General features: G+C 42.8%; 2 protein-coding genes and 1 non-coding gene across 3 annotated transcripts in view; 2 read left to right on the top strand and 1 right to left on the bottom strand.

Moving 5' to 3' along the window:
- The window catches only part of FAM98B (family with sequence similarity 98 member B), a 24,956-nt gene extending 6,389 nt beyond the window's left edge, over nt 1-18,567 (top strand). Inside the window, exons 3-8 of the mRNA XM_049790037.1 lie at nt 362-496; nt 3,004-3,182; nt 7,544-7,624; nt 8,322-8,438; nt 13,276-13,443; nt 18,199-18,567. Coding sequence (XP_049645994.1) covers nt 362-496; nt 3,004-3,182; nt 7,544-7,624; nt 8,322-8,438; nt 13,276-13,443; nt 18,199-18,567 — 1,049 coding nt within the window. The remainder of the gene's footprint in view (nt 1-361; nt 497-3,003; nt 3,183-7,543; nt 7,625-8,321; nt 8,439-13,275; nt 13,444-18,198) is intronic.
- LOC126033054 (U6 spliceosomal RNA) lies at nt 12,280-12,382 on the top strand. Its single transcript, XR_007504210.1, has one exon. It is a non-coding gene; the product is annotated as a U6 spliceosomal RNA (small nuclear RNA).
- Nucleotides 18,568-26,079: 7,512 nt separating the features above from the next.
- On the bottom strand, nt 26,080-113,385 carry RASGRP1 (RAS guanyl releasing protein 1). The gene is made up of 16 exons (XM_049790044.1): nt 113,215-113,385; nt 58,176-58,281; nt 51,180-51,242; nt 48,642-48,773; nt 47,452-47,605; nt 44,344-44,517; nt 40,499-40,615; nt 38,111-38,386; nt 37,278-37,358; nt 35,485-35,589; nt 34,092-34,201; nt 32,954-33,098; nt 32,135-32,171; nt 31,371-31,517; nt 29,993-30,378; nt 26,080-26,480 (listed from the first exon to the last, which is right to left on the bottom strand). Exons 1-16 carry the CDS (start codon nt 113,288-113,290, stop codon nt 26,346-26,348), a joined length of 2,244 nt encoding a protein of 747 aa, XP_049646001.1. The 5' UTR covers nt 113,291-113,385; the 3' UTR covers nt 26,080-26,345.
- Between the last annotated feature and the right edge of the window lie 30,794 nt (nt 113,386-144,179).

Genomic DNA, 144,179 nt, shown 5'->3' with positions numbered 1-144,179 from the left:
GTTGTAGGTGCTTAAACCAATCAGTGATTATAATGATAATGATACTTTTGATATTTCAGTTGCTGACATAAAAACAATTCCTTTTTTTAATTCACTTTTAATTTGCTTTAATGGAAAGTCCTTTGGAAAATACTAAGGGATTCAGTATAAAAATATAAACTCATAGTTAATACTAAGATCTAAGTTTAAGGGTTACTCTCTACATGTAGACAGTGGTTGGTTACCTTTAAGCTTCGGGGCCACATATGTAAAGATTTAACATGAAACGAAGTTCAGAATTAATTATAATGTTAAAATCAGCTAGTGGTTTGTTTTATATGGTAAATATTCAGTAAATACCTTATGATTTTTCTTTTTAAAGGAAGAGATGATCTGGAGAGCTTCCAACTTGAAATAAGTGGATTTTTAAAAGAAATGGCATGCCCATATTCTGTGCTCATTTCAGGAGATATCAAAGACCGTTTAAAAAAGAAGGATGACTGTTTGAAACTTCTGTGTAAGTTGTCTTTGAATATTTAAATGCCTGAGTTTGATCTAGCTTTGTTTTTAAATTAATATTTTGGAACTTTATTATGAAATACTGTGTATTGTGTATATTAAAGGATTTTATTATTTGAATTAAAATATGAAGCTGGCTTATAAAAGTGAATTCTTACATATCTTAACTTTTCTGGCCCTTGTGATTTATATTGAATACCTTGTGTTTGTGACATTTTTTCCTTTAGGTGATTGACATACCTAGCAGTTCTCAGGTATCACTCCTGATGATGCTCAGGAGTCATTATATAATGCTAGGGATAGAGGCCTTGTCTGCCAGATGCGAAGTAAGCACTGTTTAACCCCTCCCTGTACTATTTCTCTGACCTTTATCTAGAGTTTTGAGTGTTAAAGTTGGTGTGCTCCAAAGTCCTATTTAATCTTAAAACTGAAAAATAGCTTATTAAAAGGAGATGCCCTAAAAGTTGCCTCATACATTTATTGACCCAACTACAAATAGAATGTACCTGAAACTGTTTTAGGCACTTGGAATATACTGATTTGTTTTTTCTAAAACAAACAAACAAACAAACATAGCTAGTTGAATTTTAGTATAGTTTATTTTTGTTGGGTCAATTTGGATAGCAATTACCAGTATGCAAACAGCTAACATGTATTAGTTCTCTTTATTTGTATTTGGTCTCCTCTTAAATCAGTTTCATTTTATGCTACTTTGAAAGCATATGAACACTAAAGCGTTTGAAAGATTTTGTTTGTTTTTTTTGCCACACCCAGCATTGCTCAGGGATTACTCCTGACTCCATGCTCAGGGATCATTTATGGCGGGCTTTGAACCCAGATCACCTGCATGCAAGGCAAGCACTCTACCTATTGTTTTATTTCTCTCTTCCTGAAAGATCAGTTCCTAATATTTCTTTAATTAAAGATTTCTGTTCTAGTGTATACTATTTATAAAAGGATCCTGTGAAGACCAGGGAGATAGATCAAAGGGCTGGGATATCCCCAGCATTTCATTGTCTTCCAAAGCTGAACCAAGGGTAGAGCATATGGGACTAAACAAACAAACATACTCTCAGAGGCTCTTGTTACTGTCAGTAATGTTTATTTCATTAGAACAGCCATTGTATATGAGTGTATTTAGTTCTGGATAGTAATAGATATGTTAAACATTTCTGCTACTTGGTTGGGAAAAAATAATGTGTGTTCATTTCTCATTTTTTCGTTTTCCTCCTACTTCTCTCATTTAGTATAGTCATTGACTTAATGAACTATTGCTATTAATGGGAGGCCAGAGTTACTATTTGTAAAACCACCCCAGTGCTATATCTCCAACCCCAGGTGAACGAGTCTGAATCAGGGTCACATGAAATAATCCAAACCAGGCTGAGTGTGAAAATATGCCCAAGAAATCAGTTATGGTTAATTCCTTAGAAGAATCTGTGGTAGAAAATTTCCTTTTCACTCTGCCTTTTTTTAGTGTATTGCACTGCATGCATTAACTGCATTAACAGTTTGAACACTAGACTGAACTTCAATTTGTACATTAAAAAATCATGAACTTTATGGGACCGGAGAAATAGCATGGAGGTAGGGCATTTGCTTTTCATGCAGAAGGATGGTGGTTTGAATTCTGGCATCCTATATGGTTCCCCGAGCCTACCAGGAGCGATTTCTGAGCGTAGAGCCAGGAGTAACCCCTGAATGCTGCCGGATGTGACCCCCTCTCCCCCCCCCAAAAAAAAAAAAGAACAACAAACGATGAACTTTAATCCATGTTCTGTTTAAATTTTGAACACTTATTAGAACAGAGGATGTTTCACTGTAGTTTTGAAATCAGAAGATCTTTATATAGACCTCACAAACAGTATGATATATATTTGTCTTAAAACTTCGTAAGGTCTCAAACTGTGTAGATTTAGTAAAAAATAGTTAAATTGTTTTTTAGCATGTTAGCAGCTACAGCAAGAAGGAAAACAGTGATAGTTAAAGCCTTTCTCATTGTGTATTTTTAAGCATATTAGTACTTAACAGTGCTTACAGCTAATAGGTTAAGTAGATCTCTAGGACTTAGTCATTTGTACGTTATTTTTTCCTTTACCCTGCTCTGGCAGCCATCCTATTCTGCTTCATGAGTTTCATGAGTTTGCCTACTTTATATTTGTCTTTCTGTATCTTATTTATTTCCCTTTGTACTGTGTGCTCCAGTTCATCTGTGACTGCCAATGGTCGAGTTCCCCTTTTAAAGGGTGAATAGCAGGGCAGCTGGGGGAGAGGATGTGGGGCGGCACATAGAGGGAAAAGAGTGTTCTATTGCAGCTGAATAAACTACATTTTATGATTTTTTTTCTAATTGAAGGGCACTTAAATTGTTTCTTTATCTTGACTATTGTCAGTAAAATTCCTTTGAAATCCTGATTTCAATTGTTTGGGTATTTACCCAGAAGTGGGATTTTAAAAGAATTTGTGTACATTTTAACACTTCTTTTTCTTTTCCTTTTCTTACAGTATTTTTAAGCACAGAACTTCAAGCTTTACAGATACAACAGAGCAAGAAACATAAAAACTGTCCAGTAGATAAAAGTAATGAAATTCATCAGGAAATCCAAGCTATCTGTGATGCTGTTGGTGTAGCCAAGTCAACAACTTCTGACCTTCCGCTCATGCTAACCCAAGTGGAATCAAAGGTATCCTATTTCGGTCTCCTCAAAATTAAGCTGAATACAACATGGGAAAGTATGAAAAGGAAAGTTTTAGAGTGCAGTTGTTGAGCAGCGGTTGAGTGTCTTGTGTGTCAAGTTCCCTTTGGGTATAACCCTCAGAGTGGGATCTGTAACACTATCCCACAGCAGTGGTAGCAAGCAGGTAAGTGAGGCTTGGGGGGTTCAGAATAAATTAAAAAAGTATTTCTTTAAACTTTATTACACAATTGAAGAGACATCAATCCATATAAAATAAATTTTGAATTTGGACTTAATATCCAATTTGCCTAAAATATTCAGGGATTAGATTTTTTTTAAACTTTACTTGTTGATTGGTTGGTTTTGGGGCCACACCCAGCGGTGCTCAGGGGGTTACTCCTGGCTCTGCACCCAGAAATGGCCCCTGGCAGGCTGGTGGTTGGTTTTGGGGCCACACCCAGTGGTGCTCAGGGGGTTACTCCTGGCTCTGCACCCAGAAATGGCCCCTGGCAATCTGGGGGACCATATGGGATGCTGGGAATTGAATCAGGTCCCTCCCGGGTTGGCCATATGCAAGGCAAGTGCCCTACTGCTGTGCTATCTCTCCGGTCCCCAGGAAATAGATTTTTCATTTACAATTTTTCTTTTTTAAAATATCTTTATTTAAGCACCATTATTACAAGCATGTTTGTAGTTGGTTTTTAGTTATTAAAAAAAAAAGAAAAAGACACCCCCCTTCACCAGTGTAATGTTCCCGCCACCAATACCACCCACTTCCCATTTCCCCAACCGATGCCTGTCTTTGAAATAGGCATTCTTATTTCTTTCACTCATTACCATTGTCATAGTAGTTGTCAGTGTAGTTATTTCTCTAATTGAACTCATCACTCTTTGTGGTAAGCTTCATTTAAACTTTTTTGGGGCTGGTCATATCTGGCAATGTTCAGAGGTTAGTCCTGGCTCTGCACTTAGGAACCACTCGTGGCTGTGCTTAATTATATGGAATGCCAGGGATTGAACCTGGGTTGGTCATGTGCAAGACAAGCAGCCTGCCCACTGTGCTTTCACTCTGGCCCCTAGGAATTAGATTTGTTTTGTTTTTTGTTTTTCGATCGCACCCAGCAGCGCTCGGGTTACTCCTGGCTCTACGCTCAGAAATTGCTCCTGGCAGGCTTGGGGGACCATATGGGATGCTGGGATTTGAACCACTGTCCTTCTGCATGCAAGGCAAACGCCTTGCCACCATGCTATCTCTCCGGCCCCGGAATTAGATCTTTTGAAAAAATATCAAAAATTGTTTTTTCAGGTGACCTCTCAAATAGTATTTCAGGAATTCTTGGGACCATTTCCAGTGATATTCAGCTAACCTGGATAGTAGTTCAATCCTAGAGCTCTGGATGGGCCATCATGGCCACCCTCCATGGTCTGAAGCTGGGGGAAGGGCCCTTGAAGGCTGCCCCCAGCAATCCTGGGGCGTCGGAGGGGCCTCCAGGGCTAGAGACTAGTAGGAATTAGACCCAAAGAGTGAGCGTGTGCTCTTAAGCTATTCAACAGTTTGTTGTGATAGATATTGTAAATTAAGAATTCCTTTTCTGAGCAAAACTCTAATACACATGTAATGAATAGCATGGTGTCAGCCTACAAAAATCAAAGGCTACCTTAATTCCCCCCCCCCCCCAGGAATTTATAGAATTGGGATTTGCTTTTTTTGGCAGTGTACTAGTAGTTTCTAGTGGGTGTTTGTTTAGCAAGGTTTTCTCTATAATGAATAGATGGATGGAAGAGTTAAAAACAACCACAAGCTGTAGACCTGGAGCATTTTTAATTGTTTTCCAGTTATTAAACTACTTCTGTTCCCAGTTGAGCCATACTTCTAAAACAAGGATGCCATGCACAGGCCTAAGTCCAGGCTAGTCCCTAGGTTTCATAGACCAGTGTTTCTCAGACTTTGCCCACCTGTACGTCCCTTTCTGTGACCCCTCACTCCCACTTTCCTACCTGTTGGCTCCCTGATTTCACTCTCTGCACCCCCTTTTGTATGATCTTTTACTTGGTGGCTCTCAGTTGAGAATGGCTGCTCTAGTGGAATAAACAGGTTCTACTTAATTTATTTTATTTCTTTATTATTGGTTTGGAGGCCACACCTGGTTGATTCCTGGCTGCACTCAGACAACTCACCAACTCCTGGTTGTTGCTTAAGGGACTTTGTGGGATGCTGGTGGTTAAGCCTGGTTGGCCATGTGCCAGGCAAGCATCCAAGCATCCTCCCTATTGTGCTATCACTTCAGCCCAACTGATTTTATTTTTAAGGAAAAGTCTCACTGCAAGAATAGGTGCTAAAATCCCATTTTAGGGACCAAATGCACATGGGGTAGGGTGCTTGCCTTGCACACAGCCAATCTGAGTCCGGTCCCTGGCAGCCCAGGTGGTCTCTGGAATATCTCCAGGAATGATTCCTGAGTACAGAGCCAGGAGTAACTCCTGAGCATCAGTGGTTGATGTATGACCCCAAAAAATAATAAATAAAAAGCATTCTATTTTCAGACAAGCTGCTTTTACATGCCTCAAATAAAGATCTCTTTTGTTGATAATTCATAAACTAAAAGAGATGTGTCTTAATGTAAGATTATTAATATCATTAAAATAAAAGCTAGTATCCAGAATATTTTGTTTTGGTAACTTACAAAACAAAAGGATTTGTGAATTCCAGTTCAGAAACACTATTCTGAGGTTAATTTATTCAGAGGTATCCCCCGCCCCGTGTTGACTGAAATGTTGGGAACTATTCAACTCGAGACATTGACATTTCTGGGCTCCTAAGTTTCAGTTATGTCTACACACACATTGATCCCAAAGAAACTTTTCCTATTGGTGTTTATTGTTAGTATTCACAATATTCCCAAACTTCTCTTTAATCTGCTTGAAGAAAGCTACAGTGCTTCTGCTTAAACACGGACAGGTAATATGGCCGTTGTGGGCCAACATTTACTTAAAAAAAACTGCCTTTTTCATTTTGTCAAAAGCAGAAATTTTCTTGTTCATTTCCTTCAACATGTGATGGTTTTGGGTACTTTTTTTCAGTCATTAGAGAATATAAATATCGTCTTCTAGTTTGAAATTGTTTAAGTGTAAATACAGTCTTGTGAACAGCAAACATAAGCATTTACTGTTAAATAGTATCTTAAGAAACTCCATAATTATTTCATGTAAAACAGTCATTTTCATACTAAAGCCTATTTGTAGCTTTCTGTGTTTGCTGTTATTGTTTCATTTTGTTTTGGGGCCACCCCTTGAAGTTCTTGAGAGCTCTTGTTGGTCCGGTCCTTTGGGGTTGGTTGTTCCTGGTGGTACTTGGAGGACCCTGCGGTGCTGGGAATTGAACTGTGTCTGCTGCATGCACAACATGTGCGCCAGCCCTTTGAGTTTATATCCCTGGGCTCCACACATTAGTTATTCTAGAAAATGTCTGTTTTAACTTAATTGGATTTAATTAATGTGTCTTGTAAAAAGTCTATGTTGTAGTGATAATGCTTTTCCTAGGATTGGGAGGTGTGTTTTCATAATTTTTTCTGTGGTTATTCCTGGCATTGAAATACTGTAGGCAAGAATAATATTGTTTTATATGGAGAGTCCTCAAAAAACTGGAAATTGAACTCCCATATGCTCCAGCTATTCCACTCCTAAGGATATACCCTAGAACACAAAAATACAGTTCAAAAATCTCTCCCTCATACCTATATTCATTGCAGAGCTATTTACAATAGCCAGACTCTGGAAACAACCAAGATGCCCTTCAACAGATGAAGGGCTAAAGAAACTGTGGTACATATACACAATGGAATATTATGCAGCCATCAGGAGGGATGAAGTCATGAAGTTTTCCTATATATGTGGATGTACATGGAATCTATTATGTTGAGTGAAATAAGTCAGAGGGAGAGAGAGATAGACACAGAATAGTTTCACTCATCAATGAGTTTTAAGAAAAATTAAAGGCATACTGTAATAAGGCCCAGAGACAATAAAGTTAAGGGCTAGAAGGGCTGGAAGGACCGCCTCACAATTTGAATCTCACCCCAAAGAGTGGTGGACGCTATTAGGGAAATAACTACACTAACAACTAGCATGACGATGTTAAAAAATGAGAGAAGTAGAATGCCTGTCGCGAATACAGGTGGGTGGGGGAAGAGGGGTGGCATTGTTGGTGGGAATGTTGAACTAGTGAAGGGGGGTATTCTGCTTATGACTGAAACCCAACTACAAAACATACTTGTAATCATGGTGCTTAAATATTTATTTAAAAATATAATATTGTTTTAAATTGGGAATAGACATATTTATAAACTGTATTTTATATTTATTTTTAGGTGAAAGATATTCTTTCCAAAGTCCAGAGAAGTCATGTTGGAAAACCACTGCTGAAAATAGATTTAAATCTGGAGCAGGCGGTAAATTCTCTTCTTTTATGTAATCAAATTTTTGAATACCCAAATTTTTAATTTGGTGGTGGGTGGGATTCTTCCTTGTGATTCTTGACCGAGCAAGGGCTGGATGGACAAAGTGCTGCATCATAACTTAAGCTTTTCATAGTGGCCACAGGCAGCATTGGGGGATTGGGGTTAATCCCTATGAGAGGTTGACCCAGCATGGCCCAGTGGTGTGACGGCCCACCAGGACCACACCTCGTGGTGTTGAGGAACCCAGGCTTGGCATCTATCCTGCTATTTGTGCTGTCTTCCCAGCTCCTAAATACAAATTAATATTAAAAGTGGATGTCTAGATTTTACGATTTGTAGCATACTGTTGTTATTTTGGAACCATAAGTAGAAAAATAGGTGACTAAAGGTGTTTAATAGTACCATGTTGAAATGAGTTAAGTTTATGATATTTTCTATCCTTGTTGGTAGAAGATATTAAGCAAAATAAGACTGGGATTGTTGTTTGATACATAAATATAAACTTCTGAATATCTTAAATGTTTTAGCAAGTATTCAGTCATTTAATTACTGTAGTCTTGTGGGATCAGAAAATAATCAAGAAGACCAAATCTTTCACATCCGTGAAAAAGTATTCCTCAGAATTTACAAATATACTTGTGTCTAATAAGAGTCTAAAGTTTAGGATTTTTGTTTCCAAATTACTTAGGAGCAATTGGAACGAATAAATGATGCCCTTTCCTGTGAATATGAGTGCCGTCGACGGATGTTGATGAAGCGTTTAGATGTGACTGTCCAGTCCTTTGGGTGGTCTGATAGAGCTAAGGTAAAGCTGATTTCCCTCTTGTGTCCTGTAGGTGGTGCTCTGTGGCAGCACTTATGGCTATTACATATCTGAGATACTTTGCAGTTGATCATGATTTGAAGTGACCAACTATGTCCAGGACAACTACAGTTCTCATATGGTATTGATACTGGTCTTATAGAGTTCTTACTTTGTTAATATCTTAATTTATTCCCCAAATAATATATTTGACAGAATGGCCATTATGTGAGACAGTGTTAGATATAAATCAGTATCGAATCAAGAAAGTAGGATATGATATGAGGGTAAGTCCACATAGAACGAATGTTTGAAAGTACCTTAAGTTTGTGAATAGTATTCCATTGAAAAATGAAGAGTGGGAAAATTTCCAGATTTCTTGAGCTGCTGTTTTCCCTTTTAGGTAACCTTTATTTGTTACTTTTTTAGAAGCTTTTAGGTTATTTTTTTATCTTTGAAGGTCTGAAAATTCACAGTGTATGTGGGTTTGAGCCCTTTATTTTCAAGGTACTAACTACTAGGTTTAGCTTTTAATCTTTAACCTTTTACCTTTTCATTAATTTCTTCCCTTCTGTCTTCTAATTCTGGCTTGGATATATACTGCTAAGTTTGTTTCTCTGATTCTACTTTATTTCCTTTTTTTTTCTTTTGGTGAAGAATGTTAGTTTTTGCTGAAACTTTCTTAGAAAGCTATGAGAGGAGAGAAAGGGGAAAGTTCAGGAGAAAACATGGTCTTCTCCAAACTGAAACGAGGCAAACAAAGAGAGGAACAAGCTGTTATCTCGAGATGCATGTTCAAGGTAGAACATGGGTTTGAAGAATGAGCCCTTCTTTCTCCCCTTTTTGATTCATTTTTTTGCAGATGTCTTCAATTTTGATATTAAATTTTGTTTCTGCTGCCATTTATTTCACATAAATTGGGGTCTTAAGTTTTCCTTTTCTTTCCTTTTTTTATTTGGGCCACACCCGTTTGATGTTCACGGGTTACTCCTGGCTAAGCGCTCAGAAATTGCCCCTGGCTTTTGGAGACCATATGGGACGCCAGGGGATCAAACCTCGGTCCTTTCTTGGCTAGCGCCTCTAGCGCCACCTCACCGGCCCCAAGTTTTCCTTTTCTTAAAGTTTGTTTGTTTTTCTTGTTTTATGGATGTTCTATCTTCTCAAATAATGCTAATAATTTTTATCACCATCAGGATGATTGATTGTTTTCCTTGGTCTTGTGACTTCCTTCAAATGAATAGTGGTCTTTGGCTGTTCATATTGAAGATCCTGGTACTTAAAAGTAATTGAGAACTACAATCATTTTTAGGAATTGTTGACATCGGAAATTATTGGAGTTGGGCGAATTTTCCTTTTGAGGGCATTTCTTGCCAGAATATGAGGACATTGATTCCTCTCCTGGTGAACATAGTTTGACATTGTGGTCTAAATGGTTCCATGTTTGGGTAATAGTATAGTCAGCTCAGTTATGCTGGGGATATCAGAGACACACATGACATTGCTGGGCTCCTAGGACATGGTGCTGGGGATAAAACTCAGGACATTCTACCCAGTAAGTTGTCTCCCAGCTAAGGGTCAGACCCAACCATGCTCAGGCCTATTTCTGGTACAGTACTTAGGAGAGACCCCTGATAATTTTCAGGGGGACCATATCCAGGGCTGGTGATCGAATCAGGATTGGTCACCTGCAAGGTTAAGTCCCTTATTTCCAGTACCATCTCTTCAGCGCTAATGGTACATCCTTTCAGTATCTTTTTATGTGTGTGTATGTATGGGGAGAGGTGGGACACTGGTCATACTGGTGGAGTTCAGGGGCTTCAGGCTTGTTTGGGGGTAGCTCCTGGTAGTATCAGCAGATCATGCATTGCTGGAGATTAGATTCTCTGCATACAAAGCATACATTCTGGCTCAGGACACCTTTCTGGCCTTTCAGAATAGTACGATTTTTTTGGAATACATTCTCATTTAAATGACGTTATATCTTTAATACACGTCTCCTCTATCACTACCAAAAATACTACGGTGTGTATTTGGGGAATAGATGGGTTACACATGGTGGTGCTCAGGGGCTACTCTGGACTCTACTCAGGGCTCACTCCTGTTAGTGCACGGGGAACCATATGCAGTTTCAGTGGCCAGTGCTCCAACGGGCTGGACACATGCAAGGCAAATAACTTAGCCCTTGTAATATCTCTCCAGCCCTCAAAGTTTATCTTTGTTTTTAAGAAGTGGGGCACACCTGGCTGTGCTTAGAGCTTATTCCTGATACTTTTCAGGGCTCCATGTGAAGTACTGAACCTGGTTGACTGTGCAAGGCAAGCACTCTACCTTTTGTACTATCCCCCAAAGTATATATTCTCATGTTACGTTCCTTTCTTTTTTGGGGTGTGTGTGTGTATGTGCACCTGGCAGCACTCAGGGGTTACTCCTGGCTGTGTGCTCAGAAATTGCTCCTGGCAGGCTTGGGGGACCATATGGGATGCTGGGGATCGAACCTGGGTCCATCCAAGGTTGGCAGTGTGCAAGGCAAATGCCCTACCACTGTGCTATTGCTCTGGCTTTCCTCATTATACATTTCTAAATGGAAATTTATTGTCAAAGATGATGATCTTGATTCACTGGGGAAATTAATTTTTAGAAAGTTTTAAAGACCTGCTGACAGGGTAAATTAAATTTTGTTTTTACTTTAGTATCTTTAGTATTTAGAGCATAATAAATTATATAGCTGATTTGATGTTATAAAGTAAATTCTTTTTTCTATTTCTGTAGAGTTGAACTTTTCGTTATTTTAATAGTCATTTGAATTGCCTCTTTTAAACATTTTCTGTCGGGTCTTGTTCCCCTTAATGCTGAGCCTTTTTTTTTGGGGGGGGAGGCACACCCAGCTGCACTCAGGGTTCCTCCTGCTCTGCACTCAGAAATTACTCCTGGCTGGGAGTGGGCTTGAACCTGGCTTGGCCCTGTGCAAGGCAAACACTCTACCTATGTGCTCCAGCCCTATGTTGATCTTTTTATATGCTGAGGAAGTTGGCTAGTTTTATTTGTTGAAAGTATTGATCTTGACCAGAGCGGAGCAATAGCACAATAACACTGCTGGTAGGGTGTTTGCCTTACATGCTGCTGACACAGGTTGGATCTCCAGCATCTCATATGGCTCCCCAAGACATCTGAGTTCAGAGTCAGGAGTAACCTGAGTGCCACCAGGTATGGCCCAAAAAGCAAGAAGAAAGACCATATTTTCTTTTGAATTTTTCATTTGATGTGTAAAGTTTTTAATATATTTTAAAAATACTCAAGGTTTCTTTTTTGCTAAAAACAAAATTTTAAACAATAAGCCTTTTATTTTGTTTGTTACATGCCGTACCTTACTTTTATAAATAACCAGCAGCTCATTCTAATCTCATTTAAAAAAAATAATCTATCCTGGCTGTAAAAATAGTGCACTGGGCAGGGTTCTTGCCTTGCCTGTGACAGACCCGAATTGATGTGCACCCCATAGCCCCTTTAGCCTGCTAGAAGTGATTCCTGAGTATAAAGCCAGGAGTAAGTCAGAACTTCGCTGAGTGTGGCCCAAAAGCCAAAAACAAACAGTGAGTATACCCCGTTTAGATAATGATGATTGCAAGAATCCACTTGCTGTAATGCATTCCCTGGAGAATGGGTCTCATTCAGGGTTGCTCGAGAAGTAATAAACCAAGGCACTCATGATAGAAAAGGCACGGAATGGACTGCCTTCTAGCTGCTTCCTGGCACTAAGCCCACCAGGCCGACCTCTCTCTCAACTGGCTCAATCCACAACTGGGTGGGGAGGATCCAGTGATAGACAAAAGTACCCATTGAGTACTTGATTCGGCAGCAAATTCACTAGAATTGGAACAATACAGAGAAGATTAGCATGGCCCCTGCGCAAGGATGACGCACAAATTCCTGAAGTGTTCCATATTTAAAAAAAAAATAATGTACCTATTGAGTGCTGCCAGGTGTGACCACCCCCCAGCACCTATCTTGAGCTTATCCAGCCTAGGTGAGCCTTGTAAAAAGGGGTGGGTGGAAAGGAGGGGGCTAGGGAAATTCTTTGTTTTGGGTAAAACAGGATGTAACCAACAGATGTTAATATATTATGCATTAGTATCTGGCATAACTCTTTTATAAAACTCTAACTTATTCATCTAAGTTATTCATATGTATATTTAGTTTTGAAATACTTTTGAATTTATTTTCCCCTATTTTATTCTTCCCCAAACCAATTCGATAGGCGTGCCATGCTTTTTATAAGCTAATTGGGGAAAACTGAAAATACTCCATGTCCCATTCCAGAAACTTTGTCTCCATTTATCCAAGTTTTCCTTTTGTTTTTATGGGATTCACTGATGTTTTCTTCTTAAAAGTCCTATATATATATATATATATATATATATATAGCTTCACTAATATATATATTAGTGAAGCTATTTTAAGTATTTTAGTTATGCTTTTCCTTTTAATTTATTAATTTTGAGGAGTTTGGGCCACATTCAGGGATTCTCAGGAAGTACTCTTGGTGGTGCTCAGAGGACGACATGGGATTCTGAGGATTTAATCCTGGTTGGTTGTGTGCAAGGCAAGTACTACTTGCTGTATTATTGCTCCAGCCCCACATATTTTGTTTTTAGTCAATATGAATGAAATATTTTTTGTGTGTTCCCTTTTTAATGATGTTACTGTAATATACTATTTAACATCTGTTGGCTTATTTTTTAAGTTCTGTACGCAATTTGTCAGCAGGCAATTTGATGTTTTGAAGATTATGATTGCCATGCATTTTTAGTTGAAATGTTCTTGGGATCATTTTGTCTTTTAGGTAAAAACAGATGATATCGCAAGAATTTATCAGCCGAAACGCTATGCTCTGTCGCCTAAAACAACAGTTACGTTGGCCCATCTATTAGCTGCTCGTGAAGATCTGTCTAAAATCATTAGGACAAGCAGTGGCACCAGCCGAGAGAAGACAGCATGCGCCATCAATAAGGTTGGTTTGTTGGTTTATTTTGTATAGTGAAAATGCATTTTTAATATTTTTGTTGGATGTTTTTATGGACTTTAATCTTTTTTAAAATGATCCCTTAGAAAATAGAATGATGGAGAGACCCATCTTTCTGTTTGTTTTATTCTGTGGGTGTTGATTTAAAAATCTACTTTCATAAATTAAACTAAACTTTTATCTGAATATGAGAAATCAATTATTTTTATCTATAGCTCTAGCAAAAATTGCCTTCTTTCTATGAATATTCTCTTTTGTCATTAAAATGCTAAATAAATCATTTCAGGGTGCTAACATAAATATTTTGTCTTTGGGCCACACCCAGCAGCGCTCAGGGGATTACTCCTAGCTCTGCACTCAGAAATTGCTCTTGGCCGGCTCAGGGGGACCATATGGGATGCTGGGGATTGAACCCGGGTCCATCCTGGGTTGCCTGCGTGCAAGGCGAATGCCCTACCACTGTGCTATTGCTACAGCTCCTAACATTTTTGTTTTGGGGCCACACCTGGTAGTGCTCAGGGGTTACTCCTGGCTCTGCACTCAGAAATTACTCCTGGCAGGCTTGGGGGACCATATAGGATGCTGGGAATTAAACCCGGGTCCATCCTGAGTTGTCTGCGTGCAAGCCAAATAAATGCGCTACTGCTGTGCTATTGCTCCGGCCCTTGTGCTGACATAATTTATATGTGCGCTTATTTTCTATCATTTACTATCATTCTACATTTCTAATTTTTTTATTTAATCACCATGAAGTTTTAAATTTACTCATTTTGGGTTTCAGGCATTCAGTGTTTCAACACCAGTCTCTTCACCAGTGTCCTCTTCCCACCACCAATATACCACTGCTGAGTCCCGTCCCCCTCCCCCCATTTGCCCTCTACCCACCAGTCTCATTCTACATTCATTATCTGCCTTTCTACATTCTATTATTTACAGTTGAGAAATCCACTGGAGGAAATTATCAAATCACTTTGATTACTTGAACTTGAGGTTCAGTTTCCTAATTCAGAGTATTCCTTTTTTCTCTGACAGTGGTCTTAAGCTTAAGTTCATACCTTACTATAACAGCCACAGCAAAGTAATATAGAATGCTTGTCAATTTGACTAGTATGTAACTCATTAGATGATGCATTCTGGAAATTATAACAGAAGAGCAAAGCACCACAAGGGGATTGCATTATTTTAAGACACTACATCTCATTACTTATTATCATTGTAATGAAAAAGGTGCTCTTGCTAGAGGAAGACGTCCCAGGTAGATAGATGGATTGTATTTGAAAGCAGTTTTTGACAAATTTTGACAATTTCTGTTTACTAGATGGGATGCTGCCCCATTCACAAATGATGCGAATACAATTAGAACTTAATTAAAAAAAAACATATTAGAGACCAGAGTGATAGCACAGTGGTATGGCATTTGCCTTGCCTGAGGCCAACCCAGGAAAGACCACGGTTCAATCCCCAGCATCCCATATGGTGCCCTGAGCCTTCCAGGAGCGATTTCTGAGCACAGAGCCAGGAGTAACCCCTGAGCACAGCCGGGTGTGGCCCAAAATTAAAAAAAAATTAAGAATTGTCAATTTGCTAATATTTGCGAGCCTTGGCATTGGTGTTTGTGCCTCTTTCCTACCGTGTAAAGTCCATCTCCTGTTTACTTGAAAATATTTAGCCCTTATACGTTTGATGTCTTTTTTTTGTTTTTTGTTTTTGTTTTTGTTTTTTTTGTTTTTGGGCCACACCTGTTTGATGCTCAGGGGTTACTCCTTGCTATGTGCTCAGAAATCGCCCCTGGCTTGGGGGGGCCATATGGGATGCCGGGGGATTGAACCGCGGTCCGTTCCTTGGCTAGCGCTTGCAAGGCAGACACCTTACCTCTAGCGCCACCTTCCCGGCCCCACGTTTGATGTCTTGTTCCAGTATTTTTCATGTAGTCCTGCTGAGTCAAAAGTTCAACTTACGTGAAATTGTCTTTTTTTTTTGAGTTTATTTAATTACCTCTAATTAATTGAGGTCAGTTATTTCCTCATTTACTAATCAACATAACATGTTTGGTGATGAAATTCAAAAGAATAACAATTAAGAAAAGTTGCTTTGGATTTTGTAATTAGGTCATTTGACGTAATTAAATCAAAAAAGGTTATAAAATTGACTTTAAAAGAATGCTTGCATACTTTAAACTTGACCCCACAGTGAGAATGTTGTGTTTTATTCTGCATTCATGACTTAAATTACAGAACCATGGTTTTGATTAGGGAATCAATGGAATTGGAACCAAAGTCATTCAAAAATTATTTTGTTTGAAGCAGTTACTATTTTACCTTTCTTGGAATTGACTCTGGAAAGTGTTGACTTTCTCTTGGCTGTGATGGCCAGAGATACCCTTGGCACTGCCATCTTTATTTGTTCACCAGTATGCAAAGTAGATCTTTATAGAAAGGAGGGAAATGCTAGAGCAGGGAAAGATCATCAGGAGTTAAGGCACTTGAGTTGCTTATGGCTGACCCTAGTTGATCCGAACACTGCCTATGATCCAAGCACATACCAGGAATGATTCCTGGTTGTAGCCCCAACACCCACCCCTCAAAATAAAGGAAAGTTTGGGCCCGGAGAAATAGCACAACGGCGTTTGCCTTGCAAGCAGCTGATCCAGGACCAAAGGTGGTTGGTTCGAATCCTGGTGTCCCATATGGTCCCCCGTGCCTGCCAGGAGCTCTTTCTGAGCAGACAGCCAGGAGTAACCCCTGAGCACCGCCGGGTGTGGCCCAAAAACCAAAACAAAAAAAAAAAGGAAAGTTTGGGGTTTAATTAAAACTCCTTTCGGTGCTAGTTTTCCACAGGACTTGCCTGGGTTTAGTCTCTGAGACCATGTGTGGTTCCCCAAGAGGAATTTCCAAGCACAGCTCTCAGCCCTGTGAACTGCTGTGTGTGGGCCCCAAACCAGACACACCTAAACTCCTCTTCTGGGTGTACATTTTAAAGTATTAGAAAGCACGGGGAAGGAAATATACCATATTTCTTTTCTTTACAATTATATAGCAACCAAGATAATAGAAAGTAAGTTTAAGTTCCTCTTAAGAATAGGTCATTGCAAATTCTTGTTTGTATCTCTTTGCACTGATATTTTCCGTTATAATCATTTTATTAGCCATGTTCCATCTATTTGTTAATATATGCTAAATAAAATATACAGACAGCCAGGAGTGGCCCCTGAGCGCTGCTGGGTGTGGCCCGAAAACAAAACAAAACAAAAATACTTAGAAACATGATTTTTTACCAAATCAGCGGCAATGGGAAGTACAGTTACATGAGGAGATATAAAGAATTAGTGCGGAGTATATAGTTTATATTGGATAGTTTTGTGTAACAGTTTTCTTAATGTTATGAATTCTATATTTAATATAGAACTTATGAAACAAATTTACATGAGAAACTAGTAACCTCTTAAATTTCAGAAATACTCCTGATTATTTATAAATAATAGTACGTTCTCGGGGCCGGAGAGATAGCACAGCTGTACGGCTTTTGCCTTAGACCAGGAGTCTCAAATTCAGTTTACCGGGGGGCCGCAGGAGGCAAAGTCGGGGTGATCCTTGAGTGTAAAGTCATTAGTAAGCCTTGAACATTGGGGGGGTGTGACCCAAACAACTAAAACAAAACAAAACAAAAAAAGATTCCTCTAGGGCAGGGCCACAAAATGTACGGAGGGCCACAAACCGCCCGCGGGCCGCGAGTTTGAGATCCCTGCTAGATGCAGAAGGACGGTGGTTTGAATCCCAGCATCCCATATGATCCCCCGAGCGTGCCAGGAGTGATTTCTGAGCATAGAGCCAGGAGTAACCCCTGAGTGCTGCTAGGTGTGACCCCCCCCCCCAAAAAAAAACACAACAAAAAATAATAATTGTACATTCTAAAGAAATTGTTTTATATTCTCCAACTATAAAACTTCTTGAGGCTTTCATGCCCTTAAGTATTTGACTTCTAGTTCTTTGTTAAAAATAGCAACTTGTGGGGCCGGAGAGATAGCATGGAGGTAGGGCGTTTTGCCTTGCATGCAGAAGGACGGTGGTTTGAATGCCAGCATCCCATATGGTCCCTCAAGCCTGCCAGGAGCGATTTCTGAGAGTAGAGCCGGGTGTGACCCAGAAACAAACAAACAAACAAAAGTCTTAGTACAATGAGTAGGGTTGTAAGCCTTGCACGCAGCTGACCGGAGTTCGATCCTTGGCATCCCACAGTGTCCCCTGAACCCACCAGAAGTGATTCCTGAGTGCAGAACCAGGAGTAACTCCTGAAAGGTGCCGGTGTGGCCTAAACAAACAAGCAGGGCAACTTAAGTGCTATAGGCATCCTTATGTAAATCAGAAACTTTCATTTATTTTGTTCTTTGGGCCACATTCGATTGTGCTCAGATCACTCCTGCTGTGCCCAGGGGATCACCTGGGGTGCCAGGGATTGACTCTGGGTCAGCCGTATGCGGGCCAGGTACCCTACCTGCTCTACTCTCACTGGTCCCAAATTTAAACTTTCAAACTTTTTGTTTGTTTGTTTGTTTGTTTTTGGGCCACACCCGGCGTTTCTCAGAAATAGCTCCTGGCAGGCACGGGGGACCCTATGGGACCCCGGGATTCGAACCAACCACCTTTGGTCCTGGATCGGCTGTTTGCAAGGCAAACTCCGCTGTGCTATCTCTCCGGGCCCTAAACTTTCAAACTATTAAATACTGAAAGAAACGTTTCTTCACAGGTGCTGATGGGCAGGGTGCCAGACAGGGGCGGAAGACCAAATGAAATCGAGCCACCACCCCCTGAGATGCCCCCGTGGCAGAAGAGACAAGACGGGGGTGGCAGGGGCGGGTGGGGTGGTGGCGGGGGCCGAGGGGGAGGAGGAGGGGGTGGGCGAGGCGGCTGGGGAGGTGGTGGAGGAGGAGGAGGCGGTGGAGGAGGAGGCTGGGGGGGTGGTGGCTGGGGAGGAGGTGGGAGAGGTGGCTACCAAGGCAGGGGGGATTATGGGGGCAGAGGAGGAGGCTATGGTGGAAGAGGGGGCTATGGAGGTCGGGGTTACGGAGATCCATATGGGGGAGGAGGAGGAGGAGGAGGATATCGCCGGTACTGAAGGCTGGCCACACGAGGTAGCTGCTTCAGAAGTGCGTTGGGTCGAGTGTTCTGAAGAACAGGCTTGAAGGTTGTCTTGAAGCCTAGGCCTTGTGAGATCCCATGAGGAGCTCACTTTTGAAGTGGATTGAGACCTAGGAATATTGTTTTCTACCACCATTTGCTCCCAGACAGTGATTATTTTTCCCCCATGTTGAGCATGTTGTCTTTTTTTAAAATAAAACAACCAGAAAATGAACAAAAATTATTTTTTAAAAATGTGAATACTTATTTCCATTCAACTTAGAAAACGGAAAGTCTTTTATTGTTGGGATTGAATTTAGACTGTGCCCTGTTTTTTAGTCAAGTTGGAGCCACGTAGATGATCCCACTTGAAATGGCAAGGGGTGTAGACTGTTGCCTTCCCCATGTTCCTGTGACTGCATTTCATGTTTTCCATATCTAGTTCTGCTTTACAAAATGAGTGAAGACCATGATAGTTTTATTTTTAATAGGCAGTTACCTTGATTTATTCTCTTATTGGAGGCAGTTTCTCTGGCTAGATCTCTGTTAAAAGTTCCATGAATTGAAGCCCAAGAACTCTTCCTGCTGTGCATGTTTGATTGACTTTTCCAATTGGATTTAAAAGTTGTATAACTTTTTTCGAGTAACAAAGCAAAGGTAATGATTCAGTCAGAATTGTTCTGAAGGGACGGGGATGTACCAGTTTTACACGCTGATACATGCTGTATAAAATACATTTCTATAAACAGGTACCTGCATTTGGGCCACCACTGTAGATGCCTGCATAGTAAAATACAGGATGCATTGCATAATGCAAGGTTAGGAAAATTCTAGTTCCATTAGCTCAGAACTTGGGCCTGGGCACTTTTGGTAATCTGGAGGCGTGGGGCTAGGCAGGTTCTCTATGGCCGTGGTGGCCAGGACTGATTTGTTGTTCTCTGTAGCGAGGAAGTGTGGCAGTTGCCCCTTCTCGGGTGTTTTCGTAACAACAGAAAGAAATACCTGTATAGTCTTTGCAGCTTTTATAAAGTTCCCAGATGGAACAGTTTATTAAGAGGTGGACCAAGTACAGCATTTTTCCCCCTGTGAAGAGTGTTACAGAGAGCCATGCAATTTTTGAGTTCCACTGTAAAATCTGTATCCAAAATAGCTCAAGGTCAATCTGTGCATAATAAGTTTCTGTGATCTAACTAGTTCCAGCAAGTTGAGTACCAGAGGATGTTTGATAATTAGCAATTTTGCTTTGTATCATTTTATTGTAAATAGTGGTGGACTTTTAAATGATGTTAGAACTCTGAAAGTAAATATTTTGTACATTGCAGTCTTGGCCTCTTTCTTTCAAGCTAACCCTTAAAGGAAGTTTGTTAAGTGAAGGGAAACATAAATTGTATTCATTGTTTGTAAACTTATGAGTTAAAAAATATATATGAAATGAAGATGCTTAAATTGATTTATGATAACTTAGAAAACACTTCCCAGGTAATGGAGGTTAAATGAAATATTCAGAAGTATTCTGGAGTATAAAATACTGCAGTTCTTCATGAGTCCCTTAAGGAAGTTCAGTCCCCTTCACTGTTGAGTGAAGCCCTGGAGTTCTCAGCAATGCAGTCTATGCCTTCGCAGCACCTAAACGCTAGGTTCTGGCATTGAACTGTCCCGATCACTTGGCTGAAGTGGCCCCATTTCATTTTAATATGAATGGAAAATTTCAATGAAAGCCTCGATGGTTCAGCAGTTAGGTTACTTGTGCTCGTGAGCAACCTGGGTTTGATTCCCAGCATCCCATATTGTCCCCCAAGCTCACCAGGAGTGGTCCCTGAGTGCAGAACCCAAAGCGAGTGGCGAGCATCACTTGTGTTGCTCAAAACCAAAATGAATAAATAAAAAGAAAGCCTTCCAAGTTCTGCTTCATTTCTTTTCAAAAGCTTTAGTTACCCTAGAAAGAGAGTGTATTAACTACTTTTAGTTACCATTAAAAGAAATCTATGGGGGCTGGAGTGTAGCACATCGGTAGGGTGTATGCCTTGCTCGAGGCTCACCCAGGACGGACTCAGGTTCGATCCCCGCATCCCATGTGGTCCCCCGAGCCAGGAGCGATTTCTGAGTGCATAGCCAGGAGTAACTCCTGAGAGTCAATGGCTGTGGCTCAAAAAACAAAACAACAAACAAAAAACTCTATGGCCTGTGGTCCCCAGAAGAATGCAAGGTCACTCTTGAGCAATGAAACAGGAGTAGGCCCGAACAACTTCCTCCCCTAAAACAAAAACCTAATCATCATCATCTGTGCAGTGCAGTAACATTGTTGTAGTTATGTAAGTTTTTTTGCACCTGATAGAGATCTTACATATTTTATGTTTAATGTGCGTATCTGAAACAAAATTGGAACCACTAAGTGGAAATGTTCTAAACCCTAATATTTTTTCCCATAAAAATTTCATGATAACCTTCATACAGTAAAAAACTTTTGTGTAAGAAGGCACTATAATGACAGTAAAACAACTTGATCCCTTAATGTGAAAGATAATAATGTGAAATGTTTTATAACTTGATTGTAAAATGAATGAATGTATGGGATAATGATGTACTTTACTGCTCACTGAAATCTTGACACCTTTTTTCTGTGTCTCTTCAGTATTTTATCCATATTCTTTTTTTTTAAATTTTTTTATTTTTAATTATGAGAACAAGGATGCAAAGAAAGAGGACAAGGTAAAGTTACAGTGGAAGGACAATCACCCATAACATAATTCTCAGAAGTCCCCTTGCTGATATCTTAACTTTGAAATTTCAGCCCAAGAACATTAAGATAAATAAGACAGAATCCATGTACAATTACTTTGTCCCTCAAGTCCCCAGATTGTAACACATTATAATATTTCTTAACAGCACACAAGGCAATCTAAAGCCATAAAACATACGTAACTCCTTAAACATTACAGGCATAGTATTTTTTTACATTTCCAAATACATGCATATTAGCTTAAGTTAACCTCAAATTTTAAGTGGGTTCTTTTTAAGAATTAGAGTCAAAGGAGCACAGTAAAAATGGTGTTGGAGTGGCAATTGTTGTTTGCATAGGCTCACCAAAATATGAGGGACATGGAAAGAAATAACCTTGGCCTAAATACAAAGAGACCCGATCCCTGAAGTTTCCTGGCACAAGACCAACTCTAGGCTCCAGGCAAGCTTGATCGTCCAATCCAAGACACTGTCTGTAGTGCCAACACACTTTTATTTTTCACACAGTCTCTGTTGTTGGTATCGTGTTTCTGTATTAAAGATCCTGGAATCTTCATATCCTACATTGAGGTCAGGATGTGGAGCATCCTCTCGTTTCACCTCACAATAAAAGGGCAATGCAGGGAGCCCTGTCCTGTAAGCAGGTCGTTGTTAAGTCTTCTCAGTGTTAAGGGAAGTTTCTTTTGAGCAGGTCGATGTCTGAGCAGTGTAGGGCCTTCTGTGGTAGAGGATTGCTTCCAGGTGATGTTATAGACCAGCCTGGATGTTTTGTGGATGGCTTCCCTGGTTCAGGGGTGAATGGAAAATGCCCTTTCTTCTGAGGTCTGTGCCAGGTCGTTATGTCAATGTTCAGGGTGTAAGGTCCCTTTGCACTACAAGATTTGTGTGTTCCAATCTCTTAGATAGGATCTTATTTGTATGTATAGTATTTTCCCATTTTAATGTGCCTATGCAAAAAAGGAGCAATGCCACATGGTGTTATTGGCGCATATGGGGGCCATAAGAACAATTCCAACAATTCCCATGATATGGTTCAATCATAAGCATTAAACTGGGGGACTCTTTCACCAAAATTCTTTATTAAACAGCTCAAAAAGAGAAGATAAAAAGTGGTTAGAATCGTCACTGCATAAGACAACATTTAGTAAGAATTATAGCTGTGGAGAAAGAACACAAAATATTCTAAAGAAATACGTGTCCATTTTATGTATCTTGAAACAGTTTAGGGTTGTTACACACAATGCATGGCTTTGGTCTGTGATTAGGATTGTATACTACTGAAGTTAAAAAGAGTAATGTAGGTTAGTGACGTTTGGGGGGGTTAGAGAGTTAAGGAGTAAAAAAGAGCTTTGTAGGGGTGTGTGAAAGGGCAGAATAAAAAATGAATATTCTGGATACGGAAAACATAACATAAGAATAAAGAATACTCTCAATACATGAAGTACGAGCGGGGACGCGCTCCCCCGCGCGGTTCTGTAGTTTTTGGATGCATAGGAATTTCTCACCCCCTCCCCCCAGGGCCCGATTAACCAGGCGTGGCCCTGAAGACCCGCCTGGTGAGGGGGGATTCTTGGTCCCCTGGACTAAGTGGTCAGCCCAGGGGGCCTATGGCTAGCTGTCCTGCCCAGAGCCCCCCCAACATACCAGTCAAACACACCCAGAAATCCTGGCATGCGGAGTGTTCTGAGCCCAGCCATGCCTCTCTTTATCCATATTCTTTTTTTTTTTTTTTTTTTGGGTCACACCCGGCATTGCTCAGGGGTGACTCCTGGCTGTCTGCTCAGAAATAGCTCCTGGCAGGCACGGGGGACCATATGGGACACCGGGATTCGAACCAACCACCTTTGGTCCTGGATCGGCTGCTTGCAAGGCAAACGCTGCTGTGCTATCTCTCCGGGCCCTTTATCCATATTCTTAATGTAACTTTTTCCCATGACCTTACCGGAAATTTCTGAACTAACAAAATAGCTAACTTTTCATCTGGGCGTTATACAGAGCCTGTTGTCCTATTATCCATATATAATCACTACAGATAAGCTTTGCAAAAGGGTTTTATGGTGAACTTGTTCCTTTATTTTCTGCAGATCAGAAAAACCTTTCCTTACTCAACAGTAAAACATTTTTTCTGTATGTAGGTCACAACCATGTGAGCTAGCCTAAAAAAGACTTGTAACCAGTGAATGTTTTAACCAATGATAGTATCTTTTGTTTGTTTGTTTTTTTGTTTTGTTTTGTTTTTGGGCCACACCTGGTGACAGTCAGGAGTTACTCCTGGCTATACACTCAGAAATCACTCCTGGTTTAGGGGGTGGGACCATATGGGACGTCAGGGTCGATTGAACCGTGGTCTGTCCTAGGTCAGCACATGCAAGGCAAACGCCCTACCGCTTGCACCACCACTAGTATCTTGAAAACAGTAACTTGAGATAGAAGAAATTATTGGAATGCGGAAGGGCAGTCAGTTTAATCTCCTTTGGGATTAGGTTATATGACATTATTTTGAATGAAATCATGAATTTCAGAAAGGATAAATATGCCTACATTCAAATATAATAGTATCATATGTAGTGGGATTTAACTGGAACTACTTTTTTCCCCACTGGTTTAGTTAATAGAAGTTGGCTAGGAAATGAAGGGAAAAGCATAGTTGTGTCTAATCATTCCTTGTATCAAACAGTGTATAGGATGGGCCTGTCATTGGGGATTGAACCATCCACTAGATTTTACCCACAACTCTTGCTAGTTTTCTACAACTGTGGAATTAGGGAGTGGGTAGAGTGTTTGCCTTTCATGCGACTGACTTAACTCCTGTCATCCTATATGGTTCTCTGAATCTGCCAGGTGTGATTCCTGAGCACAACCAGGTATAGCCCAACAACCCCCTCTTCCCATGATACCCCTCTCCCCCAATAAAGGAAAGTAGATCTGTGGAGTTAAAGACTAATGCTACTAAGACTTGGAATCTGTCTCCTTTGAGTATTAATAGTTGTAATATTTGGGGAGTCACTATAAATCATAGGAAAAAGTTGGCTTTTTATAATCCTAGCTTCATATACTAGATAATCGGTTACTTTGTTTTTCCTTCGAGGAAAATTCAGTTTTGTTAACAGACTAGGAGAGTGCTCTCAGCTGTGGATCATAATATAAATTCAGGTAAAGTTTCTGTATATTTATGAACTGAAAGAAATACAAGACAGTTATTCTTTTAGGGATCCTAATGTGTTTATTCATATAAATATTACACAAAGAAAACAATAGGTATAAAAAAACACCTTTACAATTTATACATCATTCCTTTGCAGTTTAACACATTATTGATCTAAGACAAAAATCCACAAATTCAGTTAAAAGGCAAGTTAGTTACCAAAACCAAATTATTTTGTCAGATAATAAATATGCTCAAGCTTTTTCTCAGTTTCTACAAGACATACAGATTGGTTTCCTGGACTTGATTAAATTGTGTTCTGGATTATTTTCTGTAGAGTTCAGTAGCCCCAAATAGCATGGTGTGAGCATTAATTTACGCAGAATTCTGGCAACTTACTGAACTATTTATATAGACGTGTGTTGAAACTACAGTTCATGTTCATTTCAGTAATAAGGTCATAAATTCATATTTGTTGATATAAGGTAAGTCATAAAGTACATTTACAATTTTATATTTCTGGTGGTAGATGAAAGCAGACTACTTCTTAAATGGTCTGAATCATCTTTGTTTCAACTAAGATTTGCCTTTACTGTATTTAGATTTGGAATTTTGAGATTGTATTCTTGATAAGTTGGTCAACTTGTGTTTGAACTTCAAGTCAGTTTGGTACAAGGCTTTCCAAGCATAGACGTCCAAAGAAACTGACCATAATGTGTTTTATAAGAGAAAAAGAGACTGAAAAGTAGTTTAACAGATAACTAAACATGCCAATTTAACACAATCAGAAAATTCTTTGATCAAACAGTACAGTTTACATTATAGGCAATTACTCATAATGTACCAAACATAACTTTATTCTTGTAGCCACAAGAATAAATGATTAAAAGTAGCTTAATTCACTATAGGTTTTATGGAGATAACAAATTATTCCATACCATAAGCATGCCTGATATACATGCTATATACATATATACACTCAGTAATAGAAGCCTCTGATCCATTTAGTTTATTTCTAAATAGTATCAATACTAAAGATAGTATGAGCACAAATTTAAGTCAGATAGAGAACTTTAGAAGTAGCTACTTTTCAAAAACAACATGAATTAAGCAGTCTATTCAAACTAGTTAAAGTCAAATTCCTAAATCTGTCCACTATAGACTAATAGGACAAACATCTTGTTTATTTTAGCTAGCCAGACCCTGTGAGAGGTAATAGCCATGTTTTCAGTTATTTGATTTGGTTATTTACGATGACTTACGGCTATGAGACTATAATTATTGACTTGCTATTAGATAATGAATATCATGTTGCTTATGTTGTCTTGTAGGCTTCTAAAATAATTGATTACATATGTAGATATTTATTTCTTGGTATAAGTGTTGTGATGAAGGAGAGGGGGAAAGGGCTAATTGATTGGCTTTGAGGTAGTAAAGTAGGAACCAGATTCATTTAAAAAATGTTATCGTATGGAGGGAGTGAATCTACTTTGTAATATGGATGTTTTTCTATATGTGATCTTTGGCTAGAACAAAGTGCATTCTAACTTAGTTCACAGAAAATTTGGTGAAAAAATTTTCCAGGGATTTTAGTTCTAAGAAGTAACTGGGAAGGTCAGGTAGGAGAAGCCATCTTGTCATTAGAATCACATGTTTTGCTTTGCATGCTTTTGGTATTAATCCTTGCAAAGAGGTTTGTGGTATGATTGTCAAAGCTTTTGTAATTCAGCTTTCCTTCCCTGTGGTACAACTGACTAAAAGAAAACAACACTGCACGTTAAGAATGTTAGGTCAAAAAAGAGGTTAACTGAGTTTTGAATCCCCCCTTTAAAGTCTACGGTTGTGTGGTTCCCAGGATCTGTGTTAATCTGTTCTCTCCTTCAGCTTCTGGGCTAAGAACAGTCCCTCTGCTCCATCTGCACTAAGATGTGATTGCTCCTTGAAAGCTTAAGGCTTTCTATTTTCTTCTGTGCACACTTCAGTTGGGTCTTTAAGACATCATTATCTGCTTTCAGAGTATTTACTTCCTAAAGGAAATGAAAAGAAGGCATGTTAATAAAGTTGCAGTGACTGGCAAATGAGCCAATACTGAGAGAACTACACTTGATTGGTATCTCCAGATTCACCTGGCTAAAAATTAACTACTTTCAGTACAGTTGTCTTGCCCAGAATACAAAATAACAGGTTAAATATCAGACAAATTATGCACACCGCAGTGGGTTTTTGGTTTTTGCTATATCAACAATATGAATGTTTCGGATGCAGAACAAACTGTTAAGAAGTGGGTAATGAAAAAATCATTAGATATACTGTTTGATAGGAGACCTCAATAGCAGAACAAATCTCTGATCAGGTTTGAAGTGTGAAAGTAATGAAATCAGAATGTACTATGAAATACTACAATTCATTCCATTTAAGTCCCTCCGCCCAATAATTGGAAACTAAATGGAATCTTGATAAAGAAGTTTACCCAGAGGGTATAAATCTCCAAAGTGGGATTTAGTTGTCTAATTTGCAGTGATTTAATTATAGATTTAGAAGTTAATTTGAAGTCTTCTGACTATCCAGTGCTTCGCATTATATTAATTTCACTAAAAGAGTATGTGAACAATGTCTGGGTAATATTGGAGTACTCGTTTCAGCCTGCATTACATAGCAACTTATGTGCTATTTTTAAATATCAAGCATTTGCTGTGTACCAGGTACTAGAATACATGATGCACCAATTATCTTACCTAGACACACTGCACACTGATGGCATGCTACCAAAGCTGGGGTGTTGGAATTCAAGTACACCTGACTGTAAATATTTGCCCTTTACCATGCTGATTTAAAGTTACATACGTGCACTTAAAGTAATGGTAAATTATTTGAAATCGGGGAATATCACAGTTTGCTCTTGTTCCTCAGCACTGCTTTGACTAGTCTGCAGTTTCTAGGGTTTTCTTTAAAATATGTCATTGGAAATTAAAGTTTTACTTTTTAATGTGGCTCTCTTTTCTTTTTCATGCCCAGTTGCTCTGGATAGGACTTCCAATACCATGTTGGGTAAAAATGACGGAGAACTGGTGATGTATAGTTTAGGGGTAGAGCACTTGCCTTATATGTGTGAGGCCCTGGGTTCTGTCCCTAAGACCACTAAAGTGTTGAGAACGCTCATTCTTAATCTTAAAGGAGCTCCTTTTAGCTTTTCACCAGCGATTGATGGCATACATATATGATTTTTGTTATGTTGTGGTATATTCTGTCCAGCTTTGTTTTTTAATCAAAAATGAATATTGAGCCTTGTTGAATGCTTTTTTATCATTAGGTTTTTTTTATCCATCATTATGTTCATGTGCCTTATGTTGATTTGCAAGTGCTAAATCACCCTTGTTTCTTTGTAGTATAAGTTCAAGAATTTGTTGGGGATCTTTGCATCAGAGTTCATCAGTTGTATTGTAATGTTTGGTTTCCCTTTCTGCTCTTGGAATAAGGGGAATGCTGACCTTATGAAAGAAATTTAAAAGTATTCTCCTTCAACTTTTAAAGAGAGTTTGAAAAGGATAACTATTAAATTGTTGATAATTGAAAATAAAAATTTTGAGGCTATTCCCGGCAAACCATGTGTGGTGCAGGTACTCAAGCTCTGGCCTCCTGTATGTTGTGCTCACCCTTTGAGTCATCTGTCTATACCTCAGATTTTCCATTTCTTTATGATTCAGTTTTCTGAGACTGTGCTTAGCAACTTACATATCCTCCAATTTGTTGGTAGATAATGTTCTTTCCAGAATCCTTTGCTATCCTCCTTTTTAGGCTTTTACTTTTTCAAGAAACCAGCTCTTAATTTAGTCACTCTTTGCTTTGAGGCGACACCTGGAGGTGCTCAGGGTTTATTTCTGGCTCTGAACACTCCTGGCAGGATTCAGGAGAATCATATGAGGTGCTGAGAATCAAACACATGTCAGCCATTTGCCAGGCAAGTGCCTTACCTATTGTACTATCTTTGACAACCTCTAGTAACTATAGAGTTTTAGAGGCAGGTACTATGTATGCCCTCTCATGCAGTTTCACTATATACTACATGAGCTTATATGAGTATATAAGCTAGTTAGTTTGTATTGATATGTCTCCAATTTGATGCTATCGAAAAAGAAGATAGATGGGCATTTCCTTCTCTTTAAAATAAAAGTAGTGATACGACTGATTGAAGACTACTGTCTTCATTCCAGAAAGTCTATAAGCTAACCCTCACTGTAAACTTTATATTCTAAACAGAAGTAGGTAACAGACTACAGTTAGACAGCTGCCTACTTTTCTACTTCATCCATTAGGTTCCAACTTACAGTTATTATGTTGTTGAATGGAACCTAATACATAAAAGAAGCTCCTGGTGGCACAGTCATTACCATTTTCTAAGGTATGTGGCTACGTGTTATATTTGATTGGGTATCAGCCATATCAGACTCTAAGCATCAGCACATTTCCCTTAAATATATGAAAGGGAAAAAAGCTTCCTGTAGTGATCTACAGTACATTTCCTAGGAGATAGGTAAACACAAAGTGAATACAGAACACTGATAAGAAGGTTAGCAAACATCTTAACAGGAGAGGATTTAGGCCAAGTTTGTCTAGGAAAGGACTGATGTACATGTAGTGAAGCTGTTTAACAGAAATTGGGTTTTCCAGGGCCGTAGCGGTAGCATAGTGGCTAGGGGTGTTTGCCTTGTATGTGGTTGACCCAGGATGGACCTGGGTTCAATCCCTGATATCCCAAAAAGCCCCCCCAAGCCATGAGTGATTTCTGAGCACATAGCCAGGAGTAACCCCTGAGTATCACCAGGTGCGGCCCAAAATAAAAAAAAAAAAAAAAAAGGGTTTTCTTTAAGGAGTCTTCAGTGGCCAGAGCTTTGGGCCCTGGCATTAGCATTTTGAAATGGTCCTTCTATAGCAGGGGTCTCAAACTCAATTTACCTGGGGGCCGCAGGAGGCAAAGTCAGGGTGAGGCAGGGCCGCATAAGGGATTTCACTTACCAAATAGTCAGAATAAAAATCGCATTAGTAAGAAAGTATCGCAAAAAATCGCAGTAAACATTTGCATATCCCGAACGGAACTGCTCCAGGTATGCGAATATTTAATGCAATTTTTTCTTACTAATGCGATTTTTATTGCGATTATTCAGTAAGCGAATAATCGCAAATACTGCGATATTTGAAAGCTGGCCACAGGCCACAAAATATTGTACGGAGGGCTGCAAACGACTTGCGGGCCTCGAGTTTGAGACCCCTGTCCTATAGCAACAGTAGACTCTGCACTCCTTTTCTGCTAGTGTAATATGAACCCATTGGTGTCTTTGAATGGTAGAATCTTTTATTCCCCTTTTCTCTTTCTACTCCCCTCTTGTAGTAGTCATCCTGGTTGGAATCTACACTTTACTGGCTCTCCTCTGATTTACACACACACACACACACACACACACACACACACACACACACACACACACACACACACACACACACACACAGTTCTCAGTGAGAAGAAAAGGGAAAAGCTAGGTACCTGTTCCAGCTCTTGGTAAGTTGGGAGTCTGAGGTGACGGAGCTCCTCCTTTGACTTTATAAGGGATTCTTTGTTTTCCCACTTGACAAAAGCCCGCTTTCTGATTAATACTGGGCTGGGGCATGGAGATGGGGGACCAGGAAGCACAGAAAGCATATCCTGGGCTGTTTTTCTTGGGGATGATGGCACAGAAGGGCCAATAGGACCCTCACTTCCGAGCCAGGGCAGCGATTCTGTCTGCGTAGCCTTGTGGGCAACAGTCCTCTTTAGCCGCACAGAAATCTTCTGTGAGGACACACCCATGAGCATGATTGTCCGGTCTTTACTTTCCTCACTGTGTTCCATGACTTGCCCATTGTGGAATGGAAAATGTCCTTCCTCAGGCGCTGGAGGTGACATAAGACATGTAAGTCCTTGAGCTTAATATTGACTAGTGAAAGAGTTCCTGACTTCATCAGGAATACCCCAGGCTCAACACAAACTCATTTTCCAGCACTCAGTTTTGGGGGTCCTCACTAGACAGTTAGAATCTAGAAGGTTTCTTCCTAGCTGGGATACTGGATTGGCCAAAATGGTTTCTGAACCACAGAAAGTTCTCCAAGTAGTATCATTAACCCAAGTGAGTGGGTCTAAGACTAGGTTCCAAGAAGGATGCTAGTTTAGTTCTACTTTCTTCGGAGCAAAAGAAAGAAAGGAAAAATATGGCAAGTAGCCCATAAAGTGGCTGGCAATATAAATGCTGCAGTGTGGATGAGACAGTTTTGATGAGCAGAGCCATCATAAAGACTAAATAGTCTGGGGCTGGGGAGATAGCAAGGAGATAGAACATTTGCCTTGCATGCAGAGGGACGGTGGTTCGAATCCCGGCATCCCATATGGTCCCCCAGGCCTGCCAGGATCGATTTCTGAGCGTAGAGCCAGGAGTAACCCCTGAGCGCTGCCAGGTGTGACCCAAAAAACAAAACAAAACATAAAAAGACTAAATAGTCCGTTTTCCCATTACTGATGTATCTTGAGATACAAGATGCAATTATGGCATATTTTCCTTTATTGCTCCAATTATATCTATGTCCTACCATTAGCTTACTCCTTTATGGGACTATGAAGGCACTAGAAGTCCTTGTTTTAAGGCAGTCTTTAGAAGGGTGGCTTGAGCTTCAGCCCCTTTCTAGTTCTATGCTAAATCCTTAACCTTCATGTTTCTCTGCCTCCTTCCATGAAAAACGGGCATATATAACTCTTAAAATAGCAGGTGCACAATAAGATTTCTTTCACATTTGTGGTGATCTCCCTCAAGAGTAGGGATGAGGTAGTATTTCTACCCTAGAAACCAGTCCTAGCATCCTCAATTTGAAGAGCAATGTTCTATGAACCTTACCATGGAGCAGATCCTTTGCTCCCAATGAGCAGAGGTTTGGCCCCACCGCGTTGCTGTATTCTGTGAGAGCTGCTGCATTCTTGGATCTCTTCTTGCACTCGAACACAACCAGATCTTTGCACTGTTTGTGGCAGTTCATCCCACAATCTGTGGACAAAAACTTCAGTCAGGAAGTCTGCATGTCACAAGCACATTGATGCTGTATTCTTGTCACACTCATCCTGTCATCTGGATATAGGGCCCTCCATTATTCCCAATGACCTTGCTTTCTCACTGGGACAGTCCTAGATCTCAATCTGTTTTGTTTGGGGTCCACACCGAGTGATGCTCAGGGGTCACTCCTGGCAAGCTCAGGGGACTATATGGGATGCTGGGGATCTCAGACTTAAGAATCTCACAAGTGGCTTGTTTTCCTGGAGGGAAGAGGTGGGTAGGGTGTTGTTCATCCTGCATATACTTCCCTGGAGGTCCCTAGCTGCCCATTAGACCTTATTTTATTTTATTTTTTTGCATGTACCCTTCACTAGGGAACTATCTTTCCATGACCATCTGACAGCCGTCTACCTGCATCTCTGTCTAGCAAGGGGAACTGGTCCACTGGGGCATCCACACAGTCTGGAGCTGTGTGGCCACTTCACAGGACACCGGAAGAAGCCAGTGTGGCAGAGGAGGCTGACCTGAGAAGCTGGGAGAAACCAGTCACTGCTTTGGGTAAAAATGCTTTCAAGAATCCCGAGTCCAGGATTAGCAAAGTGGAAGCTTACCTTTACATCGAAATCCTTGTTTGATGACTCCCCAGAGCTGTAAAACAAAGGGCACAATGCAACATACATTCATCTCTGGGGTGAGTCTAGTGCTGCCTTGTTCATTTTCCTCATTTCTGCTCTACCTCAAGTAGGGGGAGAAACCTAGTCTTTCTCCAGTTTTAACATCCCTGGCTTTAAGTTGCAAACCATCTAGCATTCTCTAGCACTCACTGTCATTGACTAATGGAGCCTGAAGTGAATGAAGAGAAGAAACTTTCCTAGATGGGAAACTATAAAAGTGTAAGACCTAGGGTAAGACAGGAGGGGCCAGTCTTAAAGCTTTTAAAGGAGTTTTCCTTGGGAGTGAGTTGTGCGTGTATGTGTGTGTGTGGGAGACTCTTTTGATATTTTAGAAGCATATTTCAGATTCATTATTTCCTACCATTTCATCCTAGACCTCTTGTACCAGAGGAGAAACCAGCAGGAATAGGAAAAGAAGAGTAAAGTAAAAACCGCATTTGAGGACTTTAGATTAAGCTCTAAAACAAATGATTAGGTCATGAGCTGTATGCCTGGCTTTAAAAACAAACGGAGGTTCCCTATTACTTGGGCCCATTGGTTCCTTTTCAGGAAAAAGAAAGTACCCCAAGCCCAGCTGTTAAGCTAGCGTCCTTGCAGGGAATCGTCATAGAGGCCCTCCCTCCCACCAACCCCAAAACTACCTCCTGGATAAATTCAGCATCCTAGCCAGAGGCAGTATTGCTCACTTGGGGGAACACAGACTTAATCGGTCTCCTAACCTTCCACCCAGTGGCACACTAGGAACAGACAACTCACAAATCCAGCACAGTTGTCGCAGAAAGTGGGCTTCAGGTAGGTGGTCTCTTGGAAGTTATGAGGAAAGCCCAGGCCCAGCTTTGAGTAGATGGAGCTGGCCCGCATGAAGTAAGCCGTGATCTCTTCTCTGCTGATGAGGCCTTCCCTGCAACAGAGGACAAGAGCACGGGAATGGGGGCAGGCCAGGTGGCAGCCAGGCCTAAAAGCTCCTTTCTTCTCCTGGAGTGGCAGCGTTGTCTGATAATAACTCCCATGAGTGAGGCCTCAGCATGGGATCCACATAGTCAGCAGGTTATGTGGCATTCTTTGTTTCCACAGTGCTGTTTCTATGACTATTTTCCTACATTACTTAGCCACTGTCTAGATAAGACTTGAAAAATGAATGATGGGAAGTCTATGCTGCAGTTTTACTTTACTCTAAATGGACCCAATACAGACCCCATCAATCACAATTTTGGTTTCATATAGAGACTAAACTTAAGTAACTTGAGAACAGTAAACATGCAAAACATGAACTTTCTCTGTAAAGACGAAGAAGGAAGACTAAATTTTTTCTTATTTATAATTGACTTCCTAAAATGGCAGGTATATAAGATTTTTATTTTTGAGACATTTTAAAAGCACACTTAAAAAATAAATGGGTTTGAGCAATAGCACAGCGGTAGGGCATTTTTACCTTTCATGCAACCAATCCAGGACAGATAGTGGTTCGAATCTTGGCATATGGTCCCCCAAGCCTGCCCGGAATGATTTCTGAGCAATGAGCCAGGAGTAAGCCCTGAGCGCCATTGGGTGTGACCCAAAATCCAACGAAGCAAAACAAAACCAAAGCCAGATAGGTATTCACTTGAAGTTCAACACACACCCCTTTTAGGGGCAAGTTGTTGTTGGGCTATACCTGGCCCTGTACTCAGAAATCACTCTGGGTAGGTACTTGGGAGATCATATGTGGTGCCAAAGAATAGGCTGGGGTTTACTATACAAGGCAAGCCCCTCATTTGTTTCCATCTTGCCATCCCTTGATGGTTGTTCAAGCCCTAATATTCATTAAGTGACCATATAACAACTTACCTGGTTCTACAGTGTCCTCAAGTGAGTGACATACCCTTAAACCCTTCTTGTTGGAGTCTACGCTCACCTGTCTTTGTCCATCACACAGAAGGAAAATGGGAAACTTGCAGCAATCTTTTCAAACTCCTCTTGAGAAATGTATCCATCCTGGTCGTGATCATAGTTCTTAAAGACAGACTATTAAAAAAGATTTGTTATTATTTGGGTCAGTGGGTGGGGGTGCTACACCTGGTTGTGCTCAGAACTTTCTCCTGGTTCTAGGCTTAAGAGGATTGAACCAAGGTTGTTTGAGCGCAAAACATGCTCCCTATCACTCCAGTGCTCTCCCTCCCAAATAAACGGTATTTTTTACTGACAAAGCAATCATTTTTTCCTTTTGCAAGCTAAAGCAGCTGGGTAAAAGCTTATTTGTAGCCTGAGAGGAACAGAAAACTGCTCCAAGATACATTGACGGTCCCCTCTGTGGGGTGTGGCCAGTTGCTTTTAATTTTAATAATCCCTGACCTTGCTCTGTTCTTTTAGGTCTAGGCCCAGAGACCTATTCTTTCTCCACCAGCATATCCCCTGAGGCTGAAATTTCTCTCCTCAAGCCTCTCAGACTCATTGTTCTGTCACAGGCTGGTGCTTTACTTTTCTGTAGTCTCACTGGATGTTCCACAAGGATAATCGTAAAACTTACTGCCTCTGTCTTTAGCATAGTGAACTGAGCCAAGCAGTCTGAAAAGTTCAGGTTTAGGTTCTCCTTATGCCGCTTATTGCAAACTCATCCTAATGGCTCGTGCCTACAAGTCAACTAACCTGTTCTCTCTCCTTAAGAGGAGACCACCTTTTCTTTGTTGGGGGCTGTTTGTGCCAAGTGGTGCTCTGGGGTCCCCACTTGTGATTCTCAGCCAACCAGGCCAACACAAGGGCTAAAGAATATCAGGCTGCTGGGGCCCAGCAGTATCTAGTGGGTTTACCGAGCAGTGAGATCAGACCTGAGATGGGAGCATGTTGCCCTAACTATAGTTGTATCTTCTGACTCTTAGAAAGAATCTTTTTTTTTCCTTTCTTTCTTTTTTTTTGAGGGTAAGGTCACACCCAGCTGTGCTCAAGGGTTGTTCCTGGCTCTGCACTCAGGAATCATTCTTGGCAGTACTTGGGGGATCATATAGGCTGCTGGGGATCAAACCTGGGTTGGTCAGGTGCAAGGCAAACACCCTACCTGCTGTACTCTCTCTGGACCAAGAGGCCTTTTTTCTTATTTCCACCCCTGTCCTCACTATGAGGCCAAAGACTTTGCAGAATGTACTCTAGGAACTGTTCTGCTATAATATGAACTGTGAGTTACCCTTCCTCACCTTTGTGTTTGTACCTACCTACCTAACTTACCTACCGAGAGCAAGCGAGAGAAAGACAAGAGAGCACTAAATCTAGCAGTGTGTTGGTTGCTTTTGTTGCTGAAACCCAGCTATACTTACATCCACCATCCTCTGAACGTGTTTGCTTATGGTCTTCGGGTCAGGTTTGGGGGACACTCCGGAGGCCCAGTCCACCACCACTGGCGGCTTTGAAGGTGTTAGTGGCTAAAAGGGATTCAAGAGAAATTCCCCTGGTAAGCATGAAATCTTGTGCTGTCCTTCTTTGCCCACTACTATGACAGCCTCTGTAGGCAAACTTCTGCCACATATAGAGGAATCTAACAGTTCTGTCACTTCCACAAGTACTGGAGAGACAGTGTGCAAAATGCTCCAACAGTCTCTTCTGCAGGTCATCTAAAATCCTCAATTTGTATTGGACTCCCTCTTCATTAAGAGTTAGTGGAGTACCCACATTTTCTTTGTTTTCTACTTGGTACAAATGTGAATGAGGAGAGAATAGTAAAATGAAGGAAGATAGACAAGGAAAAGATCTGAGGCCTGGAGTAGCCATGATGGAATCTCAGCCCAACTTAAAATTTAAGAACAGGAGGGGTCGGAGTGGTGGCGCAAGCGGTAAGGCATCTGTTTTGCTGGTGCTAGCCTAGTACAGACCACAGTTAGATCTCTCAGCATCCCATATGGTCCCTCAAGCCAGGCACGATTTCTGAGCTCATCGCCAGGAGTAAGCCCTGAGCGTCACGTAGTGCAGCCAAAATAAAAAAAAAAAAAAATCTAAGAACAGGAAAATGAATGACCCATTTCGGTGAGATAGTATTTTAAAATGGAACATGCCGAGTATTTCAATCGAACATCTTGTATTGTAATAAAGAACTAGAACTTAACCGTTTTACTTTGATGGTGGCAGTCTTTGGGAAGGATCACACCCGACGGCACTCGGGTTCCCCTGGCTCTCCGCTCAGAAATCGCTCCTGGCAGGCTCGGGACCATATGGGATGCGGGCATTGAACCTGACCCGATCCAGTCTTGGCGCGTGCAAGGCAAATACTTGCCATCTCTCTGTTGCTCTGGCCCCTGTGACTAGACCAAACCAAGCTTTTTTAGGACTTGTTCCCAGTACTGGCCCATAAGTGAGCCAGGGATCAATCGACCAGGGTTGGCCACACGCAAGGCAGAACTTCACATTCCTGAACTACCTCTCGGTTCCCTGGGTCCGAGAGACGATGACATCTAGCTAATGGAACTGGCAAACTGAAATTCTTAGGTGTAGACAGATCTCTCCCCCTGACCACTTTCATGACGGAGGCTTGGAAAGCTCCCGAGAGAGGATGACCAGTCAGTCCTGCAGAAGAAGATGTAGTTCCACCTCTCTGGAGGAAAGATGAGCCCGGCGAACTGTGAGGTTCCTAACACCTGGCTGTGTTAGGGTTCATCACAGGGTATCAAAGCCTGCAATCTGCGCTTGCTGCCCCAGATGAACACATTGTGCTAGGCTTTCCCCTCGAGGCAGAGGGCGTCAGAGCATTAGCTTCTGCTCAGCGGACATATTCCTTTCATTACACCCACAAAGCACAGCGTTAGAAGATGTGGGGACTCTAATCATTGGGGGCAGATACCAGTAAGTCCACACGACAGCCTTCATTATCTCAAACACCTTGTGATGCTCACACTGAGTAGAGCACAGACTTCACTTCATCATCTGTCTCTTCACACAGACCTCGGTTCTCCATGGTCAGGGGCCATTCCCCACACACGCCAATGCCTTCTCTGTTGCCACCCATGCCGTGACACATACTCTGCTTTAACTGACCAAATTACACCTGAAGATGAAGGATGTTGAGGAGTAGCCTGCGAAGCACCCAGTTCCCACCCAGGCTTCTCAGTCTGAAACTCACTGGAGCTCTGTGGTTTCTCGGCTCCCGGGCATAGGAGAGCTCATAGATTTCATCTTCCGTGTAGTAGAGATCCAGGGAGAGCTGCAGGTTAAACAGAGCAGAACAAGAATAACTATGAAGTGTCGTTGGAAATCCTGGGAGTCAGTTTCTTTCGGGTCTTCCTCTCTTGTGGCTTATTATGGGATCTGAGTGGTTTGTCTGAAAGTCCCAAAAGTTTGGGCCGGAGCTGTGGTGCAGCAGTAGGGTGTTTGCCTTGCACACGTCTGACCTAAGACAGACTGCAGTTTGATCCCTGGCGTCCCATATGGTCCCCCAAGCCAGGAGCGATTTCTGAGCGCATAGCCAGGAGTGACCCCTGAGTGTCACCGGGTGTGGCCCAAAAATAAAAAAATAAAATAATCTCAAAGTTTGAATGCTGTATGTAGCACCTCTTATTACAACAGGGCAATATTTATTTTCTTGCTACTGTATCTTGAGAGAAGTCTAAAGAGGGCCAGGCTATAATTTAAAGCTATTAAACTATGATTTAGTATCTAAGCCTTCATGCAGCACTTAATAAGCACAAGGCCCCTTTTCACTCACGGCAGAGGATTTTCCCGGCCTGAAACTTAATGGGTGTCACAGTCTGGGGCAGTAGAGTTTCCTGTCCTAGAATCTAAGAGGACCAGGACTTGGAAATAATCTTCACATCCTCGGCTACCACCTTCACGCCCTTCTCAGTGCAGCCACTGACAGACAGGCTGTTCTGTCCTTGCACCTCCGTGCTCCCAATCTAGAAAATGGAGACAAAAGCTTCTGCCCTGGTGCAGGGTGTAGGTGAGGGTGGCGCTCACCGTTAGCAGGTGCACGAGGTCCTTGTTGGCTTCCAGGGGCGGGGCCACCTCCTGCAGCTGCACCAGCTCATTGATGTGGTTGTACAGGGCCAGCAGCTTGTGCACGTTCACCTTCCCATCCTCCAGATAGTCGGGCATGGCTTCGTACAGGGAGATGAGGTCCTTGAGGTGCACCCCAAGGATCGGGATCTTGAAGTGGGTGCACTCCCCGTAGGCTCGCCGGTAGTTGTCATAGTTTCTACAGGAGGACAGCAGCTCAGTCATCTCGCCCAAAACCTGCAAAGCACAACAGAGCCTGTCGTAGCACTGCGGACTGGCGGGGGGCTCTCCGCAGCAGACACCTGTTCCCCACCCCAGCTTGGGCTTTCAGGCAGGGCTGCTGGTTCTGCTCCCAGGTGCTGGCGTGACTCACAAACTGAAAACTCAGCTGTGGCAAGCACCAGCATATTTGCAAACTCGGGGTCTTATTTGGTTTGTTGCATAACTGGAAAGTATAAAATGAGGGTTTAGCATTTTGAAACAGTTTTTATACTCAAAATTCTCTTTAAGTCCCAGAGAATTATTTCTCTACTTTTAGTAATACAAGCACCTGATGCCAACAAGGTTCAGAAGTCCTTAGGAAATGACAGGCAGCCTTTTGAGATTTCTCCAGATCAGGGTAACATTTTGTCTGAGGATGTATGCGCTAATGTGTTGCTGGCAGGGGAAAGGAGTGAGTTTTAAGCATGCTGCTTTTGTCATCATAAGAACATGGATGTCCTTATGCTAGCTGTGTCTTAGCACAGTGATTCTCAAACTGGACCTCTGCCTAGGAACTAGCAGGTGGTAGTCAATACGCAGAAACAACCGAAAAGCCCACTGATAGGTGACTGGAGAAAGAGCTATGAGAGAGAACACCAAATGGCCTTTAGAGAAGATACGATCTTGCCTTCTGTGACACCTTGAATGGAGCCTGGGATGGTGAGACTAAGTCAGAATGTGAAAGACAATTACCAGATGGTTTCTCTTATAAATGACCAAAGCAAACTAACAAAACCCAACAGATTCTGTGGAAAGTATGACGGGGAGCAGGAAGAGTAGGGAAAAGAGGAACAGGGGCTCAGTCTAATCCTGGGAAGGATGTTAGAACTTGGTGGGCCTGAATTGAGGCTGATTCATATATGGGGTGAGCTGTACTCCCAAAAAAGAGAACTGTAAAGTCAGGGTGAATCAACATTTTAATTTTGAAAAAGTGCCATTTGTCTCCAGGGAGGAACTTGTCCTACAGCTAACTGCTAGCACTTGCTCTGAGCTGACCAGACCCTGTCAAGCATGCCAAGAAGGAATAGTCCTCATAAGACAGCCATTTTTCTTCTCAGGAGATGTGATAAGCTCCCAGGATGGTGAAAGGCTACTCATTCACTCCACACCCCACCCTCCATACTGTGGGGCAGGTGCCACAAACATGATGCCACTGCTGTGGGGAGTCGCCAAGTGGAAGGGAAGCGCCACACATGAAGGTGTATTAATCTCAGACTCTTCCCCTGTGCCATCTAGACATGGTGGCTCTGGTCAGTGTTCACCAGGCCTCAAAGACTCCTTGGAGAAGAATAGGGTGACCATCATCAGGAGAGTGGGGTGAGAGATGAGACACATTCCTAAAGGTGGTAGAACACTCGGGGAGGAGGAAAACACATTTTCTTCTGGAGGAGGTGTGCATCAGTCAGCTGGAGGCCTGGGAAGTGAGTTTAGCTGGGGGGTGGGAGGGGGATGACCAGTCCTTTTCCACGAGGTGGAAATGTTCCAGCAGTCATCTAAGGTGACCATAGCTCAGATTGGAGTCTATTCTGCCTCATCCAACTATGCAGGCAGGAGCATGATTGCTTCAGAGAGTGACTTCTGAGCCAAACACTGCATAGCACAACATGACACATGAGGACTTCACGTCCAACAATCTGGGAAAAGTCAACTATTTAGAAGGCCAGTCTCCACAGTTTTGGGGTTTTTTTTTGTTTTTGTTTTTCAAACTAAACTACTACCCGGTTTATCAGCTGGACTACCTCCTGGGAACCATTCTGGGGAGTGGGTGGCCAAAGCAGAAAGCAAAGACCTCCCCTGGAACACTTTACCCCAACTGGCTGGCCAAAGAGTATTTGTGTGCAGAGACTTGCAGGGTCAGATCAAACTCGAATCATTCCTTGCTTCCTTCCCCTAAGTAAAGTCAGCTTGTTCTTTGAATTGTGACAGCCCTGTCCTGTGGGTTTTATAGAGCTTGCTCCCTTGGTATTCTCTATCTGACTGACAAAGGATGGTGTGGATTGGAGATGACCTCTAGCTGCCCCCAGGGCGAAAGCCACACTGCCATGGGCCCAGCGAAGGCAGCCAAGTGAAGGAGACCAAGGCACTGACCTTATTGATCTCATGTGGGACATGTGCGCTTGTCTCCTTGAGCCTGGAGATGGAGCTGTGGCAGAGCCCACCGATCACCGCCATCAGGGTGTTGAAGTTCTGGAGCTGGTGGAGCTTCTGTGACACAAACCAAGGGAGCAGATGCACTTTGAGTACCGGTGTCTGGGGGGTTCGGCGGGTCCAAGCCCAGCCAACAGCTGCAGTGACTCCACTAGACTTCACCCTGGCCCAGCAAGTTTCAGTGCACATGACAGTACACCCCACACTGTTGCTCTGTCACTAACCTCACACCCCACACACCCCACACACCCCCATGGGACTTGTTCAAACACTGAGACTGCTTCTGTACCCAAGCCCAGGTTTTCTGTATCTTCTGTAGCTGGGGCTGAGATCAGACATCTGAAGGTTTTTTTTTTTTTTTTTTTTTATTGTTTTGTTGTGGGGCCACATCCAGAGGTGCTCAGGGATTACTCCTGACAGTATTGAATCTGGGTTGGCAGTTTGCAAAGGCAAGTGCCTCACCCACTACACTATTTCTATGACCCTCGAGATCTGTTTTTAATGTACTAGGTGGCCAGATACTGAACTTTAAGAACCACAAGTCCATCTGCAAAAAAAAAAAAGTACATACTACAGTGTAATATTTTATATTCTTCCTTCACCCACATTAGCCATATTTTTACTTTGAGGGTAAGGTCTTTGCTTCATTCTCCTATATAATGTCAGTGGAGATTTTATATATATCTTTATGTGCCACTGCTGGAGGGAGTGCAGTGGCTCCATTACAGTTCACTTCACTATATATATATATATATATATGTATGTATGTGAAAGAAGCTAGACTCATGGGTGAATTTCTACTGAGTGCTCACAGTATGTTTTCTTGAATCAGTTGCTTCAGCTGCTCCCCATCCAACACCAAGCACAGTCATTCAACTCAGCCTGGGCTGCACCTCAGCCAGGCCATCCCAGCCCCAGTAGTGTGTTATGTAGGACAGCCTGGGTACCTTCTGAAATATTTTAAAGATCTAGATAAACATATCCCGAGCCCCTAAGATCAACTGGGGACTATGATCAGAAAAGCCTCTGCTGTCTTGGGTCTGACATACAGTTTGAGTGAAAATTAAAAAAAAAAAATGGGGAGAGTGGTTTGTTTTGGGGCTATATCTAACAGTGCTCAAGGATTATTCCTGGCTTTGTTCTCAGAAATTACTCCTGGCAAGCTCGGGAACCATGTGGGATGCTGAGCTTGGAAACTGAGTTGGCCACATGCAAGGCAAAGTTTCTTTTTTTTTTTTCCCCCATTTTTATTAATTCTTTATTCTCTTTCTATTTCTTTTTTTTTTAATTTTTATTTTGATCATAATGGGTTATATATCTTTCACAGTTGTATTTTAGGTACATATTAACATTGAATCAGGGGAATACTCACCACCAAAATTTTCCTCCCCCCTTCCCCGTTCCCTTTCTGCAACCCATATCCCCCACCATCACCCCTGGGCTGCTAGAGTAGGTGGTCCCCTCTTTGTCTAGCTTACTATTAGTGATTATATATCTGTTTGGTCCTAGTACCCTCATGGCAAAGTTTCTAAAGCTGTGCTATCTCTCTGACTCTGAAAATCAAACTTTGTCTCAAGAGATGGCTCAAAAGGCTGTGTGTAAATCTAAGATGCAGGAGCCCCAGGTTCTGCCTCAAGCACCAGCCTTGAGTACTTCTATCCCAAGTTAGGAGTGGGCTCCAAGACAAGGAAAATAACACCAATTTTGTTAAGCCCATGAGGATGTGGAGGAGAGAATTGGGGGCTGGCATTTTAATTATCTTGACTAGAAAATAAAAATTCAGAGCTAATAAAATGCAAATGAAAGTACCCTGGGACCCACTTTGCTGAGATGTGATTGCTGATGTGTAGAAACATAAGTGAAACAAAACTACTCAGAGGCATAAAGCAAATCTTCAGAAAAAGAGGCCATGCTCAGTTCCAGTGAGTCTGTTGATATGCTTGTCCCTCCCACTTATGTACTGAATCCAGTTTTCTTCCCCAAAAAAACATGCACTCTAAAGACTTGTGATACTTGTGATAAACACTGAAAAGACAAATCCCTTATTCTTGTAACAAGATGTAACCTGTATCCCCCTTTATACAGAAACTTGTGGAAGGCCATAGTATTTGCCTTGTCCACAGCCAACCAGGTTTGACCCCTGGTATAGCATATGGTCCCCTGAACACCACCAGGACAATTCCTAAAAGCAGGGTCAAAACCCCATTCATTGTCTAGAAAAACCTCTGAGCATCAACAGATGTTGCCCAAATAATAAAATAAAAAGAAAACAAATAACATAAAAAAGAAACTTCTGGAACTATTACTTAATTTTGCTTCTCTCAGTGGTTTTCTTTTTTTTTTCTTTTTTTTTTTTTTTTTTTTTTTGGTTTTTGGGCCACACCCTGTGACGCTCAGGGGTTACTCCTGGCTATGCGCTCAGAAGTTGCTCCTGGCTTCTTGGGGGACCATATGGGACGCCGGGGGATCGAACCGCGGTCCGTCCTAGGCTAGCGCAGGCAAGGCAGGCACCTTACCTCCAGCGCCACCGCCCGGCCCCCGTCTCTCAGTGGTTTTCAAACCCAATTACCATTTCAGAGTCACCTAGGAGTCTCAAAAGAAATGCTAACTCGAAGACTCCACCTTACACCTTAGCCTGCTGTGCAATCTAATGATCTTTGTGTGTTTATCTGTGGAAAATACATAGTGCTAAATTGACCATCTTACCCAATTTTAAGTATCTAGTTCAGCATGTAAAGTACATTGGTAGCATCCTACAATCAACCTCCTTTACCCTAAATTTAAGCAACAACTTCCATTTTCCCTTTTCCCCTGGAAAATGTGGGTGTGAATCCACTTCTTAAAAATATTAATAATCTCAGGACTGGGGAGGGAGGGAGAGAGAGAGAGAGAGAGAGAGAGAGAGAGAGAGAGAGAGAGAGAGAGAGAGAGAGAGAGAGGGAGGGAGGGAAGGAGGGAGGGAGGGAGGGAGGGAGGGAGAGAGAGAGAGAGAGAGAGAGAGAGAGAGAGAGAGAGAGAGAGAGAGAAGAGAGGGAGGGGCCAGAGTGATAGCACAGCTGTAGGGCATTTGCCTTGCACGTTGCTGAGGACCAGGGTTCAATCCATATATCCATATGGTCCCAAGCCTGCTAGGAGCAATTTCTGAGCATCGACGGGTGTGGCCCCAAAACAAAAACAAACAGGCAAAAATAAGTAAAATGTCTTTAAAAAAAGAGAATGTACAAATGAAAAGCACATGCCTGGCATGTGGCCAACCCAGGTTGGATCCCTGGCATCCCACATGATCTCCCGAGAGCCTGGAATAAGCCATGAGCACAGCTGAGTGTGGTCCCCCAAAATCCAACTATCCAAGTTATATCTTCTTCCCCCCACTCTAAACTATTGTGACAAACAGGAAAGAGCAAACACCATTGCAGTTCATGGTAGATATGGAGATAGCTAACGGTACACAATCCCTGCAGGTTCGAGGAGGGAAAACTAGCTCTCTGGGAAAGACAGACTGATGCAACTCTGGTGGAAGGGGGAATAATTTGGTGGAAGGGAAAAAAGAATTGGTGGAAGCCCAGTGGAAGGTCCCTTTTGGCACTGAGCAATAGTACAGATCTAATGGATAGGCACTTGCTTCGTTCATGGGCTTGATCCCCAACACCCCATATGGTCCGCTGAACCTATCGGAAGTGATTCCTGAGTGCAGAGCAAAGAGCAATCCCTGAACTGCCTGGTGTGCTCCCTTAGCCTTCTAAAGCTGGACACAAAATCCAGGCAGAAAATCCTGCTCCACTCACCTGCGCCACCTGAATGAACTTGATGAAGACTTCTGCTCGAAGCTGCGGGGTGGGGCGGCTGAGGACCATCAGCTGCACCCACTGAGAAATGCCGTTGCACAGGGCGATGGACCGCTCCATCGTGGGGTTCTCTTTCACACAGCTATTCACCAGGTAGTTCTGGTAATCGGAGAACTGGGGAGAAGATACCATGAGAAATGTCACTCAGGTGTCTATCCAGGAGGCCGGGGACATGTCACCACTGCACTGCTGATACACTGACCCTTGAACTTCCTTCCTCTACACAGCCTCTGCTTGCACTTGTGAAGGGAGCACAGGGCAGGAAATCTTTCTTATTCTATCTGCAGCATGCAGGAGCCATGTTCTAAAGCAAAAGTTATTAGCCTGAGTGGATGTGTGCATGTGTAAGTGAAACAGCTAGAGAGATCAAATGTAGTTGAGTCCATCCAGATTCTGTCCATTTTAAGAGTCTGGAGTGTGTGGGCAGAGAGGTAGTACAGGGGTAAAGGCATTTGCCTTGCAGCCTCAACCCAGTTTTGAATCCAGGTACCATGTATTGTTCCTAACAATCATCAGGAATAACTCCTGTTTATAGGGGAAGGAAAAGCCCTGAGAACTGAGGAGTGTGGACCAACGTACCCACCCCACAATGTAAAAGATAAAAATAAAAATCTGGGGGCCAAAGAGATAGCACGGAGGTATACAGAAGGATGGTGGTTCAAATCCCGGCATCCCATATGGTTCCCTGTGCTTGCCAGGGGTGATTTCTGAGCCTAGAATCAGGAGTAACCCCTGAGCACTGTCGGGTGTGACCCCCCCAAAAAAAAACCCCAAAAAAAAAATAAAATAAAAATCTAAGGCCAGAGAGATAGCACAGTGGTAGGGCGTTTGCCTTACACACAGACGATCAAGGACAGATGGTGGTTAGAATCTCAGCATCCTATATGATCCCCCATGCCTGCCAGGAGCAATTTCTGAGCACAGAGCCAGGAGTAACCCGAGTGCTGCCGGGTGTGACCCAAAAACCAAAATAAATAAATAAATAAATAAATAAATAAACAAACAAAAATTCAGCCATTGTTGTGGAAGATGTAAAAAAATTTTCTCACAAGATTCTAATCTCTCTCCCTCTTTTGTATCTCAAAAAAGGAGCCAATGCCCCCCAATGAGAGGGGGAAACAAGGGAGGCACCAGGACCAAACAGGTGCAAGACTACTAAGCAGTAGGCGAGATACAGAGGAGACCACATATTCTAGCTACCCTGGGGGTGAGGGAAGAGGATATGGGTGGTAGGACAAAAACGGAGGTGTAGGGAGGACAATTTGGTGATGGGAATCCCCCCCTGATTTTATGTAAATATGTACCTAAAATATCATTGTCAACAATATGTAAGCCACTATGATCAAAATAAAAATTAAAAAAAAAAAAAAGGAGCCAATGACATCTGCCCTAATATCAGGCCTACTAAGTATGGAGGAACTGGTGGTGCTGAGGATAAGCAGTGGCCTCACACTAAAACCAGGCTCATGTTAGAAATCAGCAGAGGCCATGTGGATGAGACCTGTCCATCATGGACTTGGAGGCCACCATTCCCCACGTAGACACACACCATGACTGGCACCGAAATAGCCTATGCAAAATCCGCAAATGTTTCAGAAGGTCCCACATGAGTGCTGGCTGCAGTGACCACATCCCTTCTGCTCAGATTAGCCAAGAGGGAGCACAGCCCACTCTGTTCTAACACTCCTGGGAAAGGTTTGGAAGTTGCTTCAGCTTCAGTCCTACTAAGCTTCCCACTCAGAGCTCAGATATAGAAAGAAGTAACTGAAAAGTTTGAGACATTTTTGGGGTAGGGATTGGACCACAACTCGAGGTACACAGGGCTTACTCTGGCAGGGCTGATGGATCATATATGGGACTACAGGTTGAACTGGGGGTTAGCCACTTTGCAAGGAAGGCTTAACCCCTAGGCTATCTCTGTGGTCACAAATCCACTTAAAAAATAATTCCAGGGCCCGGAGAGATAGCACAGCGGCGTTTGCCTTGCAAGCAGCCAATCCAGGACCAAAGGTGGTTGGTTCTAATCCTGGTATCCCATATGGTCCTCCGTGCCTGCCAGGAGCTATTTCTGAGCAGACAGCCAGGAGTAACCCCTGAGCAACGACGGGTGTGGCCCAAAAGCCAAAAAAAAAAAAAAAAGATTCCAGGGGCCAGAGAGATAGCACAGCGGTGGGGCGTTTGCCTTACATGTGACCAACCCGGGAGGGACCCAGTTTGATTTCCGGCATCCCGTGTGGTTCCCCCAGCCTGCCAGGGACAATTTCTGAGTGCAGAGCCAGGAGTGATCCCTGAGTTCCGGTGGGTGTGGCTAAAAACCAATCAATAAAAAACGTTTTAAAAATTGATTCCAGTAATCTCCCCTCCCACCCCAAACTATTATAATAAGCAGAAAAAAACATGCCATTCAGTTTGCAGCAGATAAACCTGTCCTTTAACCCTATTTATTTTCTGGAAAAACTATCTAACTAAAACTGTGCAGGCAATTCAAAAATAAAACCTAAAACTATACAGATAAGCCAGCAATATTTGAGTAGACCATGGGCTTCCATAAGAAATAGAGGGTCAAGTCGAAGTTTATATTTGCAGCCAGAGTCCTGCCCCAATCAGGAGCCTGGACCCAAGCTGAGGACCACTTCCAGGGACCTCTGGCATCTACTTTATTTTAGTATTTCCCAGAACCATTTAAATCTTATCCTTGGATGAATTCAAACTCCTTGAGGACTTTTTGTTTTTGGTAGGAAAATTGGGGGGAAAAAGATAAGTTTCTAGAAGCCTAGTTATTATCAGAGGTGAAAGGTGTATTTTGTTCACATGTTGGCCTATGTACAGTTACCTGAGTGAATGGGGAGTGGTCTGATGTGGGCATGGGAGCTGGGAGGGGGAAGAGGTACAACAGGACCAATGAAAGGGTTCAGCTATTTTTCTGGACTTGAAGGAGCTGTTGGTCACTGAGGGGTGTCTCCAGAGTGAGGGTTGGACAGGTAGATGAATTTCTTCACTTCTTTTCTAATCCATCCAAGACAGTGTGTCTGGGTCCTGAGTACTCACCGATATCCTTCGGAAGGACTTGAATTCGAGGTAGGTGAGGTGCTCTGAGAGTTCTTCTGGCTCCAGATGGTCAAAGAGCAGAGAGACTTTCCGCTTCTTGCTGGTATTTGATTTTATCCTCTGAGTCAATTTCCTGGACCAGTCACGGGAATTGCTTTCATGGGGGGAAAATGTCAAATGAGAGAAAAGAAGGAAAAAGAATATGTCAAAATGATTTTTTCATGCAAATGAATCCATTAATGTTTCCCGCACAGCACTGTTAACCAGCATTCCTTGAACAATACAGTGCAGTAAGAGAGTTTTTTCAGATCAGTCTTTCTGTGTTGGCAACTAGAAGAATTTTGATGGGTTTTAGTGATTCTTCTGAGGTCCAGGGCACTGCCTGTGGAATGCCTTTACTTTAGGCTACAAGCAGCAGCAAGTCTGTTTCCTCACCTCTACTACTAGATCCTGTGTCTAGCCCACAGGAGGATAATGGGGGGGAGCACTGGAAAGAGCAAATGTATGGTAGTAGCCTCGTGTGTGTGTGTGTGTGTGTGTGTGTGTGTGTGTGTGTGTGTGTGTGTGAGAGAGAGAGAGAGAGAGAGAGAGAGAGAGACAGAGAGACAGAGAGACAGAGAGAACACTATATTTACTTAAAGCAAGTGTGTTTTGTTTCTTTGTTTTCAGAAAAGGGGGATCTAGTCTAAAGAAGTTTAAGAACCTGTTCTAGCTGCTATTTGGGTGCACAGTTCCAGGGAAAGCAGTTGCAGTGGAAGCCATTGCCACCTCCATGTGCCCTACCGCTAGAAACGAGGGCAGGTGCTGGGATTTCCAGAGTGCACCTGTCTCATAAAGAACCCAAGGGAAGACTAACTATTTCTGAGCTCCCTTCTGGTACTGTGCTTCCTGCGCAGCATCTCGCACCCCGGAATCTCTCACTCTGTCTATCCGGCAGTCTAGTCCCCACCGCCCCTGCACTTAACCTGCTCAGACAGCAGCCTTGAGTATTCAGTTCTCAGATGCTGGAAACCTTTGAGTCCTTCTGTTTGACTGGTTTCCTTTGCACTGGGGCCTTTTCTCTCTGCTCTGGGTCTGAGTCACCAACAGCATTATCACCGGGTCACCATAGCATGTCAGGCTTTCCACCTTGCTGAGGTCCCTGGCCAGCCACTGAGCCTACACCCAGCCTGAGTGGCCTGAACACTCACATCTGACTGGTGTCGATGAGCCGGCAGTGCAACTCCTCCCCATGGGCTTTTACCAGGTCCTGAAACTCCTCCATGGTGTGGGTCAGGCTGGCATCCATCTTAAACATGATCCAAAACTCTGTTATCCAATACCTGTCAGAGACACAATCACAGACAATGCCAGGGATCCACGTTCTAGTAGGTTCTTCCCACTGACTGGATTGGAAAGACAAGAAGCTGGGTTGTCCTTTTGCATGAGGCCAACCCAGGGCAAGCCTGGTTCGATCCCCAGCATCCCATATGGTCCCCTGTGCTGCCAGGAGCGATTTCTGAGTATAGAGCCAGGAGTAACCCCTGAGCACTACCAGGTATGTCCCCAGACCCAATAAATAAATAGATTAAAAATAAATAAAATATAGAAAATATTATATTTATATATAGAGAGAGTACAGTGGCTAAAACAGGTCTCTCACATGTGGCCAACCCCAGTTCTATTACTGGTACTACATAAGATAATCTGATCCCCTAAACACAGAGCCAGGAATAGTCCCCTCCTCCAAGCATCATCAGATGTAGCTCCCAAAGCAAAAACAAAAGAAATACAAATAGAAAATATCTTCTATATGTAGGTTCTACAGAGTTGGGGTGGGGGTGGAAAAGAAAAAAAAATCACCTGTCAATAATTCTCTGCTGCTCTCCACTAAATATTTGATTGGATGAGGCTCGACATGGTCCGAGTAGCCGTGACAAGGATTTAGGCAAGATGAAATGTATCAGAGCAAATTTTTTTTGGGGGGGGGCACACCCATTTGACGCTCAGGGGTTACTCTTGGCTCTGTGCTCAGAAATTGCTCCTGGCTTGAGAGGACCATATGGCAGATGCCTTACCTCTAGCGCCACTGCTCTGCTGCCCTCCCCCCCCCCCCCCGAGCAATTTTAAAAGACACAACTACTGAGAAACCAAGTGTGAGAATGGGGCAAGGAATCTATGAATTCTGCTTCAGCATACTGTTCTTTGGTCCATTAAGAATAAAGTTTGCAAAAAGTCTGATAACTAAAGGGGATTCCTATGATATAAAGTTAAGTAAAAACTATAGGTCACACAGCTTCATATGTATTTAATCTCAAAGCTATGTTTAAAAAAATCCTAGCATGCCAGAGATGTGGCTCCGAATATGGGCACTGCATGAGTGACGACCTAAGTTCGACACTTGCTCCACTTGGCTCAAGTGTCGCCCTAACAACATATTTATCTTCTTGAGAAAAAGTACAAAGGAATTTAGAACTTGGGCATAAGCATTACTGTAGTTGATTCAATTCTGTAGGCTGAAATAGTACTTCATAAGCTGAACACAGGCTTTGCATGCAGGAAGGAGGTACAGTTTTTATCTGTGGCTTTGTGTATAGTGCTTCAAACAATGCCAGGAGTGACCTCTGAGAAGCTGAGAATAGCCTCTGAGCGATGCTCAGAATAGATCCTCTCCTCGTGTAGTTTCAAAAGTCTAAAAAGGGGCTAGAGTGTGTACATGGAGGGTAGGGCACTTGCTTTGTACACAGCCATCCCCAGTTCAATCCCCAGCACCCCAGATGATTCCCTGAGCCCACCTGAAGTGAACCCTGAGAGAAGTCAGGAGGAAACACTGAGTATAGCCAGTGTAGTCTAAAAATAACCCCTTCCGCAAATAAAATTCTTTCTAATACGACTTTTACCATTAGAAATACAATACAACCAGGGCCGGGAAGGTGGCGCTAGAGGTAAGGTGTCTACCTCCTAGCATAGGACGGACCGCAGTTTGATCCCCTGGCATCCCATATGGTCCCCCCAAGCCAGGGGGCGATTTCTGAGCGCATAGCCAGGAGTAACCCCTGAGCGTCAAACGGGTGTGGCCCAAAAACCAAAAAAAAAAAAAAAAATACAATACAACCATTATTATTTTATCATTTTCGTTTCTTTCTGTATAGCAATTAATGTCAATAAAGATGAAAAATTACAATTTTGTGGGCCCAGAGAGATAGCACAGCAGTGTTTGCCTTGCAAGCAGCCAATCCAGGACCAAAGGTGATTGGTTCGAATCCTGTTGTCCCATATGGTCCCCCGTGCCTGCCAGGAGCTATTTCTGAGCAGACAGCCAGGAGTAACCCCTGAGCAATGCCGGGTGTGGCCCAAACCCCCCCCCCAAAAAAATTACAATTTTGTTTTGTTGGGTTCACACCCAATTCAGGAGTAATGCCTATCTCTGTATTCAAGGGTTATTCCTGGCAGATGATCCAGACCAGAGGCAGTACCAAGATCTAAACCAGTGTTGTGGCATAACTGCATGCTAGCTAGGTGCCTTAACCTTTCTACTAGCTCTTCAGCCCAAATATGACAAATTTTAAGTGTAGGCACACAAGAAGAAATTGGTGCAGTGGAGGCATTGCCTCTATTAGAGCTCTCAGATGTTCTACAGAAGGCCGGGAAGGAAGTGATGGGGCACACTAAGACGGAACCACAGTCCCTTGCTTCAGTTTTCATTGTCTTGGGACTCCACCCAAGACCCAAGAGCACCCAGACTTTACCTTACAAAGTAGCAGATCTTCAGGCAAAACCCTGGAGAATTCTTTGCCACGGCATCTTTATAGGTGAAACTGGTTAAGGGAAATGGAAGCCTCTATGGCATAGCCATACGATAGCTCATCTTTGAAAGGATTTCCAAAAACTGTTCCCTCAATCCTGTGTGTGCATGTTTGTGTGTGTGTGTGGCAGCAGATTGAACCTAGAGCCTCACACATGGCATTAGCATAATTCAAATTAACCAATTATTTCAAGGCCCTTTAATGCTTGTAAAATATGCTAAATGTGGGTCCGGAGAGATAGCATGGAGGTAAAGCGTTTGCTTTGCATGCAGACGGACGGTGGTTTGAATCCCGGGATCCCGTATGCTTCCCCGAGACTGCTGGGGCCAATTTCTGAGCGTAGGGCCAGGAGTAACCCCTGAGCGCTGCTGGGTGTGACCCAAAAACCAAAAAAAAAAAAAAAAGCAAAATGTATAGAAAATAATATAGTAGTTTGTGGGGTTTTGTTTGTGCGTGGGCCACACCCAGTGGTGCTGAGGGGTTATTCCTGGCTCTGCACTTGGGAACACACCTGGAAGTACTCAGGAAACCATATGGTATGTGGGGATCAAACCAGGTCAGTTGCATGCAAGACAAATGCCCTACTCGCTGTATTATCCCTTTGGCCCATCTAAAAGCCATACTTTTTTTGTTTGTTTGTTTTTTGGGCCACACCCCTCGGTGCTCAGGGGTTACTCCTGGCTATCTGCTCAGAAATAGCTCCTGGCAGGCATGGGGGACCATATGGGATGCCGGCATTCGAACCAACCACCTTAAGTCCTGGATCATCTGCTTGCAAGGCAAACACTGCTGTGCTATCTCTCCAGCCCTAAAAGCCATATATTTTTAAAATATGACTTTCCTAAAAAAAAAAAAAACTTTACTTGATTTATTGCCTATAAAATATTCTCCTAAGAAACACCAAAACAGAAACACAAAACACAAACATCAACTAAAAAAAAAGTCAAAATACACTTGATCTTAGCCAAAATGCGAACAAGCAATTGAAGTCAAAATAAAATAAGTCATGCAGTTGGAGAGATATACAGTGGGTAAGACACTTGCCTTGCACATGGCTGAACCAGGTTCAATTCCAGGCATCCCATATTACCTGAGAACTGTCAGGAATAAGCCCTGAGCACCACCGTATATGGCCCGAAACATCCCCCACACCAAAAAAAAAGGTGCAAATATGAGAAATGCTACAGATAAACACATTTCCAGGTTCAATGTTTCTGCTATTTGATCTCTGTGTTAGAATGCTTCATCTTTCTTTTTAATTAGGAACCAGCACAAAAATACACCTCTGTTTTGTAACTACTTGGTGACTATAATCCTTCACCCATTATCTTCTGCTAGTCACTGTGGGCAGGAATGTGTGTTCAGAACTGTCAGTTTACATTTCAGTGCTGACAATGGAGGGTGCAAAGAAAACCCACTCAGAATTTTGGATAGATGCCTCTAAATGTCATCAGAGCCCCATGACAGACAGGACACCTGTCTCTTCATCATGGAGATGAAACAAATGCCAGCAGGTACCAACCTAAGTTAACAACAGCATCTGCTGGATGCTTCTGTCCTATACCTTCTCCTCTCAGCAACCACTGCTGGGACTATCCAGCAACTAGCTGAACTCTTAACAGCATGTTTTTGAAACCTATGCCTTCCCTGTCTAGAAGTGGAAGAAAGGAGGAATCAACAGAAAATCCCTCAAGTTTCCTTTCAGCATTCTATTCCTTCCAGATCTAAGAACAGGCATGGGAGGGAAAATAGCCTTTTTTTCCTTCATTGCTTATCTTGAGTTTCAGTGACAGGAATCTCACTTCTTATTAGTTCTCAGAACTCCTCTAGTCTGGCTCCTCCTCTTGACACTGTGCTACACAGAGAGGACACATGGCACCATTTTTGCACCTGTGGCCGTCATGTTCATAGGGCCCTAACTTGGGCCAGTTGCTAAACCACAGTCTAGAGTTGCAAGGATAAGCTATGCTGATTTATGCCCTGGAAAACACATTCTATGGGTAGAGGAAGACATAAATATAAGTTACAGTACGGTATCTTCCCTTTTCAATACATTTTCAATACTCTTCCGGATGACTTACAAAATTCAGACTGTGGCCAGTAGTCACAAAGGTTTTGTGGCTTACTTGACTTAGTCATCTAAGAAAACAGTGCCTAGGTGTTATACTGCAACTTACAGATGGTGGTTCAGGTAGGTCAGCTTATCTGGCTAACAGGATAAAAGTACTGCACTGCACCCTTTGATTTCTTTGTGTTAGAATAAATTATTTAATTGAATCAGAGATGCAGTTATAAATTTGTTCATGATTGAATTTTAGTCATCCCTTCTCAAGTGCATATCCCTGTCACCAGTGTCCTAGTTTCCCTCTTTTCCTCTCTACTGAACTCTGTATTCCTCTATGACAGGCATTTTTTTATAATTTAAAACCATGATTATGAGGTTATTCATAATAATGTTTTTCCCCATAAAGTTGTTCATGATTGAATTACCATCATGCAATATAGAACAACTTTCACCAGTACACATTTCCCACCACCTGTCTCCCCAATTTTCGTATGGAAGATATTTTTTATTGTTTCCTTCTTTTTATTTTCCTTTTAGACACTATGGATTGCAATATCATTACTGAAGGGGAACCATGTATATAATTTTACCGCCTTTTAGCACCCATTTCTTATCCAGAGGGATCATTTGCAACTATCACTGTCATAGTGGTTCCTTCTCTACTCTAACTGCACTCCCCCACTATTTGAGGCAAGCTTCTTATCTTGGACTGGTCCTCTTGGCCCTCGTATCTATCATTTTTGGATATTATTACCATACTATCTTGGTTTTTTTATACACCACAAATAAGTGCACCTTATCATTCTATGTCTATCCCTCTTCCTCTTACTCATTTCACTCAGCATAATGCTCTCCATATCATTCATGTATAACCAAATGTCATGTTTTTACAGCTAGATGTGTAGATATATAATAGTAGATGTATCTACTTCCATTGTTCTCAGACACTTGGGTTGTTTCCAGATTATGGCTATTATGAATAGTACTGCAATGAACATAAGAGTGCAGAGGCTATTCTACATTGTGTTTTTGGGATATATATAGGATATATTCCCAGGAGCAGTATTGCTGGGTCATATGAGAAATCAATTTCTAGTTTTTGAGGAATGTCCATATTTGTTTTCAAAAAGGCTGGACCAGTCAACATTCCCACCAGAGCACTATGCCTTTTAATTGGGAATATTTAGGGAGGATAGTGGACACTGATAAGACTTGGGATTGAGCACTGTATGCCTGAAATTCAATAATAAGTATCTTTGTAATTTTATTATTCGCAATGATTCTATTTTAAAAGTTAAAAAAGTAAAAGCTCTGAACCTTTTCTGAAACCCTAAAGGAAAAGCTTCTTAAGTTATACTGTACAGAAATAAAAAGATACACATTGAATAAAGTGAAAATCAAGATAGAGGTCACAGTGATTAAATATTTTCTACCGTTAGAACTAATATATTATTTGTTTTTGTAGTTTTTGTCCCATACTTAGGCATGGTATGGTACAAGGAAAGCTCTTTAATTTTTGTGTTTCCCTGGCCCACTAATACTCTTTATTTTGAGAGCAAAAGCCTTATATAATTTGCTCGCTCTACATTTGGTGCATAAATGTTTATCAGCGTTAATATCTCTTGGTCTATTGTTCCCCTGATCAATAAGTAGTGTCCATCTTGTCTCTGAGTATTTTCTTAAGGTTAAATCCAGTTTGGTGTGATATAAGTATAGCTGTCCCAGCTTTTTTTGTTTGTTTTCCAGTGGCTTATATAATTGTTTTCCATCCTTTTACTCTGAGCCTGTGTCTATCCTGAACTTTTATTTATTTTATTATTTTTATTATTTTATTTATTTTATTTTTATTTACTATTTTTTGGGCCACACCTGACAGTTCTTCTGGCTCTACATTCAGAAATCACTCCTGGAAGGCTCTGAGACCAAATAGGATACCAAGGATTGAACCAGGTTGGCAACTGCGAGGCAAATGCCCTACCACTGTGTTATCACTCTGGCCCCTATCCTAAACTTTTTAAGTGTGTTTCCTGCAGGCAGCAAATGGCTGGGTTTTGTTTCCTGATCAACCCGCTACTCTATGCCTTTTGATCGGAGAGTTTAGTCCATTGACATTTAAGGAAATTATTGAGAAGGGGCTGTTGTGCCACTACATTGTGTAAGGTTGTTGTTACAATTGGGTATTTGGCTTATGTAATTGATCTTTGAGTTGTTCGTTTAGAGTTAATTTGATTAGCACGAATATTGTGAGTTTTTTTTTTCCAAGAATGTTTTTAACTCTTGCTCCCATGTAAATGAGAGTTTTGCTGGGTAATGAACTCTAGGTTGAAAGTTTCTTTCAGGAGTTTGAATATGCCATTCAAATCTTTTCTTGCCTGGATTGTTTCAAATGGAAGATCTGGCTTGACTTTTATGTTCTTTCCTTTATACTTGAGGTTTTTCTTCTCCCTTACTGCTTTAAAGAGTCCATCTCTCTCTTTGTTGTTGTTTTTTTCCATTTGGATTGCTGTATTCTTGGTGTTGTGCTATCAGGGTTTTATTTGGCTCTCTTTTTGCCTCTTTGATTTGTACAGCAGCCTCTTTCCAGAGAGTGGGAAAGTTCTCTGCTATTATCTTCCTTACTACTTGTTCTTCCCCTTTCCCCTTTTCCTCCTCTTCTAGTATAATTTGGGGATTATTTCTTTTGTCTTTGTTCATTAAGTACCTTACATTTTTGTCCCATGTTTTGTCTCTCTTTTCTTTTTGATTTCTTTATCAGTGCTGGCTTGTAATTTGTCTTCAAGTTCGTGTATGCAATTCTTTACCTGTGTAATTCTGCTACTATGGCTTGCTAACATGTTTTTTAGTTCCTTCAGTTCCATTTGTATGGATTCTCTCATCTTCTGAAAGAGTTCTTCTTTGAGTTGGCTGAATTGCTCATCTATAGATTTCTTAATTTCACAGGCTAGTGATTTCTGTTGCTAACACATTAAGTGTTGATTTTAGGTCTTCATCATTTTGGTGGACTTAGAAATTTAACAGGATTTCTTTCCATATCCCCAACTGCAGTTATCATACTTAGTTTCTCTTTGTTCTTTGCAATTTGGTGGGTTGGACTACTAGAATTTCAGGGTATTTAAGAAAGTGATCTATTGAATCGTTTTTTTATAAAAGGTGGCTAAAGGTATATCTGATATAGAGGTTATTTTCCTAAATAAGCAAGGTTAGCTAAGTATGATAAAAAATATTGCAAACTAGTTCATTGGTTTGTTCAGCTGGGTTTTGAGCAGTGTATTTTTGTTGTGTATGTAAATATTTTAGGGGATTATTATGTTACTAACCCTACCCTGATCAGTGATTGTGCCCTACCTTAGGGTGTGACCTGGCATTCTGCCCCCACCCTAGGGTGGTACCTGATTCTGCTTCCACCATTGGTTGGTATCTGATCCCACCATTGGGTGGTACCTGATTCTGGGGGATAAAAACAAGGGTCTGTGGAAGGCGAGAGGCTTTTGGCTGGAACTTATGCTGAGTCTTTGTCTTGTCCACCGAATAAAGCTAATATTTCCACAAGCCTGACTGTCTGCAAGCTGTTTACCCGCCGCTTCACCTCAGAACCGTCGGCTGGACAGGGTGGCAGATGCGTGCTTCAAGCTGGAGAGGAAAGACCTCATCCTCCATCCCTCCATCAGTCAGTCTCTTCAGGGGCTGACTTGCAACATATTTTCTAGAAGAAAGAAGTGCTAGATCCATTCTGAAATATATACGTCCAATCCAATATATGTTATATAAATTGAAATGTCTTTGTGGGGATGTTAGCATCTCTGTGTTTTGGGAAAAGGAGGATGGATGGGAGGGACCAGAAGGTCCCTGTCACTGCCCAGACACAGACCTGAAATGGGGTGTGGAAGGCATCACATCAATCTATTTATTTTGGTATATTTATTTTGGTCCTGGCTGTGTTCAGGGCTTATTCGTGACTTTGTGCTCAGGAGCCTTCCTGGTGGTACTTGAGGGACCATGAAGAGGTGCCAAGGATCCAAATGGAAGATGGCTGTATGCAAGATAGGTTTTTTAACCCTTGTTGCATCTCTGTGGCCTATAATTGTAGCTCTTATTATGCGAATCTTTCAGCACTCCACCCTTGGAGGTGAAGATTTATAAGGAAGGCTCAAGAAAGGATTTGAAATTGCTGGCTTTCATCTCGTTTTCATGTGTGCTCTTTGTGAAGGGCTAAGCACCACCATTGTGATTCATGACTCAGTGCTAAGAGCTGGGCTGCAGGTGCCCAAGGGTCTCACCTCCTACCACCCTCTTCTTCTGGGAACAGAGTTCAAGTCTCTAGTGAAGGGGAAGCAGCCTGTTCTCTACCCCACTCACTTGACACCCCAGGAGAAGTTAACACCTTGCAGGGTACCTTGTTAGGTACAAAGTCAGTGCCTCTGCCCAGAGAAGAAAGGCCCCAGCCAACACCTCAGATGTTGCAGTGTTGGGGATCCTTCTTCAGATCCTAGAGAAGGTGAGAGAACCGGCCAGAGCAAGCAGCTTATCTGAGTCATGTCTGCACCCTGGTCAATATGCATAAGATGAATGTGACTTTTGACTCATCTGTAGGAAAAATATTTTCCACTAGCAAGAGACATGGAAAGAAATGGGTTGCAGGTTAATTTTGCTGATTTCTTTGACTGTTTCCCAGAACAACCAGCATCAGTGATCTTGTCTTACCCAGGAGAATACAGACATGCAGAAACACTCACTCACTCACTCACTCACTCACTCACTCACTCACTCACTCACACAAAGGAACCCATTAACTACAATGAAAATGGAAGTACACAGCACATTTCTAGATCCTTCTGAATGTACCCTATGGGGCAGCCCGACTCTGTGAAGGATATAGGGCAATCACTCTTTGGAGCAGCTCCGTGGAAGACACGATGATCCGATGCATTGTCAGCACAACCTGTAGCAGTTGGTTACTTCGACACAAGTTTCCATCTGCATCTGAAAACACAAAACACAGCAGAGAGAAGCGTGTCACTTGGGGTGAGCTTGAGTACTTCCCTGATGCCAGCTTGATTTGGAGGATGAGTGCAATAGGCAGGAACACAGAGCTTTTCTTCTATGCCTGTTTTCTCTCACTGCTATCTCCCTTCCCCAAAGGTCTCTGGATGTCAGGTGTGCCTGCCACTGGGAAGGCAGAAGAAGCCTGGACAGAGTCAACTTTTATGCCCAACACTTGACTCAGCCAATAGCAGCACTGCCAGGTTTGGAGGGCCTAAAAGAAGTCTAAGTGGGATGGAAGTCAACAAAAAGGTCTTCGTAAAGAGGGTGTCTGAACTGCAGTGAAAAGTTTCCTTTTGCAAATTTTGCAATGCTATATACCTGTAGGGGTACATTTCTAGGGCTCTTCCTACACTTTTGGAAGCAGCTTGTGAACATGGGGGGGGGGTCCCTGAAACTTCAGCGTACTGAGTTTTTTATTTGGGGTTTTGTTTGGGGAGCCATTCACACTGCCTGGGATCAACTTTGGGTCACCCATGAACAAGGCAAGCACCTTACTTACCCCTGTACATCCTCCATCCCCAGTTTTCAATAGTTTTATAGGTACTTCTGGGTAAAATAAAGAAGGAATACAAGTTCTTTGAAGATTAGGGGTGGGCTTCAAGCAGCCATGGTAATTTGGTTGTTTTTTTTTTGTTTATTTGTTTGTTTTGGTTTTGGGTTTTTTTTTTTTTTTTTGCGCCACACCTGGTGACGCTCAGGGGTTACTCCTGGCTATGCGCTTAGAAAGCACTCCTAGCATGGGGGACCATATGAGATGCCAGAGGATCAAACAATGGTCTGTCCTAGGTTAGCGCGGGCAAGACAGATGCCTTACCACTTGTGCCAGTGCTCCAGCCCAATAATTTGATTTTTTAAAATAAAAATTTTTAATAATTACCATGAGTTACAGAGTTGAAAAGTTGTTGATAGTTGAGTTTTGGTTATATAATGTTCTAACACTCATTCCTTCACCCAGTGTTAGTTTCCTAACCTTTTACACACCAATAGCCTGCCTCTGTAGCACACTTATTTCCTCTCTCTCCTTTTTTTTTCCTTTTCATTTTTTTACTTTTAGGTACCAATCCGTGATGATTTGTAACAAGGTGCATGGGTAACTAGATATTTCAAACCTTTGTTTTTTTGAGGGGCCACACTCAGGAGTACTTGGGGCTTATTCCTGGCAGGGCTGGAGGGACCATGTGTGGTGCTTGGGACTGAACCTAGATGAGACACATTTGAGCAACCTTATCTGCAATATTATCACTCTTATCTCTAGATTTTTTTCATATCTTCCTGCTGGGATTCCAACCACTGACCTTCTGCATGAAAGGCAAACACCTTACCTCCATGCTATCTCTCCGGCCCATAAATACTTTGTTTTGTTTTGTTTTGTTTTGTTTTTCTGAGCCACACCTTTTTGATGCTCAGGGGTTAGGAGTTACTCCTGGCTAAGCGTTCAGAAATTGCCCCTGGCTTGGGGGGACCATATGGGATGCCGGGGGGGGGGGGTCCGAACCTCAGTCCTTTCTTGGCTAGCGCTTGCAAGGCATACACCTTACCTCTAGCGCCACCTCACCAGCCCCCACTATACAGCATGCTTAAGAAGTTTTCACCTAGACTGATTATAGTTGGAGCATTTTGGGGGAACATGGAGTAGGCCATTTCAGGTAGTGCTCAGGGCTCTCGGCTCAGAATTCAGTCAGGGGACCCTATGGAGTGCCCGGGTCAGCTATGTGCAAGGTAAACACTCATTGGACTATTACTCCAGCTCCTGATTATAGTTTGTGGATCTTTCATTCTTCTAAATTCAACCTCCTATGAGGCAGGATTAACGATGCTTATTTCCTGGCCAACTTATTTTCTGTAATGGTTATCCTTTTGTGGGGGGTGTTGGGCCACATCTAGCAAAGCTCAGGGGTTACTACTGGCTCTGTGCTCAGAAATCACTCCTGCAGGCGCTGGGGACCATATGGGATGCCGGGAACTGAGCTTGGATCAGCTGTGCGCAAGGCAAAAGCCCTACCCACTAAGCTATTACTCTGGTCCCAATAGTTATTTATGCTTTACTATAAAAACTTTGTATAATATAGGGGCCTAAGAGAAGGGATAGGCCAGGGCACTTGACTTGCCTGTGAGCAAACTGTGTTCGGTCCCTGACATTGAATATAGTTCTTGAGCCCTTGGGTCAGGAATTATCCCTGACCCCACACATGACTCCTTACACACACACACACACACACACACACACACACACACACACACACACACACACACACAAAACCCTCCAACCCCCTCACTGAAATAAGAACTCATAATGTAGCAGAAAAGGAAAAACACACACCTAGAGACATCAGTAGTTGTTAAGAGTGGAGCCCATGGAGACCATGCTAAGTAAATGTAATTTGTTTTTTAGTTTGTTTGTTTTGGACCATATCTAGTGATGCTCAGGAGTTGGTTACTCCTAGCTCTGCATTCAGAAATTTCTCCTGGCAAGCTCAGGGGACCATATAGGGTGCCAGTAATTGAACCTGGGTTGGCTTCATGCAAAGCAAGCACCCTATCTGTTGTGCTATTGCTCTAGCCCCAAAGACTGTGATGTTTAGAAGGAAGAGATTTCCTAGTTGTCGGAGTTTAGGCAATACCTGTGATACCTATAACAAGAGACCTTTTCATGGTTAACACATTGATGCCAGTGCATGGTGGCTCACCCTCAAATGTGGTTTGATGAACACAAATTGCAGTGTCATCATCAATGTGTTAAGCACAAATAAACTGCTTGCCTGCGAAAGATGAGTGACTCCTGGCTGACTGGAGCCCAGTCGAGCAAGCCTGCCTGGTGCCTATTGGCAGGGACTGTGGCCACAGTCTCAACAGCTAGAGCTGTCTGAGAGGTGAGGCACAAGCAAAAGGTGCACAGAATTTATGCCACACCAGAGAAAACTCCAGGGATGCCTCTTTGTGTCCCTTTTTCTGGTTTCCAAAGAGATCCCTTAATGTGTGATGGGAGTTTGCCCACCCAAATGAAATGTCAGAGAAGGGAGAATAACACAGGCTAACCAGTATCAAACATGGGAAATGGAACATGGTTCAGCAAAACCATAAGCAGAGCTGATCTGGCTACAAAAACTGGGCTAAAGCTGTCAACACTGCAGTCAGGTAGAGCATCACAGAGACACAGAACTCTTAAGTGTGTAACAGGGTACAGAATATTTTTTACATAAAAATAAAACCAAAGACCTTTTTTGTTGCATGCAATGAAAGAATGACCTAAAAATGGGTGGAAGTGACAAGAGTAAGGTGTTTTTTGTCCATAAGTGTATCTAGTGCCTTACAGTGGAGAAGGGAAGCAAGCATAAGACTGGATTGAATGACTCTCCACAGTCTGGGCAAAAGACAGGCCAGGCCCCTCCATTCACTTACACTGATGCCAATAGGCAACAAGAACAAAGACATCACCTGTGGAGAGGAGACAATGATGGAGAATTTGGTGAATCCCTGGAACAACAATGATGTTCACTGGTATTAAAGAAGCAAAAAGGGACAGTGTATAGCTTATTTGAAAAAAAAAAAAAGCTGCCAATGAGTAATAATAGCCACTGAGTAATAATGGCACAGCTTTATTTGTTACTAACATGTACAACAACAACAACAAAAACCCCCAGAAAAATGTCCTGACTTTTCTTTTACTTTTAATTTTTTATTTAAACAACTTTATTACATACATGATTGTGTTTGGGTTTCAGTCATGTAAAGAACACCACCCATCACCAGTGCAACATTCCCATCACCAATGTCCCAAATCGCCCTCCTCCCCACCCAACCCCCGCCTGTACTTTAGACAGGCTTTCTATTTCCCTCGTACATTCTCATTATTCGGATAGTTCAAAACGTAGTTATTTCTCTAACTAAACTCATCCCTGTTTGTGGTGAGCTTCATGAAGTGAGCTGTAACTTCCAGCCCTTTTCTCTTTTGTGTCTGAAAGTTATTATCGCAAGAATGTCTTTCATTTTTCTTAAAACCCATAGATGAGTGAGACCATTCTGCGTCTTTCCCTCTCTCTGACTTATTTCACTCAGCATAATAGATTCCATGTACATCCATGTATAGGAAACTTTCATGACTTCATCTCTCCTGACGGCTGCATAATATTCTATTGTGAATATGTACCACAATTTCTTTAGCCATTCATCGGTTGAAGGGTATCTTGGCTGTTTCCAGAGTCTTGCTATGGTAAATAGTGCTGCAATGAATATAGGTGTAAGGAAGGGATTTTTGTATTGTATTTTTGTGTTCCGAGGGTATATTCCTAGGAGTGGTATAGCTGGGTCGTATGGGAATTTGATTTCCAGTTTTTGGAGGAATCTCCATATCGCTTTCCATAAAGGTTGAACTAGACAGCATTGCCACCAGCAGTGGAAAAGAGTTCCTTTCTCTCCACATCCCCGCCAACACTGCTTGTTCTCATTCTTTGTGATGTGTACCAATCTCTGGGGTGTGAGGTGGTACCTCATAGTTGTTTTAATTTGCATCTCCCTGATGATTAGTGATGTAGAGCATTTTTCATCTGTCTTTTGGCCATTTGTATTTCTTCTTGGTCAAAGTGTCTGTCATTACTTCTCCCCATTTTTTGATGGGATTAGATTTTTTTTCTTGTAAAGTTCTGTCAGTGCCTCGTATATTTTGAAGATAGCCCCTTATCTGATGGGTATTGGGTGAATAGTTTTTCCCACACAGTGGGGGGGTTCTTGTATCCTGGGCTCTATTTCTTTTGAGGTGCAGAAGCTTCTCAGTTTAATATATTCCCATCTGTTAATCTCTGCTTTCACTTGCTTGGAGAGTGCAGTTTCCTCCTTGAAGATGCCTTTAGTCTCAATATCCTGGAGTGTTTTACCTACGTGTTGTTCTATATATCTTATGGTTTTGGGTCTGATATCGAGGTCTTTCAGCCATTTGGATTTAAACTTCATATGTGATGTTAGCTGGGGGTCTAAGTTCAATTTTTTGCAAGTGGCTATCCAGTTGTGCCAACACCACTTGTTGAAGAGGCTTTCTTTGCTCCATTTAGGATTTCTTGCTCTTTTATCAAAAATTAGGTGATTGTATGTGTGGGGAACATTCTCTGAGTATTCAAGCCTATTCCACTGATCTGAGGGCCTGTCTTTATTCCAATACCATGCTGTTTTGATAACTATTGATTTTTAGTACAGTTTAAAGTTGGGGAAAGTAATTCCTCCCATATTCTTTTTCCCAATGATTGCTTTAGCTATTCTAGAGTGTTTATTGTTCCAAATTAATTTCAAAAGTGCCTGATCCACTTCTCTGAAGAATTTCATGGGTATCTTTAGAGGGATCACATTAAATCTGTACAATGCTTTGGGGAGTATTGCCATTTTAATGATGTTAATCCTGCCAATCCATGAGCAGGGTATGTGTTTCCAATTCCACATGTCCTCTCTTATTTCTCGGAGCAGAGTTTTATAGTTTTCTTTGTAGAGGTCCTTCCCATTTTTAGTCAAGTTGATTCCAAGATATTTGAGTTTGTATGGCACTATTGTGAATGGGGTTGTTTTCTTAATGTCCATTTCTTCCTTATTAGTATTGGTGTATAGAAAGGCCATTGATTTTTGTGTGTTAATTTTGTAGCCTGCCACCTTGCTATATGAGTCTATTGTTTCTAGAAGCTTTTTCGTAGAGTTTAGGGTTTTCTAGGTAGAGTATCATGTCATCTGCAAACAGCGAGAGCTTGACTTCTTCCTTTCCTATCTGGATTCCCTTGATATCTTTTTCTTTCCTAATCGCTATAGCAAGTACTTCCAATGCTATGTTGAATAGAGTGGTGAGAGAGGACAGCCTTGTCTTATGCCAGAATTTAGAGGAAAGGCTTTCAGTTTTTCTCCATTGAGGACAATATTTGCCTCTGGCTTGTGGTAGATGGCCTTAACTATATTGAGAAAGGTTCCTTCTATTCCCATCTTGCTGAGAGTTTTGATCAAGAATGGGTGTTGGACCTTATCAATTTCTTTCTCTGCATCTATTGATATGATCGTGTGATTTCTACTTTTCTTGTTGATGTTGTGTATTATGTTGATAGATTTACAGATGTTAAACCAGCCTTGCATTCCTGGGATGAAACCTACTTGATAGTAGTGGATGATCTTCTTAATGAGGCATTGAATCCTATTTGCCAGGATTTTGTTGAGGATCTTTACATCTGTATTTATTAGCGATATTGGCCTGTAATTTTCTTTTTTGGTAGCATCTCTGTCTGGTTTAGGTATCAAGTTTATGTTGGCTTCATAAAAGCTATTTGGAAGTTTTCCTGTTTTTTTCAATTTCATGAAAGAGTATTGCCAGGATTCGTAGAAGTTCATCTTGAAAGGTTTGAAAGAATTCATTAGTAAATCCATCTGGGCCTGGACTTTTGTTTTTGGGCAAACATTTGATTACTGTCTTAATTTCCTCAATAGTGATGGGTGTGTCTAGATATGCTACATCCTCTTCATTCAACCACGGGAGATTATAAGAGTCCAAAAATTTATCCATTTCTTCCAGGTTTTCATTTTTAGTGGCATAGAGTTTCTCAAAGTAGTTTCTGATTACCCTTTGTATCTCTGTCATATCAGTAGTGATCTCTCCTTTTTCATTCCTAATATGAAATATCAAGTTTCTCTCTCTCTCTTTCTTTGTTAGTTTTGCCAGTGGTCTATCAATCTTGTTTATTTTTTCAAAGAACCAACTTCTGCTTTCGTTGATCTTTTTGGATTGTTTTTCGGGTTTCCAGTTCATTGATTTCTGCTCTCAGCTTTGTTATTTCCTTCTGTATCCCTATTTTTGGGTCCTTTTGTTGAGTACTTTCTAATTCTATGAGCTGCGTCATTAAGCTATTCAGGTATGCCCCTTCTTTCCTGATGTGTGCTTGCAAATCTATAAATTTTCCTCTCGGTACCACTTTTGCTGTGTCCCGTAGGTTTTGATAGTTTGTATCTCCATTGTCATTTGTTTCTAGGAAGGTTTTGATTTCCTCTTTAATTTCATCTCGGACCCACTGGTTATTCAGTATTAGGCTGTTTAACTTCCAGGTATTAAAGTTTTTCTTCTGTGTCCCTTTGTAGTTCACATATAATTTCAGTGCCTTGTGGTCAGCAAAGGTAGCCTGCAAAATTTCTATCCTCTTGATATTATGGAGGCATGTTTTATGTGCTAGCATGTAGTCTATCCTGGAGAATGTCCCATGTACATTAGAGAAGAATGTGTATGCAGGCTTCTGGGAGTGGAGTGTCCTGTATTTATCTACTAGGCCTCTTTCTTCCATTTCTCTTCTCAGGTCTAGCATATTCTTGTTGGGTTTCAGTCTGGTTGACCTGTCAAGTGTTGACAATGCCGTGTTGAGGTCTCCCACAATTACTGTGTTGTTATGGATATTATTTTTCAGATTTGTCAACAATTTTATTAAATATTTTGCTCGCTCCTCATTCGGTGCATATATGTTTAGGAGAGTGATTTCTTCCTGCTGTATGCATCCCTTGATTAATACCAAATGTCCATCTTTATCCCTTACAACTTTCCTAAGTATAAAGTTTGCATCATCTGATATTAGTATGGTCACTCCAGCTTTTTGTTTTGTTTTGTTTTGTTTTTCGGGCCACACCCGTTTGATGCTCAGGGGTTACTCCTGGCTAAGCGCTCAGAAATTGCCCCTGGTTTGGGGGGACCATATGGGATGCCGGGAGATTGAAACACGGTTCTTCCTTGGCTAGCGCTTGCAAGGCAGACACCTTACCTCTAGCGCCACCTTGCCGGCCCCCACTGCAGCTTTTTTATGGGTGTTGTTTGATTGGATGATTTTCCTCCAGCCTTTTGAGTCTATGTTTGTTATGACTATTCAGGTGTGTTTCTTGTAGGCAGCAGAAGGTGGGATTGAGTTTTTTGATCCATTTAGCCACTCTGTGTCTCTTAACTGGTGCATTTAGTCCATTGATATTGAGAGAAAGAATTTTTCTGGGAGTTAGTGCCATCTTTATATCGAAGTTTGGTGTGTCTGTTGGTCAGTCTTGTCTTAAAGTAGGCCGTTCACTTTTTCTTTTAAGAATGGTTTTGAGTCTGTAAAGTTTCTGAGCTGTTGTTTGTAAAACCACGCATTGTTCCTTCAAATCTGAAAGTGAGTTTTGCTGGGTGCAGTATTTTAGGCAAAGCATTTATTTCATTGAGTTTTGTCACTATGTCCCACCACTGCCTTCTGGCCTTGAGTGTTTCTGGTGACAGGTCTGCAGTAAATCTCAAGGATGTTCCCTTGAATGTAATTTCTCTTTTCAATCTTGCTGCTTTCAGAATTCTGTCTCTCTCTGTGGGATTCGTCATTGTGACTAGGATGTGTCTTGGGGTGTTTTTTCTGGAGTCTCTTTTAGTTGGTACTCTTCGGGCATGCAGGATTTGATCACATGTATTCATTAGCTCTGGTAGTTCCTCTTTAATGATGTTCTTGACCATTGATTCTTCCTGGGGATTTTCTTCCTGGGTCTCTGGGACTCCTATGATTCTTAAGTTGTTTCTGTTGAGCTTATCATAAACTTCTATTTTCATCTGTTCCCATTCTTTGAGTAATTTTTCCATTGTCTGATCATTTCCTTTAAGGCTTTTTTCCAATTTCTTCTGCTGTATGGAATTGTTATTCATCTCATCTTCCAGTGTACTAATTCTATCCTTAGCTGCTGTTAACCCGTGGGAAAGCTCAACCATGTTTTTCTTCAATTCATCTACTGAGTTTTTCAGACCTGTTATTTGACCTGAAATTTCAGTTTGGAGTTTTCTGATTTCTATCTTCATATTCTCTTGATTCTTATTAGTGTTCTCTTCTATACTTTCTTTGAGTTCTTTGAACATCTTCCATATTGCAACTCTAAACTCCTTATCTGAGAGACTGACTAGTTGGTTGGTCATGTTCAAATCATCAGAGTTGCCATCGTCATTCTCTATGTCTGGCACTGGCCTGCGTTGTTTCCCCATTGTCACACTTGTACTGTGGGTTTTTCTACGTGTTGTGGTTGTATTCATTGGCTAAATGATGTGCATGGCCAGGAAGCGAAGCAGAGCAGCCGTGCTCCTCTGGCTCTACCCTTTCTGGGCTTGTAAACTCACCTTCAGGGAAGGCTTCAGGGAAGGCGACCCATCCTCAGATGAGCCACACACAGGATGAAATCAGGCAAAAATGGAGCACAGCACAGAAGACAGGCAGATAGGGGTGCTGACATCTGAGTTCCAGCAGAGTTCCATGTCCTGACTTTTCTACGTGTACCATATTTTGTCTCATTCACCAGAATTCAGATCACAGTTGGCTAATAGCATATTTTTGCTGGATAATCCTGATTTAAGTGAGTTTGGCTTGTCGTTAAATGTATGTGATCAGTGTTTTGAAGCTGGAGAATTCCAGATCAGCAAGTGCAACCACTCTTTTTCCTTCTAAAGATCTGAGTGGACTTGTTTAGCCGTGTTCACCTTTTCAGAAATGGTGAATGCTGTTTCTGAACCTGGCGGGAGGGAGTGGGGATTAGTTTTCCACTTAAATTCATTTAATTGATACTCTTGTATGTCTGAAATTAGGGAAACCTCTCATTTTCTCTTGGAACAGAGGAAGAATTGGTTGCATTTTGGGTTGAATCCATTAGCATCAAAAAGGCAAAGACTGAACATAAACTGAAAGTGGCCCTTTTATCTGTTTGGCCTTAATCATGCCAATTTAATTAAAATTCTCTATATCTAAAATGTTGCCATTTACTTAATAAGAAGTGTGATTTTTATGTGTGACTTACGTATAAAAACGAGGAAAGAATATCTAACACTTCTCATATTTTATAAATGACTATAAGGTCAGAAGCTTTTAAAATCCAGCATGACAATTCACAAATGCCAAACTGGGTTTGTGAATTCTTTGCAGAAGTCACACAATTCAGCACTATCTTTTAGACAAGATACAAAAATAGATCTATCAGTATAACTGCTTTATATTTATGATCAGTAACAGTGTTTTTGTGAACTCAATGGAGGAGAGATAGCATTAGGGCCAATTTGTAATTTATGTAATTCTTAGGCTGAAGATAAGGAAATCAAAATTACAGATTTAAAAAAGAGAAAAAAACTGCTTGGCAGCAATGATTTACTCATTGGAGTATAAATTGGATTGGAGACTGTACAAAAACTGGCAAATTGAACCCGAGCTCCTGTTCTGTGTTGTTTCGCTTTGTTCTGTGCGTTATTGCCTGAAGCTGCCCCTGGGACAGGAAGTGCATCTGGAGGAAGAACAGAAGTGCTCCTATGCCTGGAACTCTGCTTTTTCCTGAGCAGCCTCAAACAGGTACCAACCCCATCTTGATCCCCTAGAGACTAGAGGGAAGAGCACAACCAGGAGCGAGAAAGCAGCTTGCTAAGGATAGAGTCTCAGTTCACAGGGTGGCTTGAGCTTCAGAGGGCCAATGCCTGCAGTACGGGACCTCTTCCTCTCCCTTGTGCATGTTTTTTTTTCCCTAGAGATTAGATTAGATTAGGGAGATTAGTTTTGGAGACTGAATCTAGGCAAGGCTTAAATTCATGCAAGGAACCCTAACATTGAGTTTCCATCCTAGTCTCCCTGGAGTCTAGGTCAGACCTGGCAATACTCAGGGCTTCCTCCTGACTCTGGCTCTGAGCTCGGGATCCTTCCTGCTGGTGATCAGGGATGAGTACCCAGGATTGAACCCAGGACAGCCACATGAAAGACAAGTGTCCTATCCACTATGCTATCTCTCTGACTCGCCTTTTCTGTTAATGATACAGTGTGTGGTCCAGAGACTGGGGAGAGGGGGGGTCAGCCACTTCAGGGCAACCCCCATCTAGGTTCCTGCACATGCACATAAGAAAGGGCACGGGTAGGCTGCCCCCCTGAAGCCCACAAGAGGCCGTAGAACCACTTTCTCAGAACCCCCGTGAGAAGCACATCGTGTTGACAATCTCTGGGTCAGCTCTGAGACCTGCCTGGACTGCAGCATTGCTACGCAGCACCTCCGGCCTCTAGCAGGGGTCTCAGGCTCAACCTTGAGGATAAGGACATGGAAGGATCAGGCACTGAGACAACAGTGCTGGGGAGTGAAGTAGTGCCACATCCAGCAGTGCTCAGGTTTACTCCTGGCTCTGACTCTGGGACCACTCCTAATGGCTCTGGAGACCATAAGGGATACTGAGGACTGAACCCAAGTTGAACAAGGCAAGTCCCCTATCTTTTTTTAAATTTTACTAATTAATATATTTGTTTAAGCACCAGGATTACAAACATATTTGTAGTTGGGTTTTAGTCATAAAAAAGAACACCCCCTTCCCCAGTGCAACATTCCCACCACTAGTGCCCCCATCTTCCTCCTCCCCACCCCCTGCCTATTTTTGAGACAGGCATTCTATTTCTCTCACTCACTACCAATATGATGATAGTTATTGGTGTAGTTATTTCTCTAACTGCACTCACCACTCTTTGTGGTAGCTTCATATCGTGGGCTGCTCCTCCCAGAATGCATCTCTATTGTCTCTGGGTATTATTACCATACTATCTTTTATTTTTCTTAAATCCCACAGATGAGTGAGACTATTCTGTGCCTATTTCTTTCCCTCTGACTCATTTAACTCAGCATAATCGTTTCTGTGTTCATCCATTATAGAAGAATTTCATTGCTTCATTTTTCCTGACAGCTGCATAGTACTGCATTGTGTATATTTACCACCCAGGCAAGCCCCCTATCTACTGAATTATCTCTACAGCCCTCAACATGCCACTTTCATGGTGACAACACACTGAATTGGGCAGTTTTGGGGGTGGGGTAAGGAACACTGCGTTCCATCTGGAACACAGGGGGTCTGGGAACAAGGGGCAAATCCCCTGAGAGTATGAAGCTGCATATGCATGCTTCATGGGGGAAAATGTTCCTGCCTGGCCATAACTTTTCTCTCAATGCATGAAGTGCTGACCTAAATTTTTTGCATGGACACTTGCGATCAATGAATGTCTCACCAAGTACATAAACTACCTAACATGAAAAGACAGCTGGTTTTGACCTGGTTGATTCTGCTAGCTAGACAGCTGGCTTTTCTCAGAGACAGTGACCTGCCCCATTCCGAGGATGAGGGGTGACGTACATCATGAGGGAGTAATGCCTAATAGAATGTGAATGAGTCAGGCTGGAGGAAGTGGAGTCAGCCATGAGGAAAGAGGTGACAAGGAGTCCCAGACCCAGTCTCTGTCTGAGAAAGCCATTATTGGATTGTAACACCAATTCAGCCCACACACCAGCAGCTGCTTTTGGGGGGCCACAGCCTTTCTGTCTGACTGGGAAGTTCAGCTACTACTTGATTCTCTGATGTACTGCTGTTAACCAAGCCTATATGGCTCCCATCGACCTTCTTCACCCTGGGAATGTGTCTGCCAAAAAGCAAATGGGAGCTGGGGCCCTGTGCTGGCCCCCTACAAGACACATAGTGGCAAGGAAGGCCAGGAAGGAGTCTGCAAAAGGGGAGTGCACCCTCCAGCAAAGAACACAAACCAAACTAGGAAAAAAGACCCCAACGGCACTCCTTCCTCACTCCTGAATCACGTTCCCATCACTTCTTTCTGAGCCCATTTCCTTGGTAGCTGATAAGCCAAAAGGGCACCACGAAGCAAGCTGGGTGACTCCTCAAACATCTTCACTGAGAGAAGCAACACAAGGAACAACTGAGACTGAGGAGTGAGCTGCGAACTCTACATGGGCAAGTATTCTCCGGCAGTGGTGCTGGGGGTTATACTAGAAAATATAGCACAATATTGGCAATAAAATCCTGATGCTTCCACATACAAAGCATTTGCTATGTCAGTGAGCAGATCCTGGGAGCCCTTTCCCACTGTTGACATGATCCTGACCCTCTCTAGCAGCCTCATTGCAGAGCCCTATGGGCCAGAAGCAGCACGGATTGGTCAAATGGCAGCAAAGTACTGAGTCAGGCTTCCTACACTGTCTCTGGCTCATGATTTTCTGTGTTGAATAGACCTCCACAAGGAACATCACTATGTACGGTAAAGGGATGGAGCAAAACCATTTGTAATCAGGTGGAAGTCATTATAGGGAGGACTAGATCAGTCTGATTAGATATTCAAAACTGCTTGGTCAACATGTGTTCCAGTAATGAACTGGAACTTCTCTCTCTTGCTAGGTGGGGAACGCTATTTCAGTTCTCCCTTGGCATATGTTAGTCACTAGCTCTACAAGACCAAGACTACAAAATTTCATGACACATCCCAACTCAAAGGGATCGCTGTCCATAATGGTTTGTCCTCTGTGCTGATGAGCTGTAATTTGGTTTCTTCTCAAGCCCCTTCCATGAAAGTGTTAGCAGGGAAAAGGGGGCATTTCAAACTTCTTTCCAATGCCAGGTTTCAAGTACACACCCTCCTCATCCATTCTGAACATGAAAATTTCTTTAGGGTTTGATTGAAGAGCGAGAAAGAAATCTGTATGAGGAGACCTTAGGAGACCTCACAAAGGCAGGTCAGGAACCTTCCCTTAACTGAAGAAAAATATGCCATGTATTTAGGAGTCAAAAGCCAAGTATGATTGTGTTTCTGGGTTGGAGGAATTGCACAGCAGGGAAAATACTTATCTTGCAAGCAACCAACCCTGATTAAATCCTGGTTTCTGGCACTACAAGAGATCACTCATGAGCACAGAGCCAAGAACAGCCTCTGAGCACTGTGGGGTGTGGACCCCCAAATCAGAAAAAAAATTGTACGGTGCATTTAGGATCAGAGAGAGTACAAGGGTTAGGTATTTGTGTTGCATCCCACTGACCTGGGTTTAGTACCACATATGGTCCACAGAGCAGTGCCAGAAGTAATTCTAGAGTATAGAATAGAGGGCCAAGAATATGCCCTGAGCACTACTAGATGTGGCCTCCTACGTTTCCCCCACACTTTGTTTCAACAGTGCAGGGTTGGGCTCACAGATAGAGTATCTGCATTGCAGGTCTGAGGTTCTGCACTTGAGACCCAGCACTACCCCACCACGTGAGCAATATCCAGAGAGCACTGCACTTAGCTGGGCTCCACCCTGTCACTGCAGCAGGCCTGACTTCAAAGGGAGAAAAGTGGGGACAAAATAACAACAAAAGAACATGTTGCAAAAGAGCCTCCACTAGGCTCCACTAGGGCTGTGTCACACTAGCTTACAAACAAACACATCAGGTCATGATGCTGAACCAAACGGAAGATGGAGGAGCCAGAAGAAATACTGGCATGGCTGGACGAAATGTGGCTTTTGACTCAAATGAATGAACCGAACCACCTACTGAGTCTAGCCCAACTTTTCTCTTCTATTGCTCTCCTGTTGATCTAGTGCTGGATGAAGAAACAGAGGGACCAGCAGTGTGGCAACTGCCTGCACACAGCCACGAGTCGGAGGCAAACCCGGGGTTCAAACCCAGGCCTCTAGATCCTGCAGGTGCCTGGTTGCTTCTGAGCCTCACTCAGCACCTTTTAGAATGAGAACTTAATAAGATCCCATCCCCCAGCCCTCAAGCAGAAGCAACCCGGAGATCAGTGAAGATAAGGAAGGGCTTTGATATCTTTTGAGAAGAGCAAGGTCCTGAACTAGTCCAAACCGCTGTGATGTGTGGTTGAGCTGTGGGGCCTGATGATCTAGGTTGCTTGGTGGTTGTCACGTAGGCACAGAGGCCTCAGGACTCAGCTGCTGAAGTGCTTGGCCTTGTTCTATAGCACTTCCCTGCATGCAGCTGACCACCTTTCTGATGCTCATTGGAGCCTTACAGCTCGGAGTGTGGGTGTGACTTTGCTAATGAAAGCTGAGGAAACTGAGCTGTAAGGCCATGTCCCCTTAAAGCCACACCCAAAGGGCCAGCTTTGGGACTAAGTGCAGGTTTTGGAGCAGAGACTGCAACCCTCTCTTGCTAAGAGTGCAGTGAAGAGGCAAGTCAAGAGTGCCTCCTGCTCCATCAGAGAACATGGGAATGCAGCCGCCCCACAGCCACCAACACCACTTTGGCCTGAGCATCATGAGGTCAGTCCGGCTAGCGCAGAGATGCTTTTTCTGACTTTTACCACAGCTCTGCTCAGGGGCTCTCGGTTTTCAGCTGAAAAGGACTGGTCAAGGGAGAAAGGAAGAGAAAGACCCTTCAGCAGCCAGCCCCATGGCAGGGGGTGAAGTGGGGCTGCCAGTCACTGTCCAAGGTCATCCTTCATGCTTCCTCTGGGTCTCATCATCTAGTATAACCCTGCACTGGCTCCTATTTTTATGTTTTAGCTAAATAAGCACCTTGTTTTGCCATATTTTCCGATATTTTATTTTTTGATAATAATATTGTGATTTAAGTGAATGAATGGTCCTGTGTGATGTGTATAGAAGCTCATATAGGACGCAGATAACTCTTTCCCTTATACTTATTGATCTACATTTACATTTCATGAAACAGTGAATTATGGAGCAAAACAGTTTTTCATCAAAAACATGGTGACAACTAAGTACTGTGTGAATTTTTGGTAAACAAAATAATTGATTATACAACAATCACAAAGTTCTTGATAGTGTAATAGCTGACTATTTACCTGAAACTTTACTCAGTTTGCCTAATTATGCATATCCCCACATTTTATACAATTATAGTAATTTATTGGCTTTTTGGTTTGGGCAAATGCTCAGAAATGCTCAGAGTGTAGTTCTACCTTGGTTCCAGGTGACTCCTGGTAGTGCTTGTGGGACCATAGTGGGACTGGAAGCATAAGGGTAAGAGTTACTCTGCTTCCTATATGACCTTCTGTACACATCACACAGGGCCATCATTCACTTAAATCACAATATTAAAAACATTAAAATATTAAAAGTATCACCCAGGATTGGGAGAGAACATAGAGATTAGATCCAGTACTTTTCATGTGCACCAGAACCCTACTTTGATCCCCAGGACTACACTCCCGTCCAGCACTGCTGAGTGCAGTCCTACAAGACCCCCAGCACTGCCATCTGACTGTGGTGTTCCCACTGCTCTCCTCACACTGCAGGGCCTGAGCAGTTTCATCTGGCTCAGTAGATCCAGTATTACTGGAAGTGTCCTCTCTCCCAGCCCAGCACTGTTTGGAAGGCCAAAAATAAAGGAAAAGAAAACATACCCACAAGCCACTGCTAATAAACATAAAACAGTAACTACAAAGGTTAAATGCTTCTGAAGAGAAGATACTGCAAAAAATTTGGAATCAACACAACTTTTAAAAAGGGCAAAAGGAATCGAGAAAACCATAGGACAAAGCAGGACTTAGGATCTGGACTACATTTACAGTGTGTATTGTCATAGCTTAAATCGACTGTAATCCAATTTAAATCCACTGATAGATTATATTGTGACCTGACACAGGGGCTCTTTCTTGTTGTTGTTGTTGTTTGTTTATTTTTGGGTCACACCCAGCAGTGCTCAGGGGTTACTCCTGGCTCTACGCTCAGAAATCACTCCTGGCAGGCTTGGGGGACCATATGGGATGCCGGGATTTGAACCACCATCCTTCTGCATGAAAGGCAAACGCCTTACCTCCATGCTATCTTTTCAGCCCCTAGTTGTTTCTCTAACTGTGCTCACACTCTCTGTAGTAAGCTTCAAATTGTGGGCTGGTCCTTCCAACCCTCATCTCTATTGTCTCTGGGTATTATTACCATACTGTTTTTTATTTTTCTTGATTCCCACAGATGAGTGAGACTATTCTGTGTTTAACTCTCTCCCTCTGACTTATTTCACTCAACATAATAGTTTCCATAGCCATCCCATTTTAAAGAGCTCCCTACCATGCAACTGTTTGATCTCTTCATACCTGCACCTGTACTTTCATTCAGCCTCCTTAGACTTCTCATCCTTTCCCAGATATGCTATTCACTCTCTCATCTCCCAAAGCAGAAGCCATCTCCACTCTCCCCATCCCCACAGATAACATCTACACGGTGCGCCCTTTCCCCTCTTTCATGGCTCAGTTCAAATGCTGCTGCTTCACCAATAAAGCTGACGCTGCCTCTCACCAGATGTGACTTATCTTTTCATCTGTGTATCTTGGTGCTCTGTTAGTGCCTCCCTTCAGGCCTTCTGTATTTTGTCCCCTCTAAGAGATTCTGGACACCTCCTGGGACAAGAGCCAAACAATCTCTGCCTCTCCCTACATCCATGAGATCTCACTCAGTGCTCTTTGAACAAAGATACTTGAACTTGTGGCACCAACATTCAGACCTGAATTCCATCCTGTCCCTTTGTGGTGGAACTATTCATGGGTGAGGGCTGAAATGCAAAATCTTCATTAACTGGCTGACCTGCATATGTCCCCTCCCTCATAACCAGCATAGAACCAACCCACTGAGCCCTGGCCTACCTCTTTGCATGATATGGTCCTGCCCTGGCTCACATCTGGTGGAGACAGATGGTGAAGTATAGTGATGTGTCTGAGCATCTGTGAAGTGAGAAGTTTTATGCACTCTTTATGTAAGTCAGGGCTGTTTTGGTAGTTCTGGTGCTCACATGTATTTTGGGTGACCCTACCCTCTTTGTACTTTCTTGCTCTGCTTTGCTCACAGCAGCCTCCAGCCTTTGTGGATCTATTGGGTAGGACACAACAAATTAGAGAAATCTGGAATCAACCTCTTAGATGTCACAAAAATTCTGGTTTGAGTAAGTAGGGTAAAAAGGTCATCCACAGAATGGGAGAAACTATTTGCCCAATACCCATCAGATAAGGGGATAATATTTAAGATACACAAGGTACTGACAGAACTTAACAAGAAAAAATATCTAACCCCATCAAAAAATGGAGAGAAGAAATAAACAAACATTTCCTCAAAGGAAAAAAAATTGCCAAAAGGCACATGAAAAAATGCTCCATGTCACTAATAATCAGGGAGATGTAAATCAAAACAACAATGAAATATCAAATCACACCACAGTGAATGGGGATGTGGGGAGAAAGGAACTCTCAATCAGTGCTGGTGGGAATGCCGTCTAGTCCAGCCTTTCTGGAAAACAATATGGGCATAAAAAACTGTACATTGAGCTCCCATATGATCCAGCTATTCCACTCCTAGGGATATACCTAGGAACACAAAAACACAATACAATAATGCCCATGCATGGTGGGGAGCTCATAAAAATAAGTTGTCTTTATTCTTATCATTCCCCTAAAGTTCTGCAAAAGCAGGAGTGTGCACAAAGAACTTTGGCATGGGGGTTGGGGGACAACTGCTTCTGAAGAAATTGGGAGCTGATTTTTCATTTCTAATTATATCTTCAGGTCAGCTGAAGATGGTGTTTGACCTTGTATTTACACTCAAGGCCTGAGTGCAGGAGGAACATGACTATTGGCATTACTGTGTCAACCTGAGAGCCTCACGATTCAGTTAACTCACCTGTGCTCACCTTCTAGCTTCCTTTAGAAACTGAGGACACTGGTAAAAGGCCCAGACAGGCCCAAAGAACAAATCTTGTCCATCTGCTTTTCTCACTAAGAGCAGGGGAGAGAATTTCCCTTCTAGCACCTATCCCCTGCTAAACTCCATCTAACTTGCATCCAATTCTGGTTGATTCTTTGTCTTTCTCTTCCAAACCTACTAGCCCCTTTCTAAAAGCAACACAGCCTCTTCTCCTTACTGTCCAGGATCATGTGACAGTCCTCTGTGAATGTGAAGTCAGTCTTTCTTTCCTCTTGCTAACCTCTGGTGTGTTCAGTGGGGCATCAAAAAACAACTTAAAGAGATAAAGGAGGAGATTTCCCCAAATGTCCCTATCAGTGGTTTCTTTCACCTACTTGACTAGGAGTTTTTAACCAGCGTGTGGTGAAAGGCATGACTTCATTCTTGGCCTCTGATATGTCCCCACTGACAACTCTGCATTCAGTAAATGACAAGTCTAGGAAGCTCAGAGTAGAAAATGAAGTTGGAGAGAATTTTGATACTTCCCCCGCTAGCTGTATTTCCACTCTTTCACACATCTGGTTTTGAATGGAAACCATAGGAAAGATCATGCTATAGTAGGGTGCAGGAGACATCAATATCCTACAAGTCCTACTTGCACAATGACAGTTAGTCTGAGAGAAGATGATGTGATAAAAACAATTCATACCAATTAAATTTTAGGGCCTTAATCGAAAATGGTTTTATCTTATTTTAGTGTGGGGGACTTTTGATAATACTGGACAGTCATGTCCTCCTTAGTCTTTTGGAGAGGCTTATGGGGGGAAAAATTAAAGGTTTTCTGTTTTAGGTTGAATAGATTCCAGCTTACCTGGAAGCAAAGGAATATATTAAATCGGAGCAACTTTTCAGGACCAGCTGATTAAGTTTTAGAACAAAGCCACCAATAAACCTGCCCCAGATAGACATCAGTGAGAACCTTTGTCTGTTTTACTCTCTCCAGAGATCTGATATCCAGTGAAGGCTGATTGACTTTTTTTTTTATAAATTATCTTTATTTAAACACCATGATTACAAATATAATTGTAGTTGTATGATTACAGTCATGTAAAGAACACCCCCCTTCACCAGTGCAGAATTCCCACCACCAATTTCCCAGATCTATCTACTCCCCACCCCACCCACACCTGTACTCAAGACAGGCTTTCTTTTTCCCTCATTCATTCACATTGTTATGATAGTTTTCAGTGTAGTTATTTCTCTAACTGCACTTATCACTCTATGTGGTGAGCTTCATGTCATGAGCTGCATCTACATGGGAAGATGGGGGGAAATAAGGGTTGGGACTGAGGCAGTAAAATATTAGAAATGAGATTTGTAGGGCAGTATCAAGGTCACAATACAAGATGGATGTTATGGATATATAAAATATATGCATACAATACTATCAATAGGAAAACAAGGAGAAAAAAATTCCAGTGACTGTCCCAACATAAACCACTACTAAAATGGCCCGCCCTCCTCCCAAAGCACATTTCCATTAGTGTAGGAAGAGGCAAGGGGGGAAGCCTGAGGACCACTAAGAGTCCACCTGAACCCACTTCTGGCATCTGAGCTGGCACCCAGGGAAGGCTGATTGACTATTTTGTTCATTCTTTGGCCTTGGGGTAAATCTCTAAGATACTACATGTGTCCAGGAAGACCTTTCCTATTTCAGAAACCTCATCAGTGGTGAGATTTTTTCAGCCATTTTCAGAGCTGGATGCCAAGGATAGGACTTAATAGGTGATTTAGTATCCACATCACAGAATCCTTAATGGGGCATTGTCAGTTATCATTCATAAGCACAGTCAGAGCCTATCACATCAGAACTGCTGGCTGAACAGGGTAGTCAGAGCTGGAGGAGAAAGACCTCATCCTCCATCCCACCATCATCCAGCCCCATCAAGGGCTGACTTGCAACATAATGGTGCTTGAACAGGCTGAACCTGGACCCTCAATAACTTTAAGTGAAATACTTTATTGGAAATTTCCTCTACTGACTATTAGATGGTTTCTGTTAGTCATGTGGTTAGTCATGTGGATTCTGCCACCTTTTTGCATACGTATTGGTTCTCTTATTATACAAGTGGATTATTCCACTTTGTTTTAAACTAATTGGTTTGGATCTAAGGACCATCACTGCAGTTGGATGGTTGTGGTCTATATTTCAAATGAAATTTGGATTGTCTCCAACCGTCATAGTTTGTGGAATTTCTGTGTTGACTAATGTTCTTGTGAGCATAGGTATTTGCTGGTATTTAGGAAATAGAAAGTGTAGAAATGGTGAGGCTAAAACTAGCATGGATAATAAGGTAATCTTTCCGATGAAAATTCAGACCAAGGTACAGGCTGACGAATCCAGCCCCACCATCAAAAATATAGGCACATTTCCTGGAAGAAAAACAACTTGGACTAATAATCCGAATCCAAATCTTAATACGAATGACCAATCTCCAGTGCTAACTTCACAAGTGAAGCCTGATTCTAGTGAATTGCATGATAGTGACTCAGACAATGATCAAACTCTGGTGCTAACTCCATGATTCTATTCACAAAATTGAATCACATACAGTGCATATTCAGATGATGAACTACACGCATGGCCTCAGAGCTCTATTCAGAGTAATTTTGCTAATCCGGCTTCATCCCCTTTACATGGGGTAAATGTTTCTAACTATGTACCCCTTCAGATGGAAGAATTAGATCCGTTTAGAAAAGCATGTAAAGAGTATGGCCGAACATACAGTGTGAAGTTACTAAAACTTTGGAGTCATAACTCATCTTGGACTTCGTATGATTTTAAAGCAATCACTAATATATGCCTGTCATCTAAACAGCGAACTGAATGGGAAATGTTCTATTCAGAAGGTGTAAAAGCCAAAGTATATAGCCCAGATGGTACGAAAAAACAAGTGGCAGGGATTACTTTATCATATGAATTATTGATGGCAGAAAATCAACTTGCAAATATTCAGACACAAGCGGCTTTACCTAAAGAAATCTTAAATATAATTAGGGATATTGCATTGTCTTCATGGGAAAAATTGATTCTAACAGCACTGTAGAGGAAACTTTTTAAAAATTACCCAAGGCCCTTATGAGCCATTTGTAGAGTTTGTGGGTAAGCTTAAAGATGCACTGAAGTTACAAGTTGAAGATGAGGAGATGAGAAACTTCCTAGTAAAATCTTTGGCTTATTATAATGTAAATTCGACCTGTAGATTAGTATTGAATACATTAAATGAAAAGGCAGATGTGAATGATTTTCTTTATGCCTGTTGGAATGTCTATGGGGAATCCCAACACCCACCCTACTTAGACTTGGTACAAACCTTCACAGTTACCAAGGGAACGATACCTTACTCCCCTCGGGGACAAAACACTTTCCGTAAACCAGGGTTTTGCCCAAAATGCAGAAAAGGCTGGCATTGAACGAAAGACTGTAGATCCAGAAACCTCATTGATAATAATCTGAGGAGAGGTTTCAACACAAACACTAGGAGGCAAATCAACTGTTATCATTGTGGGAAGCCCGGGCATGTCCAAAGACATTGCAGACTCCTTTTAAATTAAACTCCTCAGGTACACACAGACACAATGCAGGGAAACTCCAACAGGGCCACCCCCCCAGGCTCTATCAAAACAGGGCAAACTCATCAAACCATAATCCTTCCAAGCCCAGCCCAAGAAAATTCATCATGATAAGGGAATTAATTCACGCTACATCAGGGAGCACTGGATTAGACATATTATGCCCAGAGGACATTACAATTTATTCAGAAGCATGCCCTTACATGTTAGAAACTGGCCTTGTGGGCCCGGAGAGATAGCACAGCAGCGTTTGCCTTGCAAGCAGCCAATCCAGGACCAAAGGTGGTTGGTTCGAATCCTGATGTCCCATATGGCCCCCCGTGCCTGCCAGGAGCTATTTCTGAGCAGACAGCCAGGAGTAACCCCTGAGCATCGCCAGGTGTGGCTCCAAAACCAAAAAAAGAAAAGAAAAGAAAAAAGAAAGAAACTGGCATTGTGGGCCCACCACCCCCAGATACTATGGGTTTGGTTCTTGGCAGAAGTTCCCTCAATGTAAGGTTATATCAACCATCTGGTGTCAGATTCAATGGGAGAAATCATTGTAGTTATTAACGTACCAGTTACGTGGACCTTTAAAAAAGGGGAAGCAATTGCTCAGATCGTGATAGTGCCTTATGTCAAATGTGGGAACTCAGATAAGAAAAGAATTGGAGGTTTTGAAAGCACAGATCTGGGTGCTGCTCAAAACCCACTTATAGCTCTGATTACTAAATTTAAAGATGAAAACGCAAAGATCAAACTTCACTTGGAAGGGCAACCCATTGATGGTATGATAGATACCGGTGCTGAAGTTACTGTAATATCTGATAAAGAATGGCCAGAAAATTGGCCTCTCCAGGAAATCCTGTATTCTCTGGAAGGAGTAGGAGGTTTAAGTTCCTGTTTATTGAGTATGAAGACTATGGTGTTTTATGGCCCAGAAAATCAAAGAGCTATAATCAGACCTCATGTGTTTCCATTCTCACCATCCTCGTGGGGCCATGACCTACACAAACAGTGGAAAGCAGAATTCCACATCCCATTAGCTCCAGAAGAGCCCAAACCTTCTCTCGATTTAAAAACTCAAAATATTTCGTAGGGGCCAATGCCATAAATACCCCAGCACCAATAAAAATAAAATGGAAATCTGATGAACCAATTTGGACAGGTCAGTGTCCCCTTAAAACTGATAAATTAAAGGTGCTGACAGAATTAGTGAAGGAATAGCTAAGTTTAGGACATATTGAACCATCTTTTTTCTCAATGGAATCCGCCTATATTCACTATAAAAAAATAAATTCGGTAAATGGAGACTTTTGATGGATCTTAGAGCTGTAAATTTATCTATGATACCTATGGGCAAATTGCAGACTGGTTTACCATCACCTGTAGTTATTCCAAAGGTATGGCCACTAATTATAATTGATCTGAAAGACTGCTTCTACTATATTCCTATCCACCCAGATGATAAAAAAAAGTTTTGCATTCTCAGTTTCTTCTCTCAATAATAACCATCCCTGCAGATGTTTCCAATGGACAGTTCTGTATATAGTTTCCTTTTTCCTAACTTTATCTTCCCCAATTTAGTCTTCCTTATCCTTCCCTCTCTCTTCCTAGTCCTTATCATTTAATTTCCAGGATCCCCTTCACATGTGCAAATCATCTCCTTCACCCACAACTATAAGCCTCCTGATCTTGGCCTGAGGAAGAAATCTGTGACTGTTGGAGTTTTGTACCATGTTTGCTGCAAACTTGTTGGAAATGAAGCCACCTGGAATTTGTGTCACAATGTCACCCCAGAAAAAAAAATCCATGGATAAGACCCACAGTCTCTGGATCCCAGTTAAATTGTGCTATCTGAATTTTCTGGTTTTCCATCACATACACAGTGTTATTGTTGACCATTTCTACAATGGCTACCCCAAGATTGCACCGAATCCCAAAGGAAATGAAGAAGCCCAGCCAACTCATGATGGCAATGTTGTAATGCTTGGGGATGCCCCAATGCATGGATGACTGTACTGGCCAACTTCTTCATTCAGCTTGATGTTATCTTCTGTACCAGGCTTCAACCCGCTTTTCCAGACCCATCAGATGTCTTTTGCCAGTCTTTTCTGATTTCCAGACCCCTCATCTTTACAGATTGGTATTGGACTCTGTAAAAATTTCACCTTTTGTATTTTTCTTATACTTGTAATCCTTTGAATTTATATTTGGTATTACACTTCTTTCGACTACTGTAATTAATGTTTTTCTATTTTAGTTTTTAATCTTAGAAATTGATGTTGTATTACATTAGAGTTTTTGCTTTCTTGACTTTAGGTTAGTGGGTTAGATATTGTTGTCTATAATTTCCTAGATGATATTTTTGTCTGTTCTCTGGGTTTTTTTGCGTGGGTGCATCATAGGCAAAAATACTAGGTTTAAGAGGAGATTCTATCCATTTTGGATGGACCCTTAAGTTGTTTATTTACACAGGGAGGGTCTCTGCCTTAAACATTTTGTTTTGGTTTGTGACTTAAGCTCCCATCTATAAATAATCGGCCATACTTGGTACATCAATTTCAGTCCTCCTATGGACTTCTGCCTAGACTAAGAACTTGGATTAAGCTAAGATGCCTATTGATCATCATTGCAGTGCCCCCCCCCCACTGTGTAGGGGGTATATGCTTCTTCCTACAAAATAAGGGCCTAATTCAATGCCCTCAAAGATGGGTTTTCTGGTCTAACTGGACTTGAATGGAAAATGGGGCCAGAGAGATAGCACAGCGGCATTTACCTTGTAAGCAGCCGATCCAGGACCTAAGGTGGTTGGTTCGAATACCGTTTGACTTTCATGCAGAAGGTTGGTAGTTCACATCCCATGTGGTCCCCTGAGCCTGCCAGGAGTGATTTCTTTTTTTTTTTTTCATTTTTTTTAATGCATAATTTTTTTTTATTTAAACACCTTGATTACATACATGATTGTGTTTGGGTTTCAGTCATAAAAGGAACACCACCCATCACCAGTGCAACATTCCCATCACCCAAGTCCCAAATCTCCCTCCTCCCCACCCAACCCCCGCCTGTACCCTAAACAGGCTCTACATTTCCCTCATACATTCTCAATATTAGGACAGTTCAAAATGTAGTTATTTCTCTAACTAAACTCATCACTCTTTGTGGTGAGCTTCCTGAGGTGAGCTGGAACTTCCAGCTCTTTTCTCTTTTGTGTCTGAAAATTATTATTACAAGGGTGTCTTTCATTTTTCTTAAAACCCATAGATGAGTGAGACCATTCTGCGTTTTTCTCTCTCTCTCTGACTTATTTCACTCAGCATAATAGATTCCATGTACATCCATGTATAGGAAAATTTCATGACTTCATCTCTCCTGACAGCTGCATAATATTCCATTGTGTATATGTACCACAGTTTCTTTAGCCATTCGTCTGTTGAAGGGCATCTTGGTTGTTTCCAGAGTCTTGCTATGGTAAATAGAGCTGCAATGAATATAGGTGTAAGGAAGGGGTTTTTGTATTGTATTTTTGTGTTCCTAGGGTATATTCCTAGGAGTGGTATAGCTGGATCATATGGGAGCTCGATTTCCAGTTTTTGGAGGAATCTCCATATTGCTTTCCATAAAGGTTGAACTAGACAGCATTCCCACCAGCAGTGGATAAGAGTTCCTTTCTCTCCACATCCCCGCCAACACTGTTTATTCTCATTCTTTGTGATGTGTGCCATTCTCTGGGGTGTGAGGTGGTATCTCATCGTTGTTTTGATTTGCATCTCCCTGATGATTAGTGATGTGGAACATTTTTTCATGTGTCTTTTGGCCATGCGTATTTCTTCTTTGTCAAAGTGTCTGTTCATTTCTTCTCCCCATTTTTTGATGGGGTTAGATGTTTTTTTCTTGTAAAGTTCTGTCAGTGCCTTGTATATTTTGGAGATTAGCCCCTTATCTGATGGGTATTGGGTGAATAGTTTCTCCCACTCAGTGGGTGGCTCTTGTATCCTGGGCACTATTTCCTTTGAGGTGCAGAAGCTTCTCAGCTTAATATATTCCCATCTGTTAATCTCTGCTTTCACTTGCTTGGAGAGTGCAGTTTCCTCCTTGAAGATGCCTGTAATGTCCTGGAGTGTTTTGCCTATGTGCTGTTCTATATATCTTATGGTTTTGGGGCTGATATCGAGGTCTTTAATCCATTTGGATTTTACCTTTGTACATGATGTTAGCTGGGGGTCTAAGTTTAATTTTTTGCAAGTGGCTATCCAATTGTGCCAACACCACTTGTTGAAGAGGCTTTCCCTGCTCCATTTAGGATTTCCTGCTCCTTTATCAAAAATTAGATGGTTGTATCTCTGGGGAACATTTTCTGAGTATTCAAGCCTATTCCACTGATCTGAGGACCTATCCTTATTCCAATACCATGCTGTTTTGATAACTGTTGCTTTGTAGTACAGTTTAAAGTTGGGAAAAGTAATTCCTCCCATATTCTTTTTCCCAATGATTGCTTTAGCTATTCGAGGGTGTTTATTGTTCCAAATGAATTTCAAAAGTGCCTGATCCACTTCTTTGAAGAATGTCATGGGTATCTTTAGAGGGATGGCATTAAATCTGTATAATGCCTTGGGGAGTATTGACATTTTGATGATGTTAATCCTGCCAATCCATGAGCAGGGTATGTGTTTCCATTTCCGTGTGTCCTCTCTTATTTCTTGGAGCAGAGTTTTATAGTTTTCTTTGTATAGGTCCTTCACATATTTAGTCAAGTTGATTCCAAGATATTTGAGTTTGTGTGGTACTATTGTGAATGGGGTTGTTTTCTTAATGTCCATTTCATCCTTATTACTATTGGTATATAGAAAGGCCATTGATTTTTGTGTGTTAATTTTGTAGCCTGCCACCTTGCTATATGAGTCTATTGTTTCTAGAAGCTTTTTGATAGAGTCTTTAGGGTTTTCTAAGTAGAGTATCATGTCATCTGCAAACAGTGAGAGCTTGACTTCTTCCTTTCCTATCTGGATTCCCTTGATATCCTTTTCTTGCCTAATCGCTATAGCAAGCACTTCCAGTGCTATGTTGAATAGGAGTGGTGAGAGAGGACAGCCTTGTCTTGTGCCAGAATTTAGAGGGAAGGCTTTCAGTTTTTCTCCATTGAGGATAATATTTGCCACTGGCTTGTGGTAGATGGCCTTCACTATATTGAGAAAGGTTCCCTCCATTCCCATCTTGCTGAGAGTTTTGATCAAGAATGGGTGTTGGACCTTATCAAATGCTTTCTCTGCATCTATTGATATGATCATGTGGTTTTTATTTTTCTTGTTATTGATGTTGTGTATTATGTTGATAGATTTACGGATGTTAAACCAGCCTTGCATTCCTGGGATGAAACCTACTTGATCGTAGTGGATGATCTTCTTAACGAGGCATTGAATCCTATTTGCCAGGATTTTGTTGAGGATCTTTGCATCTGCATTCATCAGTGATATTGGTCTGTAATTTTCTTTTTTGGTAGCGTCTCTGTCTGGTTTAGGTATCAAGGTGATGTTGGCTTCATAAAAGCTATTTGGAAGTGTTTCTGTTTGTTCAATTTCATGAAAGAGTCTTGCCAAGATTGGCAGTAGTTCCTCTTGGAAAGTTTGATAGAATTCATTAGTGAATCCATCTGGACCTGGGCTTTTGTTTTTCGGCAGACATTTGATTACTGTTTTAATTTCATCAATGGTGATGGGGGTGTTTAGATATGCTACATCCTCTTCCTTCAACCGTGGAAGATTATAAGAGTCCAAGAATTTATCCATTTCTTCCAGGTTCTCATTTTTAGTGGCGTAGAGTTTTTCAAAGTAGTTTCTGATTACCCTTTGAATCTCTGTCATATCAGTAGTGATCTCTCCTTTTTCATTCCTGATGCGAGTTATCAAGTTTCTCTCTCTCTCTTTCTTTGTTAGGTTTGCCAGTGGTCTATCAATCTTGTTTATTTTTTCAAAGAACCAACTTCTGCTTTCGTTGATCTTTCGGATTGTTTTTTGAGTTTCCACTTCGTTGATTTCTGCTCTCAGCTTTGTTATTTCCTTCTGTCTTCCTATTCTTGGGTTCTTTTGTTGAGCATTTTCTAGTTCTATTAGCTGTGTCATTAAGCTACTCAGGTAAGCTCCTTCTTCCTTCCTGATGTGTGCTTGCAAAGCTATAAATTTTCCTCTTAGTACTGCTTTTGCTGTGTCCCATAAGTTCTGATAGTTTGTGTCTTTATTGTCATTTGTTTCCAGGAACCTTTTTATTTCCTCCTTGATTTCATCTCGGACCCACTGGTTATTGAGCATGAGGCTGTTTAACTTCCAGGTGTTAAAGTGTTTCTTCTGAGTCCCTTTGGAGTTCACAAATAATTTCAGAGCCTTGTGGTCAGCGAAGGTAGTCTGCAAAATTTCTATCCTCTTGATCTTATGGAGGTATGTTTTATGTGCCAGCATGTAGTCTATCCTGGAGAATGTCCCATGTACATTGGAGAAGAATGTGTATCCAGGTTTCTGGGGATGGAGTGTCCTATATATATCCACTAGGCCTCTTTCTTCCATTTCTCTCCTCAGGTCTAGTATATTCTTGTTGGGTTTCAGTCTGGTTGACCTGTCCAGTGTTGACAAAGCCGTGTTAAGGTCCCCCACAATTATTGTGTTGTTGTTGATATTATTTTTCAGATTTGTCAACAGTTGTATTAAATATTTTGCTGGCCCCTCATTTGGTGCATATATGTTTAGGAGAGTGAATTCTTCCTGCTCTACGTACCCCTTGATTAATATAAAATGTCCGTCTTTGTCCCTTACCACCTTCCTGAGTATAAAGTTTGCATTATCTGATATTAGTATGGCCACTCTAGCTTTTTTATGGGTGTTGTTTGCTTGGATAACTTTTCTCCAGCCTTTTATTTTGAGTCTATGTTTGTTCTGACTATTCAGGTGCGTTTCTTGTAGGCAGCAGAAGGTTGGATTGAGTTTTTTGATCCATTTAGCCACTCTGTGTCTCTTAACTGGTGCATTTAGTCCATTGACGTTGAGAGAAAGAATTGTCCTGGGATTTAACGCCATCTTTATTTCAAAATTTGGTGTGTCTTTTGGGTAGTCTTGTCTTAGATTAGGTCTTTCAGTTTTTCTCTTAAGACTGGTTTTGTGTCTGTGAAGTTTCTGAGCTGTTTTTTGTCTGTGAAACCATGTATTCTTCCATCAAACCGGAAAGTGAGTTTTGCTGGGTATAGTATTCTGGGTGAAGCATTCATTTCATTCAGTCTTGTCACAATATCCCACCACTGCTTTCTGGCATTGAGCGTTTCTGGTGACAGGTCTGCTGTAAATCTCAGGGAAGCTTGCTTGAATGTGATTTCCCCTTTTGATCTTGCTGTTTTCAGAATTTTGTCTCTATCTGTGGGATTTGTCATTGTGACTAGGATGTGTCTTGGGGTGGTTTTTCTGGGGTCTCTTTTGGTTGGTACTCTTCGGGCATGCAGGATTTGATCACATATATTCTTTAGCTCTGGGAGTTTCTCTTTAATGATGTTCTTGACCATTGATTCTTCCTGGAAATTTTCTTCCTGGGTCTCTGGGACTCCAATGATTCTTACGTTGTTTCTGTTGATCTTATCATAGACTTCTATTTTCGTCTGTTCCCATTCTTTGACTAATTTTTCCATTGTCTGCTCATTTGCTTTAAGTTTTTTGTCCAATCTCTCCTGCTGTATGGAATTGTTATGTATCTCATCTTCCACAGCACCAAGTCTATTCTCAGCTTCTGATACCCTGTCCCAGAGCTTATCCATTTTGTCATTCACTTCGTTTACTGACTTTTTCAGTCCTGTTAGTTGACATGTTATTTCAGTTTGGAGTTTTGTCATTTCTGCCTTCATATTTTCTTGGTTCTTATTAGTGTTCTGTTCAACTCGATCCATGGTTTCTTGGAGTCTGTTGAGCACCTTCCATATTGCTAGTCTAAAGTCCTTATCTGAGAGGTTGATTAGTTGTTCAGTCATTATCTGGTCCTCAGAATTGTCATCTTCATTCTCTATGTCTGATGCTGGCCTGCGTTGTTTCCCCATTGTCACACTTGTATTGTGGGTTTTTCTACGTGTTGTAGTGGTATTCATTGTCTATATGATGTAGGCAGCACACTCCTCTGGCTCCTCCCTTTCTGGATGGGCTGACTTGCCTCTAAGGGAGGGGAGTCCTCCGTGGATGAAGCCTCACACTGGGTCAAATCTTAGGCCCGAGCATGCAACAGAGAAGACAGTCCAGAGAGAAATGTTTGCTTCTGTGATATAGCGCCGTTCTTAGTGTGATTTTTCCTTCTTGTTGCAATGGAGTTCTTTCCTTAGAAAGAGTGCATGGCCGCGTAGCAAAGCGGAGCGGCCGTGCTCCTCTGAGCCTCTTTTTGCCCCACTCGCAAGAGTTTCACGCAAGAGGACAGTAGACAGACATAGACAGGTCACACTCACAGTCTTTCACAGCTGAGCCCCACTGGGCCGGTGTACTTTCGCGGATTTTCCCCGCCTGGTGTCACACACAGGGAGCCAGCTTTTGCAAAGGTTAGCCGGTTTTTATGCTCTCTCAGGAGTGATTTCTGAGCATAGAGACAGAAGTAACTCCTGAGCGCTGTCGGGTGTGACCCAAAAACCAAATACCAAAAACCAACAACAACAACAACAACAAATAAAAAAATAGTGCTTCTTCTCCCCTGCTACACAACCTTTCTGGTGTCTCTTTGAAGGATATATGTCTATGGATTACAATTGGGCTTTCTGATTTCCCCAGGAACTCCCCATCACCTACTAGATCCTTGATCATTGAATTTCAGATTCTCCATCTGCTTCTCCAAGGAAGAACTTACTTGGAATTCTTCATCTTGTACATCATAGATCTATCTTCTCAGGAGTTTGTAGTTGATTCCTTGACACATGTTTCTGGTTTTGGACACCCTGTGTTTAGGTTAGAAGTTTTTCTTTACATTTTCCTGTGATGCGCTTATGCAAACAGCTGCTCTTTTATTATTGACTAGTTTTTCCTTTAATAATTATAGACTATATTACTTACTTTTGCATATTATTAATGTGTGTTTACTAAAAACAAAAAATTGTTGTGTATGTAAACATTTCAATGGGATTATTATGTTACTGACCCTACCCTGATCGGTGATTGTGCCCTACCCTAGGGTGTGACCTGGCATTCTGCTCCCACCCTAGGGTGGTACCTGATTCTGCTCCCAACATTGGGTGGTACCTGATTCTGGGATATGTGGAAGGCAGGGGCTTTTTGGCTGGAAATGATGCTGGGGCTTTTGGCTTCAGTCTTGTCCTCCAAATAAAGCTGATATTTTCTGAATCCTGACTGCCTGTGAGTTTTCTACCCACCACTATCACATCAGAACTGCTGGCTGAACAGGGTAGTCCAAGCTGGAGGAGAAAGACCTCATCCTCCATCCCACCATCATCCAGCCCCATCAAGGGCTGACTTGCAACAAGAGCCCATCAGCAACCATCTGAGGCAGGCCAGAGAACTCCAAGCAGGGGGAGTGAGCCAGACCCCAAGGAGCTTCCCCTTGTACCTGAGCCAAACTTTCCCCTCTGGGTACCTTTGACTTAACATTAATGTAGGGATTCCAAAAGCTCAGGAGGATTTCCTTCTATTTTCTGAATGCATCATTTTATCCTATATTAAAAATACAACTTTTCCCCACCACTCAACTCTTGGATTTTGTTTATTTCCTTTTCTTTCCCTCCCTCCGATCATTCATTCCTTTTTTTTTTTTTTTTTTTTTTGGTTTTTCAGGCCACACCCATTTGATGCTCAGGGGTTACTCCTGGCTAAGCACTCAGAAATTGCCCCTGACTTGGGGGGATCATATGGGACAAAGGAGGATCGAACCGTGGTCCTTCCTTGGCTAGTGCTTGCAAGGCAGACACCTTACCTCTAGCGCCACCTTGCCGGCCCCTCCCTTTCTTTTTTTTTTTAAACTTTAACTACTAATAACACTTCTGGCAGAATGCCCATTGGGGACAGAAAAATAGTCATTTCCTAGTAATTAAATAATCTGGTAAAATAATTCTGGAACTGACTCAAAAGGAAGAAAAATGAGTGTTGCATTCAATCAGTACACTCCTTCACTGGCACAATCTCTTTGAGTAATTAACCAAGTTATATCTTAAATTCTCTGGGTGTTCCAAAGAATATTTCATTAGCAGTTTGTAATCTGATTGAATGAAGACAATCTTGGGGTAGGTTTTTACTTAACATTAGTGTCATCAGAAGGGAGATCTGGTTTCCAAGTTCCTAGATATTTTGTCCTCATAGGTTGGTGTATATAATATAATATAATAAATATAATATAATATAATATAATAATATAATATAATATAATATAATATAATATAATATAATATAATTAATATAATATAATATAATATATATAGTACAGAGGAACAAATTCAAAGAATTAATGAACATTCAAAGAATGTATCCAGAGATAAATAAGAAGCTAGCTAGCTACCTGAAAAAATCTTGTTCTGCCTTCTAAGAAGGCCAAAAGGATACCACAGACAGCATGAGAAGGAGCTGTGCTCTCACTTAAGTTCCTAGAGAAGACACTTGCATTAGTTTTGAAGTAGTTTTGGTGTATGCTTGCTCTGTAAAGTAATATTTTCTTTTGTGATGTGATGAGGTAAAAGGCACAGTTTTATGTACAGTTTCATATTTTATGATATGACATATTCTTTTTGGGGGGTACACCTGGTGGCACTCAGGGATTACTCCTGGTTCTGCACTCAGAAATTATTCCTGGCAGGCTCAGGGACTATGTGGTATACCAGGGATGGAATCCGGGTCTGTCCTGGGTTAGCCGAGTGCAAGAGAAACGCCCTATGCATGGTGCTATCACTCTGGCCCCTTGACATGACATATACATACCACATTACCCAAAATCTTGTCAATATCTAGCATATATCTTAAAAGCCTTTAAGTCTTGGGGCCAGAGAGATAGCATGGAGATAGGGCATTTGCCTTGCATGCAGAATCCCAGCATCCCATATGGTCCTGCCAGGAGCGATTTCTGAACATAAAGCCAGGAGTAACCCCTGAGCGCTGCCGGGTCAGTTTTGGATGAGCCCAAAAAACAAAAAACAAACAAACACACAAAAAACCCTTTAAGTCCTCACTTCTTCCCAGTTTCTTCAATACCACCCCATCAAAAAGCTATTATTTTTTGAAACCATAGGTGAGTTCTATTTTAGAACTTTGTAAGTAGAATTGTAATATAGAGAATTTATATAAATATAACTGAAATGCTTTCATCAAGCATTATGTTTTTGATTAACCAATGTTGAACATAACACTGATGCATAATAGTTCTGTACAGTTCAGTAACTTAGAGCCTGAGGGTGTCAGGTCTAACACCAACAATGCTTGGGGTGGTGAGGTATCTCCAGGAACATATACAGACAGTGGTGTTTGGGGGGCCATGTGATAGCAGAGGTAGAACCAGGGGCAGTTGCAAAGCATGCACCTCTGTTCTCTATTTTTGTCTATCTTTTGTTGTTTATTTGATTGGGGTCACACACAGTGACAACCAGGGTTTACTCTTGGCTCTGTGCTCAGAGATCACTCCTGGCAGGTTTGGAGGACCATATGGGATGCTGGGAATTGAACCTAGGTTGATCACATGGGATGCAAAGGTCTATGTAAAAGCCATACTATTGTTTCAGCCCCAATGACTGTAAGTTCTTCTCCAAATGTGTATGTGAAGTATTTCTCTGGCACTCTGGCACTTGGCAAGCATTGCTTTCTTTTGACAAGAAATTAATTTTTAATTTTTTATAAAGTTCAAGGAGGAATCTCAGGACTAAAATGAGATGTAAGGGGCATTTCAATCAGTGTGTGAACCTTTGTTCCAAAAATAGTGTTGTGCATACATATTCCTATTTGTAATAAAATTGCTGAATTGAATGTAGAAACTTGGAATCTTGGTGGCTATAGAATGCTCTTACAGAATCATTTTGGCATTATTTTTTCTATGATTCATTGGTTTTGCTTTTATTTTTTCCTGAAATTTCTTCTTTGTTAACATATGCTGAGCATCAGGGACATAATTCAAATGACTGAGGCACAGACTTTGCATGTGGAGACTCAGGTTTGATCCCCAGCACTGCAAGGTCTCCAAGCACTTTAAGAGTGACATAGATGCCTTAATGCCTTGTGCTCTCTCTCCTCCCCAGCACCAAACTGGAAGTAGGCCCTTGAGCTCAAGGAGACCTGGTTGTTGATGACCAAGTTGGAGGACTCTATCCCATTGGAGACAAAGACGGTGGGAGGATCCCTAGCACAGTAAATATGAGGAGTTCTTTCACTGGGACTTAAGTCTGTTTCATACAGTCAGGCCAGCCCTCGTGTCGCTTGCAGAGCCTAAGCTTAGTCCCAGGTGACAGGTAACTAAAGGCAGAGCCCACATTCTACAGGTCAAGGTCTACTCTGTTCCAGGAGCAGCATAACCAAAGCAGAAGGACCCTCTGGACTCTCTGGGATAGGAAGCAAATAGTGAACAAATAGTGAACTAGCGGGGCCTGAGAGATAGCATGGAGGTAGGAAATTTGCCTTGCATGCAGAAGGATGGTGGTTCGAATCTCAACATCCCTTATGGTCCCCCAAGCCTACCAGGAGCGATTTCTGAGCATAGAGCCAGGAGTAACCCCTGAGCGCTGCCAGGTGTGACCCAAAACCCAAATATATATATATATAGTGAACTAGTTAGGCAGATCTGGAGGGAATAACTCAATTAACCGCAGAGAAAGTATTAAAAAAGGACAAGCAAAATGATCCCAAAGGACAAATTGCTCATCAAAATAAAGGATGCTATGTAGAATGTAGATATATTCCAACAAGACAGATGCATATTGTTATATCCCATCTAAGGAAAGCATGCACCAGACGTGGTCTTTTCCTTCCCTGGTGCAGGGCTTCCCTCTTCTAAAAGAATTATTTGCCAAAAGGCCTGCTTAGCGAAGTCAATAATTTGACCCTTTGCGTGGATTATTGGTGGTAATTCTAACATGGCTGTAACATTACATCCTTCTCTATTTGGCCACTATAGAAATCCAGCCTCAGCTCTCCTACAAAGAAATGTCAGTACCAAAGCCCGCCAAAAGTCTCCAGCTGAGCTCTTCTGTGATCTCTCTCTCTCTCCCCCCATTTCCTTATAGGTATCTGGTTTCTCTTTACCTGTCGCTTCATATGCTAATTCTAGCTCTGATCTCATTGGTTCATCCCCTTTTCTTTTCTCCCTGGCTACGCCCCAAAAATCCGTCTATATAAGGCCCAATTCAAGAAATAAAGCCTGGAAATCGAGCTCCCATACGATCCAGCTATACCACTCCTAGGAATATACCCTAGGAACACAAAAATACAATACAAAAACCCCTTCCTTACACCTATATTCATTGCAGCACTATTTACCATAGCAAGACTCTGGAAACAACCAAGATGCCCTTCAACAGACGAATGGCTAAAGAAACTGTGGTACATATACACAATGGAATATTATGCAGCTGTCAGGAGAGATGAAGTCATGGAATTTTCCTATACATGGATGTACACGGTATCTATTATGCTGAGTGAAATAAGTCAGAGAGAGAGAAAAACGCAGAATGGTCTCACTCATCTATGGGTTTTAAGAAAAATGAAAGACACCCTTGTAATAATAATTTTCAGACACGAAAGAGAAAAGAGCTGGAAGTTCCAGCTCACCTCAGGAAGCTCACCACAAAGAGTGATGAGTTTAGTTAGAGAAATAACTACATTTTGAACTGTCCTAATAATGAGAATGTATGAGGAAAATGGAGAGCCTGTCTAGAGTACAGGCGGGGGTCGGGTGGGGCGAAGGGAGACTTGGGACATTGGTGATGGGAATGTTGCACTAGTGATGGGTGGTGTTCTTTACATGACTGAAACCCAAACACAATCATGTATGTAATTAAGGTGTTTAAATAAATTTAAAAAAAAGAAAAAAAAAAGAAATAAAGCCTCTCTCTGGCCTCTCCCTCTTGTTTTCACCATGTAATTCTGTGTGGTTTCATTTATTTCATATTTCATAATTCACATTTCATATTCATTCGCTCGTGCATTCGCTTGATTCCCAGTGGAAAAATAAACCCATTAAGGTTTGCTTCAGGGACTTTTATCTAACTATAATAAAAGTCCCGCAGCACATAATGATAATTCTGGAGCATTTCTTGGCTTTAAATGGCTAGGGTGCCCTTTTAGAATAGGCCCTTTTCTACTCTCATTCTGTGTGTGTGTGTGTGTGTGTGTGTGTGTGAGAGAGAGAGAGAGAGAGAGAGAGAGAGAGAGAGAGAGAGAAAGAGAGAGAGAGAGATAAATTCTGAAATTCTGATTCAGTCTCTATAAAAAAAGTGTGGACACTATTTGAAAAAGAAAAAACAGAGCCATTGATTTCCTTACTTGGTATCTATCCAGCAAATACAAAACCATCCATTCAAAAGCATACTTGTGGGAGAAGAGTGCATGCCTTCGTGTGGCCAACCTAGGTTCAATCTCTAACATGCCATATGGTCCATCCCCTGATCATCACTAGTCATCATCCCTGAGTGCAGAGACAGGAGGAAACCTTGAGCACCACCAGGTGTGGCACTATAATATAGTAGTATAGCCAGGATATGGTGTTTACCTACCCCCAAATGCCCAAGGACAGAAGAATGAATAAGGATGTTGCATTGTGTGTGTGTATAATATATATATATATTATGTAACTGTATAATATACATAATGGAATAGTATAGAGTATGCAGTAATAAGACCAATGAAATATTGTAGTCCATTCAGTCTGGATGGAACTGGAGTCAGAGAGAAAAGAAATACTCTAAATCCTATCACTCATTGTAGTATAAAAGAAATAAAACAATAAAACACTTGGATGAGGACAAGTTCTTGAACTTTAGCTGTAGAATTGAGATTAGCAAACAATGAGAAGAGGGGAAGAAAGAGGTGGGCCTCAGAGACTTAAGGAACTTGGTGAGATCTTTTGGTACTTTGGTGGTGGTGAAGGTGCAGTTACTAACTGCACATTAAAACCATGTTTCTTCAACTACAATAAACATCAGTATGAACTGGAGAATGAACAGTTGATACAGTGCTCATTGTGTATGCTACTGACCAAGGTGGAAACCTTGGTACCACATACCGTCCCCTCAAGTAAACTCAGAAGTAAGCCCTGACCATTTCCAGGTGTGGCCAAAGCTAGTAACTCACTATATACAAAGGGGCCCTTCCCAAGACTCTAAATCAGTGCTTCTCAAATAGTGGGGCACGCCCTCCAGGGAGGGCACGAGGTTCCATAAAGGGGGTCATGTTTGACCTCAGCAAACACTGTCATAACAAGCTAAGCCCTGTGTTTATGTCTCTGTATGTCTCTGAAGCTGAGAGTTTCTGTGTCCTGCTTCAACCCGGCTTCAAAAAGCTATGCATTGCAAAATGTGCTTGTTGTCGCCATTAATCCAGACATCACCTTTGATTAAAAAGTCAGCTCAAATTATTTTATATGTTTTTGTTTTTTTTAAATAAAGATACTATTTACAGTCGTGCGGGGGTGGGTGGGCATGAGAAATGTTTTCTTCCTGGGGGGCATGACAGAAAATAATTAAGAAGCACTGCTCTAAATTCAGAAGGAGCAACAATGAAGGGAGTCAAACAAAGCTGCCAGACATTCCCAAGAGGCCTTCGTGTCTAGGTTATGCCATTCTCGCCTTCACTATAAAACTGACCCTGCCTGCATCACACCAGAACCTGAGTATAGTCTCTATGCCTACTCTTCACCTAATCATCAGTGCATGCCCGCCCTAGCCAAGCTCCATCTTAGCAGCATTTTTCCCCCTGAAAATTTTGGCAAGAACTTCAGGAACCTTACCAGGGCTTCAGAATACTCTGAAAGTAAACAAAACCAAAGCCAAAAACTGACCTTTCTGGGGCTTTTCCCTTTATCTCTTCTACTTTTCTACTCCTCAGAAGAATCACAAATACAACAACCAGCAAATTCTTGGTGACTCTGTTTGGCATCCTTCCCAGCTGCTGTTTCTTAAGATTCTCTTCGGACGTTAATAAAGACACATTTTTTTTCTGAACATTAAACTTATTTTCAACAAAACCCACTTTCATTATATATAAAAAGACTCACACCTAGAATTTACTCTAAAGGAAACAGTTTTTGTTTCCTTCATTTATGATAACTGCAATCAACCATGGCTATCTTAATTAGCATTTCACATTGGGGAGAAACATATCCCTTCCCTTCCCCTCTGCTTCCCTCCTCCTTCCTTCCCCTCCCATCCCATCCCCTCCCATCCTCTACCTCTACCTCCCTTCCCTTCCCTCCCCTCCCTTCACTACCTCATTCTTCCCTTCCCTTCCTTCCCCTCCTTTCCCTTCTCTCCTTTCCCTACCTTCCCTCTCCACCCCCTTCCCTTTCTTTCCTCTCACCTACCTTCCCTCTCCTCCCTCCCTTCCCTCACATCCGCTTCCCCCTTCCCTCTCCTCTCCTTCCATCCCTTCCCTCTCATCCCCCTCCTCCCCTCCTTTCTCTTTCCCTCCCTTCACCTCCTTTCCCTCCTCTCTCCTCCCCTCCCTTTCCTCTATTCCCCCTTCTCTTCCCCTCCTTCACCTTCCTTCCTTCCCCTCCCTTTCCACCCCCTTTCCCTCCCTTCCACTCCCTTCCCCTTCCTTTCCACCCCCTTTCTTCCCTACCCCTCTCTTCAATTCCCCTCCCCTCCCTCCCATTCCCTGTTTTTTGTTCTTCTTTAGACTCTTTAATTGCCAAACAATCTTCATTTTTATGTCTCATCTTGGAAGGGATTAAACCAGAATTATTTTTTAAGTAGATTTTAGGGTAGAATAGTAAGTAGCCTTGTATGCTGATGGACAGCTTTACAAATACTAATGCTGATTTTAAACCCATAGTTACTTAAAATGTGAATATGTTTAATCCTACACCACACTCAAAAAAGGTGAGTTATATGAAGCAAATAGTTAATTTATAGTAAAATTATCATAAAAAATTAATGTAATTATGACATTTTGCAAAGGGTAAAACACTTACCTTACACATGGTCTATTTGGGTTTGATCCCCAGCACCACACATGGTCCCTCTAGCCTCATCAGGAGCCAGAAGTAAGCACTGCCAGCAGTGGCCCAGGACCATGGGGGTGGGGAGAAAAGATACTTAGCCATGGTCCTTTTCTTACGCCTAATCACCTCTTCCTTCGTCTTTTCCCCTTACTGATTTGGTCGTCTCAGTTCTGCAGCTGACGTCTAAGGATTTGTCCTCACTCAAGTCTGTCTAGTCCCTTGTTTTATTTGTTTTATACCACAGATGAGGGTATTATGTGGAATTTTGTCTTTTCTAACTTATTTATCTTAATATGGTGTACGTGCAAATAAGAAAATTTAGCAAATAATCACAAAATGTTAATACTGTTATGTAATTTATTGAGTGATTGAATGAATGACTAATTCTTTTTAGCTAATCTGGATTTTCCAAATTTCCTATAGTCATCTTGAATAATTTTCAGTTATTGAAATTTAAAGGGTAGATGTGAACTGAGATACAATTAAAGTTTTAAAATAAAAAACTTGTAAAGTGTTTTGAGTAAAAACACAGTGGATAGGGTGTTTGCCTTGCATGTGGGCAACCCAGATTTGATCTCTAACAACCCATATGGTCCCCCGAGCCTGCCAGGAATAACTTCTGAGCACAGAGCCAGGAGTAACCCCTGGGCATTGCTCGGTGTGGCCCAAACCCCCCCAAAAATCACTAAAAAGTTTTATAAAGTGGGAATTAAATAAGAATATTCAAAATATATCAATACAAACACTAGTAAATATTCAAAATTAACTACTACTAAAATATTTTAAATTTAAGTTAATTATTTTTGGTTTGGGGCTATCCTCTGTGTCCTGGGGTTACTCTCAGTTCTGGGACTTTGCTCCCACTAGTGCTGGCCCTTGAACCAGCTCTTGCACATGCAAATCAAGTGTCCACCCCGTTGTTCTTTATTCAAACATGATTTCTTTTTTGCTTTTTGGGTCACACCCGGCAGCTCTCAGGGGTTACTCCTGGCTCTATGCTCAGAAATTGCTCCTGACAGGCTCGGGGACCATATGGGATGCCAGGATTAGAACCACTGTCCTTTTGCATGTAAGGCAAATGCCTTACCTCCATGCTATCTCTCCAACCCCTCTAACATGATATTTTAAAAGTTTGCTCAATTGATAATTATTTGGTATGTACATTATGCTACAATAAGAAGCATATGGGAGAATAATGTAGTCTATTATTAAAAATATTGGGGGAGGCAGAGAGATAGCCAGTGCAGGGCATTTGCCTTGCAAACGCCCGACCCTGGACCAATGGTGGTTCAAATCCCGGCATCCCATATGGTCCCCTGAGCCTGTCAGGAGCGATTTCTGAGCACAAAGCCAGGGGTAACTTTTGAGCGCCACCAGGTGTGGCCCAAAAAACAATATGTATGTATATATACATATATATATATACATATGTACATACACACATATCAGGGGTTCTACCAAGACATGCTCAGAAGACTCAGGGTCTTTCCCAGAGTATTTATCTGAGGATTCAGTGCCACTCAGATCCTGTGGTGCCAGGATTATTTGGGTCACTTTGGCAGTGCTGGGGGGGAAGGAGGCCTCGAGGGACTATACCAGGCAATACTCAGGAAACATGCAGTGCTGAGAATTGAACTAAGGCCAGTCATAGGCAACACAGCATTTTAACATTTGTACTGTCTCTCCCATTCTATATCAATAATTAAAAAAAAAAACAGATTTAAATTTGATTGGTTAAATCTCTAAGGACTTCGGTTCTTTAAACAGAGAAAATGTACTCTCTTTAAACATACACATGCCTGAAGTATTTTCTTCAAGTTCACGTTCTGCGCTATGATTAAAACTTTGCTCAGGGTACCTGAACTCAGGCATTATAGCCAAGGAGACATCACAACTGTCAAAGAGAAGGGAAAGGCAGGCTCTGAGTAACAAAGTGACTCAACTAAAGAGAAAGGCTTTCCTCCAGCAAAACCCAAACTTTGATCATCTACATTCAGGGGTCCTCAAACTTTTTAAACTGGGGGCCAGTTCACTGTCCCTCAGACCATTGGAGGGTCTGACTATAGTAAAAACAAAACTTATGAATGAATTCTTATGCACACTGCATATATCTTATTTTGCAATGAAGAAACAAAACAGATACAAATACAATATGTGGCCCGCGGGCCATAGTTTGAGGACCACTGATACAACATGAAACATAAAAGCATTTTATACCATGGACATAAAAAGACTCATTTAAGGGGCCGGAGTGGTGGCACAGTGGTAGGGAGTTTGCCTTGCATGTGACTGACTTAAGACGGACCTTGGTTTGATCTCCTGGCATCCCATATGGTCCCCCAAGCCAGGAGCTATTTCTGAGTGCATAGTCAGGAATAACCCCTGAGTGTTACCAGGTGCCCCCCCCCAAAAAAAAGACCATTTAATAAATAGCACATTCACCAGATCTTTGATATGTGGGTTTTTTCTATTTAAAGTGAATAAGGGGAAAAATAACATAGTTAAGAAGCTTACAATATAAAAATGTGAAACTTGTATAATTTGAAAGCTCTACAGCAACATAAAAGTGGAAATAAAAATGAGTAAGAATGGGGCTGGAGTGATAGCATGGAGCTAAGGCATTTGCTTTGCATGCAGAAGGATGGTGGTTCGAATCCTGGCATCCCTATGGTCCCTGAACCTGCCAGGAGCGATTTCTGAGCATAGAGCCAGGAGTAGCCCCTGAACACTGCTGGGTGTGACCCAAAAACCAAAAAAAGGGGGGGGGGTAAGAATGCCTATAAGCAAATAACATTCCAAGAGTTGATCGTTTCTTTGATACAAATAATTTAACAAGCATTTATAAAATAATTAAAAGCACTGAACAGTAAGTGACCAAGAGATACAATTCTCACAGTTGGAAATAGAGCAACAAAATACTAATTGGGTATGTGTGTAACAAGCAATAGAGGCAAGGGATTACACATATTCAATAAACAGAAATTGCACAGAATACTGAATTGAGATTCAGTTGATCAGAAACAAGGGCTCGTTTAGGCGAGGAACATTTTTAGAGGTGGTAATTTATAAAATTAAAGACACTGATAACTTTAACTCCAGAATAAGGATTGTTCAATTTCTAAGCTCCATTGTCTGCCACTACTCTAAGAAAAGTTGTCAACTTCACTATTTTATTTCTTTAAGGTGCCTGGTTCCCTCTCTGTGCAGAACACAAGGATAAACGTCTATAAGACATTGAGTTGAAAGAGACAAAACCAGAGAAAACAATATGTACTTAATCCTAATTAGGTGATCTAAAGCTGTTGGCTTCCTTTCCCATGTGTAGATAATTCAACCATAGACCATGCAAGCTACTCACAGAGAACTGAGATGTATCTAACATAGCAAACTCTTCTGTGTCATGATACACAGATGCCATGAACAGAACCTTACTCTAGCCTTGTATGATAGAGGAAACTGGTCAGATTAGGAAACAATGATTTTTGAAGACTTTGTTTTTCATATACTTTAACTAAACACATATGATTGAATCTTTAACTTGCAAAATTCCTGAAAGCATAACAATCTTGTCTTCCAAATTAAGATGTTCAAGGCTGTGACAGCATTAAATTGAGCATACTGTTTTGTACCCCTGGCCAGCTCTGCTCATGCTCTTGTTATTTCTCTAGGATAACCCCGCCTCGGTGGTTGCCCAAACTTCCTGCAGACTAAGGCCCAAAGTCCAGCAGTATAACCGCTCTGGGCAAAGGGGACAGGTGCTAAGGTTAGCGGGTAGCCTATAGTTAGAAAGCCTCAGTCAGTGGCCTTCCTGCCCAGCTGTTTACGCCTGATTCCACTGTAGAACATACTGTAGCCTTTATTTCACACTAGTGCATTTTCCTAAAGTATTTTCATCAAATTTAAGTAGCTTCATGTGTCAACACATTGCCTTCCATATGGACTGGCAAGAGGACAGAAGTGTTTGCCTTGCACGGGCGACCTGTATTGAATCCCCAGCACTTCGTATGGTCCCCTAAGCACTGCCCAGGTGTGATCCCTGAGCACAGAAGCAAGAGTAAGCCTCAGTACTGCTGGCTATACCCTTCTTACCCCCCAAAATATGTTTTAGATAGAATAGTTCAGAGAGATCAGCACAGGCTTTGCATACAGGAGGCCCAAGTTCGATTTCTAGCTATATAATCTCTGAGCATGGAGCTAGGAGTGTGTTCCACAGAGTTCCTTGAGCACTGCACTGGGTATGGTCCAAACCTTTACTCCAAATCTTCTGGAGAAGACTGGGCAGATAGCTCCAAAGGTGGAGCACATCCGTTTCATGCCTTTCATGTTCAAGGCTCTGGGTTTGATTCTTGGGATCACATGCCCCCCAACCACATCAGTGAAACTCTGGTAGCATCTGTGCTGGGCACCAAACTATATCAGGTGAGCATCACTATGTTGAGTATCAGTAAGCATATTTCCTGGGTCCCCAAACGACACTGGGGAGGCCCCTATTTTAAAAGTAACTGTTGGAGGGGACTAGGGATAACTGAGTGCTGTCACCTGACTTGCAGGCATATGGGCTGTGAGCTCTATCCCCAGAACTTTCCCCATATGACAAGCACGATCCAGATAGCACCACCATTTATAATCAACAATGGGGATCAGAGCAATAGGACAGCAGGTAAAGTATACCTCCTTGCACGGGGTAGACCCAGGTTTGATCCCCAGAATTTCCTATGGTCCCATGAGTTTGCCAGGAATGATCCCCGAGATTAGAGCCAGAAGTAAGTCCTGGTTCCAAAACATAGAATTCTAATCAACAGTGAATAAAAAAGTTAATACATAAATTATAATCCAGAATGTGCCATCTCCAGATCACTCAACTGAAATGTGAACAAGCCATGATCAGAAGCAAAACCAAGCATTCAAGCTCTGTCCCAAGTGTGGGACCCCGACAAGCACTGTGACTAAAGTGTGCTTGACAAGTCAAATCTTATAGCACCTTGAGCAAGTGTATTTGCCACCCCTGCTCACTGTAACAAGAAGGAAGGGAAAAGAAGGGCAAAGGAACTTGAGCTTTCACTGAACCAGATCAACACCCTTCATATCCCTTAAAAATTCAGTTCTCTCTCTCTTTCATACACAAACAAAATTGGAAAAGCGGTACCTGGAAAAGCACTCAGCCCTTTTTGGTCTTTAACCTGGTCTCTCTCCCTGAGCAGGAGGACAGGCATACATTAAGGAGCAAGGTTCTACCTTGTCAATCATAAACTGGTCTGATTGTGATTTAAAGGTAGAATGTGGGGATAAAAGCCCAAAAGGACCACAAAAATAAAGGTAGAATGTCTACTAGGAAGGCAGCCTTTAAAAGCAAAGAATCAAATTGCAAGTACGATAGACACTTATGTCCCCTTTATTTCCATGGTTAAAAGACAGGCTGGAGGGGCAGGGTAGAGTTTGTCTTGCATGCAACCAACCTAGGGTCATTCACCAGCATCCCATATGGTCCCCAAGCACTACCAGGAGTAATTTCTGAGTGCAGATCAGAGTAACTGAGCATTGCAGGGTGTGGTCCCCCAAACAAACAAACAAACAAAAAGACAGACTGGACTTTTTTGGTTTTATTTTGTTTTGGGACCACACCTGGTAGTATTCAAGGGCTATTCTATGCTCAAAGGTCATTCTTTGAGGTGCTTGAGGACCAGGCAGAATCAGGGATAGAACCTGGATCTCATGCATACACATTGTATGTGCTTAGTCTGTTGAGCTCTCTCCCCAGGCTGGAAATTTTAAAGGGAGCTTCTGGCAGCTCTCTCTCTCTCTCTCTCTCTCTTTTTTTCTTTCTTTCTTTCTTTCTTTCTTTCTTTCTTTCTTTCTTTCTTTCTTTCTTTCTTTCTTTCTTTCTTTCTTTCTTTCTTTCTTTCTTTCTTTCTTTCTTTCTTTCTTTCTCTCTCTTCTCTCTCTTCTCTCTTTCCTCTCTCTCCTCTCTCTCTCTTTCTTTCTTTCTCTCTCTCTCTCTCACTAGATCTGACTGCAAGACTTAGAGCTGTAGAGGGTGCTGGCATCATTGTGTGACTTCCTTGTTCACAGAACTAAAAATATCTACTTGTTCCATGCATCCATACTCTTCTGGTTTCACACACCTTACTAGGAAGGCTGGGAGAAGATGCTCTGGGATACACAAGAAGCAGGTGGATGGTGTTTCTCAACATCACAGCTGGGTTGTTTCCAGGAAAAACATAGTGACTGTGGCTAAATGAACCTCCATGTCACATACTTTAGAATCTGAATGCTTATAAGTTTGGAGTCCATACCTCTAGCTCTGAGGGATCACTCCTGGCAGTGCTTGGGGTACCATATGGGATGCAGAGGACTTGAACCAAGGTCGGTCACAGCAAGGTAAATGCCTTACACTCCGTATCTCTAGTCTCCAGAATCTGGATGTTGAGCACTTTCTCAACATCCATCCAGTGACTCCTGCTTATGTTAGTGAGAGAAATTGGACATGAGCTATGGAAAATATCCAGAGATCTCACCTCAGGACTTTTCCCTCAACTGAGGTGGGTGGGTCACTGTCTAGAGGCTATTGACTGTGCCTGAATTTCAATTTGCTGTTTGCTGAGAGAACAAAGTCACACCCACCACTTATGAGAATGAATGGGACCAATTCCCAATAGAAGGCATGTGACTATCAAATCTCACTAGCTGGACACTACCTAATAGTTCTGAAATATTGTCAATCTTGTAGAAACATTTTTCCCTCATTCTTATTGATAGACTCTGATTTGTAATGCTGTTAATACCAGTTTCATGAATGCAATATTCCAACATCACATGCTCATCAGAGTGTCCATTTCTCTCCATCAAAGTCCTAAAGCAAAACCACTGTCCCCACCACATAAGCACTGTTTCTGTAGACCAATTCTCTGGTTCTGTTGCTGTTAGCTATCTGTTGCTTCCTTACTATGTATCTTTATTTTTTTTTCAGAGATTCTCTTTTAATTATTTTTATTTAGAAAATCCTGTTTTTGTAGTTATTACATTTTATGAAAATTACTGTATCTCCAATGAGGCCAATAAGTCATTATCAGGAGGTTTAGTAACCTCATTCTGTCATTTCATTTACTTCTGAACAGCAAGTGATTTTAGCTACACATTGCGATCTAAATTGATGTATTCCTATGGGGATGACAGTAATAAATAAAATTGAAGTTTTCATGTGGCTGCATTTGCAGCTACAGGGTACAGAAATTCAAACCACTATTACCTGACACTGCAGCTTTTATGGGATGTGTTTTTGGCTGCAAGGTCTTCTGGAAATAAAAGAAGGTGGGGGGGTACCTACACTCATGCCCAAAAAAGTTCTGGTTTGGCATACTTGGAGTTAGGTCACAAAAAAAGTTCTGGTTTGGCATACTTGGAGTTTGGACACAAAAAAAGTTCTGCTTTGGCATACTTGGAGTTTGGTCAGGTTGATGTCTCTGCAGCGAGTCACAGAGGAGTGGTGAAGAAGGTCCATAAGCAAAGTGTCCATTAGGCCATCTCTCGCATGGGCAAGCTGTGGTCTACTCCCACCACTGAGAGCTTCAGTGGCCACAGCTCTGGGTCCCTTCCTGTCCTTACATTGGGTTTGGGTTCCTTGAAAGGGTGTGTTCTTGAGTGTACAACCCCACCTCATGGCCCGTGCCCTTTGGTCTATGCCCTTGGGCTTGGTGCTCAGACTCTAAGCTGCAGGATGTGGAGAACGACCTTGTTCCATAGCATGAACTCAACCTCTGTGGCACAAATGTTAAAAGCGGGCACAGCGATGCTCTCTGCTGCCCAGAACCCCCAGGAGGTTCCTGGGAAAAGAAGTCCTGCAGCAAATAGCCACATTGGTCTGGTGGGTCTGTGGCCACCTCCTCTGTAGTGAAATGGAGCAACCTCCCCCCACTCCCCAGCCCCATACACACCCACCAGCACACGAGTCACATTTTCAGAGAGAAAATAATAAAATACCATGAAAATAAGAAAGACCCTGCCTGTGGTCATAAAAAAAGGTTGGGGGATGAGGGATTTCTTCTAAGAAACTGGCAGACAGATACACAAACATATCTGTGTATACAAAGGACAAATAACCCCTATTGATTACTGATGAGAGTATAGGGAGGGATTCAGTGCTGATAGGACTGCAAATTTGAGCAACAGTTTTGGAGAAAACTTATTGAACATGTACAAAACAGCCTGAAAGTTGTGTTGTTATTTTGTATTTTTCTCTCTCTCTTTTTTTTTTTTTTGATGGTGGAGAGTTGGGGCTACTACACCTAGTGCAGTGCTCAGAAGATCATGTGGTGGTCATCAACCAGGTTCGGCTGCATGCTAGGTAAATACCTTAACTTTGTACTAGCTCTCTGACCCATTCAAAAGTTGTTAACTACATCATTTAAAATATAAAGAAGGGGCCGAAGTGGTGGCACAATTGGTAAACCATCTGCCTTGCTGGTGCTAGCCTAGGACAGACCATGGTTCGATCCCCCCCGGGATCCCATATGGTCCCCCCAAGCCAGGGGCAATTTCTGAGCACATAGCCAGGAGTAACCCCTGAGCATCACCAGGTGTGGCCCCCAAATAAACCATAATAATAATAATAATAATAATAAGCAGTGACAAAAAATAAAAAATTGGTATATTTATAAAAAGAAATTACTATACAGTCATTCAAAAGAATAAGATGGAGAAATCTCTTTAAAAGAGCTGTTACAGGGGCCGGGCGGTGGCGCAAAGAGGTAAGGTGCCTGCCTTGCCTGCGCTAGCCTTGGACGGACCGCGGTTCGATCCCCCGGCGTCCCATATGGTCCCCCAAGCCAGGAACGACTTCTGAGCGCATAGCCAGGAGTAACCCCTGAGCGTTACCGGGTGTGGCCCAAAAACCCAAAAAAAAAAAAATAAAAAAAAAATAAAAGAGCTGTTACAGAAAATAATTTACAACAATGGAACAAGAGTAGCATGGTCCTATTTGTTAGAGGGAAACCAATATATTGATACAAATACTTAGAGATGACAGGAAATTTTCCAAAAGGCATGAGAAACTGGTGGTGACTTGAAGAGGGGGGCCTAGAGAAGTGTGAAGCTAGAGTAAGATTTCCTTCCCATTTTGCAACATTTAGTATTCTTGCTTTTTTATTATATTTATTATTCAATTAAGGACTTCTCCCATCAAAGGGAATGAACAAATGGCCAACAGGAATAGAACCTTAGACTTGGTCTTCAGAACTAAACTTACCATGATAGAGGAGATATGAGGGGGGTTGTGTTCATGTGGGAAACACTCTGGTACAAAGGTGGGGTTGGAACATTATAAGCATGAAACCCTGTCAGTCATAAAATTTTAAGTCACAGTGCCCCCCAACCCCCAAAAAACATATGAATAAGTCAGGAAGCTGATACAAGGGATGGAGTGCATTCCTTCCATTAAGAGTACCACATGGTTTCTAAGCATGTCATGGGTGGTCCAAAGATCAGAACTAAAAAATACCAAAAGAAAGAATACTGATCTTTATTTTTTGTTTTTTGGGTCATACCTGGGTATGCTCAGGGAGTTATTCCTGGATCTGTACTCACGAATCATCCTGGAGATGCTTGAGGGGCCGGCCATATGGGATGCTGGGGATTGAGTCAACCGTGCACAAGACAAGTGCCTTTCTCTCTCTGGCCTGAATATTGATTTTCCCCCTATATATTAAAAATATAGACATACTATCTACCTAAATCAATTCATATCTATAAAACTGTTTTTGCTATTCTATGGTATGGGAAATGCTTATATTCTATTGAAGTTTCTCACATTTGGAGACCTTTGGATGTACAGAGCCATTTGAATTCACTTTGTCTGAGAGAAAATTTCAGGATATCCCACATGTATGTGGAGGGTTCAGTTAAAGTGTTTTACACTGGGTGGAGTTTAATTTCTTACAAAGAGAGGCCAGGCTGCAGAATGGGGGATACAGGGTGAGGCCCATTCAAGTGACAGACAGGTCTCCTGGCAGGAAAGGGGTGCTTGTTGTAAGAGACATGCCAGGTCCCAGCATGGGCAAGAGGCAGCTGCGGGGGAAGCAAGAGGCAGCTGCGGGGGAAGCAAGAGGAGTCTGGTTAGCAGCACATTAGCCAGGGGGTGAGATGTGGAAGTTCTCAGAGGCGTGATTTCTTTTCTCATTTGTCAAATAGAAGCAAGAAATCCAAACCTAGCACTGAGAGTTGTTCTGAGAAGAGCCAATGACAGTGAGCACCCGGAAAAACAATGCTCTATAACACTGGGTGCTGGGGAGATGTGAGTCCCTCACAAAGCAGCTGAGATAAAGATGCTCCACAGCCACTTGCAAGTAGCAGGGTTTTTTGTTTAGTTTTGGGGCCACACCTGGTGGTGCTCAGGGGTAACTCCTGGCACTGGGCTCAGGATCACTCCTTGCATGCTCAGGGACCATATGGAATGCTGGGGATCGAACCCAGGTCTCCGCATGTAAGGCAACGGCTCTCCCTACTGTATTTCAGTTTCCTCTGAGCTGGCTCTGACCTGACTGCTGATCCTTTTCCTGGATCTGTTTGCACTTTTGTTCCTGAGACTATTAGAAGTTGTCTTGTGTTCAGAAGGGGATGAGCAAAGAGCATCATGAATTTGAACATCTGAAATCTCCGTTTGGCTCCCACTGCTTGTAGCCTGTGCACAAATTGTACCTCCCTCCCTGCACCCTACCACCACCACCACCAAGCGCGCGCGCGCACACACACACACACACACACACACACACACACACACACACACACAATCACACCAAAAGACAGCCCCAATGAGCTCATAGGTCTCTGCACCTCCGAAACAGATGGTGTGATTTACATACATTTGACATAAATGTGGCAGGTTGGGATGATTTGTCTCATTATGCCCAGTTGGAGAGTGAAGTGGCAGGAAGAAAGAATGCAAAGCATGCATTCTCATGACAACAGACACAGGAGAGGGTGGTTTCGAGGCTGAAGCAATGACCTGTGTGACTCAAGGCGAGGAGTTTCTAATCACAGATCTGCAACCTTGTCTGTGACACTGGGAGCTGGCAGGAGAGGCCTTTAAATGCACCCTTAATTTGTACATGTCGGTCACAAAAGCACTGTAATGAGTCCTTCCTATGAGCACTCTGTGGGTGATAATTAATGGTGAATAATCCTAAAGAAAGAGCCAGAGCCAAATGCCAAGGCTGCCTGTGCAAGTGTTCAAATTATTACCAGGAATGGAAACCTGGACTAGGAAACCAAGGACTAGGGAGACAGTTCAAAGGTTGGAGAAATACTGCAGGCAGAAGCCTGGGTTCTACCGCAGGGCACCACATCATTCCCTGCTCACCACTTGGAAGTAAGCACTGAAAACCTGGGTTGCCAGAAGTCCTGACACCACCATGACCACCTGCATCCCCCAGCAATGCTGGATGTGAAATCTTTTTGCACTAAAAAGCACAACAAACAGACAAAAAAGAAACCAACCCCCCCCCCAAAAAAAAACTGCAAATTCACAGTTTATATTAGACCTATCAGTTACCTCCCAACTTCAGGCTGACCATCTGCCCTCCCTGCCCAGACTGGCTCAGTCTTCCTTGGACACAGAAATATTCTGTGATGCTCTGTGGCAGCTTCCACTTGTGGTTAGTGAGCCCCTCAGAGTCAGCTGGTGAAGCTTAGGAAGCAGATTACTTTGCATTTTATTTCCCTGAATTCACCTGTGGCTGCTGATGGCTGGACCCTAGCCCCTTCAAATCTTAGAGAATCTGCAGGAAAGCAAGCATAGACACCAGAAAGTGGTGAATCAACAAACCTGTCTTTATGTTCAAAAGAAGTTTTTTCCTTTCCCCTTTTCCTCCACTGGGGCAGGAGGAGTGGTTGACACCAAGGTCTGATGTGATATCAAAAAGAAAAGTTTCTGCCTGCCTCTGTGCTATTTCCCGCTCTTTTCTTGGGTTATTGTAAGGAGAAAGCATCTCAACTCATAAAAAAAAAAAAGCTAACATAAAAAAGCTATTTTAGGGGTTGGAGCAACAGCAAAGCAATAGGGCGTTTGCCTTGCTTATGGCCAACTCAGGGTGGCCGTGGTTCAATCCCCTGGCATCCCATATGGTCCCCCAAGCCAGGAGCACAGAGCCAGAGTAGCTCCTGAGCATCACCAAGTGTGGTCCAAAACAAAACAAAACAAAAAAGCTAATTTAATACAATTAAATTTTAAAAGGCTAATTAAAAAATTTAACAAAAAGGCCTTTTCCAGAGGCAAATGTGTCTATGCAGGCCTGAGAAAACAACTAGCCAGAGCACTAGGAAGAAGCAGTTCTTGCTCTCTGGATCCCAGGTCCCATTTCTCTTCAGATCCCTAGAGAGAGTCCTAGAGAGACAGAGCACAGTTAGCAGTTAGCTTACGTCTACTGCTACCACCTGGCTTCTCTGCTCTCCTCCATCCTCCTCCTGCATCAGGGACGTCACTAAACAGAGAGAACACAGTCAAGTCACAGCTCAGATTGCTCCTATTCCCTGCAGATAACAAGTGTCTTCTTTCTTGCCTTTTTCATGTATCGTATTTGGGGCGTATAAGATGACCCCTAATTTTGCAGTTAAAACATAGGTTTAGGCCTATATTCGCTCTATCAGACAGAACGTTCCTGTGCTGCAACTGTATGTACCACAGTGAGCCAATCACAACAAGCAAAGATTCTGTAATAGACTGTATTAGTCTGTAATAGACTTCCTCTCTGACTCTGGCCTATCCGAGCAGGCTTTTGACAGTGTAGATTCGGGTCCAGAACATTGTCTAATTTTCATGCATAAAAAGCCTGCTTGAATTGGCTGAGTTAGAGAGGCGGTCCGAGCATCCTTGCAGTGATTGGTGCAGAATTGAGTTCGAAAATTCGTTTTGTGGCAATATTCAGACAATTTTTGTTTAGCAGCATATTGAAACATTTTTTGGGATATACTCGGTGTATAAGACAATTTTCGGTTGACTTTTTTGTTTCAAAAGTCGTCTTATACGCCGGAAAATACAGTAAATTCTGTGACAGGCAGCTCCACAGCCAGCAAGCAAAGCCTTTCCATCTGACTGGCCTTGCCTTTGGGTAGTGTTCCTGCAGGCCAAGTAGGGTGGCATGGGAGACCTAGGGGATCTGGTATGTGTGGTGGGCAACATACACACATTCTGGAGGGAACTGAGGCTCCTCAATTCAGTCCATGTACTCAGGTGTATTATACACCCTGGCTTTGGTGCATATTCTCCCCACCCCCTCGGGGACCCTGACCATGATGCACCTCTCAGGTATTTGCATCTCTCTGGTCATGGGACAGGGGTCCCATCCCATAACTCTCCCTGTGCATGCACAATAGTGTCTGCTGTAGTTAGGGGCTGCAGAACTGCCTCTTAAAAAACAAAGAAAAAGTCCTTTACTGATTATTTTTCAAAGTTCAATAACATATTTACAGACTGATAAAAGGTTAGGGACTGGAGAGATAGTACAGTAGGTAGGGTGCTTACTTTGCATGCAACTGATCTAGGTTCAGACCCTGGCGTCCTATAGGTCCTTCAAGCTCACCAGGAGTAATTTCTGAGTGCAGAGCCTGGACTAACCCCCAAGAATTGCCAGGTGTGGCCTCAAAACAAACAAAAACAGGTTACTTATAAAATTTAGTGAGCTTATTCTTTAATAACTCTTAAGGTCCTTTCCCCCTATTTAACATATTCCATAAAACCATATCTATATGGATATAGCTCTTGTAGGCTTTGATGAGGGTAATGGGCTGGGCTTGATTGCTGGGAAGGCCTAAGAGGTTACAGGTTTTTTGGTTTGATGCAGTGATTATTTGAAGGTCAGGAAAACCTCCTTGAACTGAGTAGGCACAATCTCAATTATGTGATTGGTAATTAGCAGCTAGGATGGAAGAGAGCATGATCTTGCCTGAAGAATGCATCGCTGGTTGTCCTAGTCTCAAGCCACATAGAAAGAGAATAAAAACCTGATCCATGAAGTAGTTGCAGGGCCCCATCACCATGCAATGCCCACCAGAGAGTATCCATGTGATGAGAGGAAGCCTGCAGAACATTCCACTAGAAGCAGGCTCAAGAAAGGCAGGGCCAACACAGGATGAAAAACTGGGACACAGCTAGATTCTTGTCCCTCTGGGATTATTCCTCGCACGGCCTTTCTTAGGCAGGTTGTTTTGAACTAAAAGCTATCATTCAATTCTGTTCCCAAAGTCATCATGAAAAGACTACAGTGTATGTGGAAATTTGATTACAATTTAATCCTGCGTGGGTGAGAATAAGTGCTCCCTCTTGTCCAAGAAATCTGTAACAATCCAGAGTGGTGGTGGAGTGTGTGTCTCAAAGTGGGGTCCTCTGATCAACTGCATTCTCATGCATCACTTGGAAACTCAATCCTAATGAGAACTCCTGGTTCCCAAGATACTTGGGGCCCAGATTCTGCATGTGAGAATCTTTAAACTGGTGTTTCTAAGACTCTTTCTTGCCTTGATTCTCTTCTGTTCCTCCCAACCCCACTTCCAACTCATCCTACCTGTGCAGCCCTTGGGTCCCCTTTGACTTGAGTGTTCACCCGTGGCCCTCTGGGAATATCCTGCTGGCTCACAGAGGCCATATGCTGCTTGGTTGAGAAGTGCTGCTTTAAACCATGTCCAAGCCATTGAAGCTGTTCAACGCTGAAGCAAACTGGGCAAAGTATTCCAGAATGTCGCTTCACCCAGTTTTTAAAAATAAGGTCTGCTCAAGCCTTCAGCAGGTCCAACTGTTGATCTGGCTGAACTCTCACAATTGGACCTGGTCTCGTGACCCAGGATCCTCGCATTCCAGACAAGAAGCGATCTGGTGCTTGGAAGCAGAGGGTCCATCAGCCTCCCCGCGAGAAAGAGCCGCAGCAACGGGGAATCAATCATATTCCAGACATTTGGTTCTTTTTTAGAATGGGAGCGACTAGCTGCTACTTCTCAGCTACTATTCCACAAATACAATGGAAAGAGACAGTGTTTATAAATCAAAAGCCAGGGTATCTCTGCAGCTAATCGCTTGTCAGCCACATCCTTCACGGTGAGTAAGGCAATGACAGAGCACAGCATCTAGATAACCCACTCCCAATTCATGTCTGTGCTTATCTCCCAGGTCCTTGACCCTCCATCAGAGTGTAGCAGCCAGGGATGCTTATTACCCCATATCTCCAAGTCGCAGACATCCTGGCTTCAGCCAGTCCTTCCCTAGCCTGTCACAGCTACCCCTCAGACGGAAAAGGGAATCATGGAGACCTTTCTGTCGACATGATTCAAAGGCTTCCACCTTTTGACTTGATAACGTTGGCACTTTTAAACACAGTATCCACGGGCCCTCAGAACTCACTGACAGAAGATGTCAAAGCACTACATCGATACAAACAAGCACCTTAGAACAGTTCTCAACTGCCATCCCGAGGAGAAAGAAAACGCAAACTCTCCCCGAAACTTTTCTCACTTTAACTCGCACCTCTCATCACGACCTATTACACCCACACAGTCACGTGCCACAGGCACTGCACACTGTCTCCAACAGTGCCGAGGCTCCAGAGCTATTTTTAAAGCCAAAATACAATTTAAGTCGCTATTCTATAGAGCACTCTTTAAAGCAAGAACAAAGTAATATAGCATTAAAAAAATTGGCATGTGGGCAGTTCGCCAACTCACCGAAAGACTGAATGCAGCTATCGATGAGCTCGTCGAGGCTGGCTCCTTTGGCTAAATGTCCCAGCGACACCATCATTCGGAACTGGGTGATCTGGACCAGGCTGGGGCTGCAGACTGGTTTTGTCTCTAATTTTGCTTTGGGGGCAGCTCTGCAGCCATGGGGGGCTTTCCTGGAAAGGGCGAGAAGGCAAGTGCGTGAGTGAGGAGCAGAACCTCCTGGGAAGGAACAAACTGGCTGTCCCTGGCTCTGGAGGCTGACTGGGGGAGAAAGGAGTGGAGAGAGATCAGACAATTAATCCCAGGAGTAGGGCTTCGAGAAGACATACCCCTCCCACTTGGCAAAGGCACCTATCGGACTGGTTGGCTGTTAAAGAGACATCTCATCTCCCAAGTAAATAGCAAGGCGTGATTTCAGGGCTGCAGCCTGCCCTGCTATTCAGGGTTAGGGGACTGGGTGCTGTCCCCAGTTTCTGAGAGGAGAGACAGAGGCAGCCTTAGTTCCCTGCACTAGTTTTGGTTAAGACTACTGATTTATCTAGGAATTAAAAAAAATGGTTTCATCTGTAATTGGCTTATCTTGAACAATAATAGAGCTGCTATAGGGCACGGAGCCTGGGATGAGCCTCTCAGGATTTGCAAGGGTTGGGGAGTCCAAGACTAATAAGGAGCAAGGTGCAGGTGTTGGGTGGGGGTCCCCTGTATTCAAGTTTAAAGCTAATCCTTCCATTCTCACACATATTGGATGCTTTTAAGATTCTGCTTTTTCATTCTGACTATATAGGTAATCACTTTGAGTCACTTTTATCATGAAACATCATTCTATCGAGTTATTATTTGGCTCCTTAGAGACTGAAAGAGAATATCAAGATTTTGAGTACTTTATTCCAGAACTGAATGAAGACAGGACAATGGCTGTGAATGAGTGGAAATCACCTTCATCCATTCTCACTTGGCTTCCATGCTCAAGAATGCCTCAAGTACCAGTTGTTTGTAAGCTAATATGTAAAGAAAGGCTAATTAAGCTTTTCCCTTTCCACCTGTCCATATACAGACACATGTCTAAAATTTCTGAAGTCTTAATAGTGATGAATATTGTCAGCAAGCTCTTCAGACATATAGCCAATTTGTTTCTCCCTTCTGAAATGCTGCTTATTTCATTGTTTAACACCAAAGATGATATATATGGATAATATATATACATATACATATATATTTCAGTCCTACCACTTTAGTTTTTGTACTTTTTGATGGGCCTGAAGATATCAATATGAAAGAGCCAGGGCTTATTCTGTCATGAAGACACAAGGACAAAGTGAGGTGAGGGAGCCCTGCTCTATGTGGAATTGATTTCTGGTACACAAGCCAAGCAAACTCATTTTATGTTAGTTGTGGTCGTGTAAGATTGTGTCTAAAACCTGAGAATGCCAGATGCAGAACATGAAATCATAAGCATAAATCATAACTAAGTGTCCTGCTGAGGGTATTCTCAGGAGAATCCGTCCCAGGCACCGTCCTGAAGAAAGCATCTCTGATGAGACAAGGCCTCAACCAGAGGGAACTTAGATCAAAATTAAATACTAGGCACACATAGGTCTGGACACCAGCGGACAGTGGAAGGGGTTGCTGAGGACAGAGTTAGGCTGGTGAAGAGACCCCTGAGGCTCTTCAAGCACTATTTCAAGCTCCATGGTGCTGGTCTTATGGTGGCTTTTTCCTGACCTAGGGTGGCTCAGTGGAAAGAAAGCAACTGCTGCCAACTCTGTGTGGCAGACACTCTGCTGGGGATTTATGTAGGGCTGGAGAGCTAGTACAAGGGTTAAGGGGCTTGCCTTACATGTGGCCAAGACATGTTTAAATCCAGGTACTACATACATTTGGTCCCATGAGCACTTTGAGCACTTCCAGAAGTAATGATTGAGCACAGAGGCTGGAATAAGCCCTGAGCACTGTTAGACATAGTCAAAAATATAAACAAACAAATCAATCAACCAATAAATAAATAAAAATAAAGTCCACAGACAGAAATTATCTCCATTGATGTTGGACTTGAATCTAAAGAAGCTGACATAACAAGCATTGTATAGCTCATATATACAACATATGGGTTTAATACCTGTTACCTTTCTAGCTCTATCAGTGTAATAAATCTCATGTCTGAAAAACATGTTCCTTTCGCTAACTGAGAATTAGCAGAGGGTCAGGGATGTGACTCAGTGGTGTATACCTTTGCAAGTCTAAAGTGCTGGGTTCAATTCCTAGCACCACAAACAAAACAGAAACACCAGAAAGATGAAGCCGACCATTATAGACAGCTGAAAACAAAAGTAACACCCTCTCCAAGCATAGCTGATCACTTAAAGATTGACTTTCGGGCCTTTGGACTTCAGCGAGGCCCTGGAACAGTCTGCAACCTGATACTCTTCAGAGTGGCAAGCCACAGCTTGCACCTTCTGATGGGAAGAGCCAGGCACAGAGGGCGTCAGAGTTAAGTGGTCACCAGCACAGGGCAGAGAGAACCCAGGTCTGCTGCCCTCCCCCCGCCACGCTCCCCTGCAACTCTACAGGATCTCACACACAGCTTTCCCTTTCTCACCAAGAAAATCAGCACCAAGGCAGAGCTGGAAACAACACTAAAGTCCTCCTCAGAAGTCTTTATTTTCTCCCAGGCTGACACATTCCAGCCACTAGGAGCTGGAGATAAGACACCTGCGGCTGAAGTCTGGGTGGCCACAGATGGTTGGGGCCAGGCAGTGTCTGCCTCTGTCTTGCATCTGCCCAAATTAAGGAAAATTCCGCTCTGCCTCCCCTCTGGACTGCTGGAGTCTTGGAACTCAGTCAGTCTCTGATGCCCGACCTGTTGGCTGCTGTCACCAGAGGGGGAAGTATTACGGCTTAGCAGGTGATACTCAGAGGTAGCACCTCTTGCCGGAACTCTGAGGCTCTTGAGGTAGATTCAAGTAGAGAGAAGGAACTTGAGTATTTAGGACGGGAGGGAGGGAAGAGGTGGTCAGGGAGATGTCATCTGGAAAGTGTGGAGGGACAGACAGAGAGGCTAAGGCATGAAGATCTGGGGAGAAGAGAGATTAAAAACAAAACAGAAGCTTGCAACCATGTGTGTGTGTGTGTGTGTGTGTGTGTGTGTGTGTGTGTGTGTGTGTGTGAGAGAGAGAGAGAGAGAGAGAGAGAGAGAGAGAGAGAGATCGAAAGAAAAAGAGAGAGAGGAGCCTTTAAAATCACCATTGCTTCTCACAGCCAGGGTGCAGATAAGGAATTATAAAACTCTTTATAAGCAAGTGTAAGGAAGTTTTACCATATCCATGGGATTACTAGCCTCTAGGTATTTTCAAAGGACAGAAGTGGGACGTTTCCTGGCCAGTTACCTTGTGAATGTAAAGACTCTAGAAGTTAAGCACAAGACAGCAATTTAAAAGCATTTTCTAAGGCTCCAAGCAGCCAAGGTCTCATAGCGCTTGCTGTAGGAAATTGTTTAAACTCTGAACTGAGTCAGGTCAAAATGTCAGGCCGAACATTTTATACAATCCTGCCTGGAAGATCCCTGGAGAAAAAGGACAAACAGAATGGGAACTTCCACAACTCCCTTTGCATTAGATGGTTTCGGTTTATGTTTTCTTTTCTAGGGTCAACCCCCACATTGCTCGGGGATCATTCCTGGCCCTGCTCAGAGCTAGGCAGGCACCTAACAGCCGGCTGTCCTAACTCCTGGCCCTAGAAGGTGGCTAGTATGAGCGTCTAGGGACGAGTCCTTCCAGTCGATCGTGTCCCATTGCTGTAATAGAGACCCAAAGCACGAAGCACCTCGTCCAGTCTAGAGTGGGGCGCCATGGGGCCAGGAGGGGCGTGCACTGCAGGGCAGAGTCAAAGTCAGCTCAGGAAAGTCCCCCACGACGGCTTTCCGCCGGCTGATGGCAAGGAGCAATCGTCTCAGCACCCACGGGGGCAAGCCTGGGGGCGGGGGCCCGCCTGCCGGTCCTACCAGGAGCCCAGGTAGGCGCCTGACCCTTGGAGGACCACATGCAAACAGGGCCTGGCCCCTCCAGATTGCTTTTCCCTACCAAGAGTGCCCTGTACTTATTGCCCCCTTCCTTCGTCTGCATCATCGCCACGACCCTCTTATAAACATCTCCGGTTTCGGGGGCCAGAGAGAGCACAGCGGCAGGGTGTTTGAGCTGCACGCGGCGTTTTCAGGACAGACGTGGTTCGAGTCCCAGCATCCCCTATGTCCCTCAGCCTGCCAGGACTAAGCCCCAAGCACGGCTGCATGTGGCCCCCAAACAAAGCAAACCGAAAAGGAGAAAAAGAGTCGGATAGCCGAGACAGCCTTGTGTTCTTCTCATTAGCGAAGGGCCTCCTAGAATCCTTTAATACGAGGCTCAAAGCATCAACACCACGTCCCAGTGAAAGATTCGACCATGCAACCTGTTGGGCGCCAAGGGTCGGACGATTCGCCTGGAAGGGCCTAGAAGAAGGACCGAGAGCTCAAAGAGAGGCCCGGGATCTGGCCTGTCCGTCTGCGGACACTTTTCTAGCGTAGGGGCTGGAGCGGCAGGTAGCACAGCGGGAGGGCGTTTGCCTTGGCCGCAGAAGGACGGTGGTTCGAATCCAGGCTTCCCTTTGGGTCCCCAGAGCCGTCCAGGAGCGATTTCTGAGCGCAGAGCCCAGTGTGGCCCAGGAGCGCCGCCGGGCGTGGCCCCAAACAAACAAACAAACAAGCAAGCAAACAAACAAACAAACAAAAAGCAAAGCCAACCCCCCTGCAGTCTCCCGCCCGCCCGCCGTCTGGTCCCCGGTCCCGCACCTTCGCCGAAGCGGCCAGCTTGCCCTCGGGCCGCGTCCACCAGGTGGCGACGCCGCGCCCGCGTCCGCAGCAGGTGCGCGCGGAGCCAGCCCCGAGCCCCGAGTCCCGGCCCGCGCCTCCCGCCCCGCGCCGCGCCCGGCCGCCCTCCTGCCCGCCCGCCGCCGCCCGCCGCGCAGCGAGCGCTCCCGCGTCCCGAGCCCGCGCCCGGCTCACCGCGGGGCTCCGCGCGCCTTGCCCAGGGTGCCCATGGCTCCGGCTCCGGCTCCGGCTCCGCAGCCGCCCGACGCGCCGCGGGACGGGCGCGGCGCATCGCTCGCTCAAGCGGCCTCCACGCCCGCGCGCCGCCGCCGCCGCCGCCGCCTCCCCGCCCCGCGCCACCCGGCCCGCCTCTCTCGCGCGCTTCTCTCGCCTCTCTCCCTCTCTTTCTCGCTCCCTTTTCTCTGCTCTCTCTCTTCTCTCTCCTCTCTTTTCTCTCCTCTCTCTTCTCTCTCCTCTCTTCTCTCTCCTCTCTCACTTTTCTCTCCTCTGTCCTCTCTCTCTCTCTCTCTCTCTCTCTCTCTCTCTCTCTCTCTCTCTCTCTCTCTCTCTCTCTCTGTTTCTCTGTCTCTGTCTCTCTCTCCCCTCTTCTCTCCTCTCCTCTCCTCTCTCCTCTTCGTCTCTGTCTGTCTGTCTGTCTGTCTCTCTCCCCCCCTCTCTCGCACCCCGCCCAGCCTCCGGGTTTCGGGGTGGCTAGCCCAGGTGGAGGGGAGGGGAGGGGAGAGGCGAGCGAGCGGGCCCGGTTGGGGTGCACAAACACGCCCCAAGAGGGAAGAGCCCTGGCAGAGCAGGTCCGGGGTGGCCCGGGAGACCTGGCCCCTCTGCTGGGGGCCGCTGACCCCTCTCTCTGGCCAGACCCCCCCCCTTTAGTACAAATCCAGTTTCTTTCTTTCTTTTTCTTTTTTTCTTTTTTTTTGGGGGGGGGGGATTTTTGGATCACACCCGGCAGCGCTCAGGGGCCACTCCTGGCTCCATGCTCAGAAATTGCTCCTGGCAGGCTCAGGGGACCATATGGGATGCCGGGATTCGAACCGCCGACCTTCTGCATGCAAGGCAAAAGACTTACCTCCATGCTGTCTCTTCGGCCCCAATCCAGTTTCTTTTGTGTGTGTGTTTTTTAAATCGAATCTTTCTGTGAATTTTATTTCTTTTTATCGTGACCAATGTGAATAAATATAATAAACCAAATCCAATGTGAATAAATCATGATGATAATAATGACGATGATAAAAACCAAATCCAGTTTCCATCTGAGCACAGAGCCCGGGGCCTGGTAAAGCCCAGGATGTGGGACGCGCCCCGCAAGCATGCAGGGGCCACTGGGGCTTTTCTTGGGTCAGTGGAAAGCTAACGGATCCTGGCTTCTGTGGATGGGCGTGGCGACAGGATTTGGGGGACCCTTCTCACAGCCCACCGCCCTGCTGGTCCAGATGATTGGGGTGATAGTAACTGGTGTGCAGAAAGGTGACCACATTGACCCATATCCTCCCCAGAATCAGAGATCTCCCTCCCTCTCAGAGATGGGATGTGGCCACGAATATCTGGAGGACCTTAAGCCTATCCATGTCACACAGCTAGGAAACAACACAGAAATGTGACCTGGGCCAAGATCTCTGACTGGCAGCCAGCCTGTAGTCACGGTGGATGAACCTAAGAGCATCCATTCTCACTGTCCTCACTGTCTGTTGCTTGCGTCTCTGCAGCCACAACCACAGGCCTGAGCCTGCAAACCTCCCTCGGGGACTTCACCTCTATCTTTTCTATCTTGATGTTCTCCAGCACTAAAAAGTTAAAAAAGACATTAAGGGCTTGCAGAGGTAGAGAACCAACACAAAAAGTGGAGGACATGAAAAACTAAGACCCCCAAACCAGAGCCTGCAATGAAAGTTGTTTTGTAAAAAATGCACCCACGGGTGCCAGCAGCTCTCTCTCCTCTCTCTCTCTCTCTCTCTCTCTCTCTCTCTCTCTCTCTCTCTCTCTCTCTCTCTCTCTTCTCTCTTCTCTCTCTCCTCTCTCCCCCCCTCTGTCTGCCAGGGGTTCCACTTATAGCACTGTGGGAGCAACCCCACAGAAACACCAGGTATGACCCAACACACTCTTCCCTCCACAAAATATACCCCTCAGGGTCTATAATACTTTTGCTCCATTTGGGACCGAAATTGGTCTCTGTGTGTAGCACTCAAGTACAGGAAGAAATTTTTCCAGAGAAGAGCTATAGAAAAAATGTTCAAGTCACATTTATATCTATGCAAGGAGCTTAAGGATGCAAATAGTGGTGGGCAGATAGTGCAAGGCTTAATGTGCTTGCCTTAAGCATGCAGCTCGTCGAAGTCTGATCTCTGGACCGGATACAGTCCTTCAACCCACCCCTGAGTACAGAGCCAGGAATAGCCACTGAGCATCGCAAGGTGTGTATGTGTGTGTGTGGGGGGGGGGGGGCAGCAAAGGATTATACTCTTCCAGCCATCTACCTTCCATGCCAAGTGGGATAAGCACACTCATAGATGAAAAGCTTGAATATATGTGTAGATAGGGGTTATTCCGTGTGTACATGCAGCGCAGATGACAAAAGCCGGCAGTTGTGCGCACAAAGATACACACCGAAGCCCGAGACCCCAAAATTTAAAAAGAATTAATAAAGGAAAATTACAGTGCCTAGATTAGGGGTCCATTGTGGTCTTGAGCCCCATCTTCTCTTAACTAGACTGTGTAAACCCCTTGTCATCGATATTGGTCTTCCTAAAGATAGAACTGCCTTTTCCTGACCCTGGCCCAGTGACATGCTAAAGTCATTTCTCTATTTTCAAGTTGCTAAGGTATCTCCAGATAGAGTAGCTAAATTCTTCCTGAGGTGCCCCTTGAGTGGGCCTGCTGCCACGCCATCCAGACACCGGGCCTTTTGTGCTGCATCGTGGTTGCTCCTGGTGCCTCTGATCTCCTGCACTTTTGTTTGTGCTCTTCCCTCAGCTCATTGTCTCTTTTCACCTAGGAAACACGCAAAGACAAGTCACAGCCAATGACTGTCGAAAGGACAAATCACTGCTGGGCAGCGTTATTCAACCTTTTCATACCTGTGGCCCAGTCCTTGTCCCGTATTTTGGCCCATGAGCTGGTGCTTATAACAATATTGGCAAATGAGTGATTTTTCAGCCTGTGGACTGGCACCTACCCATGGCTGTGCAGGTAGGTAGTTGGGACCCACATCGCTGTAGGACACATCGCTATAGGTCACAGGCTCTCTCTCCTGCCTTTCAGGATGTGCTGGATAAAGAGCTGTCTTTGAAAGACATTTATCCAGCCACTTAGATCAATTCCCCAGGGTGCCTACATAGAACTCTCCAAACTAGGGTCCTGCAGGAAAAAAGATAAATATAATTTTCAGGCAGAAAAATAAGATAAAGTCCTCATTCTCATGAGCTCCCACAGAACTATGGAGTCAACACATGAATAGATGATGCACCTTGATTTTACAGCCTCATCTCCGGAGCTGCCACTTCGGGGTCAAGCTATCTCTGCCATCGTGGTCACTGCTGAAAGTTGAGCCTCCCACACGGAACTTTAGGAACACAGCCTCCAAGTTTAGGAGCACATAACTCTGGAGAATGTTGGAGAACTGTGATGGAAAAGGAAGGAGTATGGTGTGTCCTTTGCTTCCTGTTTTGATGTTAGGCCATACCCACTGATGTTCAGGAGGCCAAATGGGATGCGGAGGATCAAACCCAAGTCAACTGTGTGCACAGCAAGTCCCCTACCTGCTACACAATTGCTCCAACACTATTTTCTCTCCTTCTGTGGCCTGCTCCCTGACCAAAAAGCTGGCCTCATAATTTTATTACTATGATGGGCTATTCACCTTCTAAATGCTGCCAGTGCCTGCTGTGACTCCCTGGTGACATAGCTAGAAGGCCCTGCCAGAAAGAGAAGATGCTCCTTCTCCATTACTGTAAGGGCCCAGTGGGCCTCCCAGCCTCTAGCCTGCCATCCTGTCATCTTCTGTTGGAGGAGCAGCACATGTCTTTGAAGTGGGGTGGGGGCAGGTTGTCTCTGGCTTAGCACAGGACTTTCTGGAGGAAAGCACTGTGTTTCTGAGGCTGACACGATTCTCCAAAGAGTTTTATGAGTGCTCTATGAACTATATTCAAAGAGAATTCATCACAACACAAACCCTCCAGGAGATGAGTTGTTCTTGCCTTCAGCTCTGTTAACTCTTGGCTCTGCATTCAGGGATTACTCCTGGAAGATTTGTGGAGAACCATTTGGAATACCAGGGTCTGTACCGGGGTCAGACATATATATAGATAGATAGATAGATAGATAGATAGATAGATAGATAGATAGATATTTAGTAAGCACCCTCCTCACTGTGCTATCTCTCCAACACCCAGAATACATTTCTCCCCAGGACCCCATCTTGGCTTGGCAGACTCACCCAAAACTAAGTCTAATCTATAAGGCCCCCTTATTTGTACATCCCACCTGCCAGAGATAGGTTCCATTGTCAGTACATCTCTGACCTGATAAAGACAGATCTCATAATCTGCACATTCCATCTCACCTGCCAATGGGTCCTGTTATTTGTCCTGTTCAATATATCTACCTCTTATTGACATATTTACGAGTGAAACTGTGCCCACAAAAACGTATATAAGCCAAGTTTTAATAAATTGGAATTGGATTCGAATTTGGCTGGAATCTTTTTCCCACTTTTGTCTGTATCCATGTCTGTCTTTGTGTTTTTGCGCGATCTTCCTCCAAGAAAGAATAACCACATCTTAATTGGTGTCCCTGCAGGATGGGGCACCCACAACCCACAGCTCACAGTTCCTCCAGACAGGTGAGAGCAGAAGGGTCTTGATGAAAATGACCTTAATGTCTCTCTCTGGGATCTCCAAGTTGGAGGCTTTGACACTGCTCTGCAGATAACTACAGGGTTTATGTCATATATAAACAGAAAACTAAAGTAAGTGGTAACACCTGTCTAGAGATACCTTCCTATGGTAGGGAGACTCTTTTAGAAAATAATGTTCTGGATTTTGCTCTGTGCTTGCTTAAGTGATCTGTTATCACCTTTTGTAACTTCTATTTTTACATTTTATTTATTTAGTTATTTATTTTGCTCAGGTTTTACTCCTGATTATGTGCTCAGGGATCACTCCTGCGGGGCTTCGGGGACTAATAGGAGGCTGGAGATCAAATCCAGGTCAGCTGTGTGCAAGTTAAGAATACCTTACATATTATATAATATTCCTCTAGCCCCCAGTACCTTTTATTGTTGTATGTGTACAGGCATCTAGTCAATATATAAATCTTTTCTTGAATCAGTATGGCATAAAAATTCTTTCTAATTTTAACCTCAATCGCTTTAAAAAAAGGAAAAGAAACCAGAGAGATAGTACAAGAGTTAGGTGCTTGCTCTGCATACAGCTAACCCTAGCTAACCCTGCATCACATATGGTACCCCAAACTCCTGCCAGGAGTGAACATTGAGCACTGCCCAATGTGCCCTCCCCAAGACCAAAAGCAGAGAGGGGAGGTAACAAAGGTGGGAGGTAACAAAGACAAGTTTCTGGGGACCCCATTTTTGGGGGGGATTTGGGTCACACCCAGCAGCACTCAGGGGTTACTCCTAGCTCTATGCTCAGAAATTGCTCCTGGCAGGCTCAGGATACCATATGGGATGCCAGGATTCAAACCACTGTCCTTCTGCATGCAAGGCAAATACCTTACCTCCATGCTATCTCTCCAGCCCCAGGGAACCCATTTTTATAAACATTTTATTGCAACCACTTTTTTGTTGGTTTTGGAGCCAGGGCTTGTTCTGCACTCAGGAATCACTCCTGGTGGTGCTGGGGGGACCATATGGGATGCTGGATAGAAAACCTGGGTTGGATACGTGCAAGGCAAACTATCTGCTGTACTATTACTTTGGCCGTAAGCATCACTATTTAAAAATGATATTCAGGAGCGATAGCACAGCGGTAGGGCGTTTGCCTTGCGTGCCACTGACCCGGGACAAACCCAGGTTCAATACTGGCATTTCATATGGTTCACTGAGCCTGGCAGGAGCAACTTCTGAGCACAGAGCCAGGAGTAATCCCTGAGTGAATGGGGTGTGGCCCAAAAACAAACAAACAAAAAAGATATTCAGAGAGAAATGGTTAGAAGCATCCTGGAGATAGATTAACTTTAAAGTACAGCCCTAATGTTCCCTTCCAAGTGACCCTGAGCAAGTAAACTCTCTGAAGCTCCTGTCTCAGGGTCTATAAAAGGGGGTACAAAGAATGCCTCCACTGTGGAACTTTGAAAACAATTGTCTGCGAAGGGCATGGCAGGTATGTGGCAACCACGCAGGCATGTTCATGCTGTGGTTGATGACTCAGGTCAGGTGTGGGCACACAGGTGCTGGTTTCAGGAATCTAGAAAGAGCTGTGCTGTGGCTTCCACGGGACACCTGCCCCAATTCTTGGTTAATGGGGAGCTGACTTCACAGAGGATGTGAGGTCAGGGCTAAGAGGCAAGGAATGAACCAAAAAGTGAGTAAAACAGAAATGAAGGCAGAGACTAGTGAAAGAGAGAAAAAGCAAAGCAAAGAGCAGACAGAGGTTGGGGCAAGGAAAAACAGAGCATTCTTTGAAGGACAACTTATTCTGGTGCTTTTCTTCCCACCCCAGCAAATAAATAAGGTCCACAAGTGTGGCTCCATCTTTTGCCTTCGCACCTTAGAGCTTTCTTCTGGGTTCTTAAATCCCGGGTTCTGCTCTCTATAGCTTTGTATGTGATTTCCTTAACACCCTTCTTGTGTTTGCCTTTGTGTGCTTGATTGAGATGCTCGCGATGCAGACAAGAGAGGGTTCATTAAAATTCAACATCGCGCTGCTTTTCAAAGAGCTCACTTTGCAATCAGAACAGCCGTTATTTAAATGTGGTAAAATGAGTTTGGCAATGCAGCCACTATTTTTAAAACTCCATTTGTGCACCTGATGTCCACCAGAGCATTCATACTACTTAATAATTGAACATCTACAAAGACACGCACATGTGGGCAAAACTTGGAAAAATAAAATAACACCAATTCACAGAGAGGTGCAAATAGCCTGGATCAGTCAAGCGGTGCTGTTTTCAACAGGTACTTTCATGAAAGTTCTGTATTAACATAGTATTGAGATGAAAATTTCTAAGTATAGGAGTGAACCAGGGGTGAAATCACTGTAAATTAATCGGGGTGTGCGTTTCTCAAACAGATGATTTGTAGATAGATCTTTGCCGCCCCAGGGAAAATCCTTTTCTATTTTAAGTGGAGCATTCTTTTCTCATATTGAAGGAATTTAAAAGCAGGCCATTTCACAAGCAACTCACAGGCCTGTAGCCTCTTGATTTAGGAGGGGGAGGGAGGGTTGTTTGGGGGCCACACCCAGTGATGCTCAGGGGTTACTCCTGGCTATGAGCTCAGAAATTGCTCCTGACTTGGGGGACCATATGGGAGGCCCCGGGGATCCAACCAAGGTCCATCCTGGGTCAGCCACATGCAAGGCAAATGCCCTATTGCTGTGCCATCACTCCCAGTCCCTGTGGCCTCTTGATTTTGACCAAACATAATTTCTCTGTGCTTACGCCCAGTCTCCACCACCCTGCTCAGGTGTACCTTTTTATTCAGTTTGTTATGGAGTGAGGAGTGAAACTCTTGTGGGCAGAGAACAGTCTGATGATGAAAGGATAAGAAGAATCTGTCTCCTTTGTTCCTCTGCGTTAAGAAGTGTGTAGGGTGAGGACTTGGTTCTAGTAGCCCCAGGATAGGAGTGTCTGAATGCTTCAGTGGGTAACCTCACCTTTGTTTGCAAGTAGAGAATTTGTTTCACAAATAATAAAGTCACACCCAAGAGAGCACCCTGCAGATGAGAAAGGCACTTGAAAAAAGCTGAAAGCTGTTGTTTGCTACAATTATTGATCAGCATAGATCTACTTCTTCATTGAACTGGCAAAGACTTACATGCTTTTATGAAAATAATTTCATTTTCTGGGGGCCTACCCTGAAATTGCTCAGAAAGTTCTCCTGGCTCTGAGCTCAGGGATCACTCTTAGAAGTGCTCAGGGGACCAAATGGAATGCCAAGAAGCAAACCTGGGTAGGCTGTGTATAAGGCAAGTTGGCTTAACCCCCTTAATAGTTCCCCAGCCTGGAAAAAATTTCTTAGCATCCATCTAAAAATAAACAGCCAAAATGCACTATAAAAAAAGTTTCTGGGGCTGGCGAGGTGGCGCTAGAGGTAAGGTGTCTGTCTTGCAAGCGCTAGCCAAGGAAGGACCCAGGTTCGATCCCCTGGCGTCCCATATGGTCCCCCCAAGCCAGGGGCAATTTCTGAGTGCTTAGCCAGGAGTAACCCCTGAGCGTCAAACGGGTGTGGCCCGAACCCCACCCCCCAAAAAAAAAGCTTCTTTTGTGCTTTTTTTGACCAATTTCTTTTTCCCTGCCTCTTGCTGATACAACTCACTCTGACTGAACTCTGAACAGACTGTGGCTGGTGAGCTCTACCTCGTGACTTCCTAAACACGAAAAGAGCCCTGCTCCTCAAGTTCCGCAAGTGCTTAGCTGAATTGATTTTAAATTAATCAGTGCATAGCACTGCCATATATTGTGATAAATCCAGGCTGTCCCCATGTATGTGATTTTCAAGTGTTCCAGATGTGGGTTATGTTTCCCAAACAGGATTATGTTGGACTGGATCTTAGTCTGGCTCATGAAGCTCTGGTTGAGTGCCTCTGGTATCATTAATTTGAAGGATGGTGGAGAAATCTGGATTAGATTTATGATGGAAATAGACAAGTTATAGTTAATCAACATCGGCAACTGTTGAAAAAAAATCAAAGTCTGTGACTTTTTGTCTTCTGCCAGCCAGAGAAAGTCTGAAGTGCAGAAGCTGGCCTCAGACTTCTCTATCTACATTGATTGCTTTAGGCTCTGAAGTCTTGCCATTTGCAGGGCTTTCTCATTCAAATATATTTCAAAATATATATCATGATAGTGATGGCATAAAGATAATTATAACCCAGACTGGTTTCATTATTATTACATTCACTATTATTATATGTGCTGTGTCTTCTGATTTTCTGAGATATGATATGAAAGCATTTTCCATGGACTCCAGACACTTTCCTAGATGAATTGGTCCTGGGAGTTAGGCCAGTTTCTTCCTTAAAGCCAAAATGCTCTATCTTGGTTCCAGCAGAATCGGTATCTTTTCACTGTTGAGGAGTATTCATATAAAATAAAGGAAAGGGGGGGGGCAAAGCAATAGCACAGCAGTAGGGCATTTGCCTTGTACGCAGCTGATCCAGGACAGCCGGTCGTTCGAATCCCGGTGTCCCATATGGGCCCCCAAGCCAGAAGCGATTTCTAAGTGCAGAGAGAGCCCTGAGCGTCACCGGATGTGGCCCAAAAACCAAAAAATAAAATAATATAAAATAAAATAAAGAAAAGGGGCTGGATATACAGTAAAGTGGCTGAGGTGCTTGTCTTCCATGTCGTTGACCTGAGTTTGATCCCTACCAATCCCATTCGGTTCCTTGACTCCAGCCAGGAGTGATGATCCCTGAGCTCAGAGCCAAGGGTAAGTTCTGAGCACTGCCGAACATGCCCCCAAAACCAAATAAAATATTTGGCTATATCTTATTTTGGGAAGGAGACTTAAGATGCAAAGCAGGGAGGGAGGAACCTGAAAGATTCCATGAGAGCAGAGAGGAGAGAGAGGGCTGCTGAGTAAAAACTCACAGAAGAGGAGAGAGAATGAAATACATGGTTCTCTGAAACTAGGGATGTGGGGATTATCTCAGGTCAGAGGGTTCAGTGTAGAAGGTACAAAAAGACACTGACCAGCTATTGGTGCTGTGCCAAGAGGTGCTGCTCCTGTACCAACAAGGGAATGAGGACCTGGAGTTTCTATGCTGTGCTTGGGGTTGTCGTACCCAGTGGTCCAACCAGAAAGGACCTGGGTGATTCCCAAAAGAATGCTCAGCAATTGGGCACAACTGGTAGGAGATTAAAAGCAATATGGAGACCTGGTGAGGGCCAATTTAGAGTTCAGCTATGCCAAGCCAGCTTAGGTTCTTAACCTTTTCCACTGTATCTTTGCTAATTCCAAATTTCTCCTTTGGGGGCTCTTCCTGGTGATTTCTGGTTAAAAGAAACTACAGTTCATCCTGAGGGCCTGAGGATACAGAGTTTTGGAGGGCCTATGGAACCAAGAATTATCTGGTTCTTGCTGCCAGTGCTCAGGAGCCTCCAGAACCACATGCAACAGTGCTGGGGGGTCTCTGGAACTGTACCCAGTGCTGCTAGAGGGAAGATTTAGTGCCATGAATTGAACTGTCTATATACAAATCATGTACCTTTATCATGTACCTTCATCCCCATTCTAACTCCCCTACCCTGAATTTCTTATAATGATTCTATATATCTCTCTATCAAATAACTCCTGCATACCAAGCACACAGCTAAAATATAAGTACATGTTATTTTGGTTTATCCTTGGGAAAACACGTAATGATCATTTATTATTATTGTTTTCACTTTGCAGATGGGGATGTAAGCCCAGAAAGGTTAAATAGTAGTAGCTAGTGAAAAACGAAAGCTGGGTTTCCAATTAATGTGATTCTGGAACTCAAAATCATCATTTTGCCACACTGCTTTACTCTTTTTTTTTTTAATTTTATTGAAATCATGTGACTTACAAAGTCCTTCATAGTTGGGTTTCAGACATATAATGAATCAAGGCCACTCCCACCACCAGTGTCAAACTCCTTTCACCAATGTTCCCCAGGTGCACTCTATACCATTTCCCCATGAACCCCAGTCTGCCAGTTTAACAGGCCCATTTTAAGTTTAGATTGTTAAAGTTTGGGTCTCTTGATTCCATGGTTGTTGCCTTTGGTTTGGATATTTAGTTCTGTCCTTTTCAACACCACCAATGCACCTGAAATTGCTTAGTTCCAGGCCCCCATCCTTCCATTCTTGTGTTTCTCCTCTTCCACTCAGTTTCTTTCCTTCTCCTCGCTATACTCTGGAACCAATGGTGTTTAAGATAATTATCATTTAGGTCATTGAGTTTCTTCATGCAGTTGTTCTAAACACTATATATAAGTGATATCATTCTGTATTTATCCTTCTTCTGGCTTACTTCATTTAACATAATATCTTCCGATTCCATTCATATTGCAAATTGCATGACTGCACGTTCCTTACAGCTAGGTAGTATTCCATTGAATATATGCACCACATCTTCTTGATCTACTTGTCTGTTGCTGAACATGTAGGTTGGTTCCAAGTCTTAGCTATTGTACTGAGTGCTGCAATGAATAGCGATGTGCATACATCCTTTTGGATGAAGGTTTTTCTGTCCTGGGGATACACTGCTTTACTCATAATATACTTAATTTTATTCCCAAACCATTGAGCTTAATAGCTGTTACCAATTCATAATTTCTGGGTGAAGTAAAAGGGGTAAGTCACCAACTCCAACAAACAGTTGAAGGTCTTGGGAAAGTGCTAACCTTTTCATTCCTAGTCACAAACCTGAGTCTCACTGGGCTCAGAAGTTGGGTCTAGTTACAGCTAGCTACTCCTTATCCAAGCTCCAGCTAGACTAACTCTCCAAAAATAAAAAAGACACAACTTTTCATAAAAAAGAACATTGGGTTAGAAGAGGGTGAGGGGGTTGACAACAATGACTCCTTCTTTCAGGTACTACCCCAAGCTTTCACTTTCAGTTCTTTGAAAAGTGAAAGTGTACTGTTGTCTGAGTGCTATTAATATTTGGCCCAGATTCCCTCCACCGATCAGTTTTCAAATGGCAGTGTGTGAGCACATGGCTATCCCTACAATAGTAACAGCTGTTTTATTCCTGAGGAAAGGCTGCAATCTCTTCTGTTCACTGTGCTATTGTTGCCATGACTCATGTTCACATACACATGGTTACTATGTTCACACACTTTAGTTTGAGGTGCTTGCACACATTTTGGTTGCTGTCTTATCAGTATCACTCTTTCCTTTTCATTCTTGAAGAACACTTACACTTGCATTTTCTTAAATATTGGGGCAGGGGCAGTTTTGCTAGGTAGCCCAAGTGTCACTATTGGTAATATCAGGCTTTAGGTGTCAAGAATTGACCATAGGCTTCATGCCAGGTGATGCAGACACAATCTGGGTCAAAGTCATACTCAGTAGTACTCAACGACATGCTGTGCTGGGCACTGGACCCCAGGCCTGGTAAGTGCCAGTCATGTGCTCCATTCCAGCCCTAAAGGTATTTAAAACTTTTCAAACTAATAGATCCATTTGTGTGTGTGTGTTGTGCAGAGATGGAACTTCAGTATTTATATATGTGAGACATAAGGTTTTGCCACTGCGCTACATCCCTGACACAGAGGACTACTTTGATTAATTTTGTAAAAACTTTTTATTTTATCTTCTGTTAAACTAGATGCCTGGTGTCTCAACCAGGTTTATGCCTACCACATCCTACCCTTCCAAAGAATGCTGGAGTACACAAAGGAAGTAATTGGCCCGGTCACCAACAGAACAGATAGCTGGAAATAAAGATGTACAAGGAGATGGCAGGAGGCTTACGCTGAATTCCTGCTACAAACCTGGTGCAGACCCAGGATGGTGAAGAAGTGTTGTCTGAATGTCTATCTGTCCCTGTCCTCTGTCCTCTGTCTGTCTGTCCCCTGTCCCTGTCTTCTGTCCCAGGATGGTGAAGAAGGGATGTCTGTCTGTCTGTCTGTCTGTCCCTGTCCTCTGTCCTCTGTCTGTCTGTCCCCTGTCCCTGTCCTTTCTCCCTGTCTCCTGCTGGACATAGATTTCTTCTATCACACCTGCCCAGTGGGGCCCGACTGTGAAAAACTGTGAGTGCTGCCTGTGTGTGTCTGTCTACTGTCCTCTTGCGTGAACCTCTTGGGAGTGGGCCGAAAAGAGGCTCCAGAAAACTCGCTCTCCCAGAGGCCAATTCCAGGGCGGGACTCCATAACATGAAAACTGGCTAGGCTTTTCAGAAGCCGGGTCCCCTGTTTGTGACATCAGGCTGGGAAAATCCACGAAACTATGCCTGCCCAGTGGGGCCCGACTGTGAAAAACTGTGAGTGCTGCCTGTGTGTGTCTGTCTACTGTCCTCTTGCGTGAACCTCTTGGGAGTGGGCCAAAAAGAGGCTCCAGCAGAGCACTTTGGCTCTGCTTCGCTACGCGGCCATGCACTCTTTCTAAGAAAAGAACGCCATCGCAACAAGAAGAAAAAAATCACACTAAGAACTGTGCTGGATCACAGAAGCAAGCATTTCTCTCTGGACTGTCTTCTCTGCTGCGTGCTCGGGCCTAAGCTTTGATCCTGTGTGAGGCTTCATCTATGGAGGACTCCCCTCCCTTAGAGGCAAGTCGGCCCATCCAGAAAGGGTGGAGCCAGAGGAGTGTGCTGCCTGCATCATATAGCCAATGAATGCCACCACAACACGTAGAAAAACCCACAATAAAAGTGTGACAATGGGGAAACAATGCAGGCCAGCATTAGACATAGAGAATGAAGATGACAATTCTGAGGACCAGATAATGACCAACCAACTAATCAACCTCTCAGATAAGGACTTTAGACTAGCAATATGGAAGATCCTCAATGAACTCAAAGAAACCATGGATCGAGTTGAACAGAACACTAATAAGAACCAAGAAAATATGAAGACAGAAATCACAAAACTCCAAACTGAAATAGCATGTCAACTAATGGGCCTGAAAAAGTCAGTAAAAGAAGTGAATGACAAAATGGATAAGCTCTGGGACAGGGTAACAGAAGCTGAGAATAGAATTGGTGCTGTGGAAGATGAGATACATAACAATTCCATACAGCAGGAGAGTTTGGAAAAAACTTAAAGCAAATGAACAGACAATGGAAAAATTAGTCAAGGAATGGGAACAGATGAAAATAGAAGTCTGTGATAAGATCAACAGAAACAACTTAAGAATCATTGGAGTCCCAGAGACCCAGGAAGAAAATATCCAGGAAGAATCAATGGTCAAGAACATCACTAAAGAGAAACTTCCAGAGCTAAAGAATATATGTGATCAAATCCTGCATGCTCGAAGAGTACCAACCAAAAGAGACCTCAGAAAAACCACCCCAAGACACATCCTAATCACAATGACAAACTCCACAGATAGAGACAGAATTGTGAAAACAGCAAGATCAAAAGGGGAAATTACGTTCAAGCAAGCATCCTTGAGATTTACAGCAGACCTGTCACCAGAAACACTCAATGCCAGAAAGCAGTGGTGGGATATTGTGAGAAGACTGAATGAAATGAATGCTTCACCTAGAATACTGTACCCAGCAAAACTCACTTTCCGGTTTGACAGAAAAATACATGGTTTCACAGACAAAAAACAACTCAGAAAGTTTACAAACTCAAAATCAGTCTTAAGATAAAAACTGAAAGACCTAATTTAAGACAAGACTAACCAAAAGACACACCAAATTTCGATATAAAGATGGCATCAAACCCCAGGAATATTCTTTCTCTCAACGTCAATGGACTACTTGCACCAGTTAAGAGACACAGAGTGGCTAAATGGATCAAAAAACTCAATCCAACCTTCTGCTGCCTACAAGAAACGCATTTGAATAGTCAGAACAAACATAGACTCAAAATAAAAGGCTGGAGAAAAATTATCCAAGCAAACAACACCCATGAAAAAGCTGAAGTGACCATACTAATATCAGATAATGCAAACTTTATACTCAGGAAGGTGGTAAGGGACAAAGATGGACATTTTATATTAATCAAGGGGTATGTAGAGCAGGAAGAAATAACTCTCCTAAACATATATGCACCGAATGAGGGGCCAGCAAACTATTTCATACAACTGTTGACAAATCTGAAAAATAATATCAACAACAACACAATAATTATGGGGGACCTCAACACGGCTTTGTCAACACTAGATAGGTCAACCAGACTGAAACCCAACAAGAATATACTAGACCTGAGGAGAGAAATGGAAGAAAGAGGCCTAGTGGATATATATATAGGACACTCCATCCCCAGAAACCTGGATACACATTCTTCTCCAATGTACATGGAACATTCTCCAGGATAGACTACATGCTGGCACATAAAACATACCTCCATAATATCAAGAGAATAGAAATTTTGCAGACTACCTTCGCTGACCACAAGTCTCTGAAATTATTTGTGAATTCCAAAGGGACTCAGAAGAAAAACTTTAACACCTGGAAGTTAAACAGCCTCATACTCAATAACCAGTGGGTCTGAGATGAAATCAAGGAGGAAATCAAAAGGTTCCTGGAAACAAATGACAATAAAGACACAAACTATCAGAACTTATGGGACACAGCAAAAGCAGTACTAAGAGGAAAATTTATAGCTTTGCAAGCACACATCAGGAAGGAAGAAGGAGCTTACCTGAGTAGCTTAATGACACAGCTAATAGAATTAGAAAATGCTCAACAAAAGGGCCCAAAAATAGGGAGACAGAAGGAAATAACAAAGCTGAGAGCAGAAATCAACGAAGTGGAAACCCAAAAAAAAATCCAAAAGATCAACGAAAGAAGTTGGTTCTTTGAAAAAATAAACAAGATTGATAGACCACTGGCAAACCTAACAAAGAAAGAGAGAGAGAAACTTGATAACTCGTATTAGGAATGAAAAAGGAGAGATCACTACTGATATGACAGAGATTCAAAGGGTAATCAGAAACTACTTTGAGGAACTCTATGCCACTAAAAATGAGAACCTGGAAGAAATGGATAAATTCTTGGACTCTTATAATATTCCATGGTTGAAGGAAGAGGATGTAGCATATCTAAACACCACCATCACCATTGATGAAATTAAAATTGTAATCAAATGTCTGCTCAGAAACAAAAGCCCAGGCCCAGATGGATTCACTAATGAATTCTTTCAAACTTTCCAAGAGGAACTACTACCAATCCGGGCAAGACTCTTTCATGAAATTGAACAAACGGAAACACTTCCAAATAGCTTTTATGAAACCAACATCACCTTGATATCTAAACCAGACAGAGATGGTACGAAAAAAGAAAATTACAGACCAATATCGCTGATGAATGCAGATGCAAAGATCCTCAACAAAATCCTGGCTAATAGGATTCAATACCTCATTAAGAAGATCATCCACTATGATCAAGAAGGTTTCATCCCAGGAATGCAAGGATGGTTTAACATCCGTAAATCTATCAACATAATACACAACATCAGCAACAAGAAAAATAAAAACCACATGATTATATCAATAGATGCAGAGAAAGCATTTGATAAGGTCCAACACCCATTGTTGATCAAAACTCTCAGTGAGATGGGAATGGAAGGAACCTTTCTCAATATAGTTAAGGCCATCTACCACAAGCCAGTGGCAAATATTATCCTCAATGGAGAAAAACTAAAAGCCTTCCCTCTAAATTCTAGCACAAGACAAGGCTGTCATCTCTCACCACTCCTATTCAACATAGCACTGGAAGTACTTGCTATAGCGATTAGGAAAGAAAAAGATATCAAGGGAATCCAGATAGGAAAAGAAGAAGTCAAGCTCTCACTGTTTGCAGATGACATGATACTCTACTTAGAAAACCTTAAAGACTCTACCAAAAAGCTTCTAGAAACAATAGACTCATATAGCAAGGTGGCAGGCTACAAAATTAACACACAAAAATTAATGGCCTTTCTATACACCAATATTAATAAGGAAAAAATGGACGTTAAGAAAACAACCCCATTCACAATAGTGCCACACAAACTCAACTATCTTGGAATCAACTTGACTAAAAATGGGAAGGACCTGTACAAAGAAAACTATAAAACTCTGATCCAAGAAATAAGAGAGGACACGTGGAAATGGAAATGCATACCCTGCTCATGGATTGGCAGGATTAACATTATCAAAATGGCAATACTCCCCAAGGCATTATACAGATTTAATGCTATCCCTCTAAAGATACCCATGACATTCTTCAAAGAAGTGGATCAGGCACTTTTGAAATTCATTTGGAACAAAAAGCACCCTAGAATAGCTAAAGCAATCATTGGGAAAAAGAATATGGGAGGAATTACTTTCCCCAACTTTAAACTTTACTACAAAGCAATAGTTATCAAAACAGCATGGTATTGGAATAAGGACAGGCCCTCAGATCAGTGGAATAGGCTTGAATACTCAGAAAATGTTCCCCAGACATACAATCACCTAATTTTTGATAAAGGAGCAGGAAATCCTAAATGGAGCAGGGAAAGCCTTTTCAACAAGTGGTGTTGGCACAACTGGATAGCCACTTTCAAAAAAATTGAACTTAGACCCCCAGTTAACATCATGTATGAAGGTAAAATCCAAATGGATTAAAGACCTTGATATCAGACCCAAAACCATAAGATATATAGAACAACACATAGGCAAAACACTCCAGGACATTGAGACTACAGGCATCTTCAAGGTGGAAAATGCACTCTCCAAGCAAGTGAAAGCAAAGATTAACAGATGGGAATATATTAAGATGAGAAGCTTCTGCACCTCAAAGGAAATAGTGCCCAGGATACAAGAGCCACCCACTGAGTGGGAGAAACTATTCACCCAATACCCATCAGATAAGGGGCTAATCTCAAAAATATACAATGCACTGACAGAACTTTACAAGAAAAAAACATCTAATCCCATCAAAGAAATACAAATGGCCAAAAGACACATGAAAAAATGCTCCACATCACTAGTCATCAGGGAGATGCAAATTAAAACAACGATGAGATACCACCTCACACCCCAGAGAATGGCACACATCACAAAGAACGAGAATAAACAGTGTTGGCGGGGATGTGGAGAGAAAGGAACTCTTATCCACTGCTGGTGGGAATGCCGTCTAGTTCAACCTTTATGGAAAGCAATATGGAGATTCCTCCAAAAACTGGAAATCGAGCTCCCATACGATCCAGCTATACCACTCCTAGGAATATACCCTAGGAACACAAAAATACAATACAAAAACCCCTTCCTTACACCTACATTCATTGCAGCACTATTTACCATAGCAAGACTATGGAAACAACCCAGGTGCCCTTCAACAGACGAATGGCTAAAGAAACTGTGGTACATATACACAATGGAATATTATGCAGCTGTCAGGAGAGATGAAGTCATGAAATTTTCCTATACATGGATGTACACCGTATCTATTATGCTGAGTGAAATAAGTTAGAGAGAGAGAAAAATGCAGAATGGTCTCACTCATCTATGGGTTTTAAGAAAAATGAAAGACATTCTTGCAATAATAATTTTCAGACACAAAAGAGAAAAGAGCTGGAAGTTCCAGCTCACCTCAGGAAGCTCACCACAAAGAGTGATGAGTTTAGTTAGAGAAATAACTACATTTTGAACTGTCCTAATAATGAGAATGTATGAGGGAAATGGAGAGCCTGTCTAGAGTACAGGCGGGGGTCGGGTGGGGAGGAGGGAGACTTGGGACATTGGTGGTGGGAATGTTGCACTGGTGATGGGGGGGTGTTCTTTACATGACTGAAACCCAAACAACACAATCATGTATGTAATCAAGGTGTTTAAATAATAATAAAAAAAAAAAGATTTCTTCTATCAGCCTTGAGTAACATGGGGACAGGCATGGCACTGCCGGAGACAGACACCATTCTTTTCTGCTTCTTACCAGTTTGTGTCTACCCGAAAGGCAGGGCAGTCTTCTGAGAGTTATGTTCCCTTGGGATTTTGATGCCTAGGTCTAATGTTTCTGGCAGATGCTGCTTTGACTGAACAGTCTATCATGGAGTAGATATGGGACCAGTGCTAAAGAGGACGGAGGTTCCAGTTGAATTTTTGAAATGAAAGTCATCTTCATCCCTGGTTTTCAGAGGTAGACTGTTCACTGAACCCCTGCAGCTTCTTCAGCAGGGAGGGATTAAGTGGACTGGACTAGGAGATGGATTCAGAGCAAGTAGTCTGTGAACTAGGCTGTGCTTGGGGTGTTCCATATCTATATAGTTCATCTGGAAAGGCCAAAGGAGCCAGAGCAATAGCATAACAGGTATTAGGGCTTTTGCCTTGTGTACAAACAACTTGGTTTTGATCTCCAGTGACCGACCAGGAGTAATCCCTGAATATAGAGCCCAAACAAACAAAATGACTAATATCTGAAAGGGGGAATAAAAAGCTAACTTTGCTTGCTTTATCTGCATTTATTCTTTAACTATTTAAATAATAGCAGTACAAATTTAGAGCAGGTTAGCAAAACAGACTGAGAGGCATTCTGGAAAATTCTTTAACTGATATTTTCTGTGAAGTAAAACAAACAACAACAAAAAACAAAACAAAAACAATAAAAATACCACATACTTCAAGTGATTCTGCAGATATGACTTTTATAAAAACAACTTGGGTGGGGCCGGAGAGATAGTATAGTGGGTTAGGTGCTTGCCTTGCATACTTCCGAATCAGATTTTATCCTTGGACTCCAGTTTGACCCTGGCATAATGTGCTGTCCCCTGAATACCACCAGGAGTAAGCCCTGAGCACTACTGAATGTGTCTCAGCCAATTTTACCTCCCCAATCCCACCCCAAAACAATTTTTTTAAAAACCCACAATATGACATTGACTTCTTTAAACCTCTTCATCTATTCTTGAAAAGTTTAACAGGTTAGATAGATATAAGATTTGAAGGGACTGATTTAACTATCACTCTTGGATGGCAGTTTAAGAATTTTCTGACTTGAGTGTGTTCTGCACATGTGTGGGCTAATTGGTTGTGTGTGTGAATTTGGGAGTGTGGCAATGATACATTTTCAGTGCATTTTTCTAAGGAAGGAAGCCAGCAGGTATGATAAAAGTCTCTCTATGGAAAATGGGAAGACATCAGCTCTGAGTTTTGAAGTTAAGTAAAATCAAGAAAGGTACATAAAAAGTGGGTGTACCTTTTTTTTTTAAATAAATATTGGTAGGATCTAAAAAAAGAAATATTTGAGTAATGGTTATTTCTATAGTTCACTCTGTGTAACTTGTATCATATTCTTGACTCTAAATAAAAAAGCTCATGGCAATTAAATTTTTTTTCCGGGAGAACAGTATTTTGTCAGCCCTCCTGCAGCTCTTAGTCTGCTTGGTAAGAGTCCTAGCATGAATTTGCTGCTAAAATGCAACCCAACTCCTCTGGACTTAACTCAACAGGCTGGGCAGCACGTTTCTCCTTTTCTGCTTCATCTTACATGGCTGTGGTTGCAGTGCTCTGAGCATACCTGAGCACCATTCCAAGCAATTCTACGGATGCCAAGTGTTCTTTGCCTGTAGCAGGCCCTTTCCTCTTCTTCTCTGGATTTCTCTAGTTCCAGATATTATGTGTCATGTCACAGGTCACCAGTAACCATTTATGGGCATGATGAAAAAGCTCAGGAAGTCCTCTTAAAATACAGATGGAGATAGAAGAGGCAGGAGAGACGTGTGTATATGTGTGCAGGATCCACTCCATAATCACGAAAACTTTCCTTCATATAGAATTTCCCCCAAGGATCCATGGGACTTCTGGTATTCTATTTTTGAAATTGTAGCCTTATTTGTCCAATGGCTTCCTATCAGTACTTCCAAACTTTTTTCTACTTTCAACCACATCATCATGAAAATTGTTAAAACTTGCACAAAATCTGGGGGCCGGGCGGTGGCGCTAGAGGTAAGGTGCCTGCCTTACCTGCACTAGCCTTGGATGGACCGCGGTTCGATCCCCCGGCATCCCATATGGTCCCCCAAGCCAGGAGCGACTTCTGAGCTCATAGCCAGGAATAACCCCTGAGCTTCACCTGGTGTGGCCCAAAAACCAAAAAAAAAAAAAAAAAAAAAAAAAAAAAAAAAACACTTGCACAAAATCATAATTATTTCCGTGGGATAACTTACCTGAAACTGAAAGAAATTCAGGGCCTAATGAATATCCTGAGGGTTTTTGCTGGTGTTATTGTTCGAAAGAATGAAGTGCCCTTTTCTAATCTGTAAAATAAAAGGGTCACAGGAAATTGGTGACTTTCAAGCTCTCTTTCTGCCTTTCAACTACTAAATGTTTCCAGTAGAAATCTGGAAGTAAATGGGTCAGAGGTGAACCCACTGGGGGAAGTGTGTGGGCTAGTTTGTTTCTGCCGTCCTTACCCCTCAGTGGCTGGGGCTGGGAGGCACCTCCAGTTTTGCAAGCTGCAGGACATGGTGACCCCCACTTTCTTTTTCCCTGAGGTCTTTACTATCAGTGCCTTTGATTAAACTGCCAGCAGTCTAGACAGGTCTGAGCTAATCACCCACTTCTGACCGAGCCCCTTCCTCAGAGGCCAGCAAAGCAAAGGGGAAAATGACCATCCCTAGTTGACTAAGGAGCCGATATGACAGACGAAGTGGGGGGAATTTCTGTGACTCAGAACCTAGGGGAATGTACAGAGTCACTAATAAAAATATCATTGCAAACAGAGGATATAGGCTCCAATGAAAGGTGAGTTAAGAAATTAATAAGAGGGGCCGGAGAGATAGCATGGAGGTAAGGCGTTTGCTTTTCATGCAGGAGGTCATCGGTTCGAATCCGGCGTCTCATATGGTCCCCCGTGGCCTGGAGCCAGGAATAACCCCTGAGCACTGCCGGGTGTGACCCAAAAACCACAAAAAAGTGAAGGAAGGAAGGAAGGAAGGAAGGAAGGAAGGAAGGAAGGAAGGAAGGAAGGAAGGAAGGAAGGAAGGAAGGAAGGAAGGAAGGAAGGAAGGAAGGAAGGAAGGAAGGAAGGAAGGAAGGAAGGAAGGAAGGAAAGAATAAATTAATAAGAGGGGCAGAGCCAGGACTGCACGGTACCCCTGTGCGAGGTGTGGGGCTCCAGCTGACGGGGCTGCCCGCCCTCACAGCCTTGAATGTAGCTCCCAGGACCGGCCCCAGCCCACTGGACCACAAGGCTGGGGAGGCCCTGGGCAAGAAACCCACTATTTATTGGGGAGGGGGAGGGAAGCTTAATTTATTTCTTTGTACCCCAGGGGTGGGGCCCTGTGCCCACCCTGCAGTGGGGGAGGGTCGGCAGGGACACTCAGGGACAGGGCATCACAGGGCATTTGGCACAAAATGCAACATTAAAGGTCACCCCTGCCCCTTTAAAAAAAAAAGAAATTGATATTAGGGGGAAAGGGGACATGTGGTAATATGTATTTTGAAAAGGTGTGAAATTGGATTCCTAAAACAATATGAGCTTATTAACCATCAGTAAAAAATGTACCCTAAACATGTAAATTATTAATTATAAATTTTACTTGTTTAAAGGTGATATGGCAAAGAAATTCACCCCAACACACAGGAATTTAGTGACATAAGCAGGCATCCTGAAAACTATACCAGTATTCTTAAACCCTTTCTCTAAGTTGGGGCAAAAGGAGAAACTCTCGTCTGGACAGACATGAACTTGAGTCCTGGCCTCAGCAGTTCAGTCCCAGGGCCAGAGACACCCAGTGGTAAGTGGCAGAGACCTAAGTGAGCTCAGTTCCTGACTCCACATACTAGCCTTCCTCAAGTCTCTTAATCATTTTAAGATTAGATGAGATTAAAACAAAACAAGTATATATGTATAAACTAAGTGGGCTACAATTCATGGATCTGAACCTGACCAGAAACCTTCCTCAGTCATGTCCTCTGGGTTCTCTCTTGGCAAAAGAGAGAAAGCTGGTGTAACAGAAGTGGTGTAAGATATATATAGAAATATCTTCTTCAACTTAGATTCCTCGAGGAAATATCATCTAGGGTTCAACATTCTTGTTCCTGTGGGAAGCCTAGGACACTTCCACAGGCATGAAAAAGTTCTGTCTAAAACTTTAGCACCCTTCACGGGCATCCACTCTGAGGGCACAGTCATGCCAGAATGTAACTATTGGGGCTATGAGGGCATGAGCACAGTGAACATGAGTATGGCTCTAGGAGTACCTTGTGTTCAGCACAAACCTATAAACCATCTTGATTCCTGGCCATACTTACTGTTATCAAAGTCCTCTTGTAAGTTAAGAGTAAAAGATTGGGGCTAATAGGCTATTCCTTTAAAAAGAACTTTAGAAGCCTGGAGGAAGAGCTCAGTGGTTTAGAAGGCCTGCCTTGCTAATATATGGTTGCATGTTCAATTCCTGGTTCTGACACATGCACTGATTGTGATTCTGCCTGCTTTGCCATCTGTAACCCCAATATTGTGAGTGATTTCTAGTCACACCTCAACAATGTGTGTAAGCACCATATCAAAGGAAAATGACTCCTGGTAAGAACCATGATGAAAAGATTTGTGAGCACCAAGGCCAAGGAGTGTGACTTGTGGCAAGCCACCTCTTTGAGCCCCACAGCAATCCCTGATGAGCTCTAAAATCAAAACATGTGCAAACCAAGCATGTATATGCCCTCTGGAGTTCCAATAGCCACAGCAACAACAGACCAGGGGAGGGGGGGAATTAAATTAAAAAAGGAGAATAGGAAGCATTCTGGAGTTTACCAGTGGGATGGGGTTTCCTTAGTGCAACTATGGTGACTCATGAAGTTCACCATTGAAGCAGCTCCTGAATGTTTGGTTTTGTGAGTGAAATGGGCTTCATAGACTCTCCTGTGTGGAAATGTCTGGGCATATGTCTCTCCTACATGAAAATGCCTGCTCTCTCTCCTCTAAAGAGTGGCTTCCCAAATCATTTCACTTTGCTCAAGCCACACCAGAATGGCTTTTTTGTCTTGGAGATGACACACCAATCTAGCATGTTCTCTATGATCTCCCAGACCTGTTATTACCAGAACTCAGACCCCTTCTGGGTCTGCTTCTGGCAGACTAAGTGGCTTCTGGCAGCTCACCCCTACTGTCTGTTCTTCCATAAGCACAGCACCTTGCTACTATCTCCCCACTAGGAAAATCCTGTTCACTGTATTGTTTACTAACTTCTCATGTACACGAATCTACTGAATTCAACGTGGGTGCATCGACACATTCTTGCAATTAGAGGAGAAAGGGGGTGACTGACTGCCATTTGAGGACTAAGAGATCTTGGGAGAATGAGAGGACTTGGAGGCTAAAGTGATAGAACAGCGGGAAGGGCATTTGCCTTTCATGCTGCCGACTCGGGTTCTATCCCAACTTCCCATATGGTCCCCTGAGCCTACCAGGAGTGATTTCTGAGCACAGAGCCATGACTAACCCTTGAGTGCTGCCAGGTGTGACCCCAAACCAAAACCAAAACAAAATAATGAGAGGACTTTGAAACCCATAGGCTTGAGACTGAATCAGACTCAACTTGGTCAGGTCATGGGATCACCTTGTTTCTCATCTGAGAAGATAGACACTACAATGGTACTTTCCACTCAGGGCATCACTCCATCTCCCAAATACACATATAGATGCTTCTGGAACATTGACCGACATAAAAATGCCAGATGCCATTATGATTCCTATATGTTAGCTTGAGATTTAGACCTAATCTCATCCTCTCATCCAAGGAGATAGCAGGGTGGTGTTGCTATTGGAGAATGAAGGTTTGCTGCTGACTCCAGCCAGCTTTATCCAGTCCTCCAAGCACTGCTATTATTTGTTCTCCTTGTCACCCTGTCCCTGGGGAAGGTGACTCTATCCTCAGGAAAAATACAGTGCCTGACAGGCTCACCATTCAGGATCTGTCATTAGGGATTAGTTCAGAGGTGACATGTGACCTCACTCTAAGGTAGCATTAAAAACGTTTCCACTCGTGACCCCGTTTTTCCCAGCAAATTTTTGTGTGACCTCAAGACAAAAGTACATAAACTAGATCTACAAAGCAAATGTTCTCTGTTAATAAAGCATTAAAAAATTACTTTAAAACAGATTTTTAATTTGGGTGGAGGGGTCACATCTAGTTGTTCTCAGGGCTTACTCCTGGCTCTGGGCTCAGAGATCACTCCTGATGGAACTTGGGTAACCATATAGGGTGCCAGGGATTGAGTTCAGGTCAGATACATGCAAGGCGTGTGCCTTACCCAATGCACTATTTATTGCTCTGGCCCTGTAAAACAGATATTTAAGATGTTACATGATCTCTTCGGTGGCTAAGAACCACAGCAAAAAAAAAAAAAAAAAAAAGATGCAAGTCTTTGAGGGTTGAGGGGAAATCTGATGTGGAAGAGAGACTGGGGATGTGAGTGAGAAAGAGAGGACTGAAATGACCTGTCCATCTGATGGAAAGAGGCCCAGGTGAAGAGCCTTTCTTCCCCTGCTCTGTGCTGGCTGGAATGCAGCCCGGAATCTGGACTGCTGCGAAGGATGCCAGTAAAGTGGATGAGGCTCAAGATAAGCAGGGTTGTGCTCCAACTTCTGGCTCATTGTTCACTGGTACACTTGCACTTATGCAAGAGGGATGCTAGAGTGTTTTCAGCACCTTGAGACCACTCTCCCACCAAATAAAGGACAACCCCCCAAAAAAAAAACAACAAAAAAATCATGCTAACTTAAACAAGTATTTTGCTTCCTGTGTCCCAGAGTAGGAAAAAAGAATTTTAAGGGATTTACATTCCTTTTTTAAATTTTTTTACTTTTTTTTTGGACCACACTCTGCAGTGTTGAGGTGTTTCTCTTGGCTCTGCACTCAGAAATTACTCCTGGCAGGCTCGGAGAACCATATGGGATGCCAGGGCAGAATGCAAGGCTAACACCTTATCTGCTCTGCTCTCACTTTGGTCACTGAATTTGCGGTCTTGAGGCCAAGTCAATCATAAGGCTAATATCCTGAGCACTTATCATAGACAGTAAGTGGTCAGGCCGAGCCATCTGGAAGCTTCCTGTGCTTTCCTATGCCCAGGGTGTCATAGGACAAATATTTGCTGTTGAACAGGGAGGAACACATGGTCTACCCATCACATGGCTCTGACCAAACGTGAGTGCTGCTGCCGAGAGCACTGGAACAGGACATGTGCCAGCAGTTCTAATGACTTTGCAACCCAGTGTGCGAAGCAAGTCTCCTGCGTTTTCTTAAAAGCCAGAAGAATAATTATCTAAAGTGTTCTCATTTCTCGGGCATATTTCAATTCACTCAGCTCTGAGAACAGTAATGCAAGCTCTTTA

The sequence above is a fragment of the Suncus etruscus genome, chromosome 16, assembly GCF_024139225.1.
Source record: "Suncus etruscus isolate mSunEtr1 chromosome 16, mSunEtr1.pri.cur, whole genome shotgun sequence".
NCBI classification, from domain to species: Eukaryota; Metazoa; Chordata; class Mammalia; order Eulipotyphla; family Soricidae; genus Suncus; species Suncus etruscus.
The sequence above is the reverse complement of the archived record's forward strand: the minus strand, read 5'-3'. Positions and strand labels throughout refer to the sequence as shown.

Coding starts and splice junctions, on each gene's coding strand:
- RASGRP1 (XM_049790044.1), bottom strand. CDS start 113,290: ATGATGGTGTCGCTGGGACATTTAGCCAAAGGAGCCAGCCTCGACGAG. Junction 35,590..37,277: donor CGAGAAACCACAGAGCTCCA/GTGAGTTTCAGA, acceptor AATCCCTTTTAG/CCACTAACACCTTCAAAGCC. Junction 31,518..32,134: donor ACAAGGATTTCGATGTAAAG/GTAAGCTTCCAC, acceptor TTTTGTCCACAG/ATTGTGGGATGAACTGCCAC.